At 41.8% G+C, this 121,579-nt stretch overlaps 18 protein-coding genes and 1 non-coding gene across 43 annotated transcripts; 7 read left to right on the top strand and 12 right to left on the bottom strand.

Moving 5' to 3' along the window:
- Positions 1-1,233: 1,233 nt before the first annotated feature.
- Positions 1,234-9,304, bottom strand: LOC115749969 (beta-taxilin). Of its 2 annotated transcripts, XM_048278925.1 has the most exons (13): positions 9,278-9,304; positions 9,155-9,247; positions 8,277-8,612; positions 8,000-8,088; positions 7,585-7,690; positions 6,007-6,074; positions 5,486-5,563; positions 5,204-5,268; positions 4,427-4,493; positions 4,148-4,330; positions 2,921-2,977; positions 2,708-2,803; positions 1,234-1,653 (listed from the first exon to the last, which is right to left on the bottom strand). In XM_048278925.1, the coding sequence occupies exons 3-13, from the start codon at positions 8,602-8,604 to the stop codon at positions 1,504-1,506; spliced, it is 1,287 nt and encodes a 428-aa protein (XP_048134882.1). In that variant the 5' UTR covers positions 8,605-8,612; positions 9,155-9,247; positions 9,278-9,304; the 3' UTR covers positions 1,234-1,503. The 2 variants fall into 2 exon arrangements, with proteins under 2 accessions (XP_048134882.1, XP_048134883.1); XM_048278926.1 differs by lacking the exons at positions 9,155-9,247; positions 9,278-9,304 and adding an exon at positions 8,926-9,096.
- A 2,233-nt stretch (positions 9,305-11,537) lies between these two features.
- On the bottom strand, positions 11,538-16,056 carry LOC115750001 (transcription factor GTE1). 3 transcript variants are annotated; one of them, XM_030687107.2, is made up of 10 exons: positions 15,837-16,048; positions 15,414-15,435; positions 15,316-15,383; positions 14,946-15,152; positions 13,800-13,877; positions 13,169-13,393; positions 12,869-12,967; positions 12,612-12,670; positions 12,063-12,213; positions 11,538-11,936 (listed from the first exon to the last, which is right to left on the bottom strand). In XM_030687107.2, exons 2-10 carry the CDS (start codon positions 15,427-15,429, stop codon positions 11,727-11,729), a joined length of 1,113 nt encoding a protein of 370 aa, XP_030542967.2. In that variant the 5' UTR covers positions 15,430-15,435; positions 15,837-16,048; the 3' UTR covers positions 11,538-11,726. The 3 variants fall into 3 exon arrangements, with proteins under 3 accessions (XP_030542967.2, XP_048134884.1, XP_030542988.2); XM_048278927.1 differs by having other exon boundaries at positions 15,316-15,437; positions 15,837-16,052; XM_030687128.2 differs by lacking the exon at positions 13,800-13,877 and having other exon boundaries at positions 15,316-15,435; positions 15,837-16,056.
- Positions 16,057-18,167: 2,111 nt separating this feature from the next.
- On the bottom strand, positions 18,168-18,239 carry TRNAP-AGG. Its single transcript has one exon. It is a non-coding gene; the product is annotated as a tRNA-Pro (tRNA).
- A 7,292-nt stretch (positions 18,240-25,531) lies between these two features.
- LOC115749933 (nucleolar complex-associated protein 2) lies at positions 25,532-33,100 on the bottom strand. Of its 4 annotated transcripts, XM_030687003.2 has the most exons (15): positions 33,023-33,100; positions 32,790-32,935; positions 32,285-32,345; positions 31,953-32,058; positions 31,814-31,865; positions 31,627-31,721; positions 31,223-31,291; positions 29,786-30,313; positions 29,171-29,473; positions 28,689-29,012; positions 28,330-28,536; positions 27,785-27,874; positions 27,606-27,703; positions 26,059-26,079; positions 25,898-26,018 (listed from the first exon to the last, which is right to left on the bottom strand). In XM_030687003.2, the coding sequence occupies exons 2-14, from the start codon at positions 32,896-32,898 to the stop codon at positions 26,076-26,078; spliced, it is 2,046 nt and encodes a 681-aa protein (XP_030542863.1). In that variant the 5' UTR covers positions 32,899-32,935; positions 33,023-33,100; the 3' UTR covers positions 25,898-26,018; positions 26,059-26,075. The 4 variants fall into 4 exon arrangements, with proteins under 4 accessions (XP_048134880.1, XP_030542854.1, XP_030542863.1 ...); XM_048278923.1 differs by having other exon boundaries at positions 25,532-26,059; positions 33,049-33,098; XM_030686994.2 differs by having other exon boundaries at positions 25,532-26,059; positions 33,014-33,096.
- Positions 33,101-33,511: 411 nt separating this feature from the next.
- Positions 33,512-36,430, top strand: LOC115749958 (elongation factor 1-alpha). Its single transcript, XM_030687018.2, has 3 exons — positions 33,512-33,607; positions 34,754-35,225; positions 35,316-36,430. Exons 2-3 carry the CDS (start codon positions 34,764-34,766, stop codon positions 36,195-36,197), a joined length of 1,344 nt encoding a protein of 447 aa, XP_030542878.1. The 5' UTR covers positions 33,512-33,607; positions 34,754-34,763; the 3' UTR covers positions 36,198-36,430.
- A 2,277-nt stretch (positions 36,431-38,707) lies between these two features.
- Positions 38,708-40,913, top strand: LOC115750022 (mitochondrial import inner membrane translocase subunit TIM14-1-like). The gene is made up of 3 exons (XM_030687152.2): positions 38,708-38,797; positions 39,826-39,998; positions 40,303-40,913. The coding sequence occupies exons 1-3, from the start codon at positions 38,795-38,797 to the stop codon at positions 40,457-40,459; spliced, it is 333 nt and encodes a 110-aa protein (XP_030543012.1). The 5' UTR covers positions 38,708-38,794; the 3' UTR covers positions 40,460-40,913.
- Positions 40,914-42,541: 1,628 nt separating this feature from the next.
- On the top strand, positions 42,542-48,656 carry LOC115749927 (calcium-dependent mitochondrial ATP-magnesium/phosphate carrier protein 1). The gene is made up of 7 exons (XM_030686973.2): positions 42,542-44,235; positions 44,384-44,801; positions 45,194-45,338; positions 45,886-46,001; positions 46,094-46,172; positions 46,550-46,783; positions 48,041-48,656. The coding sequence occupies exons 1-7, from the start codon at positions 43,065-43,067 to the stop codon at positions 48,392-48,394; spliced, it is 2,517 nt and encodes an 838-aa protein (XP_030542833.2). The 5' UTR covers positions 42,542-43,064; the 3' UTR covers positions 48,395-48,656.
- A 1,450-nt stretch (positions 48,657-50,106) lies between these two features.
- On the bottom strand, positions 50,107-52,415 carry LOC115753585 (ATP synthase subunit d, mitochondrial). Its single transcript, XM_030692258.2, has 5 exons — positions 52,128-52,415; positions 51,427-51,508; positions 50,687-50,751; positions 50,523-50,609; positions 50,107-50,415 (listed from the first exon to the last, which is right to left on the bottom strand). The coding sequence occupies exons 1-5, from the start codon at positions 52,296-52,298 to the stop codon at positions 50,314-50,316; spliced, it is 507 nt and encodes a 168-aa protein (XP_030548118.1). The 5' UTR covers positions 52,299-52,415; the 3' UTR covers positions 50,107-50,313.
- Positions 52,416-57,872: 5,457 nt separating this feature from the next.
- On the bottom strand, positions 57,873-60,104 carry LOC115752525 (LOB domain-containing protein 1-like). Its single transcript, XM_030690753.2, has 2 exons — positions 59,664-60,104; positions 57,873-58,520 (listed from the first exon to the last, which is right to left on the bottom strand). Exons 1-2 carry the CDS (start codon positions 60,009-60,011, stop codon positions 58,194-58,196), a joined length of 675 nt encoding a protein of 224 aa, XP_030546613.1. The 5' UTR covers positions 60,012-60,104; the 3' UTR covers positions 57,873-58,193.
- A 5,404-nt stretch (positions 60,105-65,508) lies between these two features.
- LOC115751335 (pentatricopeptide repeat-containing protein At2g16880) lies at positions 65,509-69,365 on the bottom strand. 7 transcript variants are annotated; one of them, XM_048279199.1, is made up of 3 exons: positions 66,422-69,365; positions 66,267-66,333; positions 65,509-66,156 (listed from the first exon to the last, which is right to left on the bottom strand). In XM_048279199.1, exon 1 carries the CDS (start codon positions 69,247-69,249, stop codon positions 66,919-66,921), a length of 2,331 nt encoding a protein of 776 aa, XP_048135156.1. In that variant the 5' UTR covers positions 69,250-69,365; the 3' UTR covers positions 65,509-66,156; positions 66,267-66,333; positions 66,422-66,918. The 7 variants fall into 7 exon arrangements, with proteins under 7 accessions (XP_048135156.1, XP_030545089.1, XP_030545096.1 ...); XM_030689229.2 differs by having other exon boundaries at positions 65,509-66,333; positions 66,422-66,636; positions 66,818-69,365; XM_030689236.2 differs by having other exon boundaries at positions 65,509-66,333; positions 66,422-66,618; positions 66,818-69,365.
- A 709-nt stretch (positions 69,366-70,074) lies between these two features.
- LOC115751367 (protein GET4) lies at positions 70,075-76,371 on the bottom strand. Of its 2 annotated transcripts, XM_030689262.2 has the most exons (12): positions 76,174-76,369; positions 75,782-75,861; positions 75,276-75,354; positions 74,931-75,012; positions 74,322-74,472; positions 73,559-73,649; positions 72,535-72,618; positions 72,240-72,286; positions 71,219-71,347; positions 70,900-70,984; positions 70,643-70,723; positions 70,075-70,526 (listed from the first exon to the last, which is right to left on the bottom strand). In XM_030689262.2, the coding sequence occupies exons 1-12, from the start codon at positions 76,219-76,221 to the stop codon at positions 70,509-70,511; spliced, it is 975 nt and encodes a 324-aa protein (XP_030545122.1). In that variant the 5' UTR covers positions 76,222-76,369; the 3' UTR covers positions 70,075-70,508. The 2 variants fall into 2 exon arrangements, with proteins under 2 accessions (XP_030545122.1, XP_048134889.1); XM_048278932.1 differs by lacking the exon at positions 71,219-71,347 and having other exon boundaries at positions 76,174-76,371.
- A 750-nt stretch (positions 76,372-77,121) lies between these two features.
- Positions 77,122-80,260, top strand: LOC115755008. 3 transcript variants are annotated; one of them, XM_048278933.1, is made up of 4 exons: positions 77,122-77,277; positions 77,496-77,564; positions 78,513-78,771; positions 79,870-80,260. In XM_048278933.1, the coding sequence occupies exons 2-4, from the start codon at positions 77,557-77,559 to the stop codon at positions 79,981-79,983; spliced, it is 381 nt and encodes a 126-aa protein (XP_048134890.1). In that variant the 5' UTR covers positions 77,122-77,277; positions 77,496-77,556; the 3' UTR covers positions 79,984-80,260. The 3 variants fall into 3 exon arrangements, with proteins under 3 accessions (XP_048134890.1, XP_030550100.1, XP_030550107.1); XM_030694240.2 differs by lacking the exon at positions 77,496-77,564; XM_030694247.2 differs by lacking the exon at positions 77,496-77,564 and having other exon boundaries at positions 78,500-78,771.
- Positions 80,261-82,355: 2,095 nt separating this feature from the next.
- LOC115753524 (low temperature-induced protein lt101.2) lies at positions 82,356-82,798 on the top strand. The gene is made up of 2 exons (XM_030692163.2): positions 82,356-82,530; positions 82,615-82,798. Exons 1-2 carry the CDS (start codon positions 82,450-82,452, stop codon positions 82,696-82,698), a joined length of 165 nt encoding a protein of 54 aa, XP_030548023.1. The 5' UTR covers positions 82,356-82,449; the 3' UTR covers positions 82,699-82,798.
- A 1,076-nt stretch (positions 82,799-83,874) lies between these two features.
- On the top strand, positions 83,875-88,869 carry LOC115750848. Of its 4 annotated transcripts, none has more exons than XM_030688445.2 (3): positions 83,875-84,068; positions 84,313-88,076; positions 88,205-88,869. In XM_030688445.2, exon 2 carries the CDS (start codon positions 84,325-84,327, stop codon positions 88,051-88,053), a length of 3,729 nt encoding a protein of 1,242 aa, XP_030544305.1. In that variant the 5' UTR covers positions 83,875-84,068; positions 84,313-84,324; the 3' UTR covers positions 88,054-88,076; positions 88,205-88,869. The 4 variants fall into 4 exon arrangements, with proteins under 4 accessions (XP_030544305.1, XP_048135124.1, XP_048135126.1 ...); XM_048279167.1 differs by having other exon boundaries at positions 84,282-88,076; XM_048279169.1 differs by lacking the exon at positions 83,875-84,068 and having other exon boundaries at positions 84,078-84,941; positions 84,972-88,076.
- Positions 88,870-90,816: 1,947 nt separating this feature from the next.
- Positions 90,817-94,210, bottom strand: LOC115753908 (probable RNA-binding protein ARP1). Of its 2 annotated transcripts, none has more exons than XM_030692765.2 (6): positions 93,843-94,210; positions 93,402-93,570; positions 93,008-93,137; positions 92,825-92,867; positions 92,352-92,577; positions 90,817-91,229 (listed from the first exon to the last, which is right to left on the bottom strand). In XM_030692765.2, the coding sequence occupies exons 1-6, from the start codon at positions 94,026-94,028 to the stop codon at positions 91,186-91,188; spliced, it is 798 nt and encodes a 265-aa protein (XP_030548625.1). In that variant the 5' UTR covers positions 94,029-94,210; the 3' UTR covers positions 90,817-91,185. The 2 variants fall into 2 exon arrangements, with proteins under 2 accessions (XP_030548625.1, XP_030548634.1); XM_030692774.2 differs by having other exon boundaries at positions 90,817-91,249; positions 93,843-94,206.
- A 5,793-nt stretch (positions 94,211-100,003) lies between these two features.
- On the bottom strand, positions 100,004-104,576 carry LOC115750820 (nuclear transcription factor Y subunit B-1-like). 2 transcript variants are annotated; one of them, XM_030688406.2, is made up of 9 exons: positions 104,386-104,576; positions 103,689-103,934; positions 103,117-103,246; positions 102,110-102,115; positions 101,937-102,020; positions 101,748-101,798; positions 101,131-101,196; positions 100,504-100,531; positions 100,004-100,312 (listed from the first exon to the last, which is right to left on the bottom strand). In XM_030688406.2, the coding sequence occupies exons 2-7, from the start codon at positions 103,910-103,912 to the stop codon at positions 101,152-101,154; spliced, it is 540 nt and encodes a 179-aa protein (XP_030544266.1). In that variant the 5' UTR covers positions 103,913-103,934; positions 104,386-104,576; the 3' UTR covers positions 100,004-100,312; positions 100,504-100,531; positions 101,131-101,151. The 2 variants fall into 2 exon arrangements, with proteins under 2 accessions (XP_030544266.1, XP_030544250.1); XM_030688390.2 differs by lacking the exon at positions 100,504-100,531 and having other exon boundaries at positions 104,386-104,575.
- A 645-nt stretch (positions 104,577-105,221) lies between these two features.
- On the bottom strand, positions 105,222-109,216 carry LOC115750796. 3 transcript variants are annotated; one of them, XM_030688361.2, is made up of 9 exons: positions 108,985-109,216; positions 108,225-108,699; positions 107,703-107,820; positions 107,190-107,314; positions 106,830-106,915; positions 106,300-106,409; positions 106,175-106,207; positions 105,985-106,089; positions 105,222-105,604 (listed from the first exon to the last, which is right to left on the bottom strand). In XM_030688361.2, the coding sequence occupies exons 1-8, from the start codon at positions 109,166-109,168 to the stop codon at positions 106,027-106,029; spliced, it is 1,194 nt and encodes a 397-aa protein (XP_030544221.1). In that variant the 5' UTR covers positions 109,169-109,216; the 3' UTR covers positions 105,222-105,604; positions 105,985-106,026. The 3 variants fall into 3 exon arrangements, with proteins under 3 accessions (XP_030544221.1, XP_048135127.1, XP_030544229.1); XM_048279170.1 differs by lacking the exon at positions 108,985-109,216 and adding an exon at positions 108,776-108,894 and having other exon boundaries at positions 108,225-108,742; XM_030688369.2 differs by lacking the exon at positions 105,222-105,604 and adding an exon at positions 105,611-105,748.
- A 1,217-nt stretch (positions 109,217-110,433) lies between these two features.
- On the top strand, positions 110,434-111,888 carry LOC115755041. The gene is made up of 2 exons (XM_030694293.2): positions 110,434-111,275; positions 111,470-111,888. Exons 1-2 carry the CDS (start codon positions 110,434-110,436, stop codon positions 111,708-111,710), a joined length of 1,083 nt encoding a protein of 360 aa, XP_030550153.1. The 3' UTR covers positions 111,711-111,888.
- A 592-nt stretch (positions 111,889-112,480) lies between these two features.
- Positions 112,481-117,254, bottom strand: LOC115750780 (ethylene-responsive transcription factor RAP2-7-like). 3 transcript variants are annotated; one of them, XM_030688344.2, is made up of 10 exons: positions 117,242-117,254; positions 115,677-116,379; positions 115,443-115,468; positions 115,298-115,328; positions 115,091-115,178; positions 114,856-115,007; positions 114,346-114,449; positions 114,094-114,218; positions 113,865-113,978; positions 112,481-113,081 (listed from the first exon to the last, which is right to left on the bottom strand). In XM_030688344.2, exons 2-10 carry the CDS (start codon positions 116,243-116,245, stop codon positions 112,824-112,826), a joined length of 1,467 nt encoding a protein of 488 aa, XP_030544204.1. In that variant the 5' UTR covers positions 116,246-116,379; positions 117,242-117,254; the 3' UTR covers positions 112,481-112,823. The 3 variants fall into 3 exon arrangements, with proteins under 3 accessions (XP_030544204.1, XP_030544197.1, XP_030544212.1); XM_030688337.2 differs by lacking the exon at positions 117,242-117,254 and having other exon boundaries at positions 115,677-116,674; XM_030688352.2 differs by lacking the exon at positions 117,242-117,254 and having other exon boundaries at positions 114,856-115,001; positions 115,677-116,672.
- Between the last annotated feature and the right edge of the window lie 4,325 nt (positions 117,255-121,579).

Here is a 121,579-nt window from a genome sequence, read left to right as displayed (position 1 = left end):
GTTTTTTAGGGAATTAAGCCTAACCCCTCGCCCGACTAATACATGCATAGCAAATTCGTAAATTTGTTCTCCATATCAGCTCCATTCCCAGAGGCTAAATTTTCACTCTTACTTTGGTTACCCTTCTAATGGTGCGTTTGGTTCAGTTTTGCAGGAATGCCTTTAGAAAATGCAAAGGCCCCTATAATAAAAGGGTTTGCGAAAATGCGAGTAATGTTTAGTAAATTGTATTTTAAAAATAAATTGAGAAGTAACTTTGACATAAATGTTGTTTAGTAAGAATTACTTTTTGTAAAAGGCTTTTGTTATTTTTTTTAAAAAAAACTCTCAAATGGCGAAACTCAATTGTTGGCCAACCGCCAGTAGCTAGATCTAGCCACCGGCCAGCCTCGCTTGAGGTAGCCTTCATCTAAGGTCACGCGACCTCACGCAAGGTGATTTGAGGTCCCTGCAACCTCAAGCATCCCTTGGGTCCCTACAACCCAAGCGATAGTCGCCTGGTCCAGGGACCCAAAGCGGCGGTGGCCGGGTTTTCTGTGACCCCTCAAGCTGCGGTCGCCAACCTTCGTCCAACGCCTCTGTGCAAACCGCAGGGAAGATGCAATAAATAGTGAACATGCCAAAATTTGCATCTGAGAATGTTACTTTCCCAAGAACTCCAGACTTTGCCTTGGGCTAAAAGCTTTAGAGGCCTTTGGAAATGCAATTGCATTCCCCAAAATTCTCCAAAATAATTTGTCCAGCCATTTGCATTTGAGCAGTCCCTCACCACACGCACCATCGATGTAGGTAGACGAATCTCTACCGAATGAAACTTTTTAACATTTTACGCTCATTAAATTAACTTGTCCAGATCACTCTTCTCGTAACTACTAAAGCTAAACCTAAGCATCTCTGAAGTGGTGTGTCCAGTAATAAGGCCCCCGTTTTCTGAATCCTCACCCAAACTAGCGAGAGATTCCAAAAATTCAAATCCAAAAGCGCCGCACATATCTGATGGTGTCGCTGTAGTTCAGCCGTTCGAGTGGTCACACGAGTATTTCTCATGCGCTATCAGGAAAAGCGTAATGTGCATCACTGGCCGAAATGGCCCGCGCTTAATCAGCTTGCTCAATTAGACTACAATGAGCCAAATTCAAAGTACTATTCATACGGCTGTCAAATCTATCCAAATACCACACACACTGGCCAAGATTATGCATTGAGAAGTTGAGGAGTATTGCACGATTGATCTCCAGCTTAGATGATGTAATCAAGTCATTTGATATACTTGAATGTGCACACTTGAGGCACATCAAGATATCGTCTGGATAAATCAAAATTACAGAATGGTCAGGTAAAGACAAGCGAGGGCGCGTAAATATGAATAAACAAAAAACCCAATAACGTAATTACACGACTCATTGTTGCTTAACTCGGCTTGGTCTGTACTGCAATCTTTGTTGCAAAAATGCAGATGCAGAATTGACAGAAAAAACGATAGCTCCACAAGCCCTTCGAGAGCTAAGAACCAGAATTTACACCGAGACTTGGATCAGACTCATTGCCACCAACAGAATTCTGCTTCCTCTCTGCCTGAAGTGACCGGCACAGAGACTCTAGCTTCTCTTTCTGATTCTTCAGTTTCTCCATTTGTTTCTTTGAGCGTTCCCGCTGATCAGAGAAAAGAAGATTCTTATTCCTAATATACAACCTAATTAAGCGAGAGCCAAAATGATGATAAATCTCCTAATTCTCATGCATCCTGAGGTCACATCTCACAATTTCGAAACTAAGCTAAGCGCTACCCTTGTCATGAGGACTGAAAAGAAAAAAAAACAGTGTCTAAGCTAAATATGAGCACCAACAATCTCCTGCAACCACTGTTAGGGCTTCTAAATGCTCATCAGAAGCCCACAAGAACCATCTGTCAAGTGTGATCCACTAAGACGAGATGTGGGATGACTTTCCAGTTAACTGACAGGATTAAGGACCATGTTCGAAAGGCAAATCCTAAACACATGAACAACCCAACTAAGACTGACATGCACATCAAGCAGCTAAAGACATCCTCCCTATTTTCCTATGTAAGTCCTTCCTAGGCCGTCCTATGAAAGCTCAAATGCATGAGATTTTGCAGTTAAGAGAGAACATGGACCAGCAGCCTGATTTAAGCAACCAAGGCTGTAAAATAGGCTTGCGTGCTAGGGTAAGATTATTTCCGTAACCTAAAGGTAGCTTGCAAAAAGACATACACAAAAGAATCACTGGGAATAATATGAACTGGGTAATCTGTCGATAGATAGGGGTATGTACAAAGTAGTCCAAATTGAGATGTTTGTTTCAGCTTACAGAAGCACTTATTGATTTCCCTTCACAATTATGAAAAGCAGAAAAAGAAAACTCAAACTTTAAAAGAGAAATGAAAAAGAAAATTCTACAGGGCTCTACATGTTGATCTTTTTTTTTTTTTTGGTAAAAGTAAACAATTTGGGCTGACAGGAAGCCACTCTGAAACTCTACATGTTGATCTTTGTATTTGTATGTCGTAAAAAATCTCAAGTACTTGACATATAAATTCATTTTCAAATGTTACACCAAAACGAAAAACGGAAAATCCAAGAAGAGAGGTCTCGCAAACACACCATTAAGTTTGCAATAAGCCATCACTGTTGCTGAAGATTGAACTAAGATAAGGAAGAACAAACGTAACAGATGTAACCCTTACCTCATCAACAAGTTCTATAAGTGTAATATCTGATTTCTCACACTTGTTCTTCAAGAATGCATTTTCCTTCTTGAGATCCTTTATTGATTTTGCCATCTGATTTTTTGGTGCAGTCAGAAAAAACAAAAATAATCAAGTCCAAGTAGTAGTTATGCTGATCTGAAACACAGGAATTAACAGAATCTCGTTAGTTAGGTGTCATATAACTCATACCTTCTCGATCTCTTGCTTAAATGTTTCAAAGACTTTGTTACTCTTTGTCAATGCATCCTGCACAATTGAAACAGATTTAAAGACCCAAGATGAGTTCGCTTTGTGAGGGATAGCATTAGTACAGATAAAACCTTTGACAGTGAATGAGATAAGGGAGTGGGAGGTAAGTTCCCTTCACAGGACCCAACAGATAAATTAGAGGCAGAGCACCCGTAAATAAAAGGAAGGTGCAAATTGAGCAAGTAAAGGATCCATAAAAATAGCATCCGATGCCAAATAGTTTAGTTACCTCACCAGTTGGAACTTTAGGCGAGAAGTACTATTTTTGTCCTTCTTCATTTCCCTTCCCTATTGTGGTATAAGAGAATGCCCAGTGGTTCCCAAATCTCACCCACCCCAAAGGTCCAAGGTTCAAAATTCTAACTGGGCTGAAGATCACAAATTCTTCCAAAGAACCAGTGGCTCCAGGGAAGCTAGTTATCTTGGTGCTTAATTTGTCTATACAACGTAGCCCACGGCTTAGCTACTAGTTTCTTGCAGTTGATAAGGAATGATGTCGCATGTTCCCTTGTGCCAGGATATATCTTGAGTTGTTTGTTGTCATTGCTTGACTGCTGGCATAGGTACTTCTTTTCCTCAGATAGGAGTTGGGTTACTTGAGGTTTGTTCTATGGTGTCGTATGAAAAGTTACTTGGCTTGTAGTGGGTTCTGCCTTCCATTAATTCAGCAGCAATGAGAATGCTAAACTTTACCCATAAGAGAAACAATGCAGCCTATAGTTTTGCCAACAATTCTCACCCAAAAGTAGTAGATTAACACTTGATAGTACAGTTGTGTCAATCTCAAATATAACTTCTACAAATTTGCCTGGTATGAAATTAACCCACTTAATATGTGGAAATAGCAACAGCGAAGCTGCCTCAAAAGAACAGTGCTAAAATCCACCTGAAGATGCATTTAGCAAAAGAAAGCTACAGCCAAGATCGACATTATTTCACATATATCAAAGTAATTGAACAGTGAGGATCAGTGCAATCCAAGTCAGACAAAAGAATGAAATCTAACATCCAGTCATCCCTCATACAAACAGTTTGCTACACATGAACACCATCCAATGTAGAAGTTCCTTGCCTTAGGCATTTCCTTAGGGTCAAACAATCGCCATTAGGCAAAAAACACCTTGACTCACGCAACTGCAAATGTTGGGAAACAAGTGAAGAGGTAACCTGGAATTGTTGAAATTTCTCTCCGTCTGCTGTCAACTGTAACCGCAAGTTTTTCTCAGTTTCTAGCAGCTGTGATACTTGTTCAGCATATACTTTCATTTGGGACTGTTCCTGAATCACTTTCTCCTCATGCTGCTTCATTTTCAAATCAGCAATCTGGAGTTCTAGACTTTTCTGCTTTAACTGCATATTCAAGTTCCAAGCCACAGAATTTGAGCAAAGTCCTTCATAAATGGAGACTACAAATCTCTGAAATCAATCAATTTTAAAGAACTTTACCTCCTGTTCATGATGTTGTTCAGAAAGCACATACTGCTCAGCTAGCTGCTTCAACTTAACTTTTAACCTGAATCCAAAGAATTCCATAGACAACTAAATGCATCAAATAGAATGCCTATAAAGAAGCTAAGAAAGACTAATCCAAGACAAGCACTTTCCTTGATACAAGGAGCTAAATATCCATGCACCGGTGTATCTTTGTGCGGGAGAGAGAGGGGGAGAGAGAGAGAGAGAGAGAGGGAGAGGCAGACGGATAAAAATCCAACTTCAACAATTGCATTCTTCAACCCATGCTTACATACAGGTGCTCTCAATATGGCAAACACGAACATCATTTCATAGGTGATACTACATACGCCCCAAAATAATCAAGTAAACAAGAATTGTAAATCCTATCAAGGAAAAGACATTCCATATAAAACTGAAACTTGCTTAGATTATTCCACATAATTGCTCCTAGAAGAGGAAAGTCTACAATTTTTGAGAGTATCAAAATAAATGCATGCAGCTACATCCTTAAGTTACATATCTTTATTAAATATCATATCTGAGGATTGAAGTGTTGCCCCTATAATTTTTTTGTGATTATCAAAATATTATGCATGCAGCTACATCCTTTAGTTACATATCTTTCCTAAACATCATATCTGAGGATTGAAGTGCTGTATTTCCTTTGCATGTGTTAGACAGGTGGTAGACATGAGCCACACTATACAATAGCCAGAACAGATCCAAAATAGAACATTTTTAACACAACAGTGTGAGTACAAGTCTTACATCTCATTTTCCTTAAGCTGAGAAAGGCATTCATCCTTCTGCTGTTCTAGTTTATTGCTCACCTCCTGAAGAAAGCACATTTAAATCAAAACAAGCACAAGAATGCACAAGAGACAAGAGTATCATATTTATTATTGAACTCCGAGAGGCTTAAATAAGCAATGCCAATGCAAGAAAAAAAAATCTTGAAATTAAAAGGTGAGCATTGCTCTTTTCCTTTGTTGGAACATTCCTTGCGTAGAGATGTAGCATGACAGGGAAAAAACCAAAATAGTAATGGACCTGGATTGCATCTTGAAACTTGGCTGATAAGTCTAATCTCAGATTCTGTCCCTCAGTTGATACCCGTTTGCATTCATCCTGCAAATCCATATGCAAGACATCAAATTCTCATGAAAGCCACATTTTAGTATTATAATGGACACATCTCTTCTTAACAAACAATACCCTGTACAAGAAATAAACTGCTGAAGACAGAAACCACAAAAGAAAATTTAATAAGAGCACCGTTTGTAACCTTTTCACTTTCTAAATCTCACTTTCTACGACCACTTAAAACTTATTTAAAGAAGAGGAAGATTCTTTGCTGATGCATTTTAGAAGAGTAAAGTAACTTAGTGGTGCATGGTAAATATGTCTTGTTGAAGATGATCAAGTGTTGACAAGCAAAGTCAACCGAATGCAGCTGGATAGTATTAAGGGTCAACATTTACAAAGAAAATCAGAGAGAGAGAGAGAGAGAGAGAGAGAGAGAGAGAGAGAGAGAGAGAGAGCATTAGGAGCAGATTGTGAAGGAAAAGTACCATTAGCATTTTGTTTTGACGTTGCAACTCCCGACACAGTGACTCAAGCTTATCTCGAACGGCAATAGCTGTGACAGTTGTCGATGTGGAAACTAGTCACTATATCTTAAGACCATAGATGCTGAAAATATAAAGATAATTTACAGAAAAGAAATTGGTTGTGTGCTAACGCATATGATTTGTGCAAAAATGTCAACATTCAAAGCAAAAGGGGAAGAGGAAGGAGGGGAGGGGAATAAAAATTGCATTACCAAATGTTCACGTAGAAGAGAGAGATTCACCAGACAATCTTATTTCGTGCATTGCCTAAGATTCCAACTATGCATCTAGGCTCCCACAAATACCATGCTATTTTAGTTTGCACTTGATAGACCTAAATTTAGTGTATTCAAATTATACAAGAGAAGAGACTTATAATTTCCTTTTTGGTAGAGAAGATAGGCAGAGGTAAATATGTATTAAAAGTTAAAGCCAATGATTCGATATCTAGGCTTAAATTATCCCAAAAAAGCAAAGACTGTTACAAAAACGACAACTTATGCACTACGAGCCCATTTGATATTAGCTACAGATATGTTGTGCTGTGTTGCTATATCTTTAATGTTTAGTAATTATATATTTCAAATCAAAGTTGGATGAGGTAGCTTTCTAAAAGCTGTTGTAGCTTTGGGGTAACTGCAACTAGGAGGCGTTTGAGAAACACCTAATATAAGCTGCAGCACCCCTATTCACAGTTGAAGCAGCTGCGGAGAAGCTTACAAACAGCCTCCACGTAATTCATCTGGATTCTCAAGTAAAGTTCACATGATTACAACTGTTGTACTAGCAAGTTTAAATGGAAACAAAGAAACAAAGTTCATCATGTCATGTTGTGTTCAACAATTGTTACTATAGAGCAACACCCAATTTAATGGAGCAAGTATTCTATTGTCGTGGTACTTTTTACAAAAGAAATAAGAAAAAAAGAAAAAGATAAAAGGTTTCACTTTTTTTAATATGTTTTATCCTGACTTGGGAACAGGAAGTTCATCATCGAACCCACTGTTGATTTACCAAGCCTTCACTTAGCTACCAGTTGAACCTGGAAAAGAGAAGTCCTAGGAACCCTGATCATCCTCATCAATCAATAAGAGATACTTCTAAGAGAGAGAACCCCATATCACAACAATCACAATTCTTAAGCAATAGTAACATCATCTAGTCTATGTGCATGAACCATATTGCTCTATTTTAGGACTCTTTTGTATATTGAGGAATTCTTGATTCTCAGACAATTTGTAATGCTAAAACAATGTCTTCATGAAAGGACTAAATTAATCTCTGCCATAATTATCACGCGCCTCAAATAATGGCAAGAAAACCTTGTCAGCTTCCACAGTCACCATGCTGTGCAAACTCACAACAATATTCCGACACTGAACTCCCAATGAAGGCAAATTCTAACATTCAAAAGCACTTTACATTTGTCACAAAATGATCACAGATGCAAATAATGTTACTTTCATTAATGTCAAATAAAAAACTAATCCAACCAACAAATGACAGTCGCTAAAAAGTGCAGGAGAAGTGTGAACTTACCAGCATCTCGTTCAGCAAGAACTTGTTGATATTTCAGAGTGAACTGTAAAAACTCCTTTTCTGACTTAAAACTACGCTTGGCATTCTTTTTTGATTCAGACATTTCCTGAGAAATTAGAATGGCCAGACTCATTAACCAATATTGTCTCAAGGATCACAAGATTAGGAATTAGGACTTCGTTACATGATCTCAGAATAGCCCATCATCTTACTTGGCCATGCATCAACACATGCCTGCTTTATGAATTAAAGCCAAATGCTCTGTGACATGCTAAATGAATATGTCCACATGGACAAGCAAGATGATGGGCCATTCTTACAACATGTTGTAAGTTGCAGATTGACAATTTCTAGTACAAGCATTAATAGACACACAGAAATTTCACAGATGTACTATATTGGGCCATCTACCTACTTGCTTTCTGTTTTTCAAAGAATCGTCTCCATCTGGCAAAGATTTTTCCTTAGCATGAGTTGGCTGCGGGACCAACTTCTCTTCAGCAGCTGCATCGTAAGAATCCCCATGAGTGGAATCAAAATGATAAAACTAATCAAGCTTCCAGATACTGCTAAAGCAAAAGTGCTAAGAATCAAAATATACAAGAGTAGAGAAGACCTAAATAACAAAAGGACAAAAGCAAAGAGAATAATGCGAAGGATAATAGTCTTGACTTCAAGGAAAAGATAATTACATTTGTCTGAACTTTGAAATTTCTCCTGAGCTTGTTCTTTTACCTCACAGGATCCAGAAACCTCTGAAGAATCCACGTGAGTGGAATGAGCCAATCCTGGAGTCAAGGGTGAGCCAAAATTCTTTTCAATGTGTTCTTTATCATCCAAATCCTCTAACTCGTGTGCTAACCCATCCAAATGATTCCCGCTATGGATCCTACAATCGTTCAGCGGCTTCGCTTCCCCATTATTAGGAGTTGGAGGGCAAAGAGGCTCAGCGGTGCCATCAACGAAACCATCCGGCAAAGCATCCACCTCAGGAAGCTGAGTTGCAGCTGGGTTCTCCATTTTATGCACTGGAACAAAGTGAATGCTTATCTCAGGTAAAGAAACCACAAGCATGTATGTGGCAGACTGGAATTATCCACAGGTTCACTTCTAAAAGAATTCAAAAAAGGCCAGCAAGTTCGGTCTGCGTTTTGAAAATGGCATCAACTTTCCAAACTGAGAAATTACAGAAACTTTCTCAGACTCAACCAAGAAAGAGCCCTAGTAAACCATTTGAGCCACAACAAAAGGCCTCTAAAGAAAGAGCGACTCAAGACACCAATTGGTTAATCGTGCGAAAATCTCCACTCAACAAAGCGAAGAACATATACGCATCCCAACCTTCGCAAACACCGAGCAAGCATGAGGGTCAAGACAGGGCAGGAACCGAAGCTTGCTCGATCTACCGCGGACGATCAGATCCCGATGTTTAAGAAAAATCAATAACGCCTAGGCATCGCTGATTTGTTTCGCTACAATCAACACGAAAGCCATTCGAGCAAACTATGAAGAAGACGGGAATGCAACAAGGAGGAGGCGGGGGAAAGGAGAAGTACAGAAGAGACATCACCTTAAGGATTCAGCGAGGAGAATGCGACGGAGGCTGAAGAAGAAATTGTGATTCGCAGCGAGATGAGAATGCGACGGAGGCAGGGCCGAATCCAGGCGCGTTTGCCTGCGCCTGGTAGTGGTTCCGAATGCAAAGAGACGGAGAGTGACGTCACTGAGTTAAGCCCAATTGTAATGGTGATGTAATAATGATCAACGACGGACTGGAGATACGGAGGGAGGGGATAACTCTCTTTTTTTCTTTTTCTTTTTTCATCTTTTTATGCCCGCTTTTTCCCTTTATCAAAAGGAAAAATAAGGTAATAAATACGGATATGGATTGCCTAACATTGAGATTTTCGTGACACGCGTGATATTACTCAAATCAAGTTGTCCAAATGAAAATAGATGGCTTGATTTGAGCCACGTTTGGAGATTCAAAATTTTTCAAACCCCAAAAAATTCCCGCCCACATTTTTTCCATCCCTTTTAACACACGACGTAGTTCAAATCAAGCCGTTCATTTTTATTTGGACGGCTTGATTTGAATAATGTCATGCATGTCACGAAAATTCCAGTATTAAGCGATCCAAATCCAGTAAATACTTGCATTCATACTAGAAATTTTAGTACTATGAGAATAGGATGACCTTATATATATATCTTAAAACGTGCCTTTTTTTGTTAACGGACCACATTGCTTGGGTACCAAAGCTTGGTTCGATACCTATCAATTAACTTTACCTACTCTCTCTAGAAATTAATCTCATCATCTCTATCATTCACGGATCACAGTTGTCATGTGATTTAATAAATGCAAAAATATGTTCTCATGGTAGACAACATTTTCCAATTTTGCCTAATGAACACACTAATTTGTTGAAGATGATAACGTCGTTAATTTGAGTCGTTAGATAATTTCTTTTAGGGGTAAACATGATTTCAAGGTAAAATCGAAAATCAGAGAACCGAACCACCGATTCCCAATTCTCATGAGCTCGGGTCCTATTCAGGAACCGTCGATTTTTAGTGGAACCGAATCGAATCGAAACCGGGATTCCAGTGTTTGTTAGTAGGATGGTACATCAAAGTTGATGAGAACGACCTTGGGATGCTTCATTAGACCATCACATGGCAAAAGAGGCTAAGTCTGAATGTAGAATGGCGCTCTCTTCACTATTACGATGGTCTTTTAAGTTGGTTTGCACCCAAGTCTTAGCTGATGTGACCAAATTATACATGAGTTAGTGGAGAAAAGCATGAAAGCAAGTACACTCATGTTTCTCATCACCATTTTCAAAAATTCTTATCAAATGAAAAGCTCTTCTCTCTCTCAAATATATTAGCGGGAACCAACCTATATAGCACTAATACTTTCTTAGAGTCTTTGTGTCGTGTTCAACACTCCGACGCTCTTCGACATGTGACTAACATATGATCAGTGCTCGAAACATGCCAACGACAAGAGAGTCTAGCATCCCAACACGCATAGGATCAATTTCGGGCATTTTCAATAAATTATGGGTCAAAATATGAATTTATTACAAATATATATACTTAATTCATATATCAAGCCACTCTAAAATTAATATATCCAGTCAGTCTAAAAAAAAAAAAAAAACCTAATCGTAATTCCTAATACAAGAAGAAGAAGAAACTCACCGCTAATATTTTTTGTATAAATAATAATTTATGACATATATATATAAATACATTTAATATACAATGTGTCCCAACATGCCGGAATTCACTTATTTTTTGAGAAATCACGTGTCGATGTAATGTGTCATATCGCGTGTCATGTCATGTGGTGCTATATAGAAAGCAATTGGACTTTTTTTTTACTTTTTAGAAGGGATGATGTTTTTGTAAGTTATTAAATAATTGTTAAAATCTTAAATGATTGTTGTGTTTACTTCCATTTTGCTTAACTAAAACAAAAATAAAAAAGAAATTGACAGGGACTTAGGTATCCTGGAATTTATAACTGGGTAGGTTTTTTAGGTTCCAAAAAATGAAGAGTCTATTTCAACGGGTAAGTTCCGGATGAAATCCGTATGGAACCCGAAATCATTTGCCCTTAATTCTTTTGTCTAAGTTTTAAGTGATTTTAATGGCAGTTGTAATTGTAACTACAACCGGAGGAAATGATTGGCGACCAGTATTAGAAGTTCGATCTTGATCTTTCATTTTCCTTTTCCTTTTCTTTATATTTTCTAGTCTTTATGTCTAAAGATTGAATGGATGCAACGGACGAAGTAATGCTTTGAATTGAGTTTCTTGCAGAATTGGTCTTGTTCTTTGCTATTTTGAATGGAAAAGATAAATTGTTCTCCCCAAGCTAGGTTAGGAAAAAAAAAAAAAAAGAAAAGTAAGTTCTTTTTAACTAAATTGAGATAGGCAAGTAACAACTCGGGTCGAGGATCAAGAATATGCCTGAAAAAAAGTGTTAGTGCATACTGAGTGATACGTACATAATAAAGTTGAAGTCTAATTGGTCCGTAAACAAAATGATACGCATTTCACGCAAAAAGGGAAATAGCGCAGCTCTCCAAAAAGATGGAATGGGAATCCTTTTTACGGTTCCCGCATGTTTAGGACGAGGGCTTCACGCTCCTTTTCTTCGCGGTCCTAGCAATGGCATTACATATTTCCTTCTTCCTCTTCTTGTTGCTGTTGTTGTTGCCGCCGTTGTTATTGCTGCGCTCGTGGTTGCTGTCAACAACGACAGCTGTTGAACTCTTTCCTTGAACTTCAAGGGCGCCCTTAACGAAAAATTTCAACTTCCACAATGTGCATTCGCTCTGCATCAGATTGACAGTAAGTAGCACCGCCAATATATTGCTCTCGACTCCAGCAAAACAAAACTTGTAGAGTGCACCAGCACCCGTGTGCCAAAGAGAGAGAGAGAGAGAGAGAGAGAGTTTAACCTGAGCATCTAGATCAAGGTCCACAAGATCACCCTTTGATTGGAAGCTTGAATCATACTGAGCAACAATCTCCAAAGCCTTGTCGACATCCTCCACTGGCAATTTATCAAGGGCCGCCGCTATTTTCCTTTTTTCATCTGTGGAGATTTTCCTGGTATGGAATTGTCGAGCATGTCTTTTATTAGATGTTTCAGCTGAAAGTTATCGAGTAAATGCATGCACAACAGACGCATTTAAGGGAGATACACTAGTGCATTTTATAGCGACTGCCTTGCACCAGGCACCCACAATCTCTCATTTGCAGGTCCTACAGGAAACCAAAAGGCACCAATGACAATCGACATGAATCCGACAGGACCATGGGTGGAAGAGACATCCCCTTTATATGGAAGGACACAAACGTGAGAACCTAACAAGCTTAATTATTAAATTACATGAAAATGAAAAATTCGCATAACCAGAGCTGGGAAACAGAAGAGAGACATTACAGGCAATTTTTCTATTCTCAATTCCTACCACGACTTCACTTGAAAACAACGCACAACTGACCTGCACTTTGAGATGACAATTGCCCTGAGCCTTTCCAGATGCATATCAACCTCGTAAAGCTGAAAGAGTTTCACAAATTGTAGTTGAGAAATAATTGTATTTTAGTTAGCAATTAGAAGATCGGTATGCTACAGAAGATGATGTCTGTCCCATTTATTAGATGACTACGCTCCTAATGAAAAGGCTTGCCTGTCCTTAATGTAATATTTCCCCCTTACACAAAAAAATCTGTAGCTTTTATGTTCATTGGAAAGTACCTCACTACTTATTTCTCTGGCCATTCTGGCATTAGCAGCTTCCTTAGCAAGTTGCATGTCAAACAGTGCCTCTGCCTCTTCCTGTTCTAGTCTTTTTTCCTACACACATGGTTTAGAAATGAAAAGCACAATTAGAATTGTCAACATACTAGCACCTCATTATAGAAGAAACCATATTAACAGTCAAACACATTCAGCAGCCTGCCAAACTGGTAATGAAACCCTGAACAGCAAATCATGATTGGTCCTTAGGGACCTACTTTTTTTTTTCTTTTGATTGAAACTTAGGGACCAACTTACCTCCTCTGTAACTTTAGGAAGTAGTTGGAGCCACTTCTCCTCAAATTTTCGGAGCAATGTCTTGGCCATGACATGAATATTGCTCTTTTCATCATTGTACTTCATAGCATTTTTGAAGACCAGCCGCATGTCAGCACATATCTCTCGGACGTTCTTATAAGATGTACCATCAGTGGCCTCCATTTGCTTTTTAATCGTGCTGAAGTCCATTGGCTTGTCAATTACCTAGAATATATCAGCAATCCAATATATAAAAAGCAGTAGAAGACATACAAAAAAGATGCAGCGATATTCAAATCAGGCTGCACACTGTCATAAATAGATTCAAACATTAAACGATATGAGTTGAGTGGTTGTGTGGCCCAATAGGCAAAGTTCCTCACTTTTGCTCTTCATGTTTTCCCCTCCAAACAATGGTATTGGCCAATCAATTCCCATTTTTAGTACATTACTTTTAGCTAGTTTAGAAATCCGCTTCCTTCTGAGATCCACAAAGCTATAGGTGTAGAGAACATTGAGCTAGGCTCAACAAACATTGACAAACAACATTAAGCACTCTAAACACTGATCAAAATAATATCTGAGCATCCTGATCAAAAAGATGAGAGATCAAAAGGAACAAAAGCCATACTTTATGATAGTCATGCAAACCAAGAGCCTTGACATCTACAGGTTGCAGGAAGGGCCCCGCCCATTTGTGCTGGGTGATCTGAAAGCAAAATGTAAAATGTATATCACCAAAGGATGCCGCTGACTTTCTCTTCCTACAAGAAAAAAATCCATGGTGTTCCAAGCGAAAAGCTTTTTCACAAAAAATAAGAGGCAAAAAAAAAAAAAAAAACTGCAAAAGACGTTTGGGAATAGAGCAAAACCACTGAACTTAATATGTATCACCAAATTGGGAGAGTGACTATGCCTCTTCTGGACCAAGAAAATGCTCAGAGTAACTGAACAAAAAAGGGCAGAGACATATTCGAGAAACATAATACTTCCTCTGGATTCTATTTTTTTGAATATCGTACATTCTAACAATCAATGATGGACAACTATAAGATCTAACTCTTCCACAGATAAAGCGAATAACATAACGAAGTAAATATCAGCAAGCTAAATTTTTTGTAAGGAAGCATCCTCAACTGGTTTCCAGTGAGCAGTTCATGACTATAGAAAAATTATAAGGGGTGAGATTACTTCAGCAAAAAGGTAAAAGGAGAACAAGGGTGTGCAAAAGGATCACATCTGTTAGAATATATAAATATTAAACCGGGTCTTCAACCTTCATCTAACAGCTTTAGTTTTTAGAATAGTTGGCATAGTTGGCAATGGTCCCAAAATCTCACATGACATCGTAGCAAGAGCTCCCGAGTTCAAATCTTTTTAGACCCCATTTGCCTCCACAATTAAATATGTCCAAGCTTACTATTAGGCAAAAAGACCAGACTAAGCGTGAGAGGGAGTGTTAGAATATATAAATATTAAACCGCGCCTTCAGCCTTCATCTAACAGTTTAAACTTTTAGAACAATTGACACTGGTCCCATAAAATCTCACAACATCAAAATCATACGGTCTATATCCGCGAATTTGGAATGAAAATGTGGAGTATCAATTTGCTAGCATGGGACATAGAAAAGACAAATTAGGTCAAAGCAACATTCACATAAACGTTTGAACATTGAATAGAACCAAGCATGTTCGAGATTAGTTGAGCAATGGTAGGATGGATGCATGACTCCAGTATAATTGCTGTCTGCTGACGCAAGTAAGAAACAACTTGCCTGGCGGAGAATTACGCCAAAATGACTGATAAGCTGTTGCATTCTCTTTGCTGCAGTGGCTTCCCTACTACAACCATCCTGTTGCAGCTTCTTGAGACCGTTAATCTGCCTCTCGTCCTTGCCTAGTGTGCTACCTTTGGAGGTGCTTGGTTGCTTTTTACTTTGATCATGATAGAATTGCTCAATCTCGTTGACACTTTTCTCCAACTGTTAGGAAAATCCAAATTATCACAAGGAAATCCAAGTATTCCGGATCCAACGGGACTGAGCATTACATACACAAATAGGACTAAAAGAAATCATGAGAAGCAAGCCTTTGCGTTGTACAATTTTAAGAGGCTAATACTAGTTGCTTAAAAAAGAAAATTACCTCATTAACCTTGACCAGAATTTGATCCAGATGGTGCTCCCATGGTTCAACTTCGGAACTGGAATTAACCGTCCCAACATATGGAATCAAACCATCCAACTCCATTTCTTCCATCCGGCACTAAAAGAAAACCAAAAGAAGTGAACTTTAGCGTTTACTGTGAACGGCTGGCTGCGGAAAATGCAAGAGCATGAGCATGCGCACGCGCAGGATTTGCACGCCTACGGAGATGGGCACGAGCCATTCACGAAGTACCGCGGGTAACGAGAAAAACTTCTTCATACAGCAGCAAAAAAAAAAAAAAAAAAAAAAAAAAGCAAGCGCAAGCGAGCAAAACTCCATTGACGGGGGGGCCTCAATTCGCCTCGCCTCCTCTCTCCGAGTTTCTCTACGGAATCGAACAAGAAACAACAGCTCCCCCCAGCGAAATCAAAAGCATAGCTTTCTCTCAAGTCCGGTTTAGACGATTGCGAGAACAAATCGAGACTAACAAGAAGATCAGAGAAGGGCAGAGAGATCACCTGAAGAAGACGAGCTTGCTCTGGAGAGTGAAACCGGAGGAAACCCGAGGAGAGTGGCGCCGCTTTCACAAAGGGTGGCGTTGCAGGGTTTTAGCACTTTTAGGCAGCCAAAGCAGTAAGTCCGTTAACCCTCCCGCTCCTGAGATGCCAGCCCAATAGGAAAGACGAGAATTCTTTCCCTTAGAAGGCATCAAAGAAAGGGTTAAAAACGGCTCGACAGGTTTTTCTGGCAATAGCCAGTTTGACGACCCCGGGGGGGGGGTGTTTTTACTATTTCCAGGTCGGGATTATTTTAGGGGCGGTTTATGTTCCCCAAGAGCAGGCACACGTCACACTGTTATAATCTTTGGTCGTCAGATTAAAATGCGACGAATCATTTAAATGGTCAAAACCAGTCATGGCGAAGTCCCCAAAAGATCGAAATTTGTTGCATTTCGATCTGATATTGAAAGGTTTCGGAAGACATCATACCTTTTAGGATCGCACAAACGCCTTTCTAAACGACCTCTATTATTTTCTTCAATTTTTTTATTTTAAAAATTTGCGCTTTCCACTACGACAATTGAATAGCCATAGGCTCTATGGAATTATTTTTCATAAGCAACGACAGACTACCAATCAATTGGAACATATAAATTTTCCATCGAGTTAAATAATTATATTTTTAGATTAGCGAATACGGTTCAAAGCTTGATTAGTAACTTTTTATTTTTGGAGGGATGGTAAGTCCTCGTCAACATGAGAACATTATATTGGACATTAAATTCTTTTAGTCTAGGTGAGTCATGCTACATCTTGCCTTTGAAACAATAAATGAATAAATTAGGCGTTGCATTTCATTGATAATTGGCCGTTTAAAATTATTTATTTTCATGAAAAGAAACAAAGCCTTGGATATCGGTCATTTACAATATTATATAGTCATTGTAGTAACTCCTTATTTATTTACATCGAAATAGAATGGACAAAACTTAAGGTGTAATGTAATTACACGAACTAAATAATTTACATAAGAATATTAAGAAAAAAGTATGAATCCCATGGGCCATGATCCGATCCGACTGCTGCAAATCACACGGCCCAAACTCTCCCAGCCAAAAAAAAAAAGAAGCAAATAATCGACCGAGTCAAAGTCAGCTCAATTGAATCGCTCCTCGCACACGTGAGGTCGCGCGTGCGAAATGCATCCCAGGGAAGCCTTGGCCAACGCGTTCACGAGGTGAGACCGACACCGCAACGGCCTGAGCAGACTCCATTGGCCACCGCTCCTCCCACCGGCGACGACCTGCTCCCCGCCTTCGGCCGCCGGGAAAAGCGGCGCCGGAGCACGCCGGCCCTGCCTCTTCCTTATGTCGCTCAACTCCATCCTGGCGGGGAACTTCGTGATCCCGATCAGAGCCCGGTGCCTCCTCCGCGAAGAAGATGGTCCGACGGAGGCGGCAGCCGGGGCGACAGAGCTCCGCGGCCGCGCCACTCTGAGCGAGTTGGACCGGAGGAGCTGCCCGCTCGCGAACCGGAGCTTCGCACCGTCCCGGCGGAAGCTGTTGAGGCGGCCGAACGAGTCGGACCGCAGCAGCAGGGAGTCGACGCGGCCCTCGCGCTCGTGGTAGGGGATGGGCTTGCCGCAGAAGAGGAAGGCGTCGACGGGGGAGATGGCGGGACCGGCGGGGAACTCGAAGTCGGGGGCGTCCCGAAGCGGCGAGGCCGGAGAAGGTAGAGGAGCGGGGCATGATCCGTCAGGCTGGTGGTGGAGGGCGGCGAAAGGGAGGTCGCAGAAGGAGAGGGCGTCGTCGTCGTCGTCGGCGGCGGCGTCCACGAAGTCACGGGGAAGAAGGGTGTCCGCCATGGCTGTTGGGTGGTGGAAGGATGAAGAAGAAGGTGATGAAAGATGATCAGAAGAGAGAGACGGAGAGTGGGTGGGTTGTGCTTGTTGTCAGTGATGGGCAGGAAGGAAGTGGAAGCCGGAGTATATAAGGGGGGGGTCAAGCGACGGCTTCTAGAACTGAAGGAGGTGCTTTTAGAGATAGAGTGTGTGGAGTTTCCGTTGGGAGTAAGGCATCATCGTCAACATCTAGATGAACTCGCTGATGGGGAGGTGTTAGAAATTGACTGGAGGGGTATCTGTTTGAGGCGAAAGAGACCATCTAGAACTGCAACTCGTTGGCTTCTGTACTTTATTCTTTGGGGTGATCTAGTTTGCGCGTTCTTCCAAGGAAACAGCAAATCTAGAAGACTACATACGAAAATGGCAAAAAAAAATTGTAGCAAAGAAAGAGACAGAAAAGAAGAAGAACAAGGAGCGGAAGATATAAAAAGAAATGGAGCGTTGTGGGGGCATTCCGAGAATTGAACTCGGGACCTCTCGCACCCTAAGCGAGAATCATACCACTAGACCAAATGCCCTCCTTTGATTTCGTATTGCTAAATTTATTATTATAAAGTAAACTTTGTTGAATCGGCCGGTGCCAACGCGGATTCAATCTTCTTTTCAGCTTGGTTTAGTCCACGCCTTGAGTTTTACATGGAGATAATTGTCCCGCGGTCCGTCTTGCTCTACAGCCAACCGTTTGGGCCCAAATTTTCATAGTATCTTATAGCCCGTTCCTCTTATATTTCAACAGTGATCCAAACAATCGAGACAGAAAATATTTGCTTTACCCCGTTCCTCATTCTAAAAGCGATGCTGTGGACAGAGCTCGTTGTAGTGGAAACTTATACACTTTTCCGAGACCCATTGTCCCTCGACACGTGGTCGCCGTGACCTATTGAACCGAATCTGTCTATCGAATAACGTCTCGACGTTGTCGGGGCACATGCAATTGAACAAAAACTACTGAAGAAGGCCGAGGCTAGGCATCACTCTTTTGGTCGCCTACATTAACAACGCGTATGATTTTCGGTGATCGTTGGGGACGGCAGGACATACGCGGCAATCGAGTGGAGATCATCCCGGTGCTCGATCAGTTCCGGAACCATATCTTTGCAAAACAAAACCAAACGAAGAGCAATGACCCCACAAGATGGAGGGACAGAGCATCATTTTGTGGACTATTGACCTTGAAAGCGGATGATGGGGGGGTCTCCCGTTTACCCCTTTTCTCGTTCACAAATGGAAGCGCAGCCCCCAGCAAAATGGCAAAGAGAAACTTCCAAAACACACGGGGAAGAAAGAGTGGGGGACGGACACTTGTTCATGGTTAGTGCCAGTGGGAGGTGAACAACCTCCCCAACAATCTAGAGAGCGCAGAACACGTCTTTAAACCACGACCGCTCGTGTCATCAATCCAATGAAACAATACAAATGGTAGGCTGATCTTGTCCCCTTTCGAAACGCCTGCTGTTCTAGAAGAAGATCCACATCCACCCGAGTGCGAATCGTCACCAACCGTCCCTTGACCTTTGGTAAAATGATATCTCTGTGGAGATTATCACCACCGCTTTTGGCCGGACTTTAGGAAAATTGCGCCTTTTTAGTGGCAAGGCGGTGAGCATGCCTGGGATCACATTGTCCTAACCCTTTTGGCTTTCGGTAAAGTACAGGTGAGAAAACAATACAAAAACCGCGCACACCCCACGTACAAACATAAGTTTGTAATGTGATCATTGTTATAAGTTCATTCTCATGTTAAACGTACATGTTGTCGGAGATCGCATTGTTATCATTAAGATGAAGTATTGGGAAACTGTTAGGATTGGGCGCATAGACAAAAACTAAATAGAAAGCGAAGGCGAGAAAGAGAAGATAAAGATATAAGGTTTGCCCTAGTTCATCATTAAATCCTCGGACGGAGATTCAAGTTTTTATGCAAATGTTTTTGGTAAAGACTGTTGATGGTGATACAATATGGATGCATGACCAGCTCAAAGATCTTAAGAGACAAATTGTCAAGAGGGAATGCTTGCATGATCTCGGAGAGCATAGTGGGGCGTAGGTATGCAAGGAAGCCCTAAGACTTTGTAAGAACAAAATTGGTAAAAGAAATTCATTGTTTTCATGAATTGTTCGCATTCCCACTCAAAAGCAGTTATGTCCAAGACGTTCTACCTCTCTATTACACAATCAGTTACAAGAGAAAGATATTATATGTTCACTCAATAGCTATTCATGGGATCAAACCCGAAGTACCAATAAATTATAAGCTCAAACTATAAAAGTCTTCTGACATCCAAATAAAGCTGCCCTAGAGACCCCCGTCTACTCACTAGGGAGCGGGATCCCCGCATCTTGCTGTAAATGAAGAGTATTAACCACAACCCAACATAAATCGTTCCATATACTTTGGTAAATTAGAGCCGGAATCCTACTCATAATTCAATGGGGTACCTATCTGCGGACGTGATGGATAACTTAAATCGCGAGAGACATGAGCATGTGGTCTAAGACCAAATAGAAAGAATGTCACTTGCTTGGAAAAAATGGGCTTTCTATGTTGTTCCCGAATGGTCAAACTAGGTAGATAATTAATGTAGTGTATGGACAATAAACGTCCTTGTTTGAACTTTCTCCCCTTGCAATAAATTGGAGTGAGACTTACCTATGTCACCGCGCAAATATTTTTTTTCTTTTCGTAGGTTGTGATGTATAGTCTAATTTGACGAAAGCATCTCACCATCACACGCGGCTTGCGTGACATAAGCAGTGACCACATACGGTCGACTGCATGAACAAATACCAAAGAGGAAAAAGAGACCCCAACAATAGCCGTTAGAAAATATTTGTCCTGCACACATAGTACTAAATAGGATTTTTCAAGTCACGAGTCTCGTGGTATCTCGCGTACGAGAAACTTTAGAGGCCACAATCTGCCACGTCGTGAGCGGATTAGAAGTCTTACCTCTGGCTGAAATGAACGTGACAATCCGCACGCATCTATGAGGGTGAACCGAGCAGGAAGGCTCGGATACCTCGCGTCAAACCGAACGAGTATATACTTCTCCAAATCATGTGCCGACGAGGTTCGAAATCCTTCGAGCAAAATGAACTACCCCGTCGGCGCTTACATCTCATGTGACCAAAATTTAAGAAGCGTGGTGATCCAAGCCCGCGTCCCAGAGCAAGAAATAACCGAACACACTTACCATTTGGTCCCTAAAGTTGGAATTTGACTTTGATTTTCCAAGAGAGAACCTCTTTCCCCGTGAAGCAGTGGATATTTACTAAAGTTAGGTAAGTACGGCATCGGTACAACATGATTTTCTCCTTTCTTCAAGAAAAAAGAAAAGAAAGACTTCTCCCTCCGTACAATTATTTTCCGCATGCATTTCAAGAAAGTTCAATCTTTCTAAGCAAGTAGATTATTTACCAGAACATTAGGCGTGCCGACAAGCGAAAATTTTGCTGTAATTGCTGGAATTTTCCTTTGTTCATTAAGGGCGCGAATGATAACCATTCTGTTTTTATGCTTCTCTATTTTTCTGTTCCCGGGAACATGTTTGGAACAGAAATCCGTTTGGTAAAATAATTTCATTTTTTTTTTTTTCGGGACAAACTTTTAGCCCATAAATAGATTTGGAGCATGAATGAGAAGTGGAAATTTTGTACTTTTCTTTTTCCGGAACAGAAATAGAAATAAGAATCCTTCTTATCACACGCTCCCTCTTTCTCGTGTGCGGTCTCGCTCTCTTCATGCTCCCATCTCTCATGTTGCTATCACCGGCCGTTGATCTCCATTCGCCGATCGTGATGAGACCCCGCTACCGGCAATCATAAAAATTTCATAATGTTATCAAACGAATTTCCGTTCCGAAAACATAAATTTTGTGTCATTATCCAATGAATTTTTCCGCTAAGAAATTCATCTAAGGAGCAGAAATAACTTTCGGGAACAAATGGTTATCATCCGTGCCCCAAAACATAAGTCAACTTTATCGTATTTTGTGTAGCTCCACATACGACCAGTTGCGCTTGATAACGTCCTTGACATGGATTTTTGAGGATAAAATAGCGCAAAAACCTTGCTTTAAATGGGCTGATCTAACTCAGAATACGACATGAATCCAACTGCAATACGTCACCGATTGAAGAGTTAACCATGCCAAAAATTTTAAAAAAAAAATGCAATGTTAGGCTCTGTATCTCGTTATTCCGCCCACACAATTAAGGGAACGCCGAAACATCAAATTCGTCTTGTTGGGCACTTGGATCACGACACTACCCATTTACAATTCAGACGAGAACCGCGTCATTCTCGATATTTTTCTTTTTTTGATGGCCAAATGGATAGGCTTTCTTTTCACATCATCTTCTTCTCCAACTCTTTCCAAGAAAATTTGTCATTTTGACCCTTCCAAAATAGAAGTTAAACGGGGAAAAAGACAATACCTGTGGAGCCTCTCACGACAAAGATGGCAGTCACTGTCCAAACGAATCTGTTCATCTTACGCATCTTGGGTTTCTTTTTAACAATGTGAATCGAAAATACTATCATCAAGAGAAGAGAAGGGGGGAAAAAACAAGAAATATTCAAGTTGCAATAGTCATCCATCAATAAAAACGCTTTCAGACAAAAAGACAAGATAAAATAAAAACACTTGTTAAATGAGAAGATAAATTAGCTAAATTTGCCTGGTCCTATCTTCTAGAAGAGCCAGCAAAAGAGCATGCCTCAGAATCTCTCGATCCACCTCTTTCATGCATTATGTAACTTAACTTATTTATTATTATTTTTTTGTCCATCTAGAAAGCCTTCCTCCAACAATCCACCCACGAGCCAAACCTAAGATTGTCCTTTTTCATGTTGATGGAATAGGCTAAATCTATTTTATTGTCGTTCACTCACCAAATACAGGATAATTGTCCAATTTTAAATCTATTATAGGGTGTCCAATTCCTTCATAAACATTTCAATTGTGTCAATATAGTCTTAAATCTTTTGATGATTTGCAATTCGGTTCTAAACCTTTTAAATGTGTCGATTTAATCCTAAACATTTTGAAGTTTTGTCAATTTAATTTTAAAATTTAAAAAATTTAAAATTAAATTGGTATAATTAAAAGGGTTAATACTAAATTGGCGGTTTATGATATTTTGAACAATTTCCCCTACCAAAATAGTATATTTTTTGCACGGGGATTCAATCTATCTGTCTTGTCAATTCAAGAATAATTTTACCATTAACCCCACGGTCCCCACCAGCCGAGACATCTGTCCCTCAACCTAGACCAGTATATATGCACCTTGCCTCACACTTTTCGGAACAATGGAGATACCCAAACTCGCATGATCTCTTAGTCCCTGATCTTCGTTCTCTCTCTCTCTCTCTTCCCTTCACTTCTCACCACTTTCTCATTCCATTTGCTCAGCTTCTTGATCCTCATCAATGGCAGCCGAAGAATTTCACCAATACCCAGAAGCTTATTTTGGCCAGGAAGATGCAGAGGATTCGTTTGAAGCAGAAGAAACACTCTCTCTCTGCGATCTCCCTCTGCACAGTCATGAAGCTGCTCATTTGGATGACTCCAACAGCACAGAGAATCAAACCTCCTCCTCCTCCTCCTCCTCCTCTTCTTCTGACGATGATGATGGCCAAGAGGACTTGTTTGAGTTCACGAATCAAAACGTTGCCGTTCCGACTCAACCTGCGAGCAACATCATCTTCTGCGGAAAGGTCATTGCTTGCGAAGAACCATCGCCGCGAGTCCACGAAATTTCAAGGGAAGGGCAGGCTTCAAAGCACAGCAAACCAGGCTCCCCCTCCTCAAGATCAAGAACCGTCTCAGAGGGTCTAAAGGGTCAACAAAGCAAGACGGACGCAGTCCATTCCCCGAGCCCGCAAAGGGCGAGAGGTTCGAAAGTCACGCCATTGGAGAAATATGCTCATGCAAATAGGAAAATGTCGTCTGGTTACAAAGCAACGGCGATGGCCTACCCAGCTCCCAAGTCCAGAAGCTATTTGATAATGTACGGGCTGTCCAAGTTTCCTATGGAGACGGAGCTGAGAGAGGCCAAGAAGAAACGCGACGCGAGCCCTTCCAGATCGCATCCGTCCTTTAATGGCAGGGACTTCGTTAAGGTCGGCGATGGGAGAAAAGATCAGAAGGGGCTTTGGGGGGTGATGAGGGCAATAAGTTGCAAAAGTTACCATCCAAATTCCATGGTGAAAACCTCGATCGTCTCGGCACCGCGCTCGTGATATCACGGTGTTGCCTGCTACAGATGTATCGGACGACGTTCGCATAGAACTTTGACGATTGAGCACATATGCAAGTGGGTGGAGTATATGTTCAGAGGGAACCGATAGGGGAATTTTTTAGCTCGATTTTAGCTAGGATCGAGGCCGAAAAATCTTGTTTCTCATGTTGTTGGACATCACAACCCATGAGGTAAAACTCTTGATTTGTCTCCTTTTTCCTCTTCTTTCGACGAAGAACAATAGAATGCTATTCATCAAATATGTCCAAGCTTTTCCCAGTTAATTGGAAGAACCGTGTTAAATTTGACAAATTTGTTGAGAAAGACAAAAATAAAATAAAATGGAGGACCTTCGTGATTGAATAGCTCTTGTGAACGCGTACCCGCAGGTCAATCCAAATTAAATTTGGAAAAGTATGAGCTATGGAGAGACTTGTGGAAATTTTTTTCTTTTTGAGGTTCATGGCGTGATGTTTTTCCCCATCTTCATTCCCTATTTCCCTTGCCTTGGATTAATGAGAAAAAACAAATATGTGCTGATGGTTCGGATACACCGAGAAATCATTTTCCGCTCTCTTCTATCCGAGACATCCAACATTTGTTTGCTTCGAATGATCGCGATCGATCCTCAATTGATGGGAATCATGCGAGAGAAATTTGAAGATAGAGCCTAAATTTGTCTTCGGAGGAGAAAAATACATACGCTGACCAAGAACGACTTGCTGCGGTATCAATTGTGCTCGCAGAACATGTTTAGACATCACTGACTCGTCAAAATTCAGACGTGCGAAGTTATCCGGTGACTTGAATTATAACAAGCAAATAGGGTCTGGACATTTTGGACCACGTGATGTCCAGAGAAACAATTCAACAGATCTACGTCTTGTGTCTAGCCGGAAACCTCAAAACAGGGTTACTTGGGCAAATTCTCTGCAAGTACTTCAATGACTACTCCCAGCCAAGGATTCATAATCACAAGTTCTTAAACATTCAGCAAGAATCGAATCGAACCGAACTATTAGGATGTAAACTTCAATTGAACCGAATCTCGCCCAGAATTGAACCAAAAATCCAGTTCGATTCAATTTTCGATTTTTATTTTTATTTTTCCTTTTCTTTTTAGGGGAGGCCGGAGGTGTGGCCAGCCCCAGGCGAGGTCTGGCGACCCCCACCCAAGCCGATGAGGGCGTCGCGGCCCTTGATGCCAGATCTGGATTTTCGGTTTGTTGAGGGCATGACGCCGGATCTAGCGTCGGCGAGGGCATCGTGGCCCTCACCCAAGAGCCAGTGGCGGTCGCCAGCCCTCAGCAAAAAAAAGCAAGAAAGAAAGAAAAAGTATAAGTAAAAAATAAAAAAAAAGAACAGTTATTTTGGAGATTTTCAGTGCAATTTGATTAACCGAACCGAAATAACCAAACTGAAAAAAAAAGAAAAAGAATGGTTACTTTCAATTACCCGAACCAAAAACCGAACCGAACTGAAATGCATGAAATTGTCGGTTCAGTTCAATTTGGTTCAGTTTTCTAGTTCGGTTTTAACACCCCTACATTATGTGCATGTGCGATGATCAAGAGACATAACAATATGTTCTCCAAGAAATGAACAATCCCAACATCACTCCAGCATATTGACAAATAGATATGCAATTCTCGACACAAATATCACTTCCGCAAAGTATTTTACAATCTCCTAACCTCACTTTTCTTTTAACCATATGTCAAAATTTTACAATTCAGGAGCAACTGCAGTGGCAGACAGAAACTTTGATTAGAAATGGCAACCAAACTCAGGAGGGAGGGGGAGCATATAAATACTTTACATTAAACTTCATTAATTAGAATACAAATACTCAACAAAAACATACCGAGCACGGAGCACCAAGTGCCAGGCAGACGGCAGCCACTGCTAGTCCTCCTAGATCAATCATTGAGATAAAGTAGCACTCTTCAAAGTTTTTCTCTTCTTTCTTCTCTTCTTTCTTCTCTTCTCCATATTTTTTCTTACACCATTTTCTTGGCCATTGAGTCTTGCAACCTCCATATGGGTGACAAGCCGTCCCTTCTTCCTAGTTGATTTTTTATGCTCTTCCAAACTGCACGTACATAAATTCACCTATTACAGTTTAAAAAATGGGAATATAGGCATAAGAGGACAAAGCTTCTGTCAGATGTATCCAGTATGATGATTGAACAGATTAAGGTCGAAGAGAACACTTCAGAAGCTAGATAAAAGAGAGGACAGTGAATAAATGAAAGCACGTAGTAGGGCCCCAAATGCAAAAACCACAACATGCATTATGCTGCGTTCTTTTGATGGCACTAAAACCTCATCCCTGCTACGAAAAATACATGCTCATGCTATAAGAAACTCACTAGCACACATCAGGATTCGCAGCGATGATAATAATTAACTACATAAACAGATATGTAGATGGAACTTATTCACTTCAACTAATTTAGCAAACCAAGGGATACTGCCACCCGGTTGTCCCAGTACTTTTGCCCGTCCAATGACCGATTTTGCCAACATTGGTGACATGGAAATTTTGTGACCCAAAAAATTCTGAAAATGAACCTGCAAAATCCACGTCCAGATCCATTACAACCAAAATTCCACAATAATTAGGTCCCCAGCTATTTAGCAGTTGCGAGATTGGGTTTAGGTCCAAGGTTTCTAATTTCCCCATTCTTCACGCTAAATCCGAATCTTCTAAAGCTTTCCCCAGAAGCCATTCACAAATTTGTCGTTGCTCCTCACACAGGTATTTAGCCGTTCCCCCATGGAACATTTTAAAAAGCGTAGGGACGAAAAATTTTGATTTTCAGGTTAAATTACATGGATGACCAGACCAATACACCAAAAAATTAACGCTTCTTTTGGGGTGTCGGGGAAGGGGTTTTTTCAAAGAAGACAAATCCAATGGAAACAAAAGTAACTGTCCTACAGCAGATATCATTTTTCTTTTCTAGACATGAGGAGCGAAACAAAGCAATCAAAGGTCTTGAATCTAGTAAGGTGGACCACCAATAGGCCAGTGTTAAAACTCTTTGATAGTAACGTACTAATCTAGAATAACTCCACATGTATAATAACCAAACTCTAGGAAATGCTTTTAGAATCTCAAATAAATTTTTGCTTTTATCACTTGACTGATCCCAAGTTCACAATTTGTAGCTATTTCACCTCTCTAACTTTGCCAAAACCAATTTTTAGTTGCTGTACTTTTTTGCCCAATCAGCATCCATGATGAAATGCGAAAGTATTCCATGTAGTCTCAATCTACATAAGGCTACTTGAAATTACCGCTGAACCTGAGAGCAGGACGACCATGGATCTCCAATGTGAATACAACTGATACAAGTGATGTAAATAATTGGGAAGACAATCCAATATCTACTCATCTATTCAGGAGCATATTTGCCAAGCCAAGGAAAAATTATATGTTTAACTAGATAAAAGCTCTACTTGCAATACCCGGCAAATCCCAAGTCTAATCCACAATCTCACCTGAATTTAAATAGAAAACATACTTTTCCTTTTTAATAGAATAAAGTATGATAATGTTAGTACTTTGTTCATTCCATAAGGGGGGGAAAAGCTATAAAGAGAGAGAGAAAAATAGTCGGAGGAAAAAGTACCTAAACTTTTCACTGGTAAACAAGTTCTGTGAGACCGACTTTTGTATGATGCTTTCATAGTACTGTTTGAAAGAAGCATTTCCGCTGCTCTTCTCACACTGCAGTAAACTTGGCAGACTAAGTCACTAGGGAAATGCCTTCACTTAGAGACCACAAGTTTTAGTTTCAGGGAAGCAAACCTGAAGAAATGATTCAACAGACTGCTGATCTTTGGGTGAAAAAGCCACCTCATCTCTTTTCTTTCGCACAAAATCAACGTTCAGCTCCACCTGCAGGCCAATGCAGCAGGTGGCTTTATGCATTCATATATAGAAACAAGACTGATTTTGACCCTAATTTGGCCTTTTTATGGCACTACACTTGATTAATAGCAGCCAATAGAAAAGAACTTCAGTATCACCATAACCCCTTAAATCATTTGGACAACTACAATCACATGTCGGCTGCTCATAATTTGTCAGGGAGTTGTATCAGATGGGATCCGGAGAAGCCAACATCTGAACTGAGAGAGCTTGACAAAAACTCATACATGTAGCCAACATTATTCACACATTTTATAAAAATATACTCCTAGTAATAATAATTGGAATCCTAAATCAGATCTTGGCATTTGACTTAAAAAAATGATTCTAAAGTGCCATAGCTTCCAACTGAAATGAAAATTAAAACAAGTATATTTGTCTTCTACAGGAAAAGACATGCAGCATTGTCTTCTCACTTTTACCTGATCAATTAAACGTTTTACCAGACGCCGGAAAACCTCATTTGTTGTTGTCTCATAGAACTTCCTCAGACGGATGAGCGGTACGGTAGCCAGCTCAGGAAAGGATATGTGATAGCTCCAATGATCAAAGTGTGTGCAGAGCAACTCAATGGCCGAAGAAACACACTGTTCTTGGAAGTTTTGAGATTTTAACCAATGCTTTGGCAACTGCAGAGAAAAGAAGATAATGAATTGGTTACCGCTTCTTTATGCGCTCCAAAGATTCAGCATATACTGTGCACAACTATTTGCCATCTTGAGCCACAGAAACATATAATAAAGAACTACTACCACAAAACACAAATCTTTAATTTCCTTACTCTGACAGAAGTCGAAAAGTTGAAGTCCTTTCCAGGCTTTCCGCCCACCTTGCCAACCTTGTATTCCAAAATGTCCGTGGCAAATGATCCAACAGGAATGAAAATCCCACAACAACAAGAGAGATGATTCAACCACTGAATGCACTTAATTCTCAAGGGTAAATATCTTGGTCCAAGAAAAAGATGAGCCACCCCATTTACAATCTGTATGATCGTATAAAGCAGTGGCTGGAGGTCATAATCATGAATGTTTGATGATACAAATTCAACCCAGAGATCAATGCAATTAGCAAACTGCCAACTGCATATTTTCTTGACTGCTTCCTGCATATGGACATGAAAAATCAATCCTAGCATGAGAACACATCCTGATAAACATTCAGAAATTCCTAAGAATGTATCCAACATGAAGAACAGGATAAAGCACGAACTACACATCTAAAGCAACTATTAGTGAAGGACAAAGCATACTCCTTATGTACCTTGTTCTTTGTCTGTAGTGCCGACTGCAGTATTTTAGCAAGTTGCTGTAGAGAGACCAATGCTTTACTAGATGATTTCTGTAGGTCCATGGAGCATAATTCAACAATGCTATTCCTGAGGAATTTTATATGATTAAACATTCCTGGCTCCAGAAATTTGCAATGGCCTATGAAGGCTTTGTATGTTCTAATCAGACAGATGTCAAACCAATCATTCCCATACAGAAAAGCCACATCACGGACTACAAGAAAGGCATGTGACGACAGAGTCTCGTCGCCGGTTGCCCACAAGTGAATAGATATCTAAAAAAAAATACCAAAACATAAGAACTGAGAAGTACATAATGGGGCAAAATACAGCTCAAACAAATAGTACGCAACTGTAAGTACAAAAATTGCTCAGATAATATTAAGAAGCATGAAACTGAAAGTACAGTACGCCCGAGCGATAAAGAAAAGCAAAAGGCCCCTTGCTAGAAGAACAAGAAAAGATAATGAGATTAAGAGCAATCTCACATTAATAGCTGACTAACGGTCTTTATGCCATATGAAGTAGTTCCTTACATCAAGATCAGTGACACAATATAATGCACTTGACTATGCGAAAGAATGTACCTTGATCAGTCGATGCAGCAGAGAAGGAAAACCAGCAAAACATATAATCGAAGCCCTAAGTTGTGTTAAGGAGAAAACCAATATCTTAGAGTCTGTAACTTGATTCAGAAGGAACAGGGTGCTCCTCAGATATGATTTCATCAGAGGCTTCGTAGTTTTCCATTTTGATGTGTTCTTCATATCCAAAATAGTCTCCTTCTTGCAATTAGAGCATGATATCCCAAGTAAGTTCCGAAACATTTTGTCAGCTTCACAGAGCATGAAGGCCAATATAGTGGAATAAACTTCCTTATTCTGAATCTTGTAGACTGCGGTACCATCAGGAAACCCACTTGATTCACTTCCATAGTGACATGCAGCACGGTAACAATTTAAGAGGCTAGTCAAAGCAGACACATTCTGCAGCTCTGTAGCTTCTTGACACAAAACGTTGATGGTAGATGCAGTTATCAGTTTGAGCTTACTCGAGTTTAAGCTTTCTCCAACTGTTTGAGTGTCATTACCACTTGCCTCTTCATCATCAGAAAACTGTTCCAAAACACTAGAAAGCCATCAACAGAATGCTGCCGAGCAAGAACCATTTCCAAGACGGTAAAGAGAGGGAATGGTCTCCAATATAATTCAAGCAATGTTGAGAACTTCAAATATCAGTTTGCACATGTACCAGTAGAACACAGCATGCACAATTTCATAAAAACTATGAACTATAGAGGAGTTTTAGCTTTGCCTTCCGAAAGAGTTAATTTCTTGTTATTAGAGATAATTTCTTGTCATTAGAGAGAAGAGGAAACCTTAGAAAGATGATTAATAAATCAAGCATAGTGTATATATGTATTTCTTTTTAAGTAGAATGGGGAAGGAAAAGATGGAAATCAAACATGAGACCTCTTAGCTCTTAGAAAAGGTGGACCACCACAAGGTCAAGTTGTTTCTCTTAATTAAAATGATTACAGTTGAAACATGGACAGACATCATTTTTGTGGAAGAAAAACTCTGTAGCAGTCCTTATGATAAAAGAAAACAAAATAAAAATACCATTTCCCCTCATATTATGTCTAAATTGATTTACCCTAACGCATAGACTTGCCACAACCATCGAACTCCTAGATGCTGGAAAGAACATATCCATTTAGTTACTACATGTCAGCAAATAAATCATATCCCTAGACTCTCAGCTTAACTTCATATGGCGATTATTCAGCTGCAGCCATCCTAAAACAAAAATCCTTTGGCCGTAAGAAACTTAATAGTGATTGGATATCACATCGGCTCAGAATAGTCAATTAAACTCGATGTATTCTCAGCCATCTGAGCAAATTCTGAACGTATTCTGATAAGCCACCAATTCCGAATACAGATGTATGATAAGGAAAAACTAAACCATCATTACCAGCAAACACGTCTTGAATAACTCAGTAGAGTAACAAGGAAACTTACCATTTCTTCATCACTCAGTTGGTGGACACGCTCATCATTGTTCTCCAAAAATTTACAGAACCCTGGATCCTGAAGACAAATCAATTTACGATATTAAATTAGTTAAAAGAACATAATGGCACGTTCGCCAGATGGAAAAAGAATTCGAATAGAGGCATCTTAGAAAGGAAAAGGATGAAAGGGACCAAGTTTGAACTCAGGCACTTTAATGTCAAGGTGCCAGAATTTATGCCAACAATGGTTTTCAATCTACACCACACTAGAAGCAAACGAGAATCCTGAGATACATGGTTTTTATTCCTTTACATCATCAGGAACTACCTCCCAATCATATGAATCTGGCCCATTTAAAATATTATTAACAAAACAAACAAGAACAATGGCACAAAATCAATATACTTTACCTTTTCTTTTAACTTGTCCAACTTCTTTTTCTTTTCCACAAGCTCTGAATCAATGTCCTTGTTCTGCACAGATAAAGCAGTGACATCGCCATCTTCTGCATGTACATCATTGTGTACAAACAAAAGAGCAACGGTGAATATCTGAATTTCGATTAACTATTAAAGACCAAACAACAAGGTCGTTCACCTCCTAGGTAAGTCTTGTCATCCATATCAGCCTCGAAGGCATTTGTTGAAACCTAGCATAATATCATAAGAAAAATAAAAACAATTAAAAATTATCGAACTGGCAATATGAAAGAATTATAAGGGGACATGTTCAACACCTCAAGATAGCCATCGCTGTCGGAGTCATCTTCACCCAAATCGCTGCAGTCTCCACCTAATAATGCATCCAGTGAAATGTCCCCAATGTCTTGAACCTCCGGCTTCCTAAGAGCATATGCATAGGAAGCAGAACAAATTAATGGCAAATGCTTTACAAGTGCTTCGACTGTGAATCAAGAGAGCGATTTTTATGATTTTACATAGCAAAATGAGATCCATAAAACCAAGTCAACAATCTAACCTTCACCATATCACCTAAAGAAGGATGTAAGATATGCAAAACTTCCTGCGGCTCGACAATTGAGAAAGAAGCACCAATTTACTTTCTTACCTTTCACTCGAGAGATCTAATTTGTCACCCTCATGGTCTTCAACCGCATCCTGCTGCTTCCCTAAGGAAAAAAAAAATTCCGGTTAATGTGAGAGGCCACTCACAATTTCGTGAATCAGAAAGCAATTCCAAAAGGAAGAGGAGATAAGCTCTATCTCCTTAGCAAATACAAAAGACAAGCATCGAAACTGTAATTATCGTAGAGTCAGTCATTCCAGCAGAGGATCCGGTCGCAATAGAGAACGAACTACGCATTCAAGAGATTTGCGTCGCACTGAAAGCAATCCATGGGGTTCAGGTCGCATAACGCAAGGATACAACTGCCACTAGTTTCCCGACTTCCATTCTATACTGGAGAAATGCCATTAGAGTCATCAATTTCTATGCTTAGGAAGCCATACCGAACTAAACCTAGTCAAAATTCTCTGCTCAGGTGCATTTCGAATGCTGAGAATACTTGAAATAGTTCAAAAAAGAGAGAAGGAAGAGGGAGCTGAGTTCTTACTCTTAGAAGCTTTCTTCTTGAACATGGAGTTTGTCTTCCTCTTATGTCTGAGTACCGACTGCAGATTCTTCTTCGCAAACTTCCTCGCCTTCTTCCCCAACTTCGCCATCTTCTTGATGCTCTTTTTACCTCAGCGCCCGACGATTCTGGCCAATGCACAACAAACCCCGCATGAACAATCAACAGCATGAAGCGAGGGGAAAACTAAAGGAACACAAACACACGTTTCTCACAAACTCAAATCTCCTTGCAAACGCACAGCGATTCTCTTCTTCTTCTCCTTCTGCTAGAAGTTTTTTTTTTTTTGGCGGGCCTGTTTAGTTAGAGATGAATTATCGGGGGCCCATGTTGCAATTTCGGTACATTTGAGGGACCTTGGCGCGATTTTACCTTTTTATTAGTGCTGCCGCCACCACTGGGAAAGGCAATCTCATGACCTGGGCTCAGTCGGAGTCTGAAACTCTTTCTTTATCGCTCCACCCTCAGATCGGACTATGGACGGCTTAGATTAACTCTCTTCAAAACCCTAGGGCTTTTGCGTGCGGAGGTCGCTGCGTGAAAATCCGGATACTTCCAGGACATAACCGTCATAAGGAAATCGAATATGAACGCACTCGTACGGATATGGCGACGTGGCATGATCTGGACCCTCAGTCGGTCGGTGCGCTGTTGGATCCAACGCTGGCGAGAAACCCTAATTTCAGCTGAGGCTATATAGCTCTCGCGCTCAGCTCACGAGAGCTGACCGTCTTCAATTGCTCCTAGTCACTCTGTCTCTCTGCCCTTCTCCTTCTTGAGCTTCGTCGTTCGCGGTTTAGGTAAAGCTTCCATATCTCTAAGCTCTTTTTGGTTATGAGCTAGCATTTTTCGTGAGTCTTGATTCATCTATCCGGTCATTTGACGTGAGATTGGATTGTTCTGTGTGTTAGATCTCGTCGTGGTCTTCATCATTTCTGGTATTATTCGTTGTTTTTGCAGCTGAGGAGCTTGTGAAATTGAGATGTGCTGACTGTAATTGCTTCTATCGTTCTTCTGTCCTGTTTTGTTTACTCAGATCGTCAGTTGAATCGTAGTCGGTTGATCTGTTGATAGTTCTGCGAATGGATCTAGCTATTTAGATCTGAAATCCCGTATCGTGTGTTTGTGCATGCCCTGGCATGCGTTGGATCTGTATATCTTGATTATTTTAGATCTATCTCAAAACCATTTGCGAGTTTGTCTCTGATCTCTCTGCAATCTGAAGCAGGATGTGTGAATCGTTTTGAGCGATTTTGAATACTGCCGACATCTTTCTCACGTGGACTGTTTTAATGGAGATGTGGGGCCTATATGCTTTTCTTGAATTAAACTGATCTGGAGAGTGATGTAGGAGCTTTTGAATTTGTTAATACTATTTTGTTTGTGAACTGCGGATTTGAATTTTTAATCTATTTTGGATATACAAAATATTGTAATGGTGAATTGTTTGACTAGCATATTTACGGTTTGCTTTAAAACATGCCCCTATAGCTCAGCGGTAGAGCGTCAGCTTGTAAACTGAAGGTCTGTAGTTCGATCCTGCATGGGGGCAATATCTTTATAAGTTTTATCAAAACCACATTTGCTTTGTGAAACTCTATCAACCAGCAGATGTAATTGTTGTTTTTATTTTAGCTTTTATGATTCGTCTCTTATTCTTGGTTGCTTGGTTGGTGAATGATTTTATTTCTTTTCATGTTTGACTCTGTTCTCACTGAAAATCTCCAACATGCTTTTGTCCGCAGTGTAGTGGCCCTAGTGGGTAGAGATGTCTGACATGGTTTCCAGATTTTTTGCAACTTTGTGAATGTGCTCATCCCTCTTGATGCTTTGCCTGAATTTTATTGTATTTTGGACTCTTAGATTTGATGATTTTGTCGTGGCTGGAGTTTTATGGCTGTCTAATTGCATAATTTGTATTTTCATATTTGTCATCCGTCTCCTAGGTATCTCATAATGGGTAAGGAGAAGGTTCACATCAACATTGTGGTCATTGGCCATGTCGACTCTGGGAAATCGACCACAACTGGTCACTTGATCTACAAGCTTGGGGGTATTGACAAGCGTGTCATTGAGAGGTTCGAGAAGGAGGCAGCTGAGATGAACAAGAGGTCATTCAAGTATGCTTGGGTCCTTGACAAGCTCAAGGCGGAGCGTGAGCGTGGTATCACTATCGATATTGCCCTGTGGAAGTTCGAGACCACCAAGTATTACTGCACAGTCATTGATGCTCCTGGACATCGTGACTTTATCAAGAACATGATTACTGGAACTTCCCAGGCTGACTGTGCTGTCCTCATCATTGACTCCACCACTGGAGGTTTTGAAGCTGGTATCTCCAAGGATGGCCAGACCCGTGAGCATGCTCTTCTTGCCTTCACTCTTGGTGTGAAGCAGATGATTTGCTGCTGCAACAAGGTACATTTTAGTTATATGTTCTGTATCTAATCACACTGCTTTTCGGCATTTGTGTAGATATACTTACGTGATAAAATTGCCTTTGGGTAGATGGATGCCACCACACCCAAGTACTCCAAGGCCCGTTATGATGAAATCGTGAAGGAAGTCTCTTCATACTTGAAGAAGGTTGGCTACAACCCTGAGAAGATTCCTTTTGTCCCCATCTCCGGATTTGAGGGTGACAACATGATTGAGAGGTCCACCAACCTTGACTGGTACAAGGGTCCCACCCTCCTTGATGCTCTTGACCAGATCAATGAGCCAAAGAGGCCTTCGGACAAGCCTCTCCGTCTCCCACTTCAGGATGTGTACAAGATCGGTGGTATTGGAACTGTCCCTGTCGGTCGGGTTGAGACTGGTGTTGTGAAGCCTGGTATGGTTGTCACTTTTGGGCCCACTGGATTGACCACTGAAGTTAAGTCTGTGGAAATGCACCATGAGGCTCTCCTGGAGGCCCTTCCAGGTGACAATGTTGGGTTCAACGTCAAGAATGTCGCTGTGAAGGATCTCAAGCGTGGTTATGTTGCTTCCAACTCCAAGGATGATCCTGCCAAGGAGGCCGCTAACTTCACTTCCCAGGTCATCATCATGAACCACCCTGGGCAGATTGGCAATGGCTATGCCCCCGTCCTCGATTGTCACACCTCCCACATTGCTGTGAAGTTCGCCGAGTTGGTGACTAAGATTGACAGACGGTCTGGCAAGGAGCTTGAGAAGGAGCCCAAGTTCTTGAAGAATGGTGATGCTGGGATGGTGAAGATGATCCCGACCAAGCCTATGGTTGTTGAGACTTTCTCGGAGTACCCTCCTCTTGGGCGTTTTGCTGTCAGGGACATGCGTCAGACCGTGGCCGTTGGTGTCATTAAGAGTGTGGAGAAGAAGGACCCGACGGGCGCCAAGGTCACAAAGTCCGCTGCTAAGAAGAAGTGAGGCTGCTGTTGATTGCAGGATTTGGGGGCTTTTATCATTTTAAGTGTCTCATACATGTCTTCATTTGGAAGCCCTCGGTTTTTAGGTTTTGCCGAGATGTTTGGTTATTTGTTTTGATGTCATTTAGTCTTTAGTAACTCTGAGGGGGACATTTTAGTTTGCCTTAAAATTTTGCTTTTGCTAGACTCGTATGGATTCTGTTGGCGTTTATGTTTTTCCTTTTGCTTAGTGCACTGTCTTGTCAAATGATTCGGAGTTCATTCTATCTCACTCCGATTATTTTGCATTATGCTCAATGCTCTTGGCGTGTGCTTGGTCACAAAAAGAATTGCGTTGGCCGTGCTTAATATCTCTGACTGACATGTGATTTTCATGGTAACCGTCCTTGGTTCGTGTGATTGGATAGATGGCCAAGACCGAGGCGGGTTTTGGTCGAACTGCCGGCAGCGAAGGAATTTGCGTTGGTTAGCGTTTCGTGTCGTGACTGATATGAGACGATTACTGACAAACTTCTGGCTGACTGCTGAGGAGTTGAAATGCCGTCGAGCAATTTGCCATCGAGCGTGGAGTTGCTTGACGCAACTTACGAATTGGAGATGATGTGCCTAATCTGTTCTTCAGCAACGCAGGATGAACTCTGGGCGAATTTGGCGATAAATGAGTTATCATCGCTGCGATGCGGTGAAATTTGGGTGACGCGTGGCGACTCCCTTGTCTCCTCATAAAACCAGAGATAAATGACTCCGTGATTTAACCACAAATGCAAAAGGGAAATAAAACATAAAAGTAATCGTTACTGTTGCGCCCCTCGAACTGAAAATTAGTGGTTCCTAGGAACCGGACAAGCGCTCTTGATTTCCGCCCAAAACGGGCTGGTCGCTCGCCCCTACCATGAAGCAATCGCACGTTCAGAAGCTCCGAGGAACCGGGCAATTGTGAGATCTAAATCATTTCCGTTACCTCATTGGACTCTCCATTTTCCTTATATACATTTTGTCCAACTATTACTCTTTCAGTTTCATTTTCCCAATGTTTGACGCGGAGAAAAAATTGAGCCGCTGAAGTACTTCTAGTTCAATGGAAGGTGTGTGCTTAAAGCTAAATAGAATCCACAAAAATTGGGCTAAGCATCTATGTCATACTCCTTTATAAAGCAATGTTTCAAACAAAGCACAACTTCTAGTATAAATGGACGGTAAATCTAATAGTTTGAGTAACACCATCGACAAAAGGACCACACCAAGTATGTAGCATTGAATTACTCGATCTTCAAATTTGATAGATGCAACGATTCCAAACTAATTTTACCAAGCACTTTTCACGTTTCTTCTCTTTGGTAGCTCGTTTCAACTAAGATAAAATTTAATTATCATTTCGGTCAGCTAGATTTAATGAGACTATTCACTATTTAATGAAAGAGGTGATTTTGATTCACCGCTACGATAAAAAAATGCAACCACAGAGAATGACCAAAGCTGGAAGGCCAATTGCTGCCATTATCACCACCCACTAATTACCTGTCTAGCTTATCAACTCTCATTTTCTAAACCTATCACGAAGCTTATCATGCAAATCAGGGCACGCATGACAACAATTCAATTTCTCTATTTTTCTTTTTCTTTTTTTTTTGTTTCGGATAAACATATTTGGAATAGAAATTCGCCTGGTAACGCAATTTTGTTGTCCTATTCTCGAGACAAACTCTTGGCCCAGAAATATGTTTGGAATAGGGAAAAAAAAGTAGAAATTATACGTTTTATTTCTAGAACAAAACAGAAATAGAAATTTTTTTTTATTACTCACTCCCTCTCTCTCGCATCTCTTCCGATGGTTGCTTGTCGCCTCTCTCGTGCCCTTGCCGCCGACAGTAGTTCACCAGTCACCTTTCACTAGCTGCCGGTCTTGAGTCCCGGCTCCCATTCGCTGTTCGCCATCTATCGTCCGTCGGTCGCCGGCCAAGGCCCAATGGTCGGCAACCGTAGAAATTTTATACCGTTATCAAACAAAATTGTATTCCGGAAACATAAATTTTGTATCGTTATCAAACGCGTGTTTTTGCTTAGAAACTCCTCCATGGCATATAAAATAAAAAGATATCTTTCTTGCGAGAAATAGAGCCTGTAAAGAGAATAGTTACCATTGGTGCTCTTTTCTTCCATGAATCAGTTCTCTAAAATGAAAAAGTTTTCTCCAAAGCAATCTTGTTCTCTGATTGCGGGCTCGGCCTAAAAGGGCCCGGACCCAACTAACTTGAATCCATCCTGGCATTTTGTTGGGCTCAGTGAATCCAATCCCAATATGTTCGGGCTGGAACTGGATTTCAAAAGCCCACCCAACCGGCGGGCCCTGCTCGGTTTACTGTTGCTTGCTTCGCTACAGTGTTGGAGAAGACAGGATCTGCTACTCCCAGCAACCTTACTATTGCGTGACGTGTTGAGACGTGATTGGCGGAGACAGATATTCCTCGCTCTAGGTACCAAACTGAGACTGACTCTCTTTCTCCTCTCTCTCTCTCTCTCTCTCTCTCTCTCTCTTCCTCGCACTCACAAAGACGACCGAAGAAGCTGTCGAATGATACCCCGGAATTCCTCACCACAATGGTAAGACATTTCGCTAATTATCAACGTGAAGTTCTCTTTTTTTCTCTTCAATTATTTTCTTTGTTTCAATCGTTCATTCGCTTTTGCTGCTAATGGAGTGTAGACGAGCTCAATATACGAAGTGCGAAATCATAGGAAGATTTTTGGGGAGGGTCTTGATTTTTGCTGAGATGAATTCGATTTTCGCCGAAATAGAGCTGTTTCGAAGCCGCGTGCTGGTGGACGATGCGTGGGCTGAATTTCAACAAGCCTTGATTGTGAACCCTCCTGTTGTGAGATTATTGGGAGTCCCTCAAAATCTTGCCTTTCGATTTGTGCAGTATGTTGAATTGAACATTGGCCTAGTGAAATTCATATTTGATGTGTTTCTGCCGGCATTGGATGGTTCTGTTGGCTCATTAACCGATCGTTCTGAGGTGATTCAGCTTCTCACACCTGAAATTAGAGCTGAAATGGATAGTTTCGGCGGGTTCGTATCTTCTATAGCAGATTCACTAATTGCAGGTGATGGTGAGGCAGAAGCTGGATGTTCTCCTTCTTTTGTTGAAGATTTTGTATGCCTGCTTCGGAAAACGGATTACTCGTTGTCCTCCATTTGATATCAATTCTTGTAAAGGTTGAAATGAGAAGTTGTCACAACTTGCGAGTTCTCTTTCCAAAAAGTCTGTCTGGGTTAAGTGGGCTGCCGATATGTCTAGCATTTTAAAGTAGAATGAAAGCGCGTCATGCATTTACATCGATACGTCTAAATTCATAGTCGGTAAATGTCACTACTTATGAGTGCAACTCTGTGCTTGACCCCTCCTTATTTTGTCCAGTGACTAGTCCTTGCAACAGGTCAATGACAGACAGTGCTCTTATCTAGTGTTTGCTGAATGATTCTCATGCTTTATATTCTTTCCATAACGGTGATAAAAAGAGTATCCTTGGTTTGAATTAAGTTGATTTCCCTTTGGAGCACTTAGTTCTTCTGTTTTTGTTTTGACTCAATGACTTGGTCATTTCTTTTTACTGTGCTACGCATTCAGGCTACACCGTTACTGGCTGGCCTAGCAGTGGCTGCTGCCGCTCTTGCTGGTAGGTGTGGTATCCAGGCTTGGCAGTCGTTCAAGGCGAGGCCGCCTAGACCGCGTAGATTTTACGAAGGCGGTTTCCAACCCAAGATGACTAGAAGGGAAGCTGCCCTTATTCTCGGTATAAGGTAGAGAATCAGTTTCTTGCTCTTCTCGATCCGTTAGATTGGAAAAAAAGGCAGCTTTCTATACGATGGAGGTAATGGAAGTAAATGACACCAAGCTTCATGCGAAAGACCATTGGATGGACGTCACTGTTACATGCACATTAAGCGCCTTCGACTGATTTTGCTTGACAGGCGACCATAGTTTTGTTTTTCATTTGTTTATTGTCTCAGTCTCACGGTACTATTTAACTGCATATGATGCTTAACAATTGACTTAAGATGAGTTGGGAATAAACAGTTCGTTCCTAATAATATGGTTTGACAGGGAGAGCGCAACTCCAGATAAAGTCAAGGAAGCGCACAGAAAAGTAATGGTTGCGAATCACCCGGATGCTGGTGGCAGTCACTATCTCGCTTCTAAGATCAATGAAGCCAAGGATGTCATGCTGGGGAAGACGAAGGGCAGTGGATCTGCATTTTGACGCCGCGTATTTTGTTTTGCTCCTGGTCTAAGGGGAGGTTTGCTTTGTGCAAATGATCGCTTCCTTGGTTAATATTCGGACTGATTAGTTGCATCTCTCTAAATCATCTTTTGAAAAAGCTAACAAGTCGAAGCACTGCATGCATCGAACGGGTAGCTGGGTCGGACGAAATCTCTGGAGAAAACGGCATCACCACAGAACATCAGCCTCTGACTACTTGCCGAGGCTCATGAGGTCGTCGTGACTCAGGACTTTTGTCTTTCAGTAAATTATTCTGAGGTGAGGACTTGCGCATTTGGTGAACCCGTGATTCTTGTTTTTTGGGTAGCATAGCATTATCTGAATTCGTGATTTGTCAACCGCAAGTGGCCCGGAGGTGTCCGGGACAATAATGCAGATGAAACGAGACATTACATATACATCGGCCAAGATGAAGTTGGGCCCTTTTCGAAAAGTGAATTGTCCTTTTCTTCCTGGGCTCGTTTGCGGAGCTCGGGCTCCGACCTCGGCATCGTTCCGCTGCATCAGGCCATGTTAAGCCATGGGATGAGCTTATGTCATCGTCTCGGAGGTGATTGTTAACTCTGTTTTAAGTAACGAAACTCTTTTAAGTATCGAAAGAAGTTTAAAGCATGATCAGCGAGAATGATTCGGCGACGATGAAGGCAAAAATGAGAGCGGGAAAAAAATTGGAGGGTGGCCTAGGGGATGCATGCAAGAGATAAAATGCCACGTCTGGACGTTTCCGGGCGTTTGACACGTATTGACGCTCGGAGCGCCACGTGTTCATTTCCAATCCCTCGGTCCTAAGCCACTAGCTAGTCGTTTTTCGCTTGCTTCTATACAATGTGTGTGTGGTCTTGTGCGTTGGCCATTGTTGCCTCGGTTTCGTCAGCCTGTCCCTTAGTTATTTTTTCTAGAATTTCGTCGAAATCATTTAAGCTTTGACCCGCTGATCTGAAAAGGGTAAAGAAGAAGAGGAGGAGGAGGAGGAGGAGCCGGCCCACGAAGCACTTAGTGGAAGCACAAAGCAAATTATTAACAGTTTAGGAAGAGTTTGACATTAGTACGACAACCTAATCCTCGGGTCAAGTCAATGCGACAAATGGTATCAGCAGCAGTGCGGAATTGATTTTCTCGTACGATGGATTTGACCTCTATGAGTGATTTTCTTGGTGGAATGGAGTTAGGTGATTTTCATGTTCGTGAACATAATTGTTTGCCCTTGGTGTGCCCTAAGTTTCTAGGATCGTGTGTTTTATTCAATTGTATTGTTCGACATTGCTAAGTAAAGCAATTGACTAGATCGGAAATGTGTCGATCTAATCCGACCCAAATCTCTTGTTTTCATATCTTGGCAACTGGCTTATCACTCCTTTTCTTGCCTTTTTTTTTTTTTTTTTCTCCCGAATGGATATCCGATTTCTTTCCGCTAAATCATCGTCCCACGATACAATCAAATTCAACTGCCGGTAGAATTCGAATGAACCCATGAAATGAAGATCTTACCCTATCGACAATTTAACCCTTTCCAATTTCTCAATTGAACGTCTCAATGCATGCTTCTTCCAACACGTATTCATTCTTCAAATCAAATCGGTAGCTATCTCCACTGATTTTTCTCTGTTTATCTTTAATCATGCGCTAATCAACAAAACATAAGACATTTCGAAAGGCGCCGGCCGGGCATTGAGTTTCGCGATCGGGACCTCTAATAATTTAATTGCTAGTCAATAGGATCATTTAATCTTATGCATTTAATACACGCAATAACCTCAATTACATCCGAATCAAATCTGGATAGACATTAAGATTCCAATTGATTAAGTCCCAACTAACCCCTCCTCCTCCACAAAAAAAAAAAAAAAAAGTTGTACTCCCACAATGCCCACGTCAGCTTTTTATCCACTCCTCAATCGTTATCCACACCCAATAAACATTTAATAAAAAGATATCTCCGTTCTCCATTTTTCGCATTTATTCCCATTTTTTGTTTTTTTTTGCAATTGTCGATAAATTTAGCATCTTCTCAATTTTTATTTTTATTTTCTTTATCGATCTCTATTAATTGAAGGCCTCTTCTTCGTCTCTCTCCTGCTGCTGCCACAGGGAGGAACCCGTCGTCTTGGTCGAAGTGGCATTTCTCGGCGTTGCCCTCCCCTGTCCTCTCTATCTCGCAAAACGCCACTGGCCGCAGACCCTGCGTTATCCACTGCCGATCACATTCCCCGGAGCTCTCGAGTCTCGAACCGCCAATCTCCATCTTCTTCTCCCAGAGAAGAGAGATTGTTAGCGACGTCCGCACATCCTCATCCGAGTCTCGACTGTGGCTCCCCGATTCCATTGAGATGAACGCACGCCGTAACTGCGCGATTTCAGTCTCTCCGCAGTTAGGGTTTCTCTTTTCGTGGGGACGGTTTAGTTACGCGCCGTTTAATCGATTGTCGAAGGTCGCGGTCGCAATCTAGTGAATTCGAGGCTTCGATTCTTGTGAAACTTCCTACTTTAAGATTCGAGGCTTCGGCTCTCGCCTGGATTACGCTTGTTCTTTTCATTTGTGAGTTGGTGCGCGAGAATTTCTATGGTAATTTCTGGCCTTTGAGTAATGGTGTCGGCGAATGATCCGATTGAATCGTTTTTCAATACGATTCAAGCATTTAAAGGTGCTCTGTCGCCTTTGGAATCTGGCTTCAGGAGGGCTGCCAAGGACATTGAGTCCTGCTGGCCCAGTTCCAATTCGAAGAGGAAAGGTACTAACAGTATTGAATTCATTGCTCAATTCGATGGTTGTGAGAGGAACGGTCCGTTTCAGATCGGTGTGCTGAAAAAGAAGGGTGCTCAGGGTGTGGTTAGTGATGAGAAGAAGAAGGGCTTCTCCATCAAAGGCCCCATAAAGAACATAGTCGGAGTGTTTGCCCAAAATCTGGGGAACCGGGATGGGTTAGATGGCAAGAAGATGGGCAAGGAGAGGGATGTGGATAAAGAGAGAGATGGTAATGAGTCGTGTGCAAATTGCTTGCAGTTTGCGGTGCATTTCTCTTTGTTGGCGAATAGCTTCGTTCAGGCATTTCCTAGTCCGTTCAAAGGGAGCAAGAAACGGTTGCAGAAACAGATGGATGAAGAGAAGGGGGGTCGTGATGTAAAGTGTAAGGTCTCATTGTCGGAGTTGAGAGGGAGGGAGTTGAAGCGGCGGCACGTTAAAGCAACCGAGAAAGATGTTGGGGTCGATAAGGAAGACAAGCACGTGCCACTTGAATCGTTTGAGTGCTTTTTGGGATTTATTCTTGATCAGTTGGCACAGAATCTTCATATAGTCGATCAAGTGGTTCAGCAAGAGTTTGAGGATGATGGTCCAAAAGCGACCTCTGCAGTAGATCCTCCGGTACAATTTAGTCACCTGAGGGCTGTCGCTAGTATTTGGGAAGGTCGAAAAGCAGATGTAAATGATTTTTTTGGAAACTTGAGGTTCGCGAGAGTGGGAGGTGTTCCTCCAAGTATTGTCGGGGTTACTTCTTCGGTCAAAGAAGAAACTGGCGATGCAGTTGCAAATGGGGGTAGAGAGGAATCAAACAGCGCTACTTCAGCGCAGAAGTTGGCTGGTGGCATACTGAGCATTCCATTATCAAATGTGGAGCGTTTGAAATCTACTTTATCTACTGTTTCTCTGACAGAGCTTATTGAACTTGTACCCCAAATTGGTCGACCTTCTAAAGAGTATCCAGACAAAAAGAAGCTATTCTCTGTCCAGGACTTCTTTAAATATACGGAATCGGAAGGTATGCTAATACGCTTGAGCATATTTACTATGAGAATCTGGTGTAGATCCTTCTGCTTGATTCCTGCTTGGAATCAATGCTTCCCTTTTTCCTGGTTTGTTTTGTTATCTGAAAGATATTTTCCTCCTTCTTATACGTGCACTTTCAGGGAGAAGGTTCTTTGAGGAGCTGGATAGAGATGGTGATGGCCAGGTGACATTGGATGACCTAGAGATTGCTATGAGAAAGCGGAAATTGCCCCAGAGATATGCTCGTGAATTCATGCACCGTACGAGGAGCCACTTGTTCTCGAAGTCATTTGGTTGGAAGCAGTTTTTATCATTAATGGAACAGAGGGAGCCGACAATCCTTCGAGCTTATACTTCTCTCTGTTTGAGCAAGTCTGGGACACTCCAGAAGAGTGAAATTTTGGAATCACTAAAACATGCAGGACTTCCAGCAAATGCAGACAATGCTGATGCTATGATGCGATTTCTTGATGCTGACAAACAAGGATCCATAGCATATGGACATTTTAGGAACTTCATGCTTTTACTTCCATCCGATCGACTGCAAGATGATCCCAGGTGAGATTCTGTCCAGTCAAGCGATCATTTTGCAATACACTCACATTTCACATTTTAAGATGGCCAAAGCCGGCAGTAAAATTTCTAGTTCTTTGAGATTTTAGCTGATAGAGGATCTGTGTCAGTTTGAATCTACTGGCTTTGAGTTTTCATTGATTTATTCATCCATGTTATTTCCTCTTTGATATGATGTCTTGCTCTACTTGAGAAATAATATGAAGGGCAACTCAATCTATTGTTGCTGGTTTGGGGATGGGAATTATGGAAGTAATAAAGTGGTTATGAAGAATGTGAATTCAATGTAGAGCAGAAACTTCTGCTGCTGTTGCAGTTAATTTTACGCAAATTTTTTGGGATAGTGCTTGATATGGTCACTGTCAATGGTTGTGCAGAAATGTCTGGTTTGAAGCTGCTACTGTTGTTCCTGTTGCACCCCCCATGGAAATACCAGCTGGAAGCGTTCTTAAATCTGCATTGGCAGGAGGACTATCCTGTGCACTGTCCACCTCTTTGATGCACCCAGTCGATACAGTAAAGGTAAAAACTGTTTACATATGCTGAGATTACTAAACTGTGTTATACACAGATATTTTGGAATTGAATTTCATCAAGGATCTAAACTATTTTCCCCTTACTTGATGCAAATTTCTATTTCGCCCTTGAGAAGGAGTTAAATCCTTGAGTTAAACTTCGCTACGCATTTGAAATTGCTTATTGAGCTTAAATACAGAGCTAAGCTAAATTCAAAACTACATAGGCAGATACTCATGCTGTTTTTGGGGGGATGATAAATATTGCTTAGTTCTAGCAGAGGCATTCAAGCACTATGTTGTTTATGTTACCTTGCCAGAATGAGCCAGCCTAATCATATTTCACTTTGGGGCTTGCAGTGTGGATTATAATTACCTTTAAGTATTGTATAGGTGCTCTTTCTGTGAGTGCATACAGTTTTGTCTTTTCCAGCCTCACACGTTGAGGTAGCCATCATATGCTATGTAGTACGCTTACACGCGCTGGTGTACACAGTAGTGGACGTTGTGCATCTTGTAAAGGTCCTATCATGATAGTTTCTTGGTTTTATCAGACACGAGTGCAGGCTTCGACACTCTCTTTTCCAGATATCATTGCAAAGCTCCCACAAATTGGAGTGCGCGGAGTATACAGGGGTTCTATTCCTGCCATTCTTGGACAGTTTTCAAGGTCCTGGATGTTTAGTCATTTACTTTTGTCCTTGTTTGCAATATGCTTACTTTTTTTAACTGGTGGTTGACTCATTTTCTTTTTCGTTGCAGCCATGGCCTTAGAACGGGAATATTCGAAGCCAGCAAGCTCCTATTGATAAATGTGGCGCCAAATCTCCCTGATATCCAAGTAAGTTTCACCATTTCCACATTCATTTTATTTGTTTTCACGGGCTCTGTTAGTAACAGTATGCATAATCAATGAGATTAAAAGAAAACTACAATAGCTCTCAGGTTTTGAGATTTTCTATTAGCAAGTACTCTATTGCTTTCAGTATTTAGTAGTTTTTTTTCTTACCCTTTAATTCGTGACGATGCTCTGTTTGTCTTTGTATGAGCATGCTTATGGATGTGTTTGCATGCATATGCCTGTGGGGGATGTGTTTGTCCCATTGTGGTTGCGTCAGCTTCAACAATTTCCAGATAAGATGTATGGATTGTGCCTTTGAAAGGAGAGGCACTTTTTGATTAGTTCTAGAGTTAATACGAAGCTATAATAATTGTCAGGTTCAATCTCTAGCATCATTTTGTAGCACTTTTCTTGGGACAGCAGTGCGGATTCCTTGTGAGGTCCTAAAGCAGAGGTTGCAAGCCGGAATTTTCGATAATGTCGGGGAGGCTATTGTTGGTACCTGGCAGCAAGATGGTCCTAAAGGCTTTTTCCGGGGTACTGGTGCTACCCTTTGTCGGGAGATCCCTTTCTATGTTGCTGGCATGGGACTTTATGCCGAGTCAAAAAAGGTAAGGTTCCTTCGTATCTCTATGTCAATGCCAGTGGCTCAAGTTCTGCTAAGGATTTTGCATTGTCTGGGTGGAAATGCCTAAAATTTTGAATATTCCCTCGTCTCACCAGAATTTTAGATGTTTTTCCATTTTCCCCCGAACTTTCATCTTCCCACCACCTCCTGTGCCAAATAAAGCTAAGGTTTTGGACAGGTCTGAGTATGTTAAGAAATTTACGAATTTACATTCCTTAAGTAGTACTCCATTGTTGTTTAGAGAATGATATGAAATATAACCCATGATGATCATTGTTACGTGCTATGCACCTTGTTATTTGGCTATTCGTTTGCATGTGTATTTTAAAAAAAAAATGAACGTATCGAGGTATGCCGTAGATAATTTGTTAATTCCTGATATGTATCGTGAGCTGTGGTTGGTCAAAATACCACTTTTCAATGATGCACCGATTGGATGGATGGTTATACTTCTGTTGTTGGCGGGTGAATAGTAGACGTAGAATAACACAAGTAGGCATGCCGCCATGATTCAGTTTGTGAGGGGGTACCATCATGTAATTTTATGCATGCCTATGTAATAGAGCATCACTGGTTGCTACCTGCTGAAAAGTTGGCATTGCATAATGTGTGCAAATTGGACAATATGACAGGAGATCTATCTGCTCGATGTCACACGTACTGCTGTGACTGGATATACACCTGAAATATTTGTCTGTTTCGAGATGGAAAACGTCAATTTTCTCATTTGTTACTCCTGTATATTGGATTTAAAGCTGTAGTTGAGAGGTATTTAAAGGACGTGCCTTATTACCATGAATGCAGAATGGGATGGCACTAGTTATCCATTATCTGGGAGAATGGGAATAGTCTTTCGCAATTGTTTCAAGAATGCTTGGCGTTTGTGGCTAATCGAGAACGAAACCTCTAATGCATGTTTTAACTTAGTGATGGTTGAACTGTGAAACTTAGAAAGTACCTCTTTCCATTTACATGATAAATGTTACTGCCAAGTGATATCTGAGTATCTGATGAACGAAAATCATACTCTTAATTTTTGTCTTGCGCTGTTTTATAATTGATCGAGGTCCACTAACTTTCTTTACAGTTTGAATTTTTTAACTGTTCCCTGTGTTTCATGTAGTTCCTCTCCTATGTTCAAATGCTGGCTCCGTACTGTTTATCACTACTTTTTGTGGTTGGAGACAGTGTTGAAGTCTGATCAACAGATTCACTCTTTCTTTCTGTATGCTTTCATCAGCTTGTCCAGCATCTCGTGGGTCGGGAGTTGGAGCCTTGGGAAACAATTGTTGTTGGAGCTCTATCAGGCGGGCTAGCTGCTGTTACTACCACACCCTTTGATGTCATAAAAACAAGAATGATGACTGCTCCACAGGGTCGACCTGTATCGATGACAATGGTAGCTTTCTCAATACTACGTCGTGAGGGCCCTTTAGGCTTATTTAAAGGGGCAGTGCCCAGATTCTTTTGGATAGCTCCACTAGGAGCCATGAACTTTGCAGGCTATGAGCTTGCAAGGAAGGCCATGGACAAAAATGAGGAGGTAGCTGCTGCCAACCCTTTGTCTCAGAAGAAGCTAACCAATTCCGGGTGAGGTTTTCGACTGAAGATTTGACCACATATTCCAATCATATAGCATGTTAATGCTGCCGGGAAATTTTGAGTTTTCTTCTCCACACTTTTTAACAGTTTTTATCTGTCGACATCTCTGGATACAATTTTGTCAGTAACTGTGATTTAGTTCTCTGCGCTTGGTGACAGTGCAACTGTTCTGCTTTAAGTTTTGTAATGTCCTCAAAATTCTCTCTTTTGTACAATTTGTGCAGTTATTTCGATCAAGTTCGATTTACTTAGTCTTTGCACTTTCCTTCCTACATATACTGCGATCTCTGTTCTCCCCCTGTTGTGCAGGATGCCCTTCCCTTTACGGATGCCCTCCTTCAGTTCTGTACTTGATCCCATGGTATCTCAGACTCACAGGAAGCTATTTTCTGCTACGAGAGATGAGTATTCTGCGATGGAAACACTGATTTTACACGTAGTTGTGATCTTAAGCTGGAGTTTTCTCTACGGGGATCTCTGTCTACTCACCTTCACCTTCTGAGGACAGAAGATTTTGCTCATCATTTAACGGTCAAACCAATTACCAACGCAGATTAATACATGGATGTAGGTCACGCCTAACTCGTCTAGAGGCTCAGATAAAGCCTGCCTTCGTAATTTCAGTTGGATGAAGTACTAGAGCAATCTGCGCAATTTCAAACTCAACAGAGACCGGGAACTGTAAATAAGATTGCTTCAGGTGATGGTTGTTTTTTTTTTTTCCTCTCCTCCCTCCCTCTGCTTCTATTTCTCAAAGCGAAAAAGGAAGAAAAGCACGCCAGACGTTATCGGTTGATTTTTTTTTCTTTAAACGAGGCTGTTTGTCAACTCAACCGAATTGTGTTGACAAACCTGCCTAAGTCAAGATTGTTCAACCTTATACAAATGGCAATGGAATGGTATATTATCTACGATTCCAGTTAGAAAAGAAAAATTAAGTTGCCTCCGAAGGTTCAGTAGGCTTCGACCCATACAAAAAAAAGGTCCAATAGGCGACCCATACCAGTAGTCTTTGGAGGGGACTAGGAGAATTGTCTTCATTGAGGCTAGAAATGACTACACTCGGGAAGAGCCGTTCAAAGTCGAACTCCGCTGTCTGGTACGTGCTCCCTCTTGGTGATTGATCGAGCGGGAGCCAAACAATGGTCCATGGGGGTTTGATGTATGTATATAAGAATCTTGAAGGCGAAATTATGGGGTTTTCACAATTTAGGGATGTCTCAATCAAACGACTCACAACCAACATGACCGTCTCAGCGTGCCCCTATATTATGTTATGACATCATATCTGACCTTACCCATAATCAAATGATGCAGATCCAACATATTCTGCCGCCATCTCTGTCCATTATTGTAAGCGCACTACGGTTCTTCCCCGGCTTAATTATGATGACAGCATTCCGAGTAGTTGTTCACATTTATTCCTCAACCCATCACGTCATGCACTATTACCAGAACCGTTTCACCTCATGCGTCTGTTTTAATGGAGGTTCATAGGCAGATCCACCATGGCAAAAGCCCTCGGGTTGGCACATTCAAGTTGTACAAGAAGAATCGGGAGTGTCAAACTACGAATAAAACTACACACGCAAGCCATACTTTTAAGCTTAAGGCCCCATCGCGACTAATCGTGAATAGAAATAGTTTAAGGGATGGTACCACCTGTTATACTGCCATTTTTACAGCAAAAGTGTTGCTATTATTGGAAAAACGAACATCTATTGCTTCACATGAAAATTCAAGTTTCGGACATTGAAGTCAATGAGAGGTCACAATTCCCCAAGCCCAAAGCAAGAAGATACAGAAGAAAAGAGTTCTCTCAATTTTATTTTAAATCAAACGGGCAAAACACGATCTTCAATAACTCTGGCCAACCTGTAAGGAACCGGCACTTATCTGCTCATTTTTTCATCAATATCCCCAATAGTCATTGCGAATCTCATCATCAAACTTCTTCTTCAGTTCAGGATGCTTTTCAAAATATTCATCCGCAGTCATGGTGCTGATCCTTGCCTGTTGAATAACCACAGTTTGTGAAAGAGTGCTAAAAAATTGCAAGTGATATATCAACTTCTCTCACTAGGGGAGGGGAAACATAATAACAAAGGATGATCCGCTACCTTCAACTCTTGCACATCTGCGATTTCCTTTTCCAGTCGCTCGGACTCCTTTTGGGACTTCTCCTCTGCGTCTTTCAGTTCCACCAACTGTAACAAACACAGAGATTGCAGGTAACCGGTTTTTGATAAGTAATTAAAGAGTCAGGACCAGCTTTAACTCTCACCAGTGCATCAAACTTTGGCTTGTATTGAGGAGTGACTGTGTCCACATACTTGGGGATCTCTATGCCTGCAAATGAAATGCTATGAGACTATAAACTCTTAATAATGCCTCACCTTGCCTAATTTGCTCAGAGAATTCAAAAACAAACAGTGGAATGTTCCACCAAGCTATCAGTATTGCAGTTCAGAGCAAACATATGTCCAAGAGTAGAAGAAGACTCCGGCAGCAATCCACATAAATTGCACAGAAAAGTAACCAAAGGCTGTTTTTTCTCCAAATTTAGGTCAATCTTTAGGACACACGATACCACCATGTCCAGAAATTCTACTCACTATGTCCAATATTGACCTTATATTATATTTTCACCCTAGTAAAACCATTCCCATCATGCTCACCATGTAATCCAGGGAATGCTACTTAGCTGGCCACATACATGCAGACCAACTCTAACTCGATTCCTCAAAATAGTTCACTTAATCAAATCCACATGCCTAATTGCCATCATTTCAGATTATTCCTCTGGCAATGCATCAATGGTGATGCTCAGAGAAATTGCAACACAGAAATAAGTGAAATTGCACTTAGCACAAGAAAATACCTTAAAGTACAGGCAAATAATCAGATAATCGATCCAAAATTAGTGAGCTGAACATCTCTTTTCGTTTGTCCATCCTATGAAAATGCATTGCATTCGAGAGAACAAGTGCATTAATCAGTTCAGCAGGAGTCAGGGCAACTTACTGTCATAAGCTTCTTTGTACATATCCACCAAGCGAGGCCCGATTCCCTTTCTATAATATTCCCAGTCAATGGGTTCAGGTTCCTGCAAGCAAAAGAGTAGGTAAAAACGATAAAGGATCAGCCAAAAAGCAATAAGGCCAGGCACCATATGTACCACTACACTCATGCCTAATGCTATCCCTCCAATCACTATTGCTGCTACACTTCCCGCCAACAAATTCAAGGAAGCAAGACAGGAAATGCTGTTTGCCATACACTATGATGAGCAGAAACAATGAGTTTATCCTTACAATAACCACATTTCCACAAAAGAGGTAGCTCATATTGCCCATAATGGCGGAAATGTTCATAAAACCTCAAAGCACAACAATTGCCAAACAAAGAGCAGCGAATTAAACCAGAACATCAGCTCATGCCCGGCACTCCTAAAGCAGATAGATGTAATCAAATCCATATTTCGGCAGAAGCCTATTGAAATGATATGCCAGAAGAAGGTAAATCACAGTCCACCAGCTTGAGAAAACAGCATTCCCTTTCGAATCAGAGCGAATCGAACAGTGAATCGCAACCAATCAAAGGAAAGGAACAGTTTCCCCTAGTCGAAAACGCCAAAGATCTACTAATAGAAAAGATACGCAACACGCGCCCGATTGATCGGCAACATACGGAAGAAGGCAGTGGAAATTGGGAGATGCAAGTACCTGACTGAATTTGGTCTCGAGCTGGGAGTTAACCTCGTTGAATGCACGGCGGAGGTTGGCGAACTCCTTGCGAGCCTCGTCGGAGACGAGGAGCTTCGCCATGCCATCCCAGTCGATGTTCTTCGACGCCTTGAACGCCACATCCGTCACCTTCTTCGCCGGGCCGCTCATTTTCTCTCTCCTAGGGTTTCGCGGGCCGATGGAAAGATGGAGATTTTAGGGATTTTCTGTGTTGCAGGCTGTATAGCCTTCGTTCTCCTTTCCTCTTCGCTTGCTGGCCGTTCTCTCACTCTCCCCTGTTTTTATTATTTATTTATGTTTGGGTTGTTCTCCGCGAGGAAGTTATAATGGGCCCAAGCAGAAGTTTGGGCCATAAGGATAAAACATGGCCCGTTAGACTGACTGATGTTCGGGCTTCTCCGGGCCGTTAACGGCCCAATGGATAATACACACATCTCCAAAATCTTGCCCTTACTTTCCCTCTAGGAAAACGTTTGCGCATTTTGATGTGTTTGTTTCGCCAAAAATTCAAGATTTGAAAAATATTTTTCAAGAAATAATCGGTTCTTTTGCTTGGAAAAATTATTTAACGTAAAATAATTTCATCATCGACATCAATTTATGAAAAAACTATTTTCGTGGGTGTTGGAAATATTTCATCCATCCATTTTGTAAGCGATACATACAACCACTTTTTGAAAAATATTTTTTCAAATCTTTCGTTTTTCATGAAACAAATGCAACCCTGAATGTCGGAACGTTGTTCGCGACTCTTTTCCCTAACTTCAATTCGGCGCTCTCGGATCCAAAGCCACCAACGGCCTTGAAAGTTGAACTTCGGATCGCAGGCGCGCTCGGATCGCCGTCGCTTTGCATTATCATATGGCTTAAGATGTAGAGCAATGCTTAAAAGCTAATCACAGTTTCGCATTGTGTTTTCGATCTTACTCAGCTCAAAAGGCTAGCAACAGTTCGAATTCCTCTTGTGCTCTTCCTTCTTTCGAATTCTCTTTCTTTTCTTTTCCTCCCAATGTGCAACATAATTATTCGATAAGAGGTAAAGATTTTCCAAGCCGAGTATCTGTTGCATGAAACACATGCACGTACGTCCAAAAGCAAAGACGCGAGAATGAGACACGACTTTGGAGTATAGAGTAGCTAAAAGCAAATAAACAATTTTCTCCGTTGACTTTCTGGAAGTTTTGGACGTAAAGGAAGCATCGGGCTAGAATTTCTCCAATGAACTTTGGTATATACAGTCAATCATCTTGGGTGCCTGGTGAAGATGACCGAACCGAAGGTCAATCGATAACATCCTTGGAAACTTTGTAAGGCGCCTTTTGCAGTTCTTTTTACAGCCGAGAACGTACTTATCGACTCGTAACTAAGAACTGTTCTTGTCTTGACCCCCTTGTCACACGCTCTACTTCTCTATAGTCCATGCCCTAGCAAACATGCTTTCCAACTATACATTGTACCATTTTATAGTTACGGATGGGCGAGCAAACGGATCATTTTCACACTAATTTTTTAGCAAATAGAAAGGGTGGGGGGGCATTTCTTCTACAGAAAGAAGAATTGACTTGCTCATTGGGTTACAGATTCGAGGATTCCCCGAATCAACTCGTTAGTTTTACAAGCTGCGATCATATGTGAAATGTTGGTAATCAAATTCTTAGTCAAAGTCTCTTACACAGACAGCAATGTGGAAAAGAGGAAACATTCTTGATGTTGGACATTGACGAGAAAAACGTGAAGCAATTTGGCTAGGAAAAGACTTCTATGTAGAACAGCTGGAGATGAATCGAGGGTCGGTCATCACCGGAGCTTCCGCTCGTTGAAATGACACACATTTCGCAATCGAACTGCGTACCGATAACTGGCATCCCTTTGGTTTCACGGTCATTCCTCGATGGTCACCGATCGTCTGCATAGTATGCTTCAAATGGACCGCCAGCGTTAGGGACCAAGGAATGCACGTTCACGTCCATGTCGTATTTTGACAAACAATAAATGTCACATCAACGTATTACGGAAGTTTTGGGAGCGGTTTCGTCAGATTGTAAGAAAGATTTTTCACGGGTAAATCACTCTATCTGAAGTCAAGTTTGACCTAATTGAATGCATCGCAATGCGTACAGATTAAGAAATTAATTGCTTTACAAAAAAAAAAAAAATACCAAAAAATTTTCAAACATTTCAATTTGATCAATTTAGCCCTAAATCTTTTCACTCCGATATCAATTTAGTCTATCCGGCGAATTTTGGTTGGACATCGCCAAAGTGAACACCGATCGTCATACGTGACATGACCGACATTGACGTGGACATTTTTAAGTATTGTTAATATATTTTTATATATTATTTTTTTCCTTCCCTTTTTTGTTTGCCCATGGCTAGTGAGGCTGGCCTTGCCCGGGCGAGAGTCGGCCTCTTCGGTGCTCGCCCTCAACTAGGTGCGGCCCAAAGAGGCTCCTCGCCAACCACCGACAAATAGAAAAGGGGAAGAAAAAAAAGAAAATAAATAAATAAAAAGTATGTAAAATATATCAACGTTAGCATCAGCAATGCCACTAGGATTGCCGGCGTCCTCATCAACGATTTCCGGCCTAAATTGATTGGATTGGTATTAATGTAAAAATATTTAGGACTAAATTAGTCCAATTGAAAGGTTTAGAGCTGAATTAGTATCAATACAATAGGTCTTTTTGTACTTTTCCCTCCTTACCTAGTCATTTCTCATACGGTCCCTCACCTCGTCTCATTGTGAATTATGTTTATTGAAACAACAATTTCAATGTTTAGCCACGATACGTCCAGCTGAAAGTTCGTCGTGTGGTGCGTCGACAAATTCTAAGTTGATCTTCCCTGAGAGAAGGGGCATCATCTGCATGACTTTCAGTTGCAAATGACAGTTACATGCATTCTTCTACGTGATTCAATGCACATGCTCCTGGACAAAGACCTTAGAGGTGGAATTCTTATTCAAACATAAACGTATCTGCCGTCGACCTGATATCGCCTTTTCCGCTGAGCTAGCGGCTCGTACGCGCTCGTAAGACCTTGGAACAAGTCGTGTTTGTTGGTGGCTGGTTGAGCGCGACTTATCTATGAGCACCTAGACATGGGGTATCGTGGGAGATCAGAGATACATCCGATGCATCACATTCCCTCCATGACCCTAATGCCGCAAGAGGCATCAGTCAGGAAATGAGCAATCTGGGATCGGGAACCTGTCTGATGCGAGGTGGATAGGGAACGCATACAATACAGACGACGGACGAATTTGTTTAAGCTAATCATGGAAGATGCATCAGAATGCAGAAGAGAGACACGTGAAATTTATGTATATGCCAATGTGCGTCGTAATAAATACTATGCGGGTCTATTTAAATGCTTTATTAGATGGCTATTTAGGTTAATGAGATAAGAATAGTACCGATTATATTCAATCAGCAGAATGCTCAATCAAACGAGATATACGTACGATCCCAAGAGATTGGGAGAACCAAGGAAAACATCCTAATATGGCCGACCAGCAAAGCAACCGTCTCCATGGCTTGTAGAAGATGTTAGGGGAGGGTCTCTTTCTTGACCTTGCAAAACGTTGGTACAACGCATGAGGAACGCACAAAACGAGGTCCGGAGTCTCTCCAGCCATTGGGAAATGGCGGACATTGACGAGAAATGTGATTCTCATGCTCGAAATTAGGCCATGGTTAAATTCACGTAGCTTCCATGTAAAAAATTAATCACTCGGATTAACTGACGGCGTGCCATATGACGTCCTAATATAAATGCAAAAATGGGTACTGAAAAAAAAAAAAAAGGAACGTCGTGCCTTTTTGCCCTTTTAGGTGTCGCTAAATGTAAATGTGTCGTCGTTACAGATACTTCGGCTAGTTTTGCATTTCTAATTCACAAGTTCAACAATGGGTATGTACCCATTTTTCTGTTTTTCATGTACAATGTGAAAAACTAATGAGCTTGTTGCCTACCCAAGATCTCAAGGGAATAAGATTCATTTCACATTTGGAAGGCCAATTTCATGGCTCAAGCTCAAAAATGTGGGAGATGGGCACAAAAAAATTCGTCCAATCAGAGCAATTTCGTCACTGTAGATGCCCCTTTGTGACGGGTCAGTGGAGCTTACTTTGGTCCCGGGGGGGGGGTCCACCGATACGCGACCAGGAGCTTACGCTGCTCCCCCGCTATCCTTCGCGAATACGTAGACGGAGACCGCAGCAAAGACAGAACAGAAAGACAGTTTGGACTTTGAAGGATGCTTTCGACTTTTGTTTGGTGAACTGCGTCGTCTCGACTTTGTCTTAAGTTTCAACTTCCTGGTTAACCTGTCAGTCGCTTAAAGCTTTTTGCGTGGAATCATGGAAGAAGATGGAACTTAGGTGAAGACATAAACTACAAACCCAAGTCCTTTTTCGATATACCTTTAATTTAGGTGTCGGAGCCATAAATCTCGAGTTCTATTTCGAGTACTCTCTTTCTTTAACCGCTTGCAGGTTCCCATTTATTTATAATATGGGATTTTTCTACAATGTCTTGCATCCGTACACATTGAATTTCCCATACTCTTAACTCTACTGAATTTTTGTGCGGGAAGAACGGCGTTATGATCTATAAGGCGAAACCTACCGTCGTCTTGGGTTGCCGATACAAGCAAAGCTCTGGCTTCTTGGTTGGCTTTGGGTAAGTAGAGCATCTAAGTACATGTATAGATGTATATCTACCTATAAGCGCACTAGGGTTTTTTTGAAAGCACTGACACTTTAGGTTGCTTTCTCCTGGAAAATGGCAGGGGCGCACAATGTGTGCGTGATGGTGAGATATGCCACACGTCAAAGTACACCATGGGAGCGACCCTGGAAGCCGCAGGACATGTCACGTTCTCCTTTTCACACCCTAGCTAGATTCACACGAACCGCAGAACCAAATCCAGTTTTCGGAGAACAAGGGATTGTCATTATAGAAATGCAAATCGGTCTCGCATAAAAGCTTCGAGAACCGTAGAAACATCGGGTGCCAGCCTTCGCTGAGTGATTAGGACAGGAGGTCCTTGTCGGGCTATAAGTGGGAATGCTTGCAAGTTGAGTTGACCTTCATATTTGGAGGATTCGTCACGATGTACTGCTTTCTTGTTTGAGATTCTAAATAGTATGTTCACAATGCAAAGTGTCCGTAAATAACAACTTAAAAGAAGAACTCGCTAAAACCGACAACTAAAACTAAAAAAGAGCATTCAAATCGAATCGCACTAGTTCCGACACGATTCATTGATTCTAATCATATGTTGGGGGCCTACTATGGCTCTTATTGATTTCTCTATATGAAATATAAGACATTTCATTGCAGATATATAACATCGATAACTTGAGTTCGGATCGCTCAAAAATTACATCTTAATAGTATATGGATTATTGCATGGGTTTACAAGAAGTACCGTCATGAGCCGTTATTTGTTGTCTTTGATTGAACGTAGCAAAATGATGATCAATGGATAGCGGGGATTGTGCATATTTTCATTTTAGGACTTTTAAAGACTAATCACTAGTCTAAACATGTGGATAGACCTTGGCATGAGCTTAGCTAGTAGCTACTACTCCGGTTGAGACCATGCTTCCCATAAACAAACAATAGGAGATAAAAGATGGCTTATCTGCCAAATCCTCAAAAGTAAATATATGCTCGTGACAAGGTTTGACAACTGATCAGAGATAAATTAGATCAATATAGAACCATAGTATTTGATTTAAACAAGGTTGTCATAGTCCAGAGGAAAGTGAGTCTGTGGTCTCCCGCCATTTTTTTTCAGTCGTCTTCTTCTTTCCTTCTGAACACTTTCTGTAGCAGCAATTCAGAAAGATTCGCAAGCATCCCATCAACCTTTTTTTTTTCTGAATATGGACCGAAACCCTCAGTTTGACTAATCTAACACTAACTAATTTCTCTTTATTGACAATTCCCTTTCCCATCCTCTACTTGTGTCTGTCTTTTCTTCCTCGAAAACCCAGCATGGAGGTCGAACGCCATTGTAGCTTGCGTCCGTCTTCATGTCCAAAGCGGTTCCCAAGTAGAGATGAGGCTGGTTTCGTCCAGGAAGCAACTCGCGTCGACCGTGGGGCACTGCGGCTGGAAAACGGGCTGGTCTTGGATCTGAGCCATCTCCATGCAGATGAGGGCGAGCAGGTTGGCGTTCTGGCACTGCACGTTCGCGATCTCGGCTTGCGCCTTGGCAAGCTGCGCCTGGAGCTCCACCACTTGCTTCTGGAGCTGGGAGATCGCCCCCGTGCAGCCGTACACCGGGTCTCGGATCCGCGCGCTTGCCTCATAGACCATGCTGCTCACCGCGTCAGCTCTCCGGGGCTCGGGGAGTTCCTGATAAATTGCACGCCCCTTCGGGCTCGTTATCGAATATCGAGCGCAAGGATTCGACCAACTCCGACGTTTGACGAGAGATTAATGCAATGTGGCAAATGCGTACATGAATTGTGACTCAACCCGCTACACAAATGATATCTTATGGTCATATCACTTCTACTAAATTGCCTCTCGTGAACTTTAGATTAGAGCTGCATAATCTGAAACTTTGTCATCAATAGCCAAGCCGAGGTTGACAGAAACAATAAGATCGAGAGCACTTGATCTTAGCCCAAAAGGAAAAAAAATGTCAAGGAAAAGCCCGAGCCCATGGTCAACAACTGCTTAATAAATAGTGTATTGATGGGAAATCCAGTGGACCAATTAGGCGGGTACTTCCTTAATCTGGTAAATTACGGTCAAATTGCTTTGACAATCATTCATCAATCAATCACTACGCGCTCCAATATCAAATTAAACCCGAAAATTATCTAGGAGATCAATAAGACACAGTGAAATAAGATAAAGCATTCGAAATATGAATGCATTTATTTCACTGAAAATTTCGTAATAAATGAAAATCATTTTAAAGAAAAATGTAAGCTTTCATTTATTTAATGATTTAAGAAAAGTGTTTTCTTCTTGTCGGAAAAGGAAAACCGTTTCCCCTCAATCTAAACTTATTATTTTCAGTCCATGAAAAACGTTTTTTGTAAATCGATTAACTTTCCATCAGCTCATTCGAAAGTTTGAAAACAAATTTCTTTCAAACAAACGCGTGAATCATTGACTTATTTACCTGTGGAAGGGCTTTCTCTCTCTCTCTCTCTCTCTGGTAAGATACAAAGGGATTTTGAATAGAGAAAACGTTACCAACTTCGATGCATTAAACTTTGCTTGTGATGCATGACACTTTATGATCATGCGATCGAAAACTTTCTTGTTGGGCAGGCTCGATAAATGCATCTGAACAAGCTTTGAAACACTATTAATCTCTTTATAATCAAGTTAAGCGGCGACTTTGTTTAAAGCACGAGCTCAAGGAAAGATACTTGAAAAGAGAAAGTAAACAGCCTCAAAAGGAGCGCGAGCGAACCACCACCTCGCTCACGGGTTCACACTACGGGACTTCTCAATTTTCATCTTTTTGCCTGGGAATACCTGCAAGAACTTGATGATGTTGGCGGCTCCGAAGACCCGGTGGGCGATGGTGAACTTGTACGGCTCCGTCGGCGGGAAGTACGGGGCCAAGACGCACTTGTCGGCGCACCTCCGCCGGAGGATCTTGCAGGCGGCGCACGGGCTCAGGACCATCGCTGGAGGAGACGGCGGCGGCCCGTTGTTGTGAGGCGACGGCGGAGGAGGAGGAGTCGCCGGGCAGAACTGGGGCGGCAGCGGCGAAGACGGCGGATGCAAGTAGGTCGGCGAGTGAGGGAGGAAAGGAGAGGAAGGGACGGCGATGGGCGCAGGTAACAATGGGGATTTCGAAAACTCGTCGCTCTTCTCCATTTCCGAAGTGAGAGAGAAGGGGAGGATATTTCCGGTGGTGGAGTTACGTGGAAAAGAAGGGAGCGAATGTCTATATATAGAGAGACAGAGAGAGGGAAGGAGAAGAATTATGATGGGGGTCCTCCTCCTAATCCTATGCTGCCCGGTCTTTACGACTTACGAGAGCTAATAATACCTTAAAACATTCTCAACTTTAACTTCAACCTCAATTTTTTCCTAATTTTTTTTTTCTGTCTCATAAAAAATTCCCGACTTTGGTCCGGTCTCAATTCTACCGTGATTTTTTTTTCATCTTATAAAAATCCAGCAACTTTTACTTCGGTATCGTGTTGGCCTCCGTTAATGCTCTATCCACCATCGCTCTTAATGATGTGACATTTTCAAGCCGTTACCGTAGGTTTTTTCCCAAATTTTATATTCAAGAATACGCCCTTTATAGATGAATTTCCATGTAAGCTCAAGCTAGGTCTTTTTGGATTTGAAATTTGGGTAAAAACTGGAGCAATTATGTTGGTTTTCTTTAATTGCTCTTACTTTTCTGAGAGTCTCCTTTCATCTCACTCGGGGGTTTTCGATTTTGCACTCGGCTTTTAATCTCTCGTGTTTGGGAGTCTTCCATCTCTTGCGATCGGAGAGTTTGCGCTCGAGGACGTTTGAATAGCTCGCTCTCGAAAGTTTTCCATCTCTCGATTGTCAAGAGAAATTATGCGTCGCAGAAGCTACGACGAATCGCAAAATTTTCGTTGCAAAAGGTTGGCCCGTTAACGAGGAAATAAAGTTGAGTAAAATGAATGTTTATGCAAGTGAGAAATTTTCAAACATAGCAAGGTTTGTTTCTTCTGTGTGCGGTGTTGATTAAAGTGTCACTTTTCTTAATTGCGGTTTGTATACGTTCGGGTAGACTTTGGTCTTTTCTTTTCTTTTCTTTTTCTGTGGGCGAACATGATGCTTTCGTAAGTGCTACCAGCCAAGTGGACTTGGATTCCTCTTGGCGGGAAAAGTCGTAGCTTAAATTAGACATCACGTCTAGAAAAAGAAAAAAAATTAATTGATAAGGACATTACACAAAATCTGATGACGTTCTAACATGAATAACGGGTGACGAATTTTATGGAATTTCAGAAGTTGTTTCATTACGTGTCGGCTACGTACCATGCGTGTAAGGAAATATTTGTACATAACTTTGAGTATAGATAGAGCCTTAGAGGTGAGGAGCAACAGCTTGCATGTTTTCCATTTTAATTTTTATTATCCAAAGGTGTGAGCGCGGAGGCTCAACTAGTAGAAGACCTCGGAGCGCCCTGTGAGGTCCGTGAATCGATTAAGTGCGGCCACACGGCTGTGTATGCCCGAGTAGCTAAAGGCCACAGAACACCATGCAATATCCATGAACCGGTTAAGTCTGGGACCCGTGGTTGTGTCGAAGGCCTTGACTCGGAGCAACCTGCACGCTGATTGGAAAGGCTCGAACATGCGATGTCTTCTGATTCATAGAGCTCAAAGTTCCTTTAATGTCTTGACCGATTATTGTATTCGTTCTTTTCCAACTTTGCAAATTGGATTAGAAAGAGTGATGCCCTTATCATGTTCATAGACTCTCCCTTCAAAGACGCATATCCAATCCTCTTCTCCTTCTTCCTTATCTTAGCGTATGTGTGAATTGGAATTTGATTTAGCATGGAACATAGTTTTTCCAATTGGCCTTTTGCCCTCCATTTTTTTTTCTCCATTTCACATATCAAGTGACTCATTAAAAAAACTTTGTGTAAATGGAGGGTTGTCTCTTTCATTTGGAGTCAATAAGCACCATCACAAGACTCAAGTAGACCCCATCAAAAGAAAGTATGCACTTGACTCGTTATATTGCAACCTTCCACATGAACATAAAAGAATATTTAGGACACGTTGTCATGTGCAAGCCGGATTACAAGGAATTTCAACTATGCACATTCGTGGAAGGGATAACACTAATTCTGATACCATGTTCGAAAGTCCAACCCAAAAGTTTAAGCTGATAGATGGAGGGAGATCACATGAATATAAAAAATATTTAGAACCCGTTGTAAAGTAATTTGAGTCAACACTTCAACATTTCCAAATGAACCATAGACACTAGGACACAACCAATGTTGAATTTTGATTAATCTCTCACCAATTGAAGATTCGAAGCTTCTTATTGCACGGGAATATGACCTTTGATGGAGTCAAATGACAGGAATCCTAATTAATTGGAAAAGGAGGTTTCGAAAATTTGAAAACTTTTCGGCGACGAATCCAACTACAACTCCACGTGTTACTGAGGCATTGGCCTAAGATCCGCATGCATCCCATTGTCGTTTTGGTGTCAAAGGTAGATAAGGACACGAAGATTTGCATGCATCCCATTGTCGTTTTGGTTTCAAAGGTAGATAAGGACACGAAGATTTGCATGCATCCCATTGTCGTTTTGGTTTCGAAGGTAGATAAGGATACATCGTCCTGTGACAGATTCGCTTGGCACGTTCTTGGTGGGGATTATGAATATGTCAATCGCCCGCCATTATGATCCCATATTCAAAATAAAACTTCGAGGGTTTCGTATATTTCATGAAAGGTATATGATCTGGAAAACATTTTCCAAGAACCGATTGTTTGTATTGCTTGAAAAAATTAATCAATAAGAAATGTTTTCATTGTCGACCACAATTTATGCCTAAGTATTTTTCGTGTACGAGAAAAATTTTATTTCGTTCATCCATTTTTTGTGTAAGCGATGCAAGCAATTATTAATGGAACATGCAAGCTTGGCTTCAGCGACTGTACACTCATGATTGCGCTAATTAAGCCCCGCTTTTCTTTCTTAATCCGAGGGCTAGGCACAATTCACGTGAAGAGCTGGTTTCTCTCTGCCCCAAAACATGCTGCAAATCACCCGACACGAAAGTGCACAGCAAACTCTATTTGCACAATCGGACCATGTTTCACGTTTCAAGAGCGAAAAGTGGATGCCCCCTTTTGCATCGCAACAACATTGTTAGTCAAGGCTAGTTCGGATGCCAACTTCTCCTTGCCTGCAAAAATTAAAACTGATTCAAAAGAGGTTTCGAAAATTGTGTCAGCGTGCCGGCCCTTGCTTTGTCCATGATGCGCGCGCGAGGCGGGCGAATGTTGTTTTGAGCGATGGATGAGATAGATTGGAGTGTATGGGTAATGATATGCCGATGGATGATGCAAATGCAGGATGGAAAACAAACTATACCGAGGCGTAAAGATAACACTAGCCAACCATACAAAACGAATGATAGAATGATCACAACCAAGGCCGCCTAAATATAACACCAGCCAAGGATAGAGATTGTGATTCACGAAGCTCACCACCAAGGCATAAAGGCTATGCACCTACCGAGGACAAAGTGATTCGAGATAGAAAAGCTCACCACTAACGCCTAAAGACATCACTAGCGGAGAATAAAGGGCTTTTTGATTCACCACCGAGAAGTAATCCACGCTCCAAATATAAAGAAACCAAAGAGTTATCCAATTTCTAAAGATATTCACTCAAGCTAAGCAAACTCTCACAAGTTTTCATATTCATCAAATCATCGTCTACCTTACAATTGGGATTTTGCCCCTTTATATTGAGGAAATAGAAGATAGACTTAGGAATTAAAGACTCAAGACTCTCCCAACCTAACAATGACTTGGGATCTAGACAAAACATAAAGACTCGTAAGAACTACCAGACTATTAAAGACATAGGAACTAGAAAGCAATTAAACTCCAAGTAACTAGAAAATGCATTAAAAGACCGAGGACTATAAAGCAATAAATGACATGGAAACTTGTAGCCTTGACTCTTTGGCCTTATTATTCTCCATCCAAAATTCGTGCGCCAGATTGGACCAGCAAATAATCACCTTGGAATATCATCAAATAGTCGGGGAAATGACTTGGATTCCAAATAAATGATGTTGGTCCGCATCGAAATCAGCAATTACTATGGTGAGATGGCACATAATCAGCAAGGAAGAACTAGCAATTCCTTATTTGATATTTAAGCCAATAATCTTCCCGTTGATAATTTCCTTCTTGACCTGTCAAAACAAGTTCTAACTAAAATATGCCCTTCCTCGAATGAACATGGGTTTCGCTAGATAAGTCCAAAATAGCCTTTTATGCAAGGTGGTGGATTAGAAGACTTAGAATCCACAATAAACTTGCAAATCGATATCTTAGTAGCATATGAACAACTTGTCCATTCAATCGATTCATCCTTTGCTGGATCGACACCTTCAATCCACCTTGGCAAGTTATAACCAAAATCACATTGGCTTGAATGCACATCGACATCGCTGGATATGTCGATAGAACCAGGTCGAAACACAGGGAATATTTCGATGATTTGGATGCTCCTACATCATGAACCCACCGACACAAGTTATGGCCAAAAACTGCTTTAGCTTGAATAGAAACCGATGTTGCTTGACTGGCTGACGGAACTTTGTTGAAACTTGTCAATTGTGCCTTAGAATCGGCTTCTTGCGCATCTTCAAACTGAGCTGAACTTGCAAGCCGATGGATGGAGCCTGATCCTCCCACCTCAGTCCATCATCTTTGCGTGGTTTCAAACCAACAGAAAAGCTCCGAACCGAGTCACTTTCATTCCACGACCATCTATAGAAGTATCCATAATAATTAAGGGTATAATGATCTATTTGGCCTGTACCAAAGACGCGCTAGTTCCTTCATCGAGGACGCGTAGTCATGTCAAATAGGGACAAGAGGAACCAGTACTTTGCTGGATTCGTGCGCTCTGTTTTCAACAGATGCATTGAATTTGGTTCGGCGGGGAAAAAGCAAAGAAATTGAACGATGACAACGGTCCTGGACACCCTCGCCTTTTTACACTTAACGAAGTACTTTTTAGATAGACAAATGATTTAGGATAAGGACGATGGCATGGAGGGCATTACAAAAATGGGGTAGGTAGTCATGGGTCTTTGACTGAGCCTTCATCTGCCAAGAGTTTAGAGAGTGCTTTCATTCGGTTTCGACCACCTTCCCCCACTTATATTAGCTGTGCAGCTTCGAGCCTGTTTCACTCCGCAATTCTATTCTAATACGAGGTTACAGATGTTTCAACTACGAAACGATTATGTTAGTCGAGCTTCAATGATCTGTAAGTATCATAACCGGAAATGCTTTGTCGCGTTGCGGTCTCTTCTGACCAACCCGATGGCGAGTCATTCGATAATGACAACCCGGTTAATTTCGACATTAAGATTTATTCAAAGTTGAAAGTGAGTACTCATCGTATGCTTCCAGAGCACAGACAGTGTGACTCGAACAACTGGGTCAAGCAATCCTTTCTGGCTTAAGATTGTTTCCCGTGTGTGGACTTTTGAGGTGGTCGAATTGTTCAACAAAATTTAGGATAAACAATCGACCTTTCTAGAATGCGATGATTTCGAGCAAACGACCGTCTAAATGAGGTTGCGGATCTGCCACATCTGGTTTCAAAATCTGTACATATTAGCCTTGGAAACATTGATGAAATGTGTTTCGAGTCATGTCTATGCCACATTTTGGAATGCGACCACAAAGCAGAAACATTTAGTAACCGAAAGTACAAAATTACAATTGACCGAGGCGAAGAACCCTGATCCAGGTTTGAATCTCCGTTCACATTCACTGGCAACCTCCCGCTGCAAAAGCTAAGTGAAATGATAAGGCGAGGGTACACAGTATTGACACAAGAACAGGTGAGACGTACAATGGGGTGCTTGGATTATTATGCATTTACAATCAATCAATCTCATCGATGTACAGGCGAAAATTTCCCTTTCCCATTTTCAGGATTTCTATGGCTTTCAAGCTACTGCTGCTCACGAGTTCCTTCGACGCTACTCGCTCACTTATATCTCAATTGCGAGACTCAATAATCTTCACTCTTATGAAAGAATTTGCACCCGATTCTTGCTTCTTTATTTAGAACTGAATTAACCTGACTAGAAAATTCATGATTCTCAGCACGCCACTCGGGTCATTTGCCCAGTTCCAGAGCAAGTGTGATAATCATCATTGTCCTCTTTGGCTTCAAACAAAATAAGCCAACTGCAATTCCATCTCCAACTCTATTAAAGCTTTATGTATCCCTTCAATGGACCTGTTACACTTGACGGTCAAAGACAAATAAAAGTAACACCACAGTTTCTTGGCCAGCAAGGTAATGTCCCAATTTGATATTCTTCTGAGAAGAGATTTACTTCGACTTACCCGCACTGGAGAATAATGCTTTCAATTAGGCTTAAAAAGCGCCAGCATATTTCTCTTCAGCGCTGCCCTGAAATTAAAGTAAATAGAGAAAGTGTCAAAAAGGCATGGGAAGAGTTGCTTCAAATTAATTGTAATTGTAATGACTAATAACTCACCTAGGTATGTCAGCAACTCTTAAACTCTCACCAATTACCTACAAGTTGAGGCTTGCATTGCAGTTCAACCTCACATGGTACCACAAACATTTTCCTGGAACAGGAATAGAAGAGACTGAATCTCCAGTTATTCAAAAATCCCGGTGCAGCCTTAGAGGTGCTTTTCACCGATCAGAGACATCATAAAAGCCAAGTTCTTGCATATGGACCAAATACTGAAAAAATGTTACGTAAATTGTTTCCCATGAAAAAGTTTCCTAATACAAAAATTTTCCACCAGGAAGCAGTTTTATCAAAACTAATCAAAGCCTAGCTCCGAGTTATGAGCATCGCTGAGCACGAAAGTATTGATGTTGGAGCCCACGGAACAGGAGAGGAGGGAGAGGGTGACAATACCTCGAAGCAGGTTATCCTTTTGGTGCAAGGTCACAAAACACAGCATCAACGGCTTTGCCCCCATGTTGCCAATATTAATTTAACAACCTGAGAAAACATAATTACTGTCTTCCAACCCTAGAGACGCTCTTTCTTCTTTTAATGAGCCCAGCCATCAAACTGATGTAGGCCATTTTGCTTAGGACAACACCCTGCTGTTTTGAATCTTCAAAAACTAACATAGCATCCTTGTATTTACTTTGAGAACATAGCTGAATTATCTGTTCTGAATGGACAATAGAAAATGAATCAAGCTCCTCTGGAGGTTCATTAATCACAACGTTTTGTGCCTGCTCATTGTCTAAAGAGAAATCTGTTAATTTCCCTGCTTCAACCATCATAGAGATAAGCTCCTCCACTTTCTTCCTTCTACCAGCATCAGTGAGAGCACTGACAATGGCAGTATATGTATAAGAATCAGGACCCTTCGTCTTTACTTGCATTTCCGCAAGAAGATCAAACGCCTCCTCAAATCTACCTTCTTTACACAAGCATGATATCAGTGTGTTATAGGTAACCACATCTGTAACTTTTCCTTTGGAGTTCCACGTGCTGAAGAGTCTGAGAGCCTTCTCTAGCATCCCTTCCTTGCAAAGACCGCTAAGTAGAATATTGCATGTAAAGACGTCAGGCTTAAATGAATTTTCAACCATCCTGTTATGAAGTTGAAATGCTTTCTCAGAAAATCCTTCCCTGCAGTAACCACTCAAGATTGTGTTGTATGTGGTTTCATCTGGGACTACACCACTATGTAGAAGCTCAATCAGCTTCTTCATTGCTTCATCAGTTTTTCCGAACTGGCAGAGACCTGCTATGAGAGAATTATAGGTAATAATGCTGGGAGTGATCCCCTTCTCCTTCATCTCATCCCATAACTCCAAAGCTTTATCAATCTTTTCATCATCGAAATAACCTGTGATTAAGGTACCATAACTAACCTCATCGACAAAATAACCGCGCTTGCTGGCACTACAGAGCGTGTCATAGGCTTTGTCAAGCTTTTTCTCCCTGCAAAGAGCATGGAGAACAGTATTCAGAGTGAAGCTATCCATTTTCAAACCTTTATTTCCCATCTCATGCATCAGCCTCAGAGCGTCTTCCAAGTTGTTTGCTTTACAGTTTCCATCTATCAAAGTATTATAAGTGACACAATCTGGAGAGATTCCACTTTCTTCCATTTTCAGCAAGGCGTCGCTAGCTTCATCCATTTTCTTTTCCTTGCAATACAAATTAATGATTATATTATGCGTGACTGCATTGAGCTTCACACCTTTCTCCTGCATTTCCTCTATCAACTCAAATGCCTCGGAGCTGCTGCTCCATTTGAAGCACCCATCGATCAAAGTGTTATATGTCACCACATCTGGCAACAACTTAGAATTCTCCATATCATCCTTAACCCTAAATGCCTGATCAAGCTTACCCTCCTTGCAAAACCCGCTGATCAACTTATTATACGTCCAAACATCGGGAATCATGTTGTTCTGCATCATCGAGTCTATCACCTGAGCCGCCTCCTTCAACCACCCCAACCTGCAATACCCACAAACCAATATATTAAAGGTATTCCTGTCCGGCACCAGGCCCCTATCCTTCATATCCTGCAACAGATCCCTCACCTCTTTCAACCTGCCTCTCTTGCACAATACATCCAATATCGTATTATAAGTCACATTATCAGGTACACACCCAAACTCGTCGACCATTCCATTAACAAACTCCAATGCCTTGTCAATCTTATTCTCCAAACAATAACCGCAAATCATAATATTACAAGTCCTCGTGTTCGGCAATACTCCAATCCTCAAGACATCACTAAAAACCTCCCTAGCCAGCTGGACTGAATGCAGAGAAGGGTACTTCACCAAGGCATTTAGAAGGGTGTTGCAGGTGAGCAAGTTCGGCCGCATCCCCGACCGCTTCATCTTGTTAAAAATCTGCACGGCCAGGTGCGGATGACCGCATTGGACATACGCCCCGATCGAAGTGTCCAGAAGATCCTTGGACGGCCTTGGGACAGTCTGATCGGGGGAGAGGATCAATTTGTGGAGATCGTGCTTCCGGTCGGACGATATGAACGCGACGAGGAGACTCTTTGCGTCGGGGAACTTCCGGTACGAGAAGAGAGGCGGGAGGAGGGAGAGGAGGAGGGACGGGGACCGGGAGATGGAAGGGTTGTGGGATTGGCACCATTTGAAGAAGGAGAGGAGGGTGTTGGGGCGGCGGGCTAGGGTTTTGGAGGCGAAGATTGGGAGGAGGAGAGACGGCGTGAGGTGTGGGATGTGCGGGATTAGGGTCTCGAACTGGGATTTCTTGGAGGTGAGAGCGGTGGTGACGAGGTCGATGAGCTCAGGGGTCGACAACGGAGGCGTCGGGGACTGAACGGGGTTCATTTCCGAGCTGCTTCCCGGCTTAGTTCAGAGTTTCGCCATTGGAGAGACTAGGAAAGACCGAAGGAGTAGGGTTTTTCAGTGGCTTATCAAAGTGTGAGAGAAGAGACGAGAGAGACGGCATGTCGTCGAATGGCCAAAACGGACGTCATTTCTTTTCTTTTTTTTTTCATTAAAACCACTTAAAAAACAAAAAGGACACCATACATACGTGACAAATTTAACAAATTAAATTTTTAATCACCAAAAACACCCAAATTAATATATTTTTTGACAAATTTACCATTCATTAATTTTCTTTAAATTTGAATTAATACTATAAAAATCTCAAAATTGATATACATATGACAAATAGAGTGTAAAAATCACAAACTAATACGCCCGTCAATTTGCCATTTAATTCAGCAATTTAAAATTAAAATTTCACCAAAATTAAAAGAAGATAAATTTATCATAAATATAATAGTTTAGGATTTCTTTAGATAAAAAAAAATTAATTTAAAATAAATTTATCACATATGTATCAATTTATAATTTTTCGTAATATTAATCCTTAAAAAAAAACTAAATTAGAACATGATATTTTTTCCACGGAATTAGATTTAAGTTAGAAATGCCAAATTGAGAATTCTCGTGAGATAATAATCAATTTAGAATAAATCTTTCACAAATTACCGACCTAGATGCTTTTTTGCAAAAACAAAAATTGATTTGAAGTAAGTATGCCATACGATATCACATTAGAATTGCCAACGAATTTTACAGTAAAACGGGGATAAGAATAGTCCTAATTTAAAAAGATACTGGCAAAAGGAGAGAACAAGTGTTATCGAATTAACTCAATTTATTCTGCGATCAAGAAGTTCTTGGTGCAACCGCAGCTATAGCGCTTCCAGTTTCAAACCTTCAAAAGTATTTAATGTAGAGACTAAAGCCTCAGATAAAAGAGGAAGGAGCTCGGATTGCATTCCAATCAGCTGGGTTTCACAGCAACGCTACTGGCCATGATTCGATTTCATGCTATAAAGCCTAAAAAGGCATTGCTCTGTCCCTACCATCATCCTCGTTCCGGCCGGTGAACTAATTACCAGAACAAAGAGCAAAGATCTCCATTTTGTGAAGTTCCATCTGAATATTGCAATAACTTCCCATCAAATTTTTGCAGTCAATGTTAGTTCAACAACAATGTACAAAATTGCTAGCGAATCCTCTGCTTGGATGTGGTGTGTTTCATCAGAAAGTCCGCAAAGTTGCAAGCAGGTCTATTCACCTCCCATCATCTGAATATGAACAGAGGGATTCCAAGTGAGAAGCAAGATTTCACTAGGCGTCCACATTGGTTTATTGCTTGCATCGTATAGCACACAAATGTCACATTACTTTGATAAAGCCTCACCTTAAAGATATCTCCGAACATCCCTTGCAAGGGATTTCTGCGTTGAACACCATAGAACCTCTCCGCTATTAGATCTAGAAACTGAACCACAATGTTCAATGTCAGAAGCTCTGACTGAATATGGTTTAAAGCGAAAGCAAGCAAGAGTTGACGACAGTTGATGAGCAGTCAAAACCCATGTGAAATTAGAAAGTTCGCAAGTTTTGAGCCATTGGTGACTGGTGAGACATATCCTAACGGCAATTTAGACAGCATACCTCATGGAATGCTGGATCTCTATCTATACTTGGCTTGTAACTTGCTTTCAACATATTGAATAGAGGCAATGCATCTCTCTGTAATCTGCATTGCAAATCTCCCAATGGTCATTTAATAGTCATGGGAGGCTGTGCTCCTCAATGCATCAGTCTCAAGCTTAACATTTCTGGCTCTCAATCTAGAGAACAAAGAGGAAAACCCTATCCTGATAATAAGCTGGTGCAATCTGTGAGCAGTCAAGGCACACCTCAACCGCTGAGGATTTTTACAAAATCACACATACAAATGTTGAAATTTTTTGTTTGTAGAAAAACTTACACTTGTAAAAGATAGTTTATGAACTGCATCAAATCTGACTTGGGGAAGTCCTGCTGCTTCGATTCTAGCTGCTGCTTTATATCATCCAGCAGATAATTAGCATCTCTTAAATTACCTGAAGATAAGTACCTGCCAGGTGAAGAAAGAATCATAAGCACAAGCACTCAACAACATTATTTACGCAAAAGGAGAGGAAGTCCAAAATTGGCATATTGAACTGTCGAATACAATTAAATATCGTTGAACCGGTGCATTGTTCAAAATTGGAATTTCAAAGTTTCTATATTTGGTTTAAGTCAACCTAATTCATTCAACTAAGGGTAGATTCAATTCTTATTACACTAACCACCAGAAATATCGCCACGAGTGTGCAGAATGGAACGATTTCATGGTGAAGTAACAAAGGCAGAAAAGAAGGAGAAGACAAGAACTAGCAAAGAAACGCTACATAAAATAATAAAACTACTTGCCACAGCATCCAGGGCACATGCAGGTAAAGCCCAAATCATTCAGCTGATATCTGAATTTTGTTATCTACCACACTATGAGTAGACAGAGCTTGAAAGAGTTAATAGATGCTGAGGAAAGGAAGTTTATTCTTCCACACCTACCCTGCTTCAGACAAATAACTGGGAGTGGTAATTAAATTTTGATAAGCTTCTGCTGAGGTGCAAACGAAGAATACAGGTAACAGCAAAGGAGGAACCTCCATTTAACAAATGCACATAGACAACATTCAATGAGGTGATCTTTCCATATTATAATCTGAATTAGCTCATATAATGATGTAAATGAAGCATCAAGGCTCATGTATGCGACAATTATAAGGAAATGTGAGCCATGTAATGGGGGTCTAGCTACTAAATTAGAATCTTAGTGCTATTATTAATACAAATACAGTTCACTTCTTATTTCCATCGGCTTCAAATTGGCGATGTTCACATTCCAGACTACATGTCATCAATGCAGCAAAACCATAATCACAATACCATCAACTCTGCCAGCTTCTAAGAGAACTTACATTAATATTCCTCGTGCAATTGCCAGATCATCTTCACTGGGATAACACTGAATAGATAAAGAAGACTGTAAGTGTAAACGTTTAAAAATGAGTAAAAGGAAGATAAAAGAACTAGAAGAGGAATTTACGAGGAATCACTTTTTTCCTCTTCTAATCTGCAAGTCACTTGAGGCATTTATAGTCTAAGCCAAAAGCTCATAGTATGAAACCATGGATTGAAATAACCTATTATGCTTACCACATCGTATAAAACAGAAAAACGGAAAGGAAGTACATCGAGTAAACTGAAGCCAACCTTTCCCATAAAATTTACTAGAGTTGATGCAAACTTCTTTGGGTTGTTTCCTCTAACAAAATGAAAGGACACTTTAGCCATATCCTGAAAAGCAGCAGCTTGTTATATCATCTCTGGAACTTGAACATGGAATGACTGCATCGTATTAACTATCAGTTTTGGCATCATTGCAGTAGACATTGGTAACAAATCATAAAAGCAAACTTATAAGGCCTGTAGCATTCACAGCACTCTAGGTACTTTCTAGCTCGAAAACAAAGGACCAGAAAACCATATCACAAGGCAATGTTCCAAAATATAAAGTCCATCCTGATATTTTAGGGGCCAAAAGGAAAGTCATGTGTACAACTGTGCCATCTCACTCGATATGTTGTCTCAGCATAGACCACTGGTTCCAACACGAACATCAGGTCTTAAATGCAAAATTTGACGTGTCCCGAAGACTTGGACACATTAGAGGAATTAGCATTTTTGTGCCAAGAAGTCTAGCGGCACAGTATCATGCATCATGATCACACACCAATGCCAGCGAACCCTTGGAGTCTAAGCAACAAAAAGCCATCCTTACAAGACTATCCATATTCCTACATTCAACTAATAAGTATCGCATCCAGCCATAGTCTCAAAGTTTTTGTGTTGCAGTGCTGACGATAGAGCTGTAACAAATGAGAATAACGGAAAAACTACATGTTCTCCCCGGTACAACATTTTAGCCAAAAGATTTTTAACCTACCTGCTCACGAAAGAATATGTGAACCATAAGTTTTACTATGAAAATGCAACATGATGAAAAATATGCAGGTTAATGCTGTTGTAAAATCATTACCCATGCATTATTTGACTGATTTAGCAGACTATTCATGGAAAGAATAGTAAAATACCTATTGCTTACATAGTAAAGTGCTTCTAATTAACAACAACGGGCTTTTTTTTGGTACTTGACATGAAAAACTGTAAAGTCAAGAAACCAATATTAAGCATAACTATGAGGTAATGCAAATGATGTACTTGTTGCCAGACATACTACTTCAGGAGATTCAGAGTAAATGTATTCTGCTAGCATAGAATGCAGCTCCGGTGATCCAGCCCTATGAGGTCCGAACTGAGAAGACCATCTGCTAACAAGCAAAAGAAAAAAAAAAAGAGCAACGCCATTAGAACAACTCAAAGGATGACACGACCAAAATAAGCCATACTAATGTGGTTGAGGACAGAACAAGAGGTGATGCATCATAACTTCTGTAATCTCAAAGCAGAAACTGGGAGTGAAAGTCGTAACAGACAAGCAGAACCAATAAGCATACACTACATATGTTTCTAACGCTTGGTCCAATAAGTTGGAAACACTCCATAAAGAGAAGCTATTTAGAAAGAAATTTCCACCAGGGTCTTCTACAAAAACTGAAAATCATTGCACAATAACAGAAGCTCATAACTAAAGCATGGCAAAAGAATACCTATCACTCTGTTCAGGTGAAGAACTATTTTCATAGAGCTTTTCCCTCTATGTTAGACGGGGTACATGAATCTCACAAGATACACTAGTTCAAGATAAATAGGGAAGACCACATACGAAAAGGAAAAATGTTATTGCTGCATTTCCATCGCAGCATAGTTAAGTCAACAAAAATATCGGGAGGAGATACTCGAAGGAAATGATCACAAAACTTATGACCAGCAAATTGATAGCATAGTTACTTCTGTCCTGCCACTAGCATAGAAGGAAAAAGCACTTTCGTGCTATTGTATGCAAAAGCAATATAGCCCCGAAAAGACTGGGATCTCACTTTAGAGCAGCTTTCAAGAATGATGAGCAACATTCTACACGCGTTTTTGCTGCTCCAAGGGCTTCTGCAAGTTGCTGCACGTCATCGTCATCTCCCAAGTGTTCTGGTATTGTCATCTGAGGAAATTTCTTGTAGATATTGCTGACACGATCTAACAATAAGATTTTTGCAATAATTCGTCAGAACTCTTTTCGGGGAAAATTATAGATGAAGGCTCAGCAATGAGGAATGAAGAGGCCTTGACAAAGGCATCAAAGATCACAAAACCTATCAACGAAATACACTGACAACATTAAAGCAAGTTGGAACACTGTTTTCAGATCGTGCTTCAAAGCTCTCGATCCTAATAATTTAAGATGTATTCACTTCGCCGAACAATGCCTGCTTCATTACTAGAGGACCTCTAGAGTTACACAAGTTTCTTGCACTATATGTTGTATCCACCGTTTGAAATATTCCTAACAAATTGTGTGTATGTGGGCCTAACGATCGCGTGCTTGGTCTGTCCTCCATCTGTGAGTCTAGGGGTACATGAATATGAGTACTAATGTACGGTGGTGGTGCTGGTCGCGGCAGTGGAAGGGGAACAGGGGCCAGTTGCAGACTTACCAAGCGTTTGATCATCACAAGCATAGTTTCCTTTAACAAGTGCCTCCACAAATAATGCAGCAAGCTCAGCTCCACAAGTAATCTGCACTTCAGCATAACATCAGCAGACGACTTCAAGTTAGGCTCTGAAATTGTTTCCATTCAAAGAGGGAGGTGTCGCAAGAAATTCTCACATGCCTAGTCAACTTGACTAAATGTCTATTGAGAAGAGAAAATTATCAAGCATGAGCCTTTAGCTGGGACAATACCACAATATATATCAAATCAAACACATAGACACTTCACTTTTGTGCACAATCAGAAAAGATTCAAATGAAATCAGATTGAAGTGTACAGATCACCAACCTGACCGTTCTGCAGCTGTAGGCATGCACCTGACTCTAGGATATCTAAAGCTTCGGCATACCTCTCAGCAGCTATGTATCTGAAATACGAGCATACAATTACATCATTCGAGAGGGTATTCAAACCCTCAAAAAGAAGGTCAATGTAGCCAAGATTACCAGAAAAATCCGCCTTCATAAAATGAGAAGGGACGAACTTTTTCAGTTCACTGATATTAACTAATATTGCTTTAAACTTCTAAAAGAGTTCGATCATTTCCAGAAAAAAATTGCTTGCATAACATACAGAGTGGGAAGATTCATAAACACAAATAGTATCATCCTCTCCCACTGGTTAATATCTAAATAATCCGCTGCAGCTAAACAGGAGGCACATTCAAACATCATTCACTGCTTCCAAAGAATAAGCATCAATATCAATAAGATGTCGAAAGCTCCAACTTTCGCTGCAAAATACCAATCGAAAGAATGGAACCGAGCAAATTACTATGGCAAAAGAATCGATACCTAGCGCTGACAGTCTTGTACATCTGTTGAGCTCCATAAAAGTTTCCCTCGCTCACCACTTTCTCCAATTTCTCGATATTCTGCAATTGCGTCAAGCGGCAAATTCAGAACAAGGGAGCTGAATCTGATCACCCAAATCTCAAATCGGCAAGGGAACTTCTAACACAAGCCGTATTACTGCCATGGCAGGCAAATGAAACTGGTTCTCGGTCAGTTCGAAACACGGAACGGGACAATTAGATTCGCAGCGATATCTTCCCCTATCAAAATGATTAAATTCACGCATCCGCACGAAAGCACATAGAAGCGAGCACATGCACGGGCGCAACCAGACAGCGGAGGGGTATAGCGCGACACTGGAAGGACAGCGACATGAAGACATTGTTTCCGACCTCTTGAGCAGGAGGCAGGCTTGATCTTTTTGGTCTCTCTCTCGACATGTTCTCGCCGCAGATGCTCCGAGCTAAGCTTTCCTCCGACAGAGCAAAGATCCGATTAAAGCTCTCTCAATCTCTCTCTCTCTCTCTCTCTGCGAGATCAGCCTACATGCCTTTTAGAAGACACGTGAGAAATGCAAGAAGCGGAAGCATCGGGACTAGCTTGAATGAATCCCTCAATGCGTTGTGTCGTTTTTGCTGGGAGAAATTTTACGCGTCGCCCCCTTCTTTTTGGCCTTTTGTTCAGTTGGACCCCTGTGATTCCACTTTCTATTTCAATTTGGCCCAAAATCTAGGTTTCTATGTGAAACCATGCTTTCTATCGCTTTTACACTAGACATGTCCGGAACTCATTCGGGAACTTTTATTAGAGCAAGTCGAATTCTGGTCTAATGCCAACTCGACGGATTTATTGATCGCGTGAAAATCAAATAGAACACATTTTTTTTGGATTTGAGTGCATAGTAGTTAAACATGTTGGGCCATATCGGAAAAAATTGCTCGTTGTATTTTAATATCTCTAAACATATCGTGTAGATATGAAGTAGTATGCTCTAAAGTTAAGAAAATATTGTTCAGTACAAAAGTGACAAATGGACGAGCGGCGCCCCCTTGGCTTGTCCAAACCCAAGAGAGGTAAATAGACATAGGTTTGGACAAAAGCATTATACGAAAAAGCCCGACTAAGCTCAAGAACTTCTATACTGATTTTATGATATGGCGAATTTGGGTAACACCTTAGGTGTGTTGGAATAAAAAGTTCACTCCACAAACGACGTGTTTCATAATTTTTTTGCAATAACCAAGCACGATTGTGCTTTGATCTAAGCAAAGCTTGATTATGTGTCGTGTACTGGTTGAGCCCGACACATCATTTTGGGCGGGCCAAGCAAACTTGCTCGAGACTGGCTTGCCCGCTTCGGGCCGTTGAATCTCGGCGATTGCGACCGATTTTCCGATCGCGTACTCTGTTTGGGGGCTCGTTCTCTGCGACTCGTCACGAGATAACGCTCATCAGCTTCCCACTCTTACAAGAAAGGACTGGCGTTCCTTGAGCAGGTGCTCCCTCCATGTCTTCTTCTTCGCTGTTTATGTTTCTTGCCCCTGCTTCTGCTTGCTCCTCGTTGTCTCTCCTCAAGGTTTTTTCCCCCACGAGCGATCTTGTGGCATTTACATGTTCTGAGCCCCCACAAGGTGTGTGCTTGGGGTTGGGTGTCCTCGAGAATTGGCATGTACTGGCGAAAAGTTCCTTTTTTTTTATTCCCTCAATTTCCCAGTCGTTCCTTTTAGCTTTGGCTTGTTGATCAGTGGATGTTTGCACGGTAGCTGTTCGACGAAATGCTTAGTTGCGCACGACTTCCCTGTCTAAATTTTTTCGAAATTTAAGTCTTCATCCGCCCTGATTGTGGACATCTTTAATCAGTTTGATAATATCACGACATAAAGATGCATCGAACGCATTTTAGTGGCCAGGGGCGGTGGGCCAGCGGCCACCACCAGCCCCCTTGGGTGCTTGACCCGTTTGTATTATGTAGTTGCTCGTTATGTTTCCTGTTTTGGCACTGATGATAATACTTGGAACTTATTCGAGCGCGTGGCGTGCTTCCTGATGAATGTCTTCAAGCAGTTATTAGTACCGACCAAACATGGAATTGGTGGTGCTTTCAAGTATGGTGCGCGTGAATTCGTACTTCTAGTGGTAGCTGGGATTTTGAGACGCTGGTCTCTTCTGGTAGTCTTGCCCACTGCCACGAATTTTTCATGATTTCAAATTTGTGGTCGTGTGTTTTGTGTTTGGGAGAAGAAGAGAAGCTCGACCTAATTGATAGTTGCACTAACTGGCTCTTCTCAGATGATAGGTTGTTGACATAATCTTTCTTAGCTTGTAATGTGATTTTTGGTTGCGTAGCATCTTGTTTAATCTGTAAGAACAGGATATCACCACAATCAGCGCTCCTCCTTTTTGATAGTTCTCTAAGAAATCTAAATGTGTGACCTTGCATGTATGCTCATAACAGAAGCTTTTATCTCGGCAACGAGGAAGGATAAATTGCTTGGGCCTGTGATTCTATCCTTTTGCTTACTGCTCTTCCTTGTTACGTCGCTTTTTTATCCTCTGGCTGACACATGGGGACATTCTTTTTTAAAGTTTCTCGAGTTTCTGCCATGCTAATTTTGAATGTCGACTCGAGGTAGGCGGGGTTGTCGTCTCTGTTTTTCTTTCGCAGCTATCATTTTGCAATTAACAACTGATTGAATCGACTCTAACACCGGTTTATAAATTTGTCATGCAGAAAAAGAAAATTATATAGGAGGAACCAAAGTCGTGTGAAGATGGGTTCAGAAGCCTTGCAGGCAGCTAAGGTGTATCGCCATCTCCTCAAGGCTGTCAAAAAGCACATAGGCAAGGAAGAAACAAAGAAACATTTTGTAGAATATGTGACCGAAGAGTTTCGGAAGAATTGTGTTCTCTTGGACCCCTCATCTATCCAACAGAAAATTAAGCTTGCAAAAGATTATACATTCCTCCTCAACAGTGTGCACCATCACAAGGTATGGCAAAATCCATGTAATATTCTTTTTGTGCCTTACTTTTACCTGCGTTTTCTTGGATTATGGATGCTTTCTTGCTTGCACTATCCTTGTCTGGAGAATGGGGAAGGAAATTTGAAATTTCTACTCTCACAGTGAATACAACCTTTTTTCAGTCCATCAAACAATCGTTATTATTCTACATCAACATCATCAACGTCAACATCACCTTTATTCCAAACTAGTTGGAGTCGGCGGTCGATGAACCCAAAAATAAATAAAATAAAAGCAAGACCGATTGAGGGAAAAGAAATAATTATATAAAAATAAATATATAAATATAGGGAAAAAGGACTAAAAAGGACAGTCTGGAACATAGGAATTCTGCCCCTCCACAATGCTCATAAAAATCTATATAAACAATCGTTATTACTCTCTAACCAAAAAAACCATCATTATTCATTCTTTCTTTCATAATTTGTAGTTCCGCTAGCTGGGAAATTAACATGCTTTTTGATGGGTAGAGCAAATTTTTTTCGGTGTGCTGCTTCTATTGAAGATAAGTGGTTAGAGGAGTCTAAAAACGCTTAACTTGAGCATCCAGCAATGTCTTCTTATAATATGAACTCTGTTGAGATCTAACATCGGTTGTGTTGGTTGCTTTTCAGAGTCATGTCTATTTGGCGATCTTTTTTCTGCGTCAGTTTTCTGAGAATAATTGATAGGTTTGTCTCTGAGAGCGTCAAAGAAGGCTGAGAGAGAGAGAGCACCTCAAAAGAATTGTTTTCATCTACCTTCACTTAGATGTTTCCTCATTTTGGGAAAACACATGAAAGAAGATAAAATGTGATGTACATGTCGCCATGGATTTGTTGAGAAACAATGATTCAGCGGAAGAAAGTAATGTTCTTTTTGCTTTTAATCTTTACAGACCAAGCAGAGAGCCAAATTTTTTTTAGAATCATTGAGACATTGACGTAATCTACTAAGATTTACAGAAGATACTTGATGCCACTTCGGATCCGAAAGAGGTTTCTAGTTCAACCAAACCATGTGACAATGAAGTTCTTTGTAGAAACAGTTGGGCTCTAATATTTCACAATGGTAACATCTGTGCAGGACCTGCTGTTCTCCTATAACATTGCAGTGGATAGATCAGAAGAGATGAAAAGAATACTAGGAAAATCAGCTTCCAGTGTAGGCCTTAGGCTTCCTGAGGTTTATCAGGCCTAACGGTGGTGACCTCTGCTCGATCCTCAACTGTCCCATTCACCTCTCATGGAGTCGTTCCGATGTACTCCGGAGCTGTTCCCATGCGTTTCTGCTTAACTTTGGCGGATCAGTTATCATTCAGTTTGTTTAGTCACATGGGGTGGTACCATTTTTGTTGTCCTGTGATATCTGCTAGTTCTGGTGGATTTCTGATCCGTATATACACAATCGAAATATATTTGTTCGATCCGACTTTTGAGCCAGCCATTGGACAGTAAGGCTGAGAGCTTCGGTGCAAGTTGGGGCTCTTGTTCTCATTTCACATAACCGTTTAATAATTCCGCAAGCAAGCTTTCAGAAGGATCCGACCGAAGATTCACATTTTCTCATCTGCCCTGTTCTACTTACTACAATTAATGTGGCGCCTTTTTTTTTTTTTCAGGGCTGACTTCAGAGAGTACCGCTGATATTATTTAAGTATAATCCCGGCATCTTTTCCGTCATGCTTGTGGCTCCTCTTGCTACGGAGCCTATGTGCTGTTGGCTTTTCCCTGCTGATTAACATGTCCTTGAATATTCTCAGGTTCCGTTTGTCGACAAAAAAAATCAGCTGAGTAATTTTTTTTCGTTTCTCCAATAGGTTTGCAAAGTCCAACGGGGATTACTAGCGTGTTCGTGCTACCTGTGGAATCAACTGTATGTGTGGTTCTAATATAATTTATTTTCCTCCCATCAATCATACGATAGAAACAGTCGTAGGTCATCTGTTTGGCTGAATAAAATCTATTATGGTTTTCACTCATAAGAGAATCCGAGTACGGGAGAACTTGCTCACTTGGGACACGGAACAACCAGCCTGTGTCATTCTCCCTCACTCGATCTGCAAACGGCCTTGTTACGGTTGTTCTGTCGCTTTCATGCGTCCTTCAAACATCACTACCACTCCCTTATATGAATGGAAAACACTCGCCCAACAGAACAACAACGCTCTACTAGTAGCTTCCCCCAATCAAAGTTGTTCGCAAATTTCCAGTCACTTGTACTTTCTTGACAAGTGTGGCACCCCTCACCAACTACACACCCACGGCAGCACCTTCTTTCGCTTACTAGGTTTTTCCTGACCTCAACAGACCAATGAAAGTTTCCTCTTGATGGAACGTGGTTGCGGACCTATCTTGAGATTCGCCAAATTGATCAAGGAACGTTTCCTATTTCAATGAGCAATTTGGTTCCTTCCTATGCCCTCATTAACATCCTAGAAGCTTGATGAGAGCCGCACCTTGTCCAATCTCTTCTTAGCACCGGCGATCACTCTCCGCCCTCACAGAATCGAGAAGACCACAGGATTTCCCCGAATCACCCACCTACTAGAGGGACCCTACTCTAATACCATTTGTCATGGGTTGACAGATCTCTATTGCGGAATTAGCCCGTGTCGCATCCGGCAAGCCACACCAAGCTAGCCTTCCCCATATAGTTGTTCCATAGAGTACTTTAGCTTTCCCACATAGGATTATACTACGTCCAGCTTAGTTCGGGCATCCGTTACATCGAGTAAGACAAGTAGGACACTTTAGGCACAATAACGTTTCAGCCTACCATGGCTTCATCGGGAGAGCGGCATCGGCTCCCGACCAATTTATACACAAGAGGCCAATCCCGCCTTCAGAACTCCTAAATGTATGTTTTATTTAACCTAGAACTCCTAGTATAAACCCGTCTTGACACTACTCCCAAGGACCCATTGTCTCTTCCCCTCTACAATGCATACTCCCCATGATGATACCACAAGCTCCACTCACAAGGGGATCGGGAGAACTTGTCCACCTAGGACACGGAACAATTGGCCCGTGTCAACTAGCGTGTTCGTTGTACCTGTGGAATCAACTGTATGTGTGGTTCCAATATAATTTGTTTTCGTCTCATCAATCATACGATAGGAATAGCCGGAGGCCATCTGTTTGCCTAAATAAAACCTATTATGGTCTCTTCCTAACAGCCAAGACTCTTTAATGCATTCCCGACTGAATTATGTCGATACCCACGTTCTTCTTTGGAATGAACAGTGTGTGAAAATAAGAAACATGTATCCACAACATACTCAATAATAAGGCAAGACTCGGGCTTCACCGTCACCCAAACCCCATAGGCATCGTAAGATGCACCTGTAATAAAAGTGAAAGTCATCGTGGACACTGGACATGGATCAAAAGTGGTAGTGGGTTGGGTTGTTTCCGTTCTTGGGATTACGAGTCAGAAGGAGCATGCAGCTGACTTAACTTTGGGAAGCCCACGTGGCGAACAGAGACCCACACTTGGCACTCCAAGGTCCCTCTGCTGCTGCCACCTGTGTCTTCCCTCCTCCCCATTTACTGGTTTTGCGTCGGCGAGGAGGTTTTCCGCCTGGCATCGCGGCGAACTCTCACAAGCTCTGAAACTGAATTTCGTTCCCTCACATCGAGCAGGAAGAGCAGAAGGAAAGTAAGAATGGGTTCGGAGACGTTCGTGGAGATCCTCCTGGCGATCCTCTTGCCGCCCGTCGGAGTCTTCCTTCGTTATGGCTGTGGAGTAAATTTCCATACCCAGTTTTATTTTTTTTCCACAGTTTTTCATGGTTTTTTTTTTACTTAACATTTTGGATCGAATTTGCAGATTGAGTTCTGGATAGATTTGCTGCTGACGATATTGGGGTACATTCCGGGGATCATATATGCGATCTATGTCCTGGTTGGATAGCACGGCTAGATGATTTCTTTCTTTCTTTCTTCTTCTTCTTCTTCTTCTTCCTCTCCTCATGTTTTTTGAAGTTGAATAAAATTGATGTGTCGGTTCTGTACTTCGTCTCACTCCTTACTCCGGAATTCATCGCCGTGCTCATGCGCGGTTCCGCTTCGCACCGGTCCACTCGGTTCACGGCAATGCGTGTCTGGCTCCTTACTTGATGAGATAGGCCACGAGGGAGATGAATTTAGAACGAAAGCGAGCGGACAGGGCTTGCGGGCGACGATGCTTGCGGTGTGGGCAACTCTTGCTGGCTCTTGGGCAGCGGCATGGCCTCTTCCCACATCGCCACCTCCTTCTCTGAACCCTCGCCATCTCAACAAGCACATCTATTTTCCCTCGCACCTCTCGTAATGGCCTCTGGCCGGCAAGGTTGTGAACGCCCTTTACCCATGTCTGGGCAACGGCTACGACCCTCACCTCCCGGATTGATGGAGGAGGGCCTCCACCCATTCCCACTGGAAATGAACAGTGAGTATCGGTAAAAGCAGAAAAAAAAAAGGTACAAATCGTTGATGTCAACTCCGGTCATATGACATCAGATAGTCAATAGGCTCGTCAGATGATTTCCTGTCAATTTTGGCAAATGACTAAATTGATATTTACACATAAATTTATGACTTATTTAGAAATTATTCCATAGAAGCGAGTAAAGCAGCATTTCACAAAGCCACGACCTTTCTTAACAAATACTAAAAACAGGTCAGATGCAAGCACTCCGATCCAAAAGCAAGATGATAAATCAAGGGGATGAGATTGAGGGCGAAAAAAACGGAGGATGAGAAATTGAGGGTTGTTTTTTGTTTGGATTAGAAGGGAGGGGGGGAGACTAAATAATGTGGAACAACAACTCGAAACCTCTCCTTAAGGGAAACAAAGATTTCTTGAAAAGAAGGTTAAAATCACCACATTGTATTTGTTAAAGGATAATTAGGATAATATTCTAGATTAGAGTAACGTGGAATTGAAAAAGTATGGATTTATATATATATTTGATGTGTCATGATGAAGAGAGCACATCGGCCTATTTCGTGCTTTCCGCAGACAAAGAAAAATGTCCTCCGTAAGATAAAAATCTTTAGTCATTCACCGTACGAGGAGGAAGAGAGAGAGAGAGAGAGAGAGAGAGGAACATACATGTTCAAGTCTTCAAGAGCTTCGCTCGAGCTAAACCGTTCGGTTCAGTCCTGGGTTTCTCACTTTTCTCGGTCTTTTTACTGTTTTGTCCCGTTTCTTTAACGAATTACTCCCTCCCTCCCTCCCTCCATACCTGATCTTGGTCGTCACTGTTTTCGCTTTCTGGGGAGATATTTCGCGAGTCACAGGTAAAAGCAACTATTTTTCGAACTCCCCCCCTCTCTCTTTCCTATTTCCTCGATATATGATGTCGAAGTTTCGATTTTTGCTACGTTGAACAGTTGTAAATCTTGAATTTTGAGTGTATCTAACCCAGTTCTTGCGCTAGGGTTTATCAGTTCTTTGCTCATCTGTCGATTTTTTTTTTTTTCTGGTTTTCGGGTCTTCGTTGTTTCGAAAAGCTCAAGATTTGTTGTCTTGAACTCTACCCAGTTGTCATTCACCATGGATAAGCAAGAAGACAAGGAGATTTCGGTCCCCAGTGCGTCGGAGAGTGCGGTGTCGTCAGGCCAAGATGGGATTAGTGGTGGTGGGAAAGAAACCCTAGCTGGGGCTAGGGATTGTGGTGGTCAAGGTCAGAGGGAGGGGTCTCTTGCCGTGGAAACTGTTGCGGAGGAAGTTGCGTTTAGTAATGGAGACGATATAATGGTCGAGGTTATGGGTTCTGAAGTTTTTGTGGACGGCGTTTGCAGCCCCGGTGATGAAGAGAATCTGAAAGCTGAAGGTGGTCGTGATGCATCGGCCAGCGGCAGCAGGGGTTTGGAGAGAGATGCAAAGTCTTTGCGAGATGGGGTTTCGGGTGGTGAACCCTCTGGTTTTGGAGTCAAGGGTGGAGTTGGGGGTTCTCCGGGGACTGAGAGTAGGAAAGAGGGCGGTGAGAGATGCACAGAAGCTGTGGAAAGCAAGGTTGAAGATCCGGCTTCGGGCGAAGTTGGGACTTTTAACGATGAAGCTCGAGATGCGGGAATGGATCCTCGGATTGAGCATGCATCAGATATTGTTGGTGATGGAGACAGGGAAACACAAATGATTGAGGAGACGCAGATTATCGAGGAAATGGAATTTATCGGGCAAACTCAGATTATAGAGGGAGCTGCTGCTGTTTTGGAGGAAAGATTGGTGGAAAAGGGTGCGGACCAGCCCAGTGATGTTGTGCAGGACACTGTAACTGCTAACAAGACGGGAGATTCTGTGGACATTGTAGGTTCTATGCATGTGCAGGCCCCAATTGCTGGTGAAAAGGTGATTGGTTCGGATGCTGAGGTGCAAACAGAGGAAGGAGTGAAGAGTGGAGAGGGTGCTGCTGTTGAAGTCGCTTCAGCTCAGGATACACATGCCCAGGAAACTGTATGCCCCTCAGCAACTGTGAAAAGTTCAAGTTCGCCCACTTCTGTCCTGGAGGAGAAAGGCACTGCGATGATCGGGGGAGAGAAAGTGATTACCGAGGACAAAATGCCTCCAACTAGTGGATTGGAAGCAGTTACCTCAGTTTCAGAAGGGGAACACATTTTGGAAATGGAGACAGCCTGTGGAGGGAAAGTAGAAGTAAAAGAAAATCTGGCCAAGGTAAACGCTGAATGTGAGGACAAACAAACCACGGTTACAGTTGAAAGCGAAGATAAAGCGATTACTCAAGATTTATCGAATCTGGAAGTTGAAGGCACCGCACGTTACATTTCTGATGAGAATCTGGTTAATACAGATGGAGGACTGGTAGAGAATATTGAGGTGAAGGCCATAGAAGCTAATGCAGAAGAAAGCCACATGGTAGTTGAGGATCAGTTAGGAAGAGATGAAAATACGATGGCTGCTGCTGAAAGCATAGGTGCTTCTACAACTTTGGGCCTGCAAGATCAAGTCATCAGTGAAAGTAAGGCTGCAGGTGCAGAAAGCGAGGTCTTTCCACATATGATCCCAGAAAACTCCACCTCTGTTGGTATGGATACAACAGGGAATGATCAGAGCCTAGCAGTCAATGCAGTTCCCATGTTCACAGAGGGAGAAGCTCATGTGACCGAGAGTAGAGAAAACAAGTCTAAGGACAATGAATTGGCACTGGATCAGACTATGGATGTTATGGAGCTGGTCGAGGATAACCAACCTTGCTCTAATGAGGATGCAGCTCCTGATGTTACTCGTTCAAATGTAGAAGACACAGAAGTAGGAGAACAAGCTTCTAATGCTGATGCTACTGGTTTAACTAATATCAATGAAATGGAAATCGATAATCAGCCTACTGACAATGAAAAGCAAATGGAAGTTGAAGAGACGACTATTGAACATGGAGACTCAAAGCCAGCAAGCTTAGTGGGAGTGAACCAAGCTGTTTATAAGTTGCCATCAGAAAATGAAAATATATTGTCGGTGTCTGATTTGGTTTGGGGTAAAGTAAGAAGCCATCCGTGGTGGCCTGGACAGATCTTTGATCCTTCTGATGCATCTGAGAAGGCAATGAAATATCATAAGAAGGACTGCTTTCTGGTGGCATATTTTGGTGATAGGACATTTGCCTGGAATGAGGCTTCCTTGCTGAAGCCCTTCCAGGCTCACTTTTCTCAGATAGCAATGCAGAGCAATTCAGAGTCCTTTTTGCATGCTGTAAATTGTGCTTTGGATGAAGTCTCAAGACGGGTTGAGTTGGGGTTGGCTTGCTCTTGCATACCAAAGGATGTTTATGACAAGATAAAGGTCCAGACTGTTGAAAATACTGGAATTCGAGAAGAGTTAGGCTCCAGAGAAGGTGTGGATGAGTCCACGAGTGCCAGTTCTTTCGAACCAGATAAACTACTGGAGTATATGAAAACGTTGGCTCGGTGCTCATCTAGTGGAGGTGATCGGCTAGATCTTGTAATAGCTAAGGCACAGTTGTTGGCCTTCTACAGACAGAAAGGTTACGATGAGCTCCCTGAACTGCAATTTTGTGAAGGCTTGACAGAAAGTGATGCTGAAGCTCTAAATTCCGATGGCGATAATCATGTGGCCAATAACGTGGAATCTGGCACGCTGGTTTCTGAGGACACAATGGTCTTCTCTAGGCGGGATGGTTTGAAAGCCCTCAAAGGCTCGTCTCATAGGCGCAAACACAACTTGAAGGATATAGCTGATTATAAGAAGAAAGAGAGAAGTTTGGCTGAATTGATGGACGATTCTATGGATTATCCAGACGAAGAAACTGATCTTGATGGTAAAGCTTCTGGTATGCTGGTCTCACCATCTTCCGGCAAGAAGCGTAAAGCTCGGGATCCTAGTGCTGACTCAAATCTTTCAGATGGAAGGAAAAATATCTGTGTTGCAAAAGTTGTTAGTGCCGCTTCAATTCCCAAGCCATCCTTTAAGATTGGTGAATGCATTCGTAGGGTTGCCAGCCAGCTGACTGGTTCTCCCATTGTGAAGAGTGATAGGAACGGAGCTGGAGATGGATCCGAAACTGCTGACACTGAAAAGGGAAGAACAATCATACCGACTGAGTATTCTTCACTTGATGGGTTACTGTCTCAACTCTACTCGGCAGCTCTCGACCCCATGCAAGAATTCAGTTTCTTGAATGTGCTTATTTGCTTCTTCTCTGATTTTAGGAACTCTGTTGCTTCAGGCCCAGATCCAGCTTTGGGTAGATTATCTGCTAAAAGGAAAAAGTCTGAGACTTTTGAGTTTGAGGATATGAATGACTCTTACTGGACAGACAGAGTCATTGGAAATGGTTTTGAGGAGCAGCCATCCGATGCAGACTGGAAAGGAGATGATCAACTCGTTGCCGTGGAATCCCAAAAGGTGCGTAAAGTGGGTCGTCGATCATACACAAGGAGACGAGATTTGGATGAAAGCAACTTGCTGGTGGAGAAACCGCCAGGGTATGTGGACGAAAATGCTCCGGCAGAACTGGTGTTGATGTTTCCACTGTCGGCTTCCGCCCCTTCAGAATATAGCCTAAACAAGATGTTCAAGCGATTTGGGCCCTTAAAAGAATCTGAGACCGAACTTGATAGGGATACCAACCGTGCCAGATTAGTTTTCAAGAAGTGTTCTGATGCGGAAGTTGCTTTCAACAGTGCTCAAAAGTTTAACATCTTTGGGGCAATGCTTGTAAATTACCAGCTCAACTATTCTGTTTCTTCCCTAGTTAAAACTTCACCAATTCCCATGCTTGAACTCGAAGGCTTTGAGGCATGTTGACTTCCCCTTGGTGAAAGCATCAGGTATAGTTCTGAGACTTGAAGTACTTGTTCTATTGGCCGTGTCACCTGGATATGAATAATGTGATTTCTTCCCCTTCAATTGGTGGGCAATTTGGTTAGTTGTTGACTTGTAAGATGTATCTGAACAGACTCGTGGATGATTGGGTGGACAAACTCTAACTGTAATCTGTGGCTTTTGAGCGACTCATTCGGCTTCTGTGGAGTTGTCGAGGCGTTTATCATTACGGCAAATGTGCTTTGAAATTGATCCACATCATATGTGCAGCAGTGCTGTATGTGTTCTGTAGCAACAGTGAGCGGCGGATTCAAGATGATGCTATAACAGTAGCCATGGTTGAGCTTCTCTTGGATTAGAGGGATGGGAGATACTGTACCGATGGAGAGCACACTTTTAGTGATATCTATCATCTGTATTTTGGGTTAGAAAATGCCTTTACTTCTGCTTATTAGCTTAGATAAAAGTTTGTAAATTTAGAAAACCTGTCGTTAGGCTGATGGATGCCCGGATTTCTTGTTCCCAAGTTGATGATGAATTTCTTCTCTAGGACTGCAGAGGATGGCATGTTGACTGAAATCTAAGTGCGTGAAAATTCCGTGAACTTTCAATGGTTGAGCCAAAAGAATAGTTGAGATGAGATGTGCCTGGTACTTTATGTGAAAAATGCATGGGTGTAGGCTCTAATATAGTCTTTAGCTCTTGTAACGTGCCAGGCTGCTAGTATAGTGGAATCATAATGAGATAAGGCAAATTTTGAGTGTGTACAAAGTATTGCTATTGTTATGCTCTCAGAGAGTAAAACTGGGTGTTCGTCTTTCTTGTCTTGTAAGGTTGCTGAAGTCTGGGTTGAGCCTAGCGTTTCTCTGCTGGTGAAGTTTGAATATCTCTCATATAGTTGGGATACCTTGCGGAATCCGAATCTAATGTTTTTTGGTTCAGGAGACTTGACCCGAATCCTCTCATCTGGATTTCTGATGTTCTCTTGCGTCGCGGCTCTTGCCTTTTTTACCTTGAATTGGGGCGGTTTTTTCTTCTTTCCCGCCTCTTTATTGGAGCTCCTGCTTTCTTGTCTTTTTGGGTGAGGTGTGTCGATTACTTGACTGTGAAGATCACCGTCATTTAAATGTGTAAATTACCTTGCATAGTCCTGTGCAATGTGCCATTGCGTGGTATATGTTCCAAAACGATGTGGCGAAAGATTCATGTTCGTTGCCATGTTACTAGTCTGGCCCGCGTATATCAGTTTTGTCATCCGAAATGAGCCACGGGTTGTTGGCGTAGTGGTGTGAGATTCGCTCCAACCCCTATCGAGTGTCGCTGGGTATGCGGGGTGGGGATGGTTCGCGCCGGAAGCTTTTCGCCGGTGTGAAGTGGGCATTTTCCCCTGGTTGAAGATTGATATTGGGCCCTTTTATATGGGAGGGAGCATTTGGTCCATTTTTGCGCAAGTACGTACCCAGTAAGACCTTGCAGCCGCTACTACCAGTTGATGTGTAAGGATCGATTTTGTTCCTTTGGGTAATGGACTAGGATTGGCTGTCCCTCAGCTATTTTGTGAAGGGAAACGAGGGCATTGCTGTTAATGTGTTTCTCAAGCAAAGCCGAGAGAACGAAGATTTATCGGCCCTAAAATCAGTTTAGAGGCCTGTAGAGACAGAATTAATTCAAGCTAATCATTCAGAGGTTCCAAGCACCGTTTCTTTCTTGAGGAAAATGGCTGCAACACAAGCAACAAGCACGAGAAGAACTCGCGAATGAGCGAGAATGAGTCATATCACAGGAGTCCCGCGTTAATCCTATTCGCACTGCCGTATCAGCGATCCTCTGTGCTTCTTTCAAAGCGATTGAGCAGGTCTAAGATTACCATCCCTCAGGACAATCATGCTGCAAAAGATGAGTGAGGGATTGCTCTTGGTCTCTTTACAACCAGGAAGGAAAGCACGTGTAATAGCAGTTGTCTTTCCCCTGTCTGGTACAAGATCTTTGGGCCCCCATGAAAGCTTGTCCAATGACTGATACATTAGCATTGTACTTGTACCACATATGAAGTTGTTGCCTGCTTAAAACAGAGATCAAATCCCCACTTCCTCTCAACCTGTAAATGTCTTTGATTCATCGGAAACTGCTTTGGTACGACTTCTACTAGCGACTGTTAGCACCCAAATACGTGATAATAAATGCGTTGAATGTGACAAATCCTCGGATATCAGGCCTGCGGCTAGTATTATAATCCATGCACGGAGTGGACAGTCCATGAGCTCCGCGAGTTTTGCTAGTGAGAATCAAAGTTAAATTCAATCTAGAACTGGCTATCGAATGCATTTGTTTTTGAACCACCAAAAATGACCTAGGATACGAAATTAACCGACGCGCATAGAACCGGACCCTATTGATCAGATTGACTGAATTCATGTTTGGTCCTTTTCTCTTTGCAAAATCAATTTGAATGTTCTAATAAAGTGGGATATAATGGGAACTCGGAATGCTCTCGGCTGGGATTGTGCTGTCCGAAGCAAATCCTGATCCCACCCTTTCCTTGCTCATTGTTTCTGTTTGTTTGGTGAGAAAATTGAGCTTTCTTGTCTACAATTACATTAAGCAAACCCTGATCCTACTTTTGTTGGCTCAACCCAGAAGAACATGAAAGAATTTGAACTTTCTTTCCAACAGACCTGCTCATTAGAGGATCAGAAACCATATAAAAAAATTACTTTTTAGAGAGAGAGAGAGAGAGAGGGGTAATTATTTAAAGATTTGAGCTTTATGCAGAGAAAGTTCAATGAAGCCATCAGAGCAAGACCCATAAGATATGGGTGAACCCAATACACATGCTTCCTCTTACATAATCTTTTCTGCTATGTTTTTTTTTTTTTTTAATTGGTTCACAGCACATACGCATGTTAGCTAGAGAGAGAGAGAGAGAGAGAGAGAGAGAATAAAAGAATCTTATCAGACCCCCTAAAAAAAAATTGAAGAATCAACAAAAAGAGGAAAAAAACAAGAATTGGAAAAGGAGTAGCCACCCCAGATCAGATAATAATGTTGTTCTGAGCAGTCATCCTCCGTCCTCTTCCCTGTTTTCTGCTGGGTTAAATATTTATTTTTTGCCACCTATCCACCCTTTTTAAGGCCGTCACCACCAGCACCAACTGTACCTATTCCACAGCCAAGCACACTGCCCATATGTAAACATCAGTTTACAGCTAAGTTTCAAAACAAAAAAGAAAAAGGGAAAATCAATCGAAAAGAACCAAGGCCATTCACTCAGAACATGCTCTAAATCTGTTCAAGCGCAACACTTTTTGTTTCTGGCAAGATTCCCTGCTAATGATGTCCACCAATGCTAGGTACACATGCCTTTACTTAGGGTGCCATGTGATGCAAGGGCTATCCTATGGTTAAGTCCGCTTTCATGTGAACTCTTTTGGAGATTTCAATAATGGACACTAGTGTGTAGTGATTGATGACCTTGTGTTCCTTCTGTTAATCGAGAGAGGAATGGCTACACAGTGTCAAATTTTGCAAGCTGGCATCCATTCAGATGTGCCTTGCCTGCTAATTTAACACTTGACACCAAATTTGGGAGAGAGTGAGTGACAGTACCATAATTCTCACCTGCCAAAAATGGAAACAGGGAGGGAGAGAGAGAGAGAGAGAGAGAGAGAGAGAGAGAGAAAGGGAAACTCCTTGGAGAATTCAGTGCCAACTTTATCGTAAAGACGGCTACCAACTAACCACAGATCAATTTTCATTAATTGGGGCAATTGCTTTCTTGTATTGCAGAACATTTTCACAACTCAATTTTCCCTACCATCTACGAGTTTTACTCAATCAGAATAATGTCATCTAAGCAAATTACTTCTACGATTTTGCCAAGTAGCAGCATGACCACTTTTATGTTGATTATGACGACCGAATAACGTCCGATCATCTTTCACCTTAAGAGCAAACCACCCGCAACTCAGTTATTTATGCTTCTCTCTTAGCTATGAGTCTCGAGATCCGAACTCGGGACCCCTTCCTTCTACTATACAGAGGAAAAAGAGAGTGCTACTTGACTGCCCAAGGTTATACCCTTTAGAACCCACTGGCGCTGTGCATTCTGAATCACAAGCTCACGTGACAGAACAACTCGTGTAATCTCGTTTGAGACATTTGACTAGGTTGAGCATGTTACCATGTGAGACTCGAAAGTACCAGACAACATAATAGCACGGGAAAACAGCCTCGCAGACAGGAGCAAGCTGCTGAATTTTAATGCGATCAGAAAGTCTAACCTGTGTTGGGAGCAGCGATGGAGGCAGGCTTGGACATGCGGGCCGGGACTACGGCCATGGGCCCGGCCGACGCGGGCTGGAAGATGTGGGCCGGGAGGCCCATTGTGTGGGACTGGTGGTGATGCGGGTAGTGGGGATAGAGCGGGTACATAGGCATCATCGCCTGGCTAGGATACACTTGCGAGTAGTGCGCGTTCACGTAGGCCCCCCCGGTGTAGCTTACTTTCTGTGCACCGCCAATCGACCGACCAACATTAATAAATTAACGCGACAAGAAAAAATTCCATGCTTAGTTTCCTTAATTGCTCGCTTAACAAGTGTGCTCCGATTACGAATTTTCAAAACAAATTCAAGAAAAATAAAGTGCTCGAATTAGATCTATTAGTATCTAATCTTGGGAAACGTATAAAAATTTACTTATAAGACCAACTGGGGGTCGTGCGATCGAGAGTTCATGATTCGATATTACTTACGTGGTTATAGTTCATGTCGGTGGCGATGTAGGTTGGGGAGTACCTGAACCAAGAGAGAGGATTCGGTAATTATTACTATCAATGTCAGATCATCGAAAATGGAAAAGGCGATCCCAGAAATTCACCATCAAGAAACCGCAACAAATCGAAGCCAAATCAAAGAGGACGTTGATTATGACATACCCATAGAAAGGAACGGCCTGATGGTGCTGGTGATGGTACGGCAAAGCCGGTGTCCCCGGGGGATAATACCACTGCATCTGAGGATTCGGCGGCGTGGATGCCATTGTCCTTGGTCCAACAATGTTTGATCCTTAACCCCCACAAAAAGGAAAAAAAGAAAAAAGACAAATAATTCAGACAAAAGAAACAAAGGATTAGATCCAATGTGCAAGTACAACGATCGCATAAACACGCAAATCAAGATTCTAAGTTGCTTTGTTTTCTGTTTGGAAAGTAAGTCTAACTTTATCATAATTTTCCATCTCTAGCGTTATTCTCTAAGGGACGATGATCTTAGAGATTCCATTTTCATGCATTATACGTGTTTGGCGCAGCTTCCAGACAGCATATGTACCTTGTTGTGGGAGAGGAGGAGGAGGAGGAGGAGGAGTGGCGGCAGCAGCGGCGGACTTGGGGCGGCGAGCGCCGAGGGAAGCCAGGTTGCAGTTGGCGCGGCGGCCGTTGATGAACGGCGTCGCCTCCTCGCAAGCCTTCTTAGCAGCTACAGGATCCTTGAACGTCACCTACGCGCACCAAACGAAAAATGCCACCTTTAATTGTCTGTTTTCCCCACACGTCCAAATGCACAGATCCAAAACCATCATCCAAGCAAGCGACGTGAACAGGTTTGACCGATGCATATGATCGAGAGGCAGACCAAATGAATCACTAGCTGACAGTGCCAACTCGAAGAGAAAGGAGCGTGCTCTGACGCTCGCATTTACGCGACAAGCCAGAGCCCGACGCAAAATCAAGGACAGAGAAGAAAGAAACAAAGAGTTGCCAGCGAGCTTACGAAGCCGTAGCCCTTGGATCTGCCGGTGACCTTGTCGAGAATGATGACGGCCTCCAAGATCTCGCCGTACCTCTCGAAGTGCTCCCGCATGGCTTCCTTGGGAGTCTCCCACGCCAGCCCGCCCACGAACACCTTGGTCAGGGTCGTGTCCCCGAACTGGCCCGCGCTGTTGCTGCTCATCGTCATCTCGACAAACACCCGCCGTGCAAGGACCGGAAGCTCTCCCTAGTGAAGGACCCTCTCTCGTTTCTTTCCCGCCTGTCTGGACCGCTAAGACCGGGCAATGTCGGAGGGAATTCGAGAGGTTCTAGTGAGAGAGAGAGAGAGACAGACGCCAAGGGAGTTCAGGGAGGGAGGGCTGGTAATTATAAGGAAAAGAGAGAAGTGGAGCTTCGAGTGGGGTGGATAGTAGGAGAGAGGAAATAAAATATATAAGGAAAAAATATTAGAGAGAGAGAGAGAGAGAGAGAGAGAGTGACAGAGAGGCAGACAGGTAAGACTTTTGGTGAAGAGAGAGAGAGAGAGAGAGAGGGGAAAGCCACTGTCATATATAACAACATGATCTCGCGACCCTTGGAGTGTAGCAGTACGAAGATGTGTGAAATAGGTGGATCGGGTCAGGTCGGATTTGAATCAGATTGGACATGATTCAATTTACATTGATCCATTTAATCTGTTTTGATTCATTTTCATACTATATAAATCTAGCGATTCATACCCAACTTGATTTATATTGTCAAAATACTTTTAAATTAAAATCCAACTTTGAGAAAAAAATCATTTTTTATATATATTGCTAAATTTTTTCATAGTTTTCTTAGTTATCAAATTTATGACCTATTTAAAATCTATTTAGGACCTATTAAGTTTTTAAGTAACCCATTTATGATCCATTTTTAAAATGTAAAGAACTCATTTATGACCCACCACCATGAAATACGGGTTCTAGACCGATTTTGTCACCTCTAATAGTACACAAATTTCATGCATCTAGGGTGTAACAAATGAGGTAGGGGTAATGTACTTAGGTAGTTCAATAATAAAAGGGATTAGCCCCAATTTCTCGTGAGGCTATAATTCACAGCTGTGCCGAGAGCGAACTCGAACTGTGCATTTAACATATATTTGTTGACTCGAGGCTCCAGCTCGGCATGTGTGGTGTCGGATGGGCTACAACGGACTAGATAATCGTGGCTTCAACCGAACATCCCTCGTCAAATATGACGCTTTTATGGTAACACGCAGAGAGAATAACCACATCGGTTGCGTCCTTCCCCACCCTTTTGCCGGTGAGATGAGGGGTAGTCATAATTGGCTTTTATATCCTGGTGTGGAGTTCTCCTAGGTTTTGAGCTTACATTAAGAGTTTTGAGCCAATATCAAATGCTTAATTCAAATCACCGCCTTCGGTTTAAATTTGGCGAGCCAATTGTACCAATTGGCATGCTAACGTTCTGTCCGCCGAATGTTTCGAGCTTGGCCAGATGGAGCGTGTGGCCGACGCGCCCCATGGGGACGCGTGAGAGATCCTGAGGAAAGGGAAACCGAAACGACGCACTCCGGCTTGGACAGCGTGACAGCTGGAAGGCCGTACGAAGAGAACGGCGTGGTCCTCACATAATTAACGAATTTTAACGTACGCCCACGTGGAGAACCGAGGAAAGGCCGGTCGTTTTAGGACATAATCACGCAGTGATTGATCGACGAAAAGGACATATTAAAAGCCCCCCACATAATTACCACTAATTCACTTTCATTCATTTATTTAAATTTTTAATCATCCTCATCCACCGTCACCCACTTTTTTAATGCCTTCATCTAATGCTAAGTAGGGCCGCATCAAACACCCCAATTTAAATTTACTAGAGAAATTAATTTAATCGCACTGGCTACCTGCATAATTATTCTCCTGATCCTCTTCAACTCGGACAAAACCTGCATGAAAGTAATCGAGACAGGAGAATGACATCTTCGAGAAAAGCGCCACCCTTTTAAGGATATCCCCCTCTTATTAGATTAATATTTTGATTAATCCTAAGAAAGTACTTATGGCGTGACATCGAGAGATTTGAGAAATGACAGTGCAAGAGCATAATGGTGCAATTTCAACCGTAAATGCTATAAATTGCAAAAAAAATTATATATATGACAATCATGACGGGATCAATCTCCGATCGTATGCCTAATATTTCACCTTGTTACCGTCACATTGTTATGCTAGTGGCACCCGTCGTTTGGCATTTGGCAATGGCTCAACCAGGTTATGAATAGTTTCACGATCCGAACAAGCGTGCTTTCTTTTCTTTTTTTTCCATTATCATCTCAACAAATCACCACACACCGTAATAATTTTTTACAAAAAAAAAAAAGGAGAGTTTAACCGATTTACCGATATTTCATGAAATTTTTGGACCGCAAGAATCGCATGTAACTGAAAGGCTAGTGAGAAAATATTTATTGTCTAGGGTTTCTGTCGGGGGCCAGCAATGAGAGTTCCAAGATTCATTCTTGATTTGCTAATCTGATACAGATTTCCGGCTTCTCTATAATGGTCACGTACCACGAAACCATTGGCGACCATGTCCCGACAAACGGGGTTTAGACCCAGATTAATTAGTCCTTAAACACATCATCAACAACTTATATAAATCGATGGATTAGATTTCCTCCACGAAAAAGTTAAAACGCTTCATAAAACTAAATAAAATAAAAATTAAGAACATCGATTGACATCCGTGCCATAAAGTTCAAACCGAATGCACAATCGCGACCCAACTGGCCGTGCCAACAAACGTGCCCGAAACGCTCGTTCTGCATACGCAAACGAGACGGGTCTATTTTCTTTTCCTTCTCCTTTTTCCCTAATATTCCGGAATAGAATAAAAGGCCGCGAATGTGAATATATATACAAAGAGAGCTTGGAGAGCTGGACTGCACAATTTGGGGGGCACGTCCATATGTTGGCACCAAAAAGGGTTTTTCTCTCGCCGCCTATCACGATTTTGTCACGAGGCCCTACATCGCCGGCTTGATTATTCCGGTGACTTAGATTAATGCGGTCTCAAATTTCAGCAAGAGTTCACATTCCTTAACTTCCGTATCTAAGGGGAAAGCTACAATTATTTTCATCAAATCATGGCGCAATCATGAAATCAGATGACACGATCCTTCATTATCGTGCACTTTTTGCGGGACGATGCAGCATGTTGGGAGGATTTAGAAGTGAATAGTAATGATTAGACCAGTCAAAACTGGGTGGTTCGGATTAAAGAGCGGTTCGATCCAAATAGATTCACTTAATCCGTTTTTGATCAATTTTTATATAATGCAAATCCGAATGATCGATGTGACATGAAGAACTCATTTGAATATTGGAGGCAACCCCACTTATTTAAATGCTTATTTTCAATGCGGCACATCATGTAACTTTTGCACATCGGTAATATTACTACGCTCGAAATGTTTATTTTCAAAACAAAAGAAGAATTTGTATTTTTTTTTTTTTTTGGTGTTTGAGAAATGCCTCTTAGTAATCGAATGGAGAAGGTTTTTCAAGTTTTAATTCACTATTTCTCATATTTTGCGTAAATACTGCTTTGGAGATTTTTTTTTTTTTCTATGTGAGGTAATAACTTAACAAGCATTCCGAGAACTCGTGGACAAAATCTTAAAAAAAAAAAAAAAAACTCAGTAAATCGAGAGCGGGATTAAAAAAAAAAAATGGAGGGGGGGGAGCGCCAGCTGTGAGCAAGGGTGGAGGTCAAAGCATCCGCGTTGACCGTTCCAGATTCCCAGCTCGGACATAACTGCACGATCACAACAGATGGCGAAACGTCCGACCGAGATGAAGAAGGCGAGAGAGAGAAAAGAGCCACGGCAACGTGAACGTCAGCCACGTGACGGAAGGGCGAGAGGCTTGTACTGAAATGAATCCGTGTTTTTTTCTTCTTTGTTTCTTTGCTTTTTTAGCCTTCCTCGTTCTGTGTCAGGAGAGGGTAACATGGCCAGCTGTAGGGCAAAAGAGAGGGGAGGGGAGGGTGGCCATTTTCGGCAACGTACGAGGGAGAAAAACACCCGGCGCCCGCTGGTTTGACCGGGATTTACAGGAACGAGGTGGTGGTGGTGGTGGTGGTGGTGGGAAGGGAACTTGCAGAGCCCTCCCCAGAATAATCACACGACAGAAGAAGATGACTGATTGGGGGAAGGGGTAGGGTGAGCTGGATTACTCCTGAGGAGTGAGTTGGCCAATTATTCCAATTGCAATTAAAGGAGATTTTTAAGAGTTGGAAATTTATTCTTTCTTTCTTTTGGGTGGGGTTTGAGAAGGCGGGGGGACATTGGTTCTTCACCAGGGGAAAAAAGCTTTCGGTATCAAATATGGATGGATGCGAGATCGGATGCCGCGATCTTTGCTTTTATTTCTGATTAGTGATTTCAGAGAAGATGACGATACGATTATGCGGTCTAGCTAGGCGAGGCTAGAGATCTTCGTAGGTCCCCCCCAAGGTTAACGCATTGAGCTTGGGATTTTACCCATTTTGTTTCTTTTTGAGGGCGAAAAGCACCCGGTGGAGTCAGAGTTACACACCGTCCACCACGGCCTGACATGACCGGTCCAAGGGCCATTTCACAAGTTCTGTCTGTCCAGGCATATTACTTACTTCAAATGGTCAAGTTGGGCACGGTGGTAAGGGTGAGCTGGACGGATCGCGCAGGCCAGGAATGATGGTCACGTCGTGTCTGAGTGGACGCACTTTTGTCCCTCTTTCTTTATTTCACCCCACCCCACATCAAATCCCACGCTACACAGCTCGGGCCGTGACCTTTTCTTCTTCCCCAAATTACCCTTCAATAATAAAATAAAAATGGACAAAAACCAAAGAAAAACTATAAGGAAAGCGAAGGTCCCTGATCCTCACAAATGATGCCAACCACGCTCGCCAATATCATCACTTGTCACCTGCGTGCAACGTGTCGCCCTCCCGTTCACGTGCCCACTCCCTTGAATAGATGCTCGAGGCTAGTGTCGCCAAATCTCTAAATCCTGATTGCCATTTGCTCACTGGAAAATACAGATGATACAAACTCTCGAATTAATTGAACCGCTATACCCAGATGCCTTCCAGCGACTGCAAATTCAACCTTCACGAGCAGACGACGAACCCTTTCATCGCACTAACAAAATTGTCAAATTTCGACACAACATTCCGCGAGTTGCCAACCTGTTTCGACCACAAATGGGAAAGAGCTGCACCACTCCGAAATTGGGTGTCCGGCAAAAGAAGAAAACGAGCAATGAAAAGATAATTCAATACTCAAATGTCACGACAACTTGGAATTGTCAGTTTTAGACTGCACTAAAGGTAAAAATGCATGTGCTTTCAAATGATAATTCCGCATCAAGTACAGAATATGCAGATCAAATCCATATCGGATGGAATCTGTCACAGGTACGAAGAAACAGCTAAAGGTGACCGGGTCACTCCAGAGCAGCACTACGCACATGACAAGCATAACTTTTGCCATTCAAAACCATGACACTTACTTATCCACAGGATCGAGCCTGTAAGCCAACTCAAAACCATGTCTACAGCAGAGAACGATCTAGGGTCAATTAACCACCAGAGACGAGAACTGTGATCACCTTCACTGCAGTAACATAGTTACCATCAAATCCTTTCAAGGTGCAGGGTCGCTAATACCCCACAGTCAGCTAAACTATTGTTAATTGTGAGATATCAGCTCGAGCAGATGATACACCACCCCAAATCTAGAATTGAATGAAGAGGTACATATAATTCTGCCAGTAAAGTTAATTTGTTTAGCTACCGCATAACCATACACGGCAAGTCTGAACATCATATCCGCCAAACCAAGAGAAGCGCATTTGCAAATGCTTGAACCGGTTTCCGGAAACGTGATACAAAAGCATTTAATAGAGAAAAGAGGTTGTCACCCAACCCTTGAACATGTTCGAAACATGAATGCAGTCAAGAATTGCTCTGGTGAAGCATAGGTTTCTATAGGATGCATTACTTTAACTAAAGAAAACCAAACAATCAACTCACAAATGAGAGAGTATCTCTTAATCAGTAAATGAACAACTATCACATGGGAGTCCTCGGCCTCACATGATATAGAGTCGAGAGTGAGGTGCATCGGCTGAAATCTCGATATAAAAAGTCGATCAGGTGCTCAATGAGTGAACCAAATTTACAGAATCTCAGGCAACTGTAGCACTTTTCCTAATTAAGAAGCAAAAATATCCTAGACGTCAAACCCTCAATCCCTCACTATTCCAGACCTACAAGTACACCATATTGTGAACTAATATGACCACATTATAGATGCTTTTTCAATATTATTTGCCTATATCTACCTTGCCATTCACCATAATATCTATAGAAGAGGAGCTCCTCGCACCATGCTTCACCTCCCACCAAAAGAGCTTGCAAATGCTGCATCTGTGCCTGCCATGCTCAAAGAACTGCAATGAGAAATCACAGTAATGCTAGGACCAAAACCGCTCCTACATCCAACCAACTCCCAATTCCACCACTGTCCAAACATAAAAACAAAGAAGGGAATATTTTACCACTTTAGACAACAAGCGTCTTCTAATTACTTATCTAGAATACATGAAACAGAAACTAAGTGCTACCTGAATGTCAATCTCTTCCAACTTTAGCCTGAGTGTGGTTTGCCCCAACACAAGGACAGAAAAATGAAACATGTTTAATATGTGATTCGATGTTATAGGCTCCTTCAGACCACGGTTAAAATTTAAATACAATTACATGCTAAACTTAAAATACTACTTTTTGCCACACACACATATAGGCATAAGATTATAGCCTAACGGTATATCAAGGAGTAAAATAACTAATTCTATGTTGGATCATCACCAGAACGGATTTAGTACGCATTGCAAATATGTATAGAACAGAATGAGCAGTAAATTTGCAGGTTGGTTGGGAATGAACTATGATAGTGTCTCTTATCCACTTCATGTGTTTATCCAATGAGAGCTATATTTGCAACTCACACAATAAATTACATTTAACATAAAAACCCAAACCACTCCAGTTAACAAGTCCGACTGTATTAATAGTAACTTCTTCCAATGTCAATTCTTTCATTACAAGTTTGTCAATACTGCTCGTGATGTCACCTTCTCTTGATAAAAGATAGCAAAACACAAAAGCAGAGCACAAGCAATCCAGGCTAGTGCGCATGGGGCGTATACTAGAGAATGGGGGAGGCAAGGAAATATGGAGTAAAAACTTACCTGAAAAAGAACTAATGCAATTCATTGATGCGCATTGACGTAATTTACTGAGCCCTGTTGACCGAACTGCCATATTAACCAAAGAACAAAAAAAATTAGGACGTGTCTTGAAGTATCACTTTGCCTGTCAACAATGACAGCTTAGCTATAATCTAAGCGTAATGAAACCACTTAACAGCTCAGACACTATGCTCAACCACATTTGACTGTTCCAAAAAATTTGCCAGAAAATGTCAGTTATATCGGACGACACCTTTTGCATGGACCACAGAAGAAAACTGCAGCATTTCTTATTGGCCTTTTCGGTGCAGTATTTGTGGTTGGAGATCCCCATATTCATGGAGTTTTCACTCGGTTAAGGCAGAAAAACACACCAATCCCTTCTGTATTATTACATTATGGACCTGATGTTTCTGTTATATTACTTTAGGCTTGAAAGTCCAAAAGTTTCTGATCCAATGAGGGACTTCACATGATATCACCTCACTGATTGTAGGATATCACGATATCATGAGTTCATAGGTCACTCACAATTTTGGGAACAATGGGACAACATCTATAACTGGTTAGAACTTAGAACTATAGAGAGAGAGAGAGAGAGAGAGAGAGAGAGAGACCTGTGGATTCATATAGCCCACAGGTTGAGTTAATGAAGCCTGCTGAACATACTGCGATCCAACAAAAAAAGGAAAGTATAAGACACTATGAATCTATAGGTATTAGCTAAGAACTTCAAGACTTTCATTTTATAAATATGGCCCCAAAACGTTTATCATGTTTTAAAGAGAATAGACACTTCTGCGCACCTGGACATTCTGACCAGGCTGACCTCCTGAAACATCCTTTCTAGCCGATCCCTCTCCACCCCTTGCAGAACCTTTGGTATCACCCTAAAAAGAGATTAATATAAACTTAGTGGATAGAACTAAACCACTTAACCAGCAAAACTAGAAAACTGTTATACAATGAAATAACAGACCTCTAACTGTTGCATCCCAGCCATCAACATGATCATCCCCGATCGAGACATTAATCCAAAGAGGAAGCATGCGTCAGTAAAAAGCATACAAAAATGTGCAGAATTTAATGATGCAATAGTTAATGACTGGAGATATCAATGTTGTAAGCCAAGAAACAAAATCATTACCCTTTAACTTATTTATTAAGCCAACAAAACACCATTATATATCAGCATGTTTTCTTTGCACAACACATTTTAATTATCTGACTTGAAATAGCTCCAATAAAATGTTGAAAGCTATATATGCTACAGTACAACACAGAAGGATGCAACTGTCATTGTTAGAGATGTGAATTTCACAACATTCAATTAGTAATGACCGTTTGGAACTAGTGTACAATGGAAAAATTATGCAATTCACCATAAAACCAACAAAAGATAATTGTTTCTACAGCCCCGACATCAGAGTAGTGGCTGCTCCACAATCTTCAGCACCGTAAAGTACTCTAGAATCTCATTAGCTATCCTATAGTCAACTAACCCAAGGCTGTAACTAGCACCGTCCATGTAGCGTTCATGTAGAAAAAGTGAAATTTTTGCTAGACAATCTTCAGCACCGTAAAGTACTCTAGAATCTCATTAGCTATCCTATAGTCAACTAACCCAAGGCTGTAACTAGCACCATCCATGTAGCGTTCATGTAGAAAAAGTGAAATTTTTCCTAGACAACTTAAAGGTAGCGAAACTGCAGCTCTAGTTCTCAGAAAGTCAGATAATAAACTAAAACAGAGAAAGAGAAGACGAAGAAAAGGAAAAGGGGCAATAACTGAACCAAAAGAAACTTGGCAGACAGTTTTTCCAGCCACCAATGACATTGCACTGGAAACTAGACCGCGGCAAACATAAACTTAAAGGTTTATTTCCCTCAACCATCAAGTTTGATGGTCAGCCAAACAAGATTCGCATCAACTGAAGCATTCATGTAGGTAGAAAGACCAAACACATAGATAGGAAGCATAACTTACCTCTCTGTACCTAGCCAGGTATACCTTGAGTGGCTCAATATAGTCTTCAAACCCCAAGGTTGCCATTGCCCATAACAAGTCATCACCATTAATTGTCTTTCTCTTCTCCTTTTGGCACTTGTCACTTGCCCTAAACAGAACCCGTATCAAACAAAAGTACCGAGCAGGAATTTCTATGACAAAGAACCCGGCTTACAACACTCTATAGAAAGAAAATCACGAATAACCCTATCCCTGTCACTTTCTACACGCATTTTATCTTCGGTCTAGTTTCTCCAATAACTTTTGACCCAGGAAACCCATTCTGATGCGGAAATAAAGAGAGCAAAGTCAAAATTCTTTTTACAATATGAGCAATCCCAAAGAGAGAAGAAAACCCAGCCACCAAACAGCAAAACAAATTCGACTTCCAACGACAGGGATCAGAATAGCACAACCCAAAGACCCAATCCACATGTAAACCACACTTAAAGCAGGAAGCCTGACAGTGAACTGAAAGAACCAATGATAAGCTTAACCAATCCAAGTAAAACAAGATGCATTCCAAGCAAAACAAAATCTGTAGCACGTACTCGCTGGTTATGAAGCTAATAAACTCGGAGACGCACTCCTGGACAGTGTCCTTGGCATCCTTGGCAATCTTCCCATTGGCTGGCAGCGCCTTCTTCATGATGCGGCTGATGTTTGCAATCGGCAGGTACCTGTCCTGTTCCCTCACACCACCCGACTGTGGACTCTGCTCACCACCACTCTCGTGGCTCCCACCACCCATTGGACTTGCCGGTGCTTCCGCCATCTTATCAATACCCAGTCTGCTCCTAAAAAATTAGAAGAGCGAAACCCTATGTTTAGCTACGCTGACTACCGAAGGATAACTACAAATGCATACCTACAGAAATGGATGTAAAACCATAAACAAAAATGAGAGAGCGAGAGTCGCCCAGGACATAGAACACTAAAACTAACCAAAAAAAAAAAGATGAATCATCGGCATCCAGCAACTAAGAAATTCAAAAAAGGCAAAAAAAAACTCATCTATCGAAAATCGCCGTCGATCAATCAAGCACGCAGTGGATTATAGAACGACCGGCCAAACCGGAAATTGAACATCCACCATCGATTCGCCACACGCGCATCCACGATAACGCGACATATGCAAGCGAGAAACACAAGAGCAAAGCGAAATGAAAGAGGGAAAGGAAACCCTAAGAGGACCCCTAGAGAGAGAGAGAGAGAGAGAGGGAGAGAGGGAGAGGAAGAACGACGAACCTGAAAGAGAGGAGAAGAGAGGACGAATGAATTCGATTCGTATTTGGCGCGCGTCGCGTTTTTTTTTGTTTTTATATCAGAGGAGATCTGACGACGGAGAAGAAAGAGGGAAGAGCGAGAGAGAGAGAGAGAGAGAGAGAGAGAGAGAAACGAAGATGGATTTTGAAGGAATGAATGGGATTGGATGAACTTTGAAGCTTTCGTTTTGAAGAAGAACGTTTTTCCCCTCGCTCTTTTTTTTTTTTTTTTGGGGGGGGAGCTTGTTGTTTTGCCCTTTGGAGGTTGCCTCATGGGCCTAGCCGGGTTCGCACTACCGGGCCCGGCCCACCTACTTCGCGAATCGTACTTCAAATGGCTGCACCGTCGTTAATCACTTCCGTGTCGCCTTTTCAAGGTTAAACCACCTCCGTAATCCCCAATTAGTCTCTCAAAATCCTCGAAATCTGGCCTTGGTCGATAGAAAGAAGCGCAAAGGCAGTTTTTTTATCTCATAATTCAAGGACAAAGTAGAAACCCAGCTCGTGCGCGAATCTATGAGTAGTCGGCGCAAATGGGATGTCGACAGCTCATAGATTCGCGCAAATGGGATGTCGACGGCCCGAGCGGCATGCTCAATAAAGATTAGTGGCGTTCTAACAATCTCAAACCCCTACTGACAGAAAACAAAATCGGTGGTGCTGTCCGAACCTTAAAAGATAAACAATCCGGTGTGTCATTCATAATAACGAGACGATTGGGTTTCATCAATTTTCGGTCTGTCTCTCGATGGCAGTCTCATTCCAGGCTATGATACCCTGAGCGAGCGAGAGAGAGAGAGAGAGAGAGAGAGAGAGAGAGAGAGAAAAAAAGGAAGGTTAGCTACAAATCTATACAATCTTCAATTTGTAAGATAGGTTCTTCTTACACTAATTTTAGTAAAGCACACAAAGAAGAAGCGAGGCCACATTAGTTCGTTTCTTCCTCTCATCGCGATGGGCCGCAGCGCGTGTCCAACGACCCTGGCAAGGGACATCCTCGGATGATTGCTTGGCTCCCGAGAATGGCTCTAGTTCTCAGCATCCATCCAAAAGATGAAGAGAGTTCCCAGGAGATGACATTCGTTGATGATTGTCGAGTATCTCAAATCTCAATCATTGACTTCAAGTTGTTGCTTCAATCCTCCAATTTCTGCTAAGATGTCATGCTATTCCTCCGATCATCTGGAAAAATGGAAACTTTCCTGACGACAGACCAAGAATTGGTTACAACAAAATGTTCGAAATCCATTATGGTAACACAGATCATAAGGCAAAACAGATATCGTTGCAGTTGTATGCCGCTCTTCCACTTTCGGAATCAGTACATCCATCCCTCTGAGATCATTCTGCATGTCCCGATGCGAAATACAGTTTAACCAAAAGGTACCAGAAGCAGTCATGCAATTTTTTCTTAAAAGACAACAAAAAAGACTGAAGTTTTCCTTCATTACCATGCAGTGAACAAAGCTTCTCTATGATAGTACATGGGTAATTTTCCCGAGGATATGGCGGTAGCACCAAACATACATGCGGACATGTAAATAAAAACTGGCTGAAATGTCATAATAATGATTGATCTTACTCGAGTTCACAGATGCGGGACATTGGGAGGCATTCTTTTGGCTTAGGAACGGTCATGATGAATCCAATAAGTGCCTTCCAACATTGCTTTCTCCATGATCTCCTTCTGCTCAGCAAACAGAGAAGGCATCAGATCAGATGTTTTCACGTAACACATGAATGAAAGAAACATTAAGACAAATGGAATTTACCTGGATCATTCTTGTGACCATCCCTGGACCATCCTGGTTTCCAGCAGATAAAAGAGAAATGACTGATAACAATAATGACGAGCCAAATTTGTGCAACGAATCACGATGTCAAAAAATTCACAAACCTGAAACTGCTTCTCTTTCCAGGACACCTCTTTGTAGGTCCTTGATTCTAGTGACGCATGTTCGCTTGGAACTAGAATTGCGTCCACATGCTGCAGAAGCCTCAAACCATCTGTGGCCACCGAAAACCACACGGAAACTATTAACTATCGTCCCCCGACTACCGCTAGAAATAGTTCGAAGTTTGCATGTGATTAGACTGGTTTATGCTATAGTAAATATACCTCTCAACTAGGCAGCCATTTTCATCTAAATGGGTTATTATAACTACATGGCTCCAGAGAATATTTACACACTCTAACTAAGCAATTCAATTCAGAACACAAGCCATCAATCAATACAACCTTCAATAGAAGCTAAAATAATATCTCAGTATCTGACCAACCAAGCGCGCAAACTCACATATAAGTCATGGAAGAAATAAGGGTTTACTTCTAAATTCCTATAAGACCAACAGATTCATGGCGCAGAAATCTGCAGAAGATGGTGCAGGCATAATACTATAGCTGGTGGCAAAAGAGGGAGATTTTACTTGTGATAAAGGCCTCTTCCCAAAGCTCATGCATTGACCACGAAGGTGCCACTTCTCGAAATGGAATTCCCTTCCACAAGCATACTCTGCATGTCCCATCGATATGAACGATGATGCTAGAAGCATAAGAGAATCAAGCCTTTTCTTTGCATTAAAACTCATCATCCATAACAATGTCTCTAAATTGGAGAACTAGATAATCATCACAAGAGTCTGCACTAATTCAGCCTCCCTTAGTTTACAGTCAACCAAACTAGGACAATATGTCTTTTTATTTCTGGCGACACAGCAATCAGTTGTTTGATGTAGATCAATAACTGTGTATCCTCAGAACGGAGTTCCACATAAAGGGGGACTTACTCGATCACCAATTGCCGTAGAACACCAGGAAGGACGCCATCCGTTACAGGAGCTGTCTGCACTTCGAAAGAGGAATAAACATTCGTCCCTGGATGCATGCCTTTCCTGTTGTCTTCACCATTGTCCTGAAAAGAGCATTTAGTCAGGCACTTAAAGGTGAAAATTGACACATCACATGGCAAATTCCCAGCTACGCTGCTTTAACATTTCTTTCCAATAAGTGAGACAAAGAATGGAACTTTAAGATCACCATTTTTGCTGACTGTCATTGATCTGAAACAACTGAAACACCAGATGTGTCATCTCAAATTAGCAAATCATAACTTTCCGAGTTTTTAGTGACCATTTGCTGCAATAATAGCCGCTCAGAGACATGAGATGAGAGTAACTATCCACAAGCATTGAAGCTGTGACTAGTTACTATTATCAAGAATGACAACTTAATGACGCATGACCAAGAACCTTTAGGGCAATTGAATTTGGGTTAAAATGAATGCCTTCTTAGATGCTCACCTTGCAGCAGACGACGAAAAAGTTTGTTATAGTTCCTTCAAGGATATGATCACCATCATCTGACAGCAATAACTCAGTCACAGAAGGAGGCCTCAACCGCTCCAAAGGCTTCCTGAGCCTGTCAATAAAATGAACTGGCCTAAGATCCACAGGAACAAGAAAGGTTGTCTGAAACTAATACGAGGAACCCAGAGAATTGTAATAATACGTGCTGGCCTGGCAGTGTTAAATGTAGCTTATTAACAGGAGATTCTAAAACCACCATGTGAAGAGTACATCAAGAGTCGAACTAAACTTTCTGTTGATCTTAGAAGAGCATAGCGATTGAAAACGCATCAACCTCAACCGGTCATATGCACTAAAAGTTACACATTTACCTCTCCTATTTATTTGAAGAAAAACGTTCACTTTTTTTCCCACCAAGAACGTTCTATAAAACTCTTGGACCCCCGAATTTGGAGTATCCTACTTTCACGAATACCAAAGATCGTCGTAAATTTCTTATGTAGCTCGCGACCTAACCTTACCCAATCCGAATACTTGGCGGCAGCGACACTCCTCCCTCTTCCCACCAAAGCCAGCCGTGCACCGCTTTGCCGGGCACCAAACACAGGAGGAACATAAGCACTAACATGAACATGAACATCGAGAACACCATCGACCCTCTTTCGATCAACATGCACAGATTTCCTCGAACTCTCCAAATTCCCACCAAGTAAAACCGTGATGGCCAGCTCCTGTCCCATTTCTCTATTTCTCATCGCGCAAGGCAACACCTTCCTTGTCGAGTCATTGACCAAATCCGGAATGCCCAGTTCCCACACTGACAGGGCCATCGATGACGCTGACCATGCATCTGCGGGCCAGCTCGATCCGAACAGAAGCCGAGGATCCGAATTTAACAGGATCTTTGCAGAGCTGATCAGTCTGTTCAGATGCCTTCCCCAGAACAAGATGCAAGAACCATCGTTGTGAGTCCGAGTGGTTGTGTACGCCCCTGATACAATTTTCACAATGCACATAATAAGCAGATACCTCATGGCATAAGCGTGCAAATGCAGAGCCTATAGCTGATGAATCCAGTATGAATTTACAGTTTCTTCCGATTACAGCAGATAAGACTTCGGCTGAGGAACCGAGAACCTCAAGTTCTGAGAAACGGATCAACTGAAGCGTTTCGAAAAGCTCGATCGAAACTACAGACACGAAAATAGCGTGAAGACACCGGACTCGACTTCTACCCAGGAACAAAAGAGGTAAAAGGGTTGAGGCAAAACGGTACCTGGATGGGTTTCGAGAAAGGAAGTGACGGTGGGAGCATCGGAGGCCTGAGAAATGACGCCATTGCTGAGCAGAAACCTGCAAGTCGACATGGTTTCGACCTCCCTTCCCTCGGAGAAAAGGGCTGATGAACATATCAAACAGTCGGATCGAATCGGCGTTTGAAGAAGATGGGCCGTGGCCATCAACTTTGAGGCCCAGGCCCAAGAAGATTCACTACTTTCCAAAAGATAAAGAAACAGTTAAGATAAATGAGTAGGTAACTTGGTTTTTTTCCCGGAGAAAATATATATGAGTCGCCTTCGTGAATTTCTGTCATTGTAGCTTGCAACTGAGTAATCACTCTTACGACTATTTTCTTATGCTTCTCATTTAACTTATTGAAGAGATCAAATTCGAGGTGAAATTTCTGATTTAAGCCAGCGGAATAGTTAAATGTATGCGGAGTAGGAAAAAACGCAATAAATTCCGAACCTATAATTCAGTTATTGGCCGTTATTTGCTAACAACCGATATTTTCCGGGCAATGTATTGATTTGACGATCATTCATCAATGACAAACGTTCAGTTTTATCGGTAATTCGATTGCCGATTGTTAGCCGATACTCGACAGTCGTTAGTCGTTAATTACGGACATAACTAAACAACGCGAGTGGTTTTTTTTTTTTTTTCCCGGCAAGTACTTCTCTTTCCGTTATTTGTTTATTACACACATCACCAAGTTAATAATCAAATCTAGCTTCGATGGCAGCTCGACCGACCGATTTTCGTAATCCATCAAGAAGATTACATCAAACACATCCCGGCGGACCTCCGGATCGAATTCGCGAGTGCTTATTTACGACGCTCAATCAACGAAACCACGTCGAAAAATCATCCATGTTTTTCAGGGGAAGCCTCCTAATTTGGTAAAAAAAGTTAACCAGTTGACACATTTTCCCCCTCCTTTCCTCACAAGAGCTCAATCCGAAACAGGATCGAACCGGCCGTTCTTGGCATGAAGTGAAGCCTTAAAACCAGAATCCACCACTAAATGCAGCAATATCTCCATAAATGGCGAGAAAAATCCAGCATCATTTATTCTTTTTGGCCTTCGAGGACTACAGCAAGTTACCAAAGCAAACCATGGCGACCAGTAGGAAAATGCATGCATGGTTTCGTCTCGTGTTGCAGATCATTAATGGTCGAGACCATCTTATTAGGAAGTGAAAAAAAAGGAGAGTCAGCATCGGGCAAGCTGTGCCTCGATTTTCAGACAAGTTACCTTGTACAGATTGACCCAGATTACTCTTACCTTGTACGGATCGAGGCACCAACAGTCGCCAATGTGAAGAACACGAGATCGCACCCATTCAGCACCTATAAAAAAAACCCCACCTTTCTTCGCCAATCCAGAACAGCTCCTCAAGAAAAACCAAGATACGATCTTTTTTTCCTCTAACTTGCTGCAATGGCTGCCAGCCCTCTTCCTCCTCACTTGCGGGTGCTGCTTCGCGGGGTCTCCCTCGACGAGTTCTGCCGTTTCTACCGCGCCGACAGGCGGGTCTACTCCCGCCTGGTCGTCAACCTCAACCGGGACCTGAACCTGTCCGTGCACGTCATGGCGCTCTGGATGTGGCTGGAGACGGCGGGCCGTGACCGGACCCACATCGCGAACCTCGTGGGGTGGCCCGACAGTGTGCTCAACACGCTGGCCGACGAGGCCGTCGAGTGCCTCATCTGCATGCACAGGGACGAGTTCCGGTCCCCGCCGGGGTCCCGGGAGATGTGCTTCACGCAGAACCTGACGAACCGAGAAATCGGGCTCGAGTTCTTCCATAAGCATCGTGCCGTGATTCTCGAGGAAATGACGATCCTCATCGACGAGGTTTGCGTGGTAGCGTTCTACGACATAATGCAAAAGGTGGCGCTAAGTAAGGCTAGGGCTAGTTATGCAACTGCTAAGAGCAGCAAATTTGCGAAACCAAGTGAGCGACGCTACGGCTACGGTGATCAATCTGTATATCTGATATCACCGGTTCCATACCGAGGTACGGGGGTCGGATCACCGAACGTACCATCGTCGTTCGTCCCGGTCTTTAAAAAAGGAGGGTTCCTAGATCTGCTTTTCAGTGAGATTTTCGAACAAGAGGCGCAAATGTGGGACGACGATTACTTCCTCGGCACTGGCAAGACGGTCGATTCCCGGATCCAACACGACACCGAAGTGGCGCCCGATGAGCGGACCATATTCTTGACGTTCTCGAAGGGGTACCCTATTCCGGAGAAGGAAGTCCGAGAGTATTTCACTAGGTTCTCTCCATCTCGTTTACCTCGTTTCTATGACTAAACGGGGTCGCGTTTACTACAATTTACATTTCAATATTACCTTCAATCCGAATCGACTATTTTGATTATTAAGTAGAGCTTTGAAAAAACCCGGATCAGCCAACAAGGTGATCAGAACAGAAATTGAAAGACTAAAATTCTCTCCTCCCTTGACATAGGCGGTTCGGAAACTTCATAGAGGAGCTGCACCTGCAAGAGGTGCCCCCGGAGGAGCAAGCCTTGTACGCACGGCTCGTGGTCCGTCCTGCTTCGATCATAGGCTCGATACTCAACGGCAAGAGCAAGGCAAAATTCACCATCAACGGGAAGCATGTGTGGGCGCGCAGGTACGTGAGGAAGAACTTCAAGCCGCCGTCGATGACCACACACGAAGTCCCGTCGCCTCCAACACAACCATGAGTCATGCTCATGGTTACTCATTGTTGTTGTAGGGTTTGGATGTACATCTTGCAATTAATCGCCGTCATAGATGTGGCATTTCTTAACCTTGGTTGTTTGGATGTCATAGCCAATATGGAGGATCTTATATCAAATTTTTTCTTTTCTTTGCAAACGACTATGCCCATTCCTCCTCTACGAAAAAGCCAAAGCGTACAAACACGGTTTTGGTGAATCATGTTAATGACATACTAAGATCAAGTTAACAAGAGAGGGATAACATTGTATTCATGTCTTAATAACCTAGCAAAAACTAGACCCGTCAAATAAGTGGGTCAGATAGGATCATAGATAGTCCGACTCAAATGGACACATTCATTACAATGCAAATCTAGTGATCCACACCCGACTCAACCCATATTCCTAAACACATTCATATTTAATCAAATCTAGAAAAGTTCACACCCAAACTAAGTGAAAGTGCGAAGTTAGTGAGTGTAAAATCAAGTGAGACTAAAAAGAGTGGGTTGGGTCCGAATATATTGCAAATCCATTCACAACCCATTTATCACTCATATTACGTTTAAACTCATCTATAACTAATTTATTGAAGATAACTAACCCATACAATAACTCGCCTCTTGATACAAAAAATAAGTCTACCACCCGTTTTGACAATTCCAGTTATGACAAAGGGCAAACTGGCTCAATAAAACTCGTGAAGTTCGCAAGTAGCTCGAATCGCATCCTACGACGAACACGAGAACCGGATGCGCAACTTCTCCGTTTGTTCTCGAAATAGAAAACACCACATCTTATTATGAACCAAAAGATTAAAAAACCAGTCTTTCCGAGATGGAAGATATACAAAGCACCCAGTCGGTTCTCAAGAGCATACGCATATGTATATGCAGATCGTATGTCACATATACTACATGATGGGTCGCAGATATTTTTGTGCACTTGGTTTTATAGAAATCAAACAGACCGAATCCTATATAAATTGAGAATGCACTCTAAAAATGGTGTTGGTTGGTCTGTCCTCTCTTGCTTTTTCTTACCTAACTTCACAAGAGAAGAGCATAGCAACAAATCGGTGATGTGGCCTTCAGGAAGCTGGACATGATGCCTTGCTTAGCTTCTGTAACTGAAGTAAGCACGACTAGTTGTATTGCTGTAGACGCCATTTTTCTGGAGATTTAGTGGGAGCTGTGGAGGAGGGTGGGGAGGGGCTATGGATGAAGAGAATCCTGATGATGCTGCATTGGCGAACAATGGGGCTTGTTGAGACCCGCCGTTCACATTGTTGACGTTGCTGGGCACTGGCAATCCATAGCTCGAGAACCTCATCGCCGGAATCGCTTCGACCACCCTCTTCTCCGTCGCCTTTCCCTGCAGCATATGGTAGAGAAGAGTTCACTGGTAAGCAGAGCTCGTTGGCTAGATGGGAAACCAAGAGGCCTCGGCTCGTAGCTGGTCGTGTGTTGTGTAATCTCAAGTGGATAATATCTATCTTCACCCGATGTTCATGCTTTTAGAAGATGAGATTGCTTGCCACCATTGGCCTTGTGGCGTGTTTCAAATTTGCTTCCAGGGTAGAATAAAATGAAACATTGTGTATAGAATGACATGTGCAGTCCATCAAGATAAGCAGCAAACACTTGGAAAACAAAGCGGAGAGATCTGAAATTTTTTTTGCTGAACATCCAGGAAAAATTTCAGTACTTCAAACACAATAAAAGTGCTCAGAGTGGCACACATGGCATCGGCCATCTATCTGAGGCGAAACATTTGAGAAGATTATGCAGTTAAATCTGTCACTCAACAAAAATGCAGATGCGGAAAAACTAGAAACCAAAAATAATCATTTTGGTCATCGATCCATTGCAATGAATGTGCGAGATGAGCAAGGGATCAAGTCAGCCCTTCCCAGAATGCATTGCTACATAGTAAACTGCTTTCGTAACATGGTGGCAAATCGCATTTCCATAAGGTTTTGAAGACCCAACACTAGACAGTACTAGGCAAAATGTAACATGGTTTTTCATCAATAACAAGCCTGAAATTTCTGTTAATGAGGACGTATTTTGACTAGCCGATTGATGCCTCGAGATAAGTAAATCAAAGATTGTTTACAAGCAAACGGAATGGAAAGAACGACCAAGAACTAAGTACCTCAAAGATTGTTGCGTGTGCAGGATACATGGCTGCCCAAATGGGAGGACTCTTCGATGCCATTCCGATATTGGCAAGTTCTCCGCCCTTATGGGCAGAAGAAGAGCAACCGACCTGCAAATTACGAGTCAAGAAGAGTTATGAAGACACGATAAATCATCAGTTTCTCAAGAGAGACGCGAAAATCGTACGAAACACTAGCCAATTGCATGATTGACAGGAAAATTACCATCAAGATATTTGGTATCTCACAGTCGGCACGACGAAAGAGCGTATCCCCTCGAGTTCCACCTCCCATTGTACTACTTGATGGCAGAGACATTCCGAGGCTCAGATCAAGATTGTGGTCTCCGCCTGAAACCCCGTTAAACAAAAGAATTCTTGTGATTCATTGTCACAGTGCAGCAAGTTCCGATCTAGTCTTACAAGTACAATTAAGTAGTTAGAACATCAACTTTAAAGGACTTTAATTGAGCTGTACCGCCAGCTCCGGGATCTGGCATAGTCCGCCCTTCGTAAATGCTCGGCTCGAAGTTCTTTACTGCTTCCCTTCCATTACTTTTGATCGCCGCATTGTCATAAGCCCTGGATTTAGAAGGAAAACAAAGATGAAGCATCTCGTCTGATCAACGAAGTCCACCAACATGTAGCAGAATTATGCACCTAGTGCTCAGAGGGAGGTTAAAAAAAAAAAAAAAAAGGTTTTTAAGATCACAAGGACCTCGCAGCTTCGACTTCGCTGTCGAATGACCCGAGATAAATATACCCACCAACAAGCATAACGATTTTGAAGATAATAGGGGCTACCCCAATCATCTTTTTTCATTAGTTACATTCAAGAGAACTCATCTTAAGATCTGATTCCATTCTAAGGAACCATATAAATTTTAAGTTCTGAAGGTTTTAAGTTTCAGTATTTGCGGTAACCAGATTCAACGGTAAACTACAAATATCTGCAAATTCAAAGAACACGCAAACACTGAATACTTACTTCTTCCCAAGAAGCTGCTCCATTCTGGCTTCTAATCGGCCGGACTTGTGCAGGGTCATGCCCCTATATTTCGAGCTTCCTCTCGAGAATCCTGTGCTCTGGCGGCGAAGTATTTGCACGAATTCCTCTTTCGTTAAATTCGCCATCTGCAACTAATTAGACAACAATCACCAAACAAAGAACATCCACTTCCAGAAGATCACGGATACGCAATCTAGTCATCAATTAATAGAACCTGCTTCATGTCTTCGTCATAATCGCTGATATTGAAATTGATGTCCGCATCGACTCCCCTAAACTTGATCGCCGCCCGATCATACGCTCTGAATCAACGAGACCCACATTCGATCGAATAAGGAACAAGGCATCGATAATCCTCTACAATCGGCAAACAAATTCTCAAAAACAAAATTCGAATTCGAAACACAAATCAAGAACTCACCTAGCAGCAGCATATGCAGTGTCAAATCCACCTGACAAAGACCAGAAACAACACATAAGACATCCCAAAAAGAAACACCAACTTCATCGAATTAATCGAATTAAAAGAGAGATTGAGAGAGAACAGAAAAAAGAAATCCTTGTACCTAAATACACTTGCTTCCCACAATCCCTGCAACAAGATTTCCCAAAAGAAGAATTAACCTAAACACTCATTCTTAATCATAAAAGGAAAAAACATGTACACGAGAAAGGACAAGCCAGGACAAGCCAAGATCAACATCTTTCGATGTACTTCAGACCTCGATCGAACGCTATGCCAGATACAACAGAACAAGAACAAAACCCAAATTATGACCAAACCAAGGACAGCTACACACCATATGTGCGATTCCCATCTTCCGGTTCGCCGGTAAAACGTGACACCGCGGTACTGCGAGCTCCGGGACCGGGGCCCACGGCGGCTCTTCCGTTGCTGCTTCTGCTGCAGAATCCTGAACTCCGCCTGACCTCCGGCGGGCTCGCCAAAGGACAAGTTCAGCCATTGCGGCCTCGCAGGCGACCCCAACCCTAAGTCCGACACCTCATGGCCGTGCTCTATGGCTCCGGCAACCGGAAAAAGCTGCCGAGTGATCAGCCCCTGTGGCGAGGGCCGCGGGTCTCCGGCCTTGAAACCGTCCTTGCCCTCCTTCTCCTTCATAACATCGAATATGGATGAGGAGGAGGTGGTGTTGGAGGAGTTCTCGTCGCCGGCGTTGCCGGAAGCTTCCTCCGCGCTGGCGACAATGGTGGAGTTGGAGGTCCCGGAATCTTCCTCCATATCGCAGTTGCCGGAGGCCTCGTGAAGCTTGGCCGCTTCTTCCTCTTCAGGCTCTCCCAGGGCAATCTTGTTCTGGCCGCCGTCGCAGGACGAGTCGCTGGAGATCATCTCGAGATTGAGATCCAACATGGTATCACTTTTGACGGGCCTCCCTCGTCAGTGAATTCTTGAAACTGCAAGTGGGTCTTCGCCAAAAAAAAAAAACTCGAAACTTTACGAAGCTAGACAACCTTGTGAGATAAGCGACGCGAGGGAAGGACAGTCTCCAAGAAAAGCTGAACGAGCAGATGGATGAGTGAAGAGTACAAAGCTAAAAGAGAAAGAGGAAGCATTTTAAAGGAGAAGACAAGGAGAGACTTGATTCTTGTTTAAGGTGGTGAAGAGAAAGAGACGGTTTTTTTCTGTGGACAAATGGAGAAGGAGGCCCCCAAGAGAGAGAGAGAGAGAGAGATGACAGATGGAGATAAACAACAGATGATCGGAGACAGTAAAGCAGAAGTAACTGGCTCAGGGAAACTGGAGGCGAGTTGAGTTCATCCTATTAAAAAACCAAAACAAATTTGAAGAACGGATGAATTTTTTTTTTTTCCCTTAAAGAAGAGAGGAGGAGGAGGGTTGCGGACGTGTTGCAAGCAGAGGCAGAATTCTTACACTTGCCTGTTGGTATTGGGTGCCTCTTCCACCTTGCATTATTGAATCCTCATCCTTCTTCTCCAACATTACTTTCTTGAGATTTCCAAAAAGCTAAAAAAAAAATGATATTACAACATATGAGGCATTTATAAAGAAAGATTAGAAGGAAAAAAGAGCTAGGGTTAGGGAGAAATAGCGTTGCTTGTGCAAATTTTATCTTGCGTCGTTAGTAAATGTGTCGTATCACGTGATTAGTCGATTATGTATTGGTCTTGATGTGTCTAACATTGCTCCGTAGCTAGAACGCACTCTTTGTCATGCTCAACACTCAGTTATTGATATTGATGTTCGTTTGAGGACTATCTTTATGTACAATGTAGGTGGCATTGCTATTCTTTTTTATCCCATTCGTTTGGATCAATTTATGATTTTTGGCTTATGTTATGCGTTGAGATTAATGATTGATGAGGGGTGGTCATGGGTGGAACTAACCCTTCAACAAGAGGACAAGCATAAATGATTATATGGGTTCGATTTGATTGCAAAGTGACTTGCCACCTTGATTGATTTGAGGGATGGCTTTCCTTAACATTGATTAGAGAACCATTCTCGCAGCTAATTTGCAAAAACACCCTTCGCGATTTAGTTAGCCTTGTAGTTAATTAGGCAACATAAGGTAAATCAATGACGATATGATTATTCTAACATGTAAAATTTACTTTCAAATGTATGGAATTATGACTAGTACTGCAGAAAGTCGTAGCCCCTCCGTCACAGGGAAAAGTACTAAAAATGTCTTAAGCCTATTGCATTTGTGCTATTCCGATCATAAACACTTCAATTGAATCAATTTAATCGTAAACATTTTGCATTTGTGCATATTCAGTTCATCAATCAACTTTGATCGAAAATCATTAATACGGATGCTAGCCGTATTACGTGGCATGACCGACGATGATGACAACAAATTTGACAATTTTTAATTATTTTTTCTAAATTTTTCCTCATCTTTTCTTTTTTCTTTTTCCTTTTCATTTTTACTAGTGAGGGTTGTGCCCCTTGCCTAGGCCATCGCCGGTCCTGGGATAGGGCGATAAGAGACCCGCATTTTCTTAGGCAAAGTGATAGTTGTACGTTTAGTGAACACAAAGAGGATAGATAGAAACGAATGAAAAACTCATAGAGATCTAGACCGAGGGTGCTGGAGGTAAAAGAGATGATCAGAGACTGCGTTTTCTCGTGTCATTACTCGTGCATTATATGTTGCATTCACATGTTTTGGTGATGTAATCGGCTAACCATGCCCCGCCGGTGACTTTTTTCCGGTTTATCATCCTTGAAAAATCAATATCCTCTCATTCATTATCTCCAAAACATTATCAATCACAATCCTCTTTTTTTCTTTCTTTCTTTTTTTGAATTTTTTTATTATTATTTTCTACAATCAAAGATGCACGTAAATCTACATTAATCTATCGTACGGTGTAGAAAATCCGGCGTGCCATCTATTTTTCATTTTGCCAATGTGGTTTTTTTTTTTTTGGCGAGAGAGGGTTTCTTCATTGGAGGGGCAAAAGTGTGTGGAAAATGGTAGTTCATCGTATGTAAATCGTGACAGAGGCCATGCTTTTCTTCACCGCCTAAAACCTATGTTCATCGGTCAAAGTTCGACAGATTTGGTTGATTATATGAATCTTCTACCACGCGTAGCTTGAGTTGACTGAACTGTTCAACAATTTGCTTGGTCGGCAGCCACTTTTAAGGTTGCGAAGGAACTCGCCGAATTCGAGATCGTACTCTTTCAAATCATCTTCTTTTGTTTACACCAACAAAACAATAGAGTCAACTCTTTCGCACGTTAAATTTAGGGTTTCCTAAATAATAAGATCAAGACCTAAGGTACTTTTCGAGGAAAGGAAAAAAGGAAGAAATTCTTAAGGTCAAAGACTCGGGTTTCTGAAAATATACATAAAAAGAAAAAGAAAAGAAAAGACGTTTAAAAGTAATGGTAGAAAAAATAACTTCGTAATCGGGGATGGCTCCCTCCGAGTTTTGTGGTTACAAAGTGCCCAGAGATCGTTGAAATTTGAGGCTGATTTCGCATGTTTCCAAATGGCGCGAGCTGCAATTTCAAGAATTATTTATGGCCACTTCAAGGCCAACCCTCAAGGCCCCTCAATTCTACCGAACTATTTTTTCTTTCCCTGGAAGGAGGAAAATACTAAAAAGTCTTATGCAAGCTTCATACTTTTGAGAAAATTACCAAAAAAAATTCATAAATTTATTGTACTCATATCAATTTAGTCCTTAACTTTTTAACTGTGCCAATTCAGTCACAAACATTTTGACAACTTGCCAATTTAGTCTTAAACCTTTCAATTATGTCAATTAAATTATAAACTTTTTGAAATTTTTTCAATTTAATCCTAAATCTTTTGAAGTTTTGCCATTTTAGTCGTAAACCTATTATTTGAGTAATTTTTCAAAATGACTAAATTGGCAAATCATGAAAAATTTTAGGATCAAATTTGCATTAATAGAAAGGTCCAAGACCGAATTGGTAAGTTATCAAAAGGTTTAGAACCGAATCGGCACAAATGAAAAGCTTAGGATTAATATAGCACAAATACAATAAGTTTAGGACTTTTTTGGCAATTTTCCCTCGTACTTTTTTGTTTGCTTCAACAAATCATATTGGAGAAAGGAGAAATCTTAGATGTAAATCGGTCACAAAAAGGTTCGTGAAATTAGAAGAGGAAACCGGATATGGCGTCTGAGGTCCACGTGGCGAGATCCGAGTGGCCGAGAACCCCAACAAATGGACGGAGATATCTCACCCCAATCTCGAAATCTAGTTCGGACAACGTTGACTATGCCATAAATGGTCACTTTCTTTTTATTTATTTTTTTCTTTTTCCGCTCTATCCGTTTCCAAATTTTGCCGGTGCAGTAGTGACCACCCCCCGACCTGTCCTTCCGTTACCTAATTTAAACACGACGGGTCGCCACCGTCCATTGGATCTCCCACGGATCCGACGGCTGGAGGCCTATGCTCTCTAGGCGCGGGCCCACAAAAATAAAGCAACGTGACTTTTGATTTTTGATTTTTTTTAATCTTCTTGTGATAAGCCTTTAATTAATATTTTTGGCGGCATTTAATTTCAACAGTTTTGAGACCCCATCACCTTAAATGCCCCCCCACCCCCTCTTCTTTTCATGGTGAAAGGGCTTTCCGCGTGCCACATTTTCCTATTTTAATTTCCACCTTGTTGGGGCTTCTAGAATCCTAATCAACACAAATTTAATAAGATCTTTTCATCAACAAATAAATATAAAAAATAAAATACTTTCAATTTTCCCCGTAAATAATTAGCACTTTTCTTAAAATGTCTCGACAGTTTTCACAAATAAAAGACGTCATAGGACAAACACCGACTTTCATTGTGATATATGCACACTTCGAAAATCAGACCGTCTTAATCTGGATGATGTACATCAAATTTGAAATCGCAGGAACAGTCGTAGGTATTAGAAAATGTATTGAAAATCGAAACTTTCTGAACGAAAAAGCGATTTTATCGTATGGGCGAAGTTTCCTGTGAAATTCGGTTGGATATTGAAGTGGAGGAAAATGAAAGGGCAAGAGGCTAATAACAACAAATAAAAAGAAAACGACCAGGAAAGGAGACGAGGAACGGTTGCTATACGGGGTTTGTCTTTGTCCTTTCCTCGGCGCGGCGACTGACTTGTTCATTGCCTAATGCCGACTTTACCCCTCTACTTTCAAGGTCAAACCTCAATTTTGTGGGGGTGCGATTTTCGCTTTGTCTTGACTTTAATGTTTTCAAATTTTCCCATGAATAATTCCCCTTCCTTTATTTTTATTTATTTTTTCCTTTCGTTTTTGGGGCCGTCGAGGATTGGAGCACCTTGAAGATAGGTTTTGAATCGAAGACCGACTTCCGAAGCCACTTCACCGATCCGACGGGAAGTTTCCATCCGGAAGGGGGGAGCGGGGATACCAAATCGAAAACAAGCACTTTTAAACTCTATATCAATTACTTATTGCTATGAGAATGGTGATAAATAAATATTTATTCTCAGCAGCTCGTTAAAGAGATTAAAATTCTTACATCACTTCTAAATTCAGGCGATCGGAGTTTTTGGTTTTCTTGTGAAATCACTGCAAAAATAAGAACCGGAATGCCAAATTCGGCATCGAATTAGCTGGAAGAGATGTGATTGATTGGGGCAGAGGTTTGGACATGTATTTTGGCCGACTCTCGTTGTTGAATTGTAGCCCTAGGGCATGGGAAAATGTCAAAGTCAAAAGGGTGTCTATACGAAAAGAGAGCACACCTAATTTGCGTGCGAGCGACTAGACTTGGGAAATTCCCCCCTCAAATTTATTAAGGAAGAGAACTACGTGCATATTCGCCAATATTTATGGATCAACCATCAATATTTTCCAAGAGCTTATCTAGTCCCAACTCGTTGGACTGAATAACATAGGAAAGTCAACGGAAGTTAGAGGAAGGAGGGGAGTTGACTGCCTCTAGCATCTTCTCTTAGGCAAGGAAATATTTTACCGACTTGTTTTTGTGGTTCGGATCTCTCGTCAGACGTAAACCAAGCTTTTGCCAAAACCATTCGATGAGAAAGTCGCCGCTCTATCAATTTTATGATTTAACGCAACGTATGTTGATGTGAGAAAAATAATGTAAGTTTGAAAAGGACATCATGGTTACGTCTTTGAATCTTCAAAGAGATATTCATTAATTTTTTGTCGAGATATCTATCTCGTCTCTTCCGGTGACTTTTTTTCGTGAC

This window comes from Rhodamnia argentea, chromosome 5 (assembly GCF_020921035.1).
Source record: "Rhodamnia argentea isolate NSW1041297 chromosome 5, ASM2092103v1, whole genome shotgun sequence".
Lineage (NCBI taxonomy): Eukaryota > Viridiplantae > Streptophyta > Magnoliopsida > Myrtales > Myrtaceae > Rhodamnia > Rhodamnia argentea.
The sequence above is the reverse complement of the archived record's forward strand: the minus strand, read 5'-3'. Positions and strand labels throughout refer to the sequence as shown.

What these genes read in the sequence shown, in the direction of transcription:
- LOC115749969 (XM_048278925.1), bottom strand. Translation starts at nt 8,604, where the DNA reads ATGGAGAACCCAGCTGCAACTCAGCTTCCTGAGGTGGATGCTTTGCCG. An exon ending in TTAAGCAAGAGATCGAGAAG is followed by an intron (nt 2,804 to 2,920) that starts GTATGAGTTATA and finishes CCAAAAAATCAG; the next exon opens with ATGGCAAAATCAATAAAGGA. An exon ending in TTATAGAACTTGTTGATGAG is followed by an intron (nt 1,654 to 2,707) that starts GTAAGGGTTACA and finishes TTCTCTGATCAG; the next exon opens with CGGGAACGCTCAAAGAAACA.
- LOC115750001 (XM_048278927.1), bottom strand. Translation starts at nt 15,429, where the DNA reads ATGGAAGAAATGGAGTTGGATGGTTTGATTCCATATGTTGGGACGGTT. An exon ending in TTCTGGTCAAGGTTAATGAG is followed by an intron (nt 15,153 to 15,315) that starts GTAATTTTCTTT and finishes TTTTCCTAACAG; the next exon opens with TTGGAGAAAAGTGTCAACGA. An exon ending in CCAGAGAAATAAGTAGTGAG is followed by an intron (nt 12,671 to 12,868) that starts GTACTTTCCAAT and finishes AAACTCTTTCAG; the next exon opens with CTTTACGAGGTTGATATGCA.
- LOC115749933 (XM_048278923.1), bottom strand. Translation starts at nt 32,898, where the DNA reads ATGGCGAAGTTGGGGAAGAAGGCGAGGAAGTTTGCGAAGAAGAATCTG. An exon ending in TTAGATCTCTCGAGTGAAAG is followed by an intron (nt 32,059 to 32,284) that starts GTAAGAAAGTAA and finishes ATATGCTCTTAG; the next exon opens with GAAGCCGGAGGTTCAAGACA. An exon ending in TGGACAAGTTAAAAGAAAAG is followed by an intron (nt 31,292 to 31,626) that starts GTAAAGTATATT and finishes ATTTGTCTTCAG; the next exon opens with GATCCAGGGTTCTGTAAATT.
- LOC115749958 (XM_030687018.2), top strand. Translation starts at nt 34,764, where the DNA reads ATGGGTAAGGAGAAGGTTCACATCAACATTGTGGTCATTGGCCATGTC. An exon ending in TGATTTGCTGCTGCAACAAG is followed by an intron (nt 35,226 to 35,315) that starts GTACATTTTAGT and finishes GCCTTTGGGTAG; the next exon opens with ATGGATGCCACCACACCCAA.
- LOC115750022 (XM_030687152.2), top strand. An exon ending in GCCCTTATTCTCGGTATAAG is followed by an intron (nt 39,999 to 40,302) that starts GTAGAGAATCAG and finishes ATGGTTTGACAG; the next exon opens with GGAGAGCGCAACTCCAGATA.
- LOC115749927 (XM_030686973.2), top strand. Translation starts at nt 43,065, where the DNA reads ATGGTGTCGGCGAATGATCCGATTGAATCGTTTTTCAATACGATTCAA. An exon ending in TAAATATACGGAATCGGAAG is followed by an intron (nt 44,236 to 44,383) that starts GTATGCTAATAC and finishes GTGCACTTTCAG; the next exon opens with GGAGAAGGTTCTTTGAGGAG. An exon ending in CGACTGCAAGATGATCCCAG is followed by an intron (nt 44,802 to 45,193) that starts GTGAGATTCTGT and finishes ATGGTTGTGCAG; the next exon opens with AAATGTCTGGTTTGAAGCTG.
- LOC115753585 (XM_030692258.2), bottom strand. Translation starts at nt 52,298, where the DNA reads ATGAGCGGCCCGGCGAAGAAGGTGACGGATGTGGCGTTCAAGGCGTCG. An exon ending in GTACAAAGAAGCTTATGACA is followed by an intron (nt 50,752 to 51,426) that starts GTAAGTTGCCCT and finishes TTTCATTTGCAG; the next exon opens with GCATAGAGATCCCCAAGTAT. An exon ending in CAGATGTGCAAGAGTTGAAG is followed by an intron (nt 50,416 to 50,522) that starts GTAGCGGATCAT and finishes GTTATTCAACAG; the next exon opens with GCAAGGATCAGCACCATGAC.
- LOC115752525 (XM_030690753.2), bottom strand. Translation starts at nt 60,011, where the DNA reads ATGGAGAAGAGCGACGAGTTTTCGAAATCCCCATTGTTACCTGCGCCC. An exon ending in ACATCATCAAGTTCTTGCAG is followed by an intron (nt 58,521 to 59,663) that starts GTATTCCCAGGC and finishes GCAATTTATCAG; the next exon opens with GAACTCCCCGAGCCCCGGAG.
- LOC115751335 (XM_030689221.2), bottom strand. Translation starts at nt 69,249, where the DNA reads ATGAACCCCGTTCAGTCCCCGACGCCTCCGTTGTCGACCCCTGAGCTC.
- LOC115751367 (XM_030689262.2), bottom strand. Translation starts at nt 76,221, where the DNA reads ATGTCGAGAGAGAGACCAAAAAGATCAAGCCTGCCTCCTGCTCAAGAG. An exon ending in TACAGCTGCAGAACGGTCAG is followed by an intron (nt 75,013 to 75,275) that starts GTTGGTGATCTG and finishes GCTGAAGTGCAG; the next exon opens with ATTACTTGTGGAGCTGAGCT. An exon ending in TTCTTGAAAGCTGCTCTAAA is followed by an intron (nt 73,650 to 74,321) that starts GTGAGATCCCAG and finishes GCTTGTTAGCAG; the next exon opens with ATGGTCTTCTCAGTTCGGAC.
- LOC115755008 (XM_048278933.1), top strand. An exon ending in ACAGTGTGCACCATCACAAG is followed by an intron (nt 78,772 to 79,869) that starts GTATGGCAAAAT and finishes ACATCTGTGCAG; the next exon opens with GACCTGCTGTTCTCCTATAA.
- LOC115753524 (XM_030692163.2), top strand. Translation starts at nt 82,450, where the DNA reads ATGGGTTCGGAGACGTTCGTGGAGATCCTCCTGGCGATCCTCTTGCCG. An exon ending in TCCTTCGTTATGGCTGTGGA is followed by an intron (nt 82,531 to 82,614) that starts GTAAATTTCCAT and finishes TCGAATTTGCAG; the next exon opens with ATTGAGTTCTGGATAGATTT.
- LOC115750848 (XM_030688445.2), top strand. Translation starts at nt 84,325, where the DNA reads ATGGATAAGCAAGAAGACAAGGAGATTTCGGTCCCCAGTGCGTCGGAG.
- LOC115753908 (XM_030692765.2), bottom strand. Translation starts at nt 94,028, where the DNA reads ATGACGATGAGCAGCAACAGCGCGGGCCAGTTCGGGGACACGACCCTG. An exon ending in GATCCAAGGGCTACGGCTTC is followed by an intron (nt 93,571 to 93,842) that starts GTAAGCTCGCTG and finishes TGGTGCGCGTAG; the next exon opens with GTGACGTTCAAGGATCCTGT. An exon ending in CATCGCTGCTCCCAACACAG is followed by an intron (nt 91,230 to 92,351) that starts GTTAGACTTTCT and finishes GCTGTGGAATAG; the next exon opens with GTACAGTTGGTGCTGGTGGT.
- LOC115750820 (XM_030688406.2), bottom strand. Translation starts at nt 103,912, where the DNA reads ATGGCGGAAGCACCGGCAAGTCCAATGGGTGGTGGGAGCCACGAGAGT. An exon ending in ATTAGCTTCATAACCAGCGA is followed by an intron (nt 103,247 to 103,688) that starts GTACGTGCTACA and finishes GGTTCTGTTTAG; the next exon opens with GGCAAGTGACAAGTGCCAAA. An exon ending in AGCCTGGTCAGAATGTCCAG is followed by an intron (nt 101,799 to 101,936) that starts GTGCGCAGAAGT and finishes GTTGGATCGCAG; the next exon opens with TATGTTCAGCAGGCTTCATT.
- LOC115750796 (XM_030688361.2), bottom strand. Translation starts at nt 109,168, where the DNA reads ATGGCCACGGCCCATCTTCTTCAAACGCCGATTCGATCCGACTGTTTG. An exon ending in AAGTATTCGGATTGGGTAAG is followed by an intron (nt 107,821 to 108,224) that starts GTTAGGTCGCGA and finishes TTTTATTGACAG; the next exon opens with GCTCAGGAAGCCTTTGGAGC. An exon ending in GGAAAGAGAAGCAGTTTCAG is followed by an intron (nt 106,208 to 106,299) that starts GTTTGTGAATTT and finishes GCTGGAAACCAG; the next exon opens with GATGGTCCAGGGATGGTCAC.
- LOC115755041 (XM_030694293.2), top strand. Translation starts at nt 110,434, where the DNA reads ATGGCTGCCAGCCCTCTTCCTCCTCACTTGCGGGTGCTGCTTCGCGGG. An exon ending in GTCCGAGAGTATTTCACTAG is followed by an intron (nt 111,276 to 111,469) that starts GTTCTCTCCATC and finishes CCCTTGACATAG; the next exon opens with GCGGTTCGGAAACTTCATAG.
- LOC115750780 (XM_030688344.2), bottom strand. Translation starts at nt 116,245, where the DNA reads ATGTTGGATCTCAATCTCGAGATGATCTCCAGCGACTCGTCCTGCGAC. An exon ending in ACTGCATATGCTGCTGCTAG is followed by an intron (nt 115,179 to 115,297) that starts GTGAGTTCTTGA and finishes TCGTTGATTCAG; the next exon opens with AGCGTATGATCGGGCGGCGA. An exon ending in ATGACGAAGACATGAAGCAG is followed by an intron (nt 115,008 to 115,090) that starts GTTCTATTAATT and finishes TTGTCTAATTAG; the next exon opens with TTGCAGATGGCGAATTTAAC.